The sequence below is a fragment of the Mytilus californianus genome, unplaced genomic scaffold (assembly GCF_021869535.1).
Source record: "Mytilus californianus isolate M0D057914Y unplaced genomic scaffold, xbMytCali1.0.p SCAF_4, whole genome shotgun sequence".
In the NCBI taxonomy this organism is placed as follows: domain Eukaryota; kingdom Metazoa; phylum Mollusca; class Bivalvia; order Mytilida; family Mytilidae; genus Mytilus; species Mytilus californianus.
In genome coordinates, this window is record NW_026262690.1 from 30,417,963 (window position 1) to 30,562,141 (window position 144,179).

Genomic DNA, 144,179 nt, shown 5'->3' on the forward strand with positions numbered 1-144,179 from the left:
CTGTATCTTTAATTCTCTCTTAAATTTAACAAATGTTTAAAAGGCTTTAGGAATTGTCTATGCTTCATGTCTTTGAAACAGACCAAATACTGCTTCTATTAACTGGTCATTTAAGCATAAAATTCAGGTCACAGTATCATCACAACGTACCTTCCCCTTAAAAAAAACCCGCCCTTTTATTTAATTAGTTATATAAGTTAAAAATTTGTGAGACATTATTTTGGAATTTTTTTGAAGTTGCAAGTGCAAAAGATTGGTTAAAGGTTTGCTTAATGCTGATTGCCGGGACAACTATTAGTATTTCGTGTAATAGTACTTTCAGCTTAATCAAGTGGCAAGTATTTCATTCATAATTAGGAAAACATGGTATGTCTAATAGTTGAAATTGGGTTTCAAAATAGATTTTCGGAACTACAACTAATCCGAGGTTGTTAGTCAGTATCTTATTTCATTTCGTAAGTTGTTTTGTTATAAAAACTCTTTGAGGGGCCATAGGTGGCCCGTTTCAAAGCTAAAGTTCTGTTCCTATCCAACATACCCTAATTTTCCAGTTGCAATTCCAATTTCCTGCCCATAATCCCTGGCGTCCACTTTTTACAGCACCTACCTATTGTATTATTAATTTGGTCTCATCCTGAACATGCATGAAATATTTGCCACTGGACAAAAAGCAAACAATCAATCAATCCTTGTCTTTGTTTTTTGGTAGATAGTTGTCTTATCAGAAGTAATATACATTTCCTTAATTTAAGATTTAAAGGTTAATTGCAATTTTATCATAGCTTTGGATTTTATCAACATCTTTTTTCATTTAATTGGATCTAATACAAAAATGCTAATAAGAATATATATGTTTTGTTTTCACAATTCAAATGTTTATGATCAATTAAAGCATGTGTAACAATATTATTCCCAATGTTGCAAGTTCAACAATATGTAATGTGAAGAGCTCAAAAATCATTTTCCTTTTTAACCTATTGCCAATTTATGCCTATTCCAATGAATTGCAGGACTTTGTGTTGCTATTGGAATTTTAAATAATCTTTTTTTGATTCAAAAACGATAAAGGAAGTGCACAATATCCAGGAAAGTTTCATCAAATTCTTTAAGCTGGTTAATTAAATGGCTCACTTGGAAAAATTAAACCATTATATTTATTTTTACCTTTATTGCACTCAGATATGTTTGCTTATTTGTAAATCTTATTTAATAGCATTTGTGTAGATCTTGTATTGATAATCATTTTACCGTTTACAGTTTCCAACGATTTAAGCTTTTGAGATAATTGGCAAAATTATAAACTAAAGGCTCTAAAGAGCCTGTGTTGTTCACCTAGCTCTATGTGAAAAACACAAAAAGTTGGTCATTAAAGAGCAATAACTCCAATAAGGATTTGACTGACAGTTTTGGCCATTAGATTTATTTGTAGACCCTGTCTTGCTGATCATTTTTTCTATTTAAAGTTTAAATCTGTCTATTGTAGTCTTTAAGATATTAGGCAAATTCCCACTAATTCCCTTATGTTTCAAAACATTTCACATAGTACTTTCTGAGAAGATTTGCCATGTTATTTCATCGGATCTGAAGGGAGTGAAGAATTTTCATTTAGAACAGCCCATAAATTATATCCACAAACTTTGGTTCAAATTGGTCTGGTGGTTTTTAAAAAAAAATAATGAAAATGTAAATTTGTCAAGAAACAGACAGACAGACTGATTAGATGGATTGATGGACCGCTGACAGCAAAGTGATGGGACAGGTAAACTTATAAATAGGATAAAATAGGAAGTGTACAATGCTACTAACGACTGAATAACCTCTGAAAAAGTAACTGATTCTTTTGTTTGGTTAAGGCAATGTTGAAGAACTAATGTCATATCTGAACTGCATACCATTATGGACTTCCTATATCATAACAAACTATAACTAAGCTTTGAATATTTATTCCAAATTTCAACAATATTGCATAACATGAGAAAAGGCACAAAAAGCAGTCAAAAATACACTTTTAAAATCTGTCAAGTTTTTTTTTTTAAATTATGATTAACAGAGGATGGTGGGTTTACATTTAGACAGCAAACCATCACAAAAAGAATTAAACCAAAGACATTTACAGGTAAATTCATATTTGTATAGTTGGAGTACATTACTAATGTCCATGACTCGCCAGACTTTCCCATGATTTTCAGAATATTTAACTCTTACACAATTTGAATAGTAACTTATTCTTCATGATTATTGCACATATTAATTACATCATAACAAGTCTGAACTACTTGCTAGAAAAGCTACAAGTTCTGGCATTTATGTAGATGTTTAGGTAAAACACATAGAGTTGCAGGACATTCAATTTTACCACAGTTGATAATTTATGAAGACAGTATATATAATTATATATAATAAAACAAAATACTTAGAATGGTGTATTTTAGCCAAGAATAATAACAAAAAAGATTTATTTCCTAAATAGAGTTAAAAAAACAAAAAAATTCTATGAAGATGTTTATTGTTTGTTTATTTTAAATCTGATGAATCATTCTTTCATTTGTAAATTTAATTTTCAAAGAACTAGGGTTCATCATATAGTAACTACAATGTCCATTTCCTTAGAAATTGACATTTTGATTCAATCACAGTTATTGATCTCAAAGTGTAAGAACAACCTCAAATGCATATCACAATTGAATTTAAACTGACTTGGTAAATATGTATTATTTGATTGCAGATTATAGGTAAAATTACCTCTTCCTAAATGTTTTTCTTGCTTCATTAACAATTTTGTCTGACCATAATTAGTTAATAGCAAAATTAATGAAGTATTCAAATCAGTTTCTCATTAAAGTCTACATAATCAATAAGTACATAGACATAATTATATCACAGCATAAAACACCATATTCTGGAAAAATGCCATTAATTACTGCATATTCTTTTACTATGTACATTCAGAAGTTGATACCAGACCTGTCTTAAGATATTAAACTCTGACTTTAGGATGACTGGTATCTAATCTAAGGGATTTTAGTCCCACGGTATGACAATAAAATAGTTTATCCCAATTATTTATATAAAAGTCATAGATGTGTGTTAAGCTAGTTTTACTTTCCCCTAAATGTTTAACATGTTTTATGACCACCTGTTTTGTAATGCAATCGTAATTTTCACCATCACTGATATCTTAATTTCTCTTATTCTTAACCAAATTAATCTCTGCGCGACCAGTTGATTATTTTTTTCAGTTCTGTGCTTACTCTGAATTGCCTATTGTAATGTTACAAAAAGGTGACCAAGTCCCATTGAAAGAACAGAAAAAGAATTAAGTTTGTCTACACCTTTAATGATGAACCAATAGAAATAGAGCTGTGAAATACAGTGTATCAATATGATATATAAACCATCTTTCAACTTAGTCTGGAAACATCAACAGACACTAGTAATAACAGCAACGACAAAAAAACAAAAAGATTTGGCAATGTCAATATAAAAGTAGAAAAATATATAACTAAGCCAATTTAACAATTATTTAATTCACAACTGAATCATAAATTAGGAATTTGAAGTCATCAAATACAATTTTTTTTTATTTAACAAAAAAAAATCTTTTTCAAAAACCTTATTTTCAGTATTATTCTTTAATTTCACTGTGGAAAGACTAATATTGTTTTAAAAAGATTTTTTTGGTTCATAATAATTCAAAATATACATGTTTAAACCCTCTAATCATAAGTATATATATGTCTCAAATTTTAACAACCAACTTAAAATAAACCAATTACCAGTTCCCTCCTATATATATGATTATTTTAAATAGAATTATACAATACAATAAATTTTTTAAAATTCGGTAGTTTAAAGTACAAAATTATCCCAGTTTTCTTAATAGTATATATGTCACCACATATACTCTTTGGATGGCAAGTGACTTGAATGATTCACAAATCTTGCATAAGTCATTTTTGAGTTTAACTTTAATTCATATATTAATCTAAAAACTGCTTAGGTCATTGAGTCTTACTTCTAATCCTTACACAATAACTAATAACTTGTAATCCTTACACAATAACTAATAACTTGTAATCCTTACACAATAACTCACAACTTGTAATCCTTACACAATAACTCATAACTTCTAATCCTTACACAATAACTCATAACTTCTAATCCTTACACAATAACTAATAACTTGTAATCCTTACACAATAACTCATAACTTCTAAGCAATTTCACATGAGTCTTTGACAAGATGTTACGTTGTTTACAGAAATCATAACAGGGACACAGATTACTTTGGCATCAGGCATGTTTAGAGAAGATGATAGAGGCCAGAGAAGCTGCACATTTCATTGATTGTAGCTAAGCTCATCGTCTATTTTAATTTTCTTTGAATTTATCATTTTATATTCTCCTTTTTGGGGAATCAAAATCATCTGCCAATTTTTTCTTCAACTCTTCACATACAAATAATGCTTACATAATACTTTTTTTTGTTAGTTTCTATATAAACTATCATCTTTCAATAGTCAATCAAATGCCTTTTAATGATCACAAAATTATCTTGTGATATACAGCTATCATATTATATAAATCTGATCACATAAATAAATAGAATACATACATGTATTACAAAAAAGCAGCACTATCAAACACCTTTTAATTGGTATAAAAACTTCCCACACAATCTCACATTTGCAACCTTTCGAAAAAATATTTATTGGTTGCCACATTAAAATTGTTCCTCTGTTTTGTTCAACAATAAACAACACAACATAACACAGCTTTAGTGCTGACAAAGCAATATATGCACCATTAAGCCACAAAATTATACATATGCTATGAATTTGTAAAAACTAGGTAAATAAATAAAAAAAATCATCTTTGAAGTTGCTAACTTCAGATTTTAGGCTCATATAGTCAGAAATTTTTATTTTTAAAGAGTGCAGGCGATTGGTTTTTGATTAATGTTTTATTTGAAAACCTTTTTTGCATTGAGATTTATTTTTTCTAAAATAAGATTTTTTGAAAATATAACCTTTTCCACAAGTTTCCACTCAAAAACAACACTTAAGAATGAAGCCACCTTTACATTAAAATCCAATGCTCTAGAAAAAGTGAATTTGAGTTATCTTCCCTTGTCCTTTAGAACAGGCCATCTTCTGATTTTTCCTGATGCACACTGATTAATTTTCTAACATGGCTTTGTTTGATTTTTTTGTATCCAACAAACCTTGTTGACTGAGCTTAAGAAAACAATGTTAAGTATTGCATTCTTCAATGGTCATATACAATTTTTCAGTTCTATCTTGAAAAAAAAGTATTACTGGACAGAAATGTTAATATTCCTTGTGAAATACTTTGGAAAAAAAGAAATTTCCTATTAAAAAAACCAATCATTCTTTATATAAAAAATAAAGTAATAGCAATTTCTCAGTTTGAGAGACTGACTGACATGCAATATTTTCCAAAGGCACACAGCACAATATTTTCGAAGCTATAGAAATTGCATTAAACACTAATTCAGTTTATGAATTTATTCTAGTTGTGTTTCAAATTATAACAATGAATTCCATGATCTTCAGTTTTTGCAGCAGTGAATTAAAGAATGAATAAAAAGTATATGTTCTAATCTTACAATAACAGATAATAAAAGTCTTTCTACAATTGAACCAATTAACTCTACTGTCTTTACAGCACCATTTATTTACTCCTTAACCTCTTGGAATTTGATGTTGTGGTTCTGAAGTCTGTCTATCAAACTAGTGTCAGCAAAGGCAGAACCTGGTGTCAGTACTCCACCACTGTAAAACGGACAACAAATGGAAACTCATTAAATAAGTCACTTACTAAAAATTCAGAAGTTAATGCATTCATTTATTATTGCAATCTTTGAAAAAAAGGAAAAAGATGCGAGATAAATTATTGCAATTTCAGGAAAATATGCATACAGATATATGTCTCTGATATTAGAAGGCTAGTTCTTATTATTGCGAATCACACACAATTGAATTATTCATATTAATCAAAACCTCACAATAATTTCTGAAATTACACTTCATTATACAATGTTCTTACCACGTGAGATCACAGGTATATGGATGTATTTACACTTGTGTGCACATATGTCTGCCATAACTTGAAGTCACACAAGTTCCAGCAAAATATTGCATCACAAATAAAAAAAATTGACAATTAAAAAGTGATTGTTGCATGATGTCAAAAGGTTATTCTGAGACAGTTCAACTAAATACCAAATAAATGGGGAATGTGTCCATGGGACACAGATTATGCCCCTGCTTGCATATAACGTTAAAAAGGGACATAACTAAAGAACTGTAAAAGTGAGTCTTTTTAAGTGACGCTACCCAAATCTGTACTTGATCTGAGTTTTGTGATAATAAGCATTGTGTATACATTTCATAACATTTAGTTGAGGCAAACTTAAGTTAGAGAACGGAAACGAAAAATTCAGCAATTTTTCCATTTGTAAAGGGGCATAACTCTAGAACAGTAAAAGTGACGTCACCAAACTTCAAACTTGATCTGTGTTTTGTGGTAATGAGCATTGTGAATAAATTTCATAACATTTGGTTGAGGTAAACTAAAGTTAGAGAATGGAAACGGAAAATTCAGCAATTTTTACATTTGTAAAGGGGCATAAATCAAGAACGGTAAAATTGACACCACCAAAATTCAAACTTAATCTGTGTTTTGTGGCAATAAGCATTGTGTACAAATTTCATAACATTTGGTTGAGGCAAACTAAAGTTAGAGAAAGGAAATCAATTTTGGGACGTACATACGGAAGTACAGACGGACAAGGTTAAAAATTAATGCCCCCTCCGCTACGGCTGGGACATAAAAAGCATAAATCTGTGACGTCTATTAAATTTACCATGTAATGTAAGTCCTGCACACCTTAAAGTACTTCAGACTAAGATATAACTTTTTGTAACGGCTGTTTGCCAAGTGTCAAGTGGCTAATATTTCATACATTCAGAATGACAAAAAAAATCTATTATTTTAGAGTTTTAAAAAATTGACCTTTTCAACTTGTACCATGAAATACAAAGATAATAAAGTCAATTAGAGGTACACCTGTGCTTATATCACTCAACTGGTGAAAAAAGAAAGTCTGCTTATAAGGACCAATATATATAGAGCGAGAGACCCATATTCGCCGCATAATTCGTTCATTTCAACTTACACCCGACCTACATTCGAATATTTGTAACTTTTTATGTAGGTTTCAGAAATTTAACTATATGAAAAAAATGTTTGATAAAGAAATTATCTTCAAAAGTACAGACGGACAAGGTTAAAAATTAATGCCCCCTCCACTACGGCTGGGACATAAAAAGCATAAATCTGTGACGTCTATTAAATTTACCATGTAATGTAAGTCCTGCACACCTTAAAGTACTTCAGACTAAGATATAACTTTTTGTAACGGCTGTTTGCCAAGTGTCAAGTGGCTAATATTTCATACATTCAGAATGACAAAAAAAATCTATTATTTTAGAGTTTTAAAAAATTGACCTTTTCAACTTGTACCATGAAATACAAAGATAATAAAGTCAATTAGAGGTACACCTGTGCTTATATCACTCAACTGGTGAAAAAAGAAAGTCTGCTTATAAGGACCAATATATATAGAGTGAGAGACCCATATTCGCCGCATAATTTGTTCATTTCAACTTACACCCGACCTACATTCGAATATTTGTAACTTTTTATGTAGGTTTCAGAAATTTAACTATATGAAAAAAATGTTTGATAAAGAAATTATCTTCAAAACATTGGTTAATTGTTCTAAGAACGAACGCAAACTCAAGAGGAAATCAAGTTGTTCGTGTACCATGGGGGACACATTTTCACCGCAATGTATGATATGACCATCCTCATTATCCTGGTATATTATAAAAACGAATGTTTGCAATTACATGAATTAGCTTGAGAGATCATTCCTATACGATTTATCTCACAAATATTTACTTTAAGACTGCGCATGATTGCCATATAAATCTTACATAATTGCCAAAAGCATTTAAAAACACCTGCGTATTTCTCAATATGTGCGAATAACCTTGGAAATGGGATAAAGAGGAATATCAACAGTTGTAATATTACAAACAGCCTTTACCATTTATTTAGGCAAGTATTGGGTAAAGGCACACAAATTTTACAGAAAAAATAGCAAAACGGCGAAAATGTGTCCAAGGCGAATATGCGCCACCCACTCTACATACTAGTTTAATATTCACTTTTGCAATTAACATGTTTGACCTAGCTCCAATAGTTTTTGAGATAATAGCGATAATTGCAAAAAACAGTAAACATCAACTCAGATTTTCTTTAGGCTAACAATGGTTTCTCTAATCTTAAATATACCCTATGCTGTTCCAGCTGAATTATGTAAAAGAACTTACTCTTTGGGCATCTTACTCTTCTCTTTCAAGACAACCAGTCCACACTGAACCATACAAATAGGTGTTGTTACATATCCTGGTTCTGTAAAACATACATGTATTCTTGTACAACTCATTGTAGCATAAATGTAGAATCTTGATATCCTTATATACTGTGAATTCACTTATGTTCATGGGTACCAATTTTCGTGGATTGAAGAAAAATTATATTTTCGTTGATACTTGATTTTGTGGTTTTGCAAATAATTTACATTCAAGCCTATGATAAAGCTATACATTGTTGATCATTTAAATTTGTGGTTAATCTATACCCACAAAATCACAGTGTAACACTCTCATCTTTACACACTAATATTTCTATGTCAACACATTACATTCACATAGCCACAGTTCTTTATTTTATGACAGCAAATATCTGGATATAGATTTGAATAAAAGTAGATGAGGGTAAATGTCAATGAGACAGCAACCTTACAACAAAAATAACCAAAAGAATTGTTGGGCAAATAACAAGTCTTGCGACAGATGTATAAACAATATATCAAGCTCTAAACCATCTAAATAGATATAAGAAGATGTGGTATGAGTGTCAATGACACAACTCTCCATCCAAGTCAAAATTTATAAAAGTAAACCATTATAGGTCACAGTACGGTCTTCAACACGGAGCCTTGGCTCACACCGAACAGTAAGCTATAAAGTCTATAAAAGGTGTGATCAAATTAAACAGAAACAATTAAATCTGCCATAAACTTTAAAACAACATTTGAATATGACCTTTGCAACCAATGAAGAGTTCTTGACTTGGGACATGTACATGACTACGTGGTTGGGTTAAATTATTTTTTTTTAGATCTCAACCCTTCCCTCTTTATCTAACATCATGAATATCAGAAAGTGAAAAAAAATGTCTTTATTTTAATAAACTGTTATCACAGAGATATGTCTCGCCTTTTTTTAATTTTGATAATGCAAATGTTGAAATTAAAATAGCAATACTTTAACATGTAAGTAATGCAAATATTCAAAGTCGATGAACCATGACTGAAGGTACATGGCTAAACAATCTCCATAGAATGAGATGTGCCAATCCTAATTCAACTGCATACCAAATACCATTGACTTATTTTAAGTCGTTCCCTTTAAACAAACCTAAACACAAACATTAACTTGTAAACTATGTAAAAGTTTAAAAGTCAATGAACCATGATCAGGGGTGGGGCTATATAATCTCCATGGAAACGATACTTGCAAATGCCAATAAATTTGCATACCAAATATCATTGACTTAACATTAGCAGTTCATCTTAAACTGATCTAATCACAAACTAATACATGTAAACTAAGCAAAAGTTTCAAAGTAAATAGACCATGACTGAGGGGGCGGGGCCAAATATTCTCCGTGGAAATGAGATGTGCTAATGCTTATACAACTGAACACCAATTAACATTGGCCTACCACTAATGGTTCCCCTTGAACTGACCTAATCACAAACTAATACATGTTAACTTAGCAAAATTTTCAAAGTCTATAGACCATGACTAAGGGGGTGGAGCCAAATAATCTCCATGGAAATGAGATATGCCAATGCTTATACAACTGCATACCAAATATTATTGACCTACCACTAGTGGTTCCCCATAAATTGACCTAATCACAAACTAAATACATGTAAACTATGAAAAGTTTCAAAGTCAATAGACCTTGACTGAGGGGGCGGGGCCAAATAATCTCCATGGTAATGAGATGTGCCAATGCTTATACAACTGCATACCAAATATCATTGACCTACCACTAGTGGTTCCCCATAAATTGACCTAATCACAAACTAATACATGTAAACTATGAAAAGTTTCAAAGTCAATAGACCTTGACTGAGGGGGCGGGGCCAAATAATCTCCAAGGTAATGAGATGTGCCAATGCTAATACAACTGCTTACCAAATATCATTGACCTACCACTAGTGGTTCACCATGAACTAGACCTAATCGCAAACTAAAACATTGTTGACGCCGTCGCCGACACCGGAAACAGCATACCTATGTCTCGCTTTTCGACTCCGTCAAGGCGAGACAAAAATATAGTCATAATGCAAAATTTTCATAAATTTTCAACAATGAACACAGTCATAATACTGCAGTATTTTTAACCAAGTAAGTTAAGAATTATAAAACTAAAAAAATAGTTATAGGAGTGTTCTATTATACAAACTTTTGTAAAATGCTCCATCATTGGACAGAAGGAGATAATAATATTATGAATAAGGAATTACACAAAAGACAGAAAATAGCAGACAAAAGAATATGTGCATTCCTTCTAGAAGACTTGAATTGCTATGTATGTATGCATGTATCAAGTAAAATTTTCAGAGACAACTGTTAGAAAAACTTTTTTTTAATTTCACATTTTTTGGGAATAAAGAATAGAAAAAAAGAAAAGAAGAAAAAATCACTGTAATGAATGATGTTTTCCAAACAATATTGGATTTTAAAGACTTGAAGATTCATCTAATGAATGGTGGGCATGTAAGGTTGTACATAACTATTTTGTGATTCTATCACAATGACTGTATAATGAATTTTCATGAAGTGATGCTTTTTACTTGGATAGTATATTATAGAGAGATAATTTACCTGGTCCAAAGACTTTGGTTATAGAGACCACTTCAGGTTCGTCTGTATGTTGTTCTGCTGGGTCCTCCAACTTGGTACTCCATCCTTTACTTACAAGTGTCATGGAAAATGAAGTATTCTCAATCTGTTTAACAAAAATATAACTTATACAGGTATGATTTGTATTTAATCTAAAACACTTAAAATATATTCATATATCAAGGTAATCCCATTACATTGTCTGTGTTATTGGTATGGAGTCATCATGTCACTTTCATCTAGGATTCCACTACTTAATATAAAGTCCAAAATAAAAACTGGCATATTCTTTATTAGATTTCTTGTAACTATATGTACCGATTAAAAGATTAAAATAGTGACCAAATATTTAATTAAATGAAAGAAATTAATGATAATAATTTTACTTTTATTTTTTGGTATTCATCAGTTATGAATATTTCATAGGATAGTAAAAGTAATTCATAAGAAATACCTAATTCTATGAAGATTACTGTCTCATTCACTACAAACAGCAAAAAAACAAGAGTACACACACTGTAAGGCTTTACTGATCATTATTGAGTTAACACATGATTTATACCATGGGGTTCTATACTTTATATATACACTGTATTTAAAAAGAATGTATATGTTATTACATTTTTTTTGTACTTATAATATTTGATTACTTTTTACTGAGCTTTTCCCCCTGGAAATTCAGTAACTAATAACAGGGATTACTCAGACTAAAGCTGTTATTCAAGTAAATTGTTAAAACAGCAAATATGCAATAACATTTATTTACTTTCTAAAAAAAAAAAAAAAAAAAAAAAAGAGCTAATGCTGAAAGTACATTAAGTACAACATAAACTTATCATCATCAATGATCCATGTAAATGAGTTCAAGGTCAAGTGATCCCTTCCAGAACCACATGTAAACTTTAAAATCATTGCATACACTAAATAAATGTAACCTATTGCTTAAAGTATCTGAGAAACAAACCGAACAACGAAATCTTAATGTTGACCAATGAAAATGAATATAAGATGGAGGTCATGTGAACCTTGCCAGACAGACATGTACATTATACTTTCATTCCATACATCAAATACATTTAACCTATGTATTGCTTATAATATTTTAGAAACAGACCCAACCACTGAAAATTAACGTTTACTAATGAATCGTAGAATAAGGTCAAGGTCATGTGAACCTTGCCAAATAAATATGTACACCATACTTTCATTCAATACATCAAATATAGTTAACCTATGTATTGCTTATAGAAATTGAGAAACAGACCTGACCACTAAAAATAAAATCTTCTTTTATCTTAGAAATGAATTTAACCAAGAAAACTTAACATTGACCAATAAACCACAAGATCAATTGAGACCTGCCAGACCATCCTGTAGACCTTGCAAGGCTATCCTTATACTTATAATCGTAAACAAGGTATGAATTAAACATATAGGTCTTCTACCTTCTGAAATATAAAACTTAAAAAGTGGAAATAAAGAGCTGCGCTATGAGCGCATGATACACCCATCCCCTTTTCAGTATGTCTTTCTGCTTTAAAAGAATTTATATGATCTACTAGAAATACTGTGATTTATTACGATTTTTCAAAAAATAAAGTTCCATAACTCTGCAATGTCATATCAAAAATTTATAAAAAAGAAAAGGGAGCTTATCTCAACAGATATAAACAAGTCACTAAAGCTTCATGAAAATTTCTCAAAGCGTTTTTTGGGGTTATTATCCGAAAAACTGGAAAATCCCCCCCTTTTTATGAATAAAGTCCCAATATTCCAAAACGTAAAATCAGAATTTTTTTTAATCGAAAGGGAAGTTATGTCAATATATATTAACAATTCACCAAAGTTTCATAAAAATTGCTCAAAGCATTTTTGAGTTATAGTTAGAAAACTAGAAAATCACCCATTTTTTATGAATACAATCTCATAACTCAGAAACGTAAAAACTCAAATTTATAAAAATCGAAAGGGAGCTTACATCAATAGATATAAATAATTCACCAATGTTTCATGAAAATTGGTGAAAGTGTTTTTGAGTTATTGTCTGAAGTGTTGACGATTGACGGACGGCTTGATGGACAGACAGATGGACAATGGTATACCATAATAGGTCCCTTCTTAGACGGGCGTATAATAAAAACAGCAAATCAATAATTAACACTCAAACATGCATGCTAACATAGGAACAAACAATATTGGAAATGGGGATGATAACTTTGGAAACAATAGAGACAGGATAATCGGGGTTTGTGTTTTTTTTTTAATTCAATGTTAGTTAGACACCAACAAAATTTGACATTCTGGTGAAAGGTAGAACCATAAAAATTTCAGTATCTAAAACAGTTTGACAAACGAAACCTTTCTTTAAACTGCTTTCAGCATTCACAAATAAACATTTGGTATTCTCTGTAATAAACATGTGATCATAAATATAATATAAATAATATAATTTTTTTTTTTTTTATTAATAACTTATAGGAAATGTTTAATGCATACATGTATATGTGAAATGATATAAGTATTGAAACCAAATGCAGGTCAATCAGAACTATTTATAGTATTTACTTGGTGAAACAACCAGTAATAAAATTTTCCTAATTTCTGCTTTTTAGGGGCTAATGAGAGTCCTGATGAATTTTTTATCAAGAGAATTAAATGCAGAAAAGGATATTCATCAAATATTATTGGCAAACCTACCTGTTTTTTGGTTGGTCCAGATTTCTTGAAGGCACCAAATGTAAAAATTTCAGGATACTGAAAAAAATAGAATCCTGTAATTATCATAATGGGAGAATGTTAATAATATGAGCTCTTTATATTATTATTAAAATTATTTTTATTTGAATTTCCTTGCCTTATTGTTGATTCTACAGAAACTATTGTTTAACTACTGTCTTATGCCAGACAGGTTTGAACATATACATGTATATAATCCTTGTAGTAGATGTTCTTAATGTATCAATAATGAGGACAAACACAAAACTTCTGCTTCTTTTTGGTTGAATCTTTAAAAAAACCAACAAAAATCTTTGACCAATAAGTACCAAATATATGAAGGAAGTTCCCTTAATGAACTGGCCTCTTTTAATATCTTTGTTCTGATTTGATCAGCCATTCATTACAATTATCACAAAAAGTTTTTGCTTAAAATTGAACTTTTTTTTAATACTTGGACATTTCCAGGGTAGTATGAAAAGAGTTTTCTATGGTATTGACCATATAATAACAAGGCAATTAACTCTTGGTACCAGATAAACGCAGTCAGCTTCTACTTACTTAAATTCATAGTTTTGCCTTATCATCAAAATCCTGTAAATAATATGGAGTCCCTAGGTTTTTCAATGTCACTCCATACAAGAAATTCAGTATATGTGAGTAATTTATAAGTTAAATCACTGAAGCTATTTAATATAGATAATATTCAATCATTTATGCAACTTACACGTACTTTAAAATGTCACATATTTGAAGCTAATCTATGTAAGTGAAATACATATAATTCTGGCAGCAACTAATCTAACTTTTTACTGTCACACCATTAATGCTATTCCATTCAGTATAGATAAATATTCTCTTATGGTTGTGACCTGTTATCTATTTCTTGCATGAAGAGAATAGTGATACGAGAACTGTGTTAATTTGATTGGCTTATCCAGCATCATGAGACAAATTTAAGACATTTCCATTGGCTATTCGTTAGGTCATTGACAACTTTCAAAGATTAAGACGATGTACATTTCGTCCATGGCAACAGGCATATGTGATTTCTTCAATAATATACAAAACACTCACACTTTCCACCTGAAAATCTTCTCATTGTCAAATTTCATTAAATTCTGAAGCATACAAAAAGTTTTAAAATGTCTGATGATAAAGTTTAACTCCGGAACAGGACATATGACGTCATACAGGTAAATGCAAAAGACTAGACCAACGATTCAGGGAATTTTTAATTTAACACAATGAGAGTGTTGACCATAAGAGAAATAGGTTTAACAACTCTTGAGAATTGGATATCACTATATATAAACTCTTGTTATTTAATTTAAATAGTAGTTATTATATCAATATAATAATAAACGAGCCTAGGCGAGTTAATTATTATATTGAAATTAAATAACTGGAGTTGATATCAAGTGATATCCAATTCTCATTCGTTATGAAACCTATAGATATCATTTCTTTCTATGTGTTATCATTACTGTTATCTCACAGAAATTATATGGTCAAGTTAGTTTTAGTTATTTCAAATCCCTACCTTGATAAGGAGATTCCTTCCAAAGCTGAACTTAGACAAAACAGCAAATATAATACCAAACAGCATAATTCCTATCAGCTGTAATATTCCTGAGCAAGCTACATAAGGATCAAACTGGATCTGAAATAGATAAACAGGAATAGTAAACCTCTAAAAGTGATTGAAAATAGATTCAGAGCAAAAATTCCTGTGAAATTATCATTGACATTTGATATGATATAGGTTATTTCAATTTTGCCAGGAAATTAGGAATGTTGTTGTGAACTTGAGTATCCCTCTGAATGTTCTGGTATTGAATATTTAAATTATACATGATCAACCGGACTTTTTTAGTTAATATAAAGAATTTTAATTCCCTGTCACCCTCAATAAATATTTCAGTTAACAGCCATGTCTCCTAATTAAACTAGAACTGTGAGTCAACTCACAAAACTGTGTAAAGTTTAAATATCTATCTAACTGTTAGGAATTGGGCTTACAAGACCTTTACCCCATAGTGCAATATTGATGTATTTAAACTTGATTACCTCCCTTCAAACATGTAAGGATTATATTCTTTTATACATGTCCCAAGGCAGTGTTAAACAACTTTGTAAAGTATAATCAATATTGTCTAGCCATTAAGAAAAAGTTACATACACATAGACAGACTTTTTTAAATTTGAAAGCCCAACTTAATCATGTCAGTTTATAAAATTAAATCTTTATTCATATATTCCTGAATATTGTAACAGTGTTCCAGCTTGATCGTTTTCACAGGGCGGTCCGCCAGCCCTTATCCGACTGACGCCCTGTGCCTTTTTGTTAAGACGCCCTGCCCTTTTACGCGAGTCCATGCCTTTATTGTCGTATTATTTTGATGAAAATACTATATAATTCCACCTGTCTTCATGTTTCTGACAAGTTTATGACCCTCAGCTAATTAACATTTACAGCAGGTGTTATAAGCTGTGAAATATTTTCAAGAGTCAAACAGGTGCTTTCTTTATCATGTACTGCATATGCGCGAACGTATTCTTATAAATTTAATAGACACTAAAACGTAAAATATGAAATCATTTAGTATCAAATTAAATGAGAGAAACAAATATATTTCATACTGAGCAACTTAATTTAAATAAATGGAGAATGTGTCCCCATGAGCACAGATGATGCCCCCGCTTGCATACAACATAATAAAAGGACATAACTCAAGAACGATAAAAGTGACGCTACCCAAATTTAAACTTGATCTGAGTTTTAAGGTAATAAGTATTGTGTATAGGTTTCATAATGTTTGGTTGGGGCAAACTTAAGTTCCAGAACAGAAACTAAAGATTTTGCAATTTTTCTATTTATAAAGGGGCATAACTCGATAATGATTGAAGTGACGCTACCAAAATTCAACTTGATTTCTATTTGGTGGTAATAAGCATTGTGTATAAGTTTCATAACATTTGGTTGAGGCAAACTTAAGTTAGAAAACGGAAACTAAAAATTTTGTAATTTTTCCATTTATAAAGGGGCATAACTCTAGAATGGTTTGAATGACTCTACCAAAATTCAAACTTGATCTGTATTTGGTGGTAATAAGCATTGTGTATAAGTTTCATAACATTTGGTTGAGACAAACTCAAGTTAAGGACTGAAACTAAAAATTTTGCAATTTTTCCATTTATAAAGGGGCATAACTCTACATCAGATAGAGTGACGCTACCAAAATTCAATCTTGATCTGTGTTTTGTGGTAATAAGCATTGTGTATAAGTTTCATAACATTTTGTTGAGGCAAACTCAAGTTAGAGAACAGAAACTAAAAAATTTGCAATTTTTCCATTTATAAAGGGATATAACTCTACAACGGTTAAAGTGAGGCCACCAAAATTCAAACTTGATCTGTGTTTTGTGGTAATTAGCATTTTGTATAAGTTTCATAACATTTGGTTGAGGCAAACTCAAGTTAGAGAACCAATTCTGGGACGTACGGACGTACGTACAGACGGACAAGGGTAAAACTTAATGCCCCCTCCGCTATGGCGGGGGCATAAAAATTATCATTTCCTGCCTTTTTGTTAAACACGAACCAATTCGTAGATGAATCCGGATTCATTCTTAATTTATTATCCTCTTGTCACTTCCCGTTTTCATTTCGTATAAAAATCGAAAGTAAACGTGATCTTTTCTCAATTAATTTTAAAAATACTGTCATTTTAATCGTTCCAAGTTTATAAAAATTAATTCCAAATATCGATTTAAATGTTTTTTACAGGCATAATGATTATGCAGTAAAAGAGTCGTTACAATTTCTTTTCTGCTGTGATTGCTGGTTTTAAAAACAGAGGAACCCAACTTTTGTTGCTCAGGAATGTCCCATGAAAATAACTGAAGTGAAACTAGATTTCCGGATCCTTCTTCTAATCTTTATATCTAAGCATCACATCAGTCAAATCATGCAATAACCTAAAGATCCTGGTAAAAGTGACTAGACCCCTGCTGTTTACACTATTAAAGACAATTTTTGACGTGCCCTTTTTGAATTGTCAATCGGCGTGCTAAAGTGCTCTTTTCGTGATTGGTTCCCTGCCCTTTTGAAATCCTAGCTGGAACACTGTGTAAGCATCAATATATCTGAAAATAATATGGAATGGTAGAAACTTATATAATTACAGGTCTCTGTTTCTTGTGTTCATAGTTGTATCTTTGTGTTCTATTGACCACTGATTTATCACTTCCCATGAATGGTACACAGTACTTATTTACTATTTCATTTTTATGTACAGCACCTCTGTAAAATAAAGTAATAGATATATGTCACATTAATAGTTATAACAAAATCTTATGTTATAGTAATATACTAAGCAAAACATATGTTTACCCTATTAAACCATTGCATCGATCCAATATTCGAGGCCTTAAGACTGAAACTTTTTGTATGTATTAGATGTCATACTATCTTAATAAAAAGCAATATTCACCATGCATGCATCAATAACAGAAAAGATCTTTTACCATGTTATGCAAATTAATCAGGTTGTAGTACTTAATTACCAGTATCATTAATATATCCTCAGTATCTTAGCTAACAAAAAGTCATACGGTGACCTATAGTTGTTAATTTCTGTGTCAGTTGGTCTCCTGTGGAGAGTTGTCTCATTGGCAATCATACCACATCATCTTATTTTTATATATATATTTCCATTTGTATTTTTATGTATTCTACTTAACATTAGGCTGATTACATATAAAGGCAATGTGATGTTTTGATAAAATATTATAAATTAATTCATGATTACTGTAAAATGAATTTTAAACAAGAGTGCACACGCTGAAATGTCTTGCCTGCTTTACTGACCATTGATTTTATGTTGAAAGTCTTAAAGATAAAGTTTTAAATAAAAGCATCACAGAAACTCAGGTCAGTTAAATTGTGTCAGACAGACATATACACCTTACATTTTTTTATGCACAAAATATAGTTGACCTATGATTTATGATAATTGAAAAATAGACCATATTAGGTTAAAGTTACGTGATTTGTAAAAAAAAAATTAACATTGACCAATGAACCATGAAAATGAGGTCAAGGTCAGATGATATCTGCCAGACAGACATATACACCTTACAATCATTCCATACACCTAATATAGTTGACCTATTGCTTAAAATACTTGAATAAAATGCTTCGCTGGGGCGCAGCTTGATACGACCGCAGAGGTCGAACCCTGAACAGTTGGGGCAAGTATGGACACAAAATTCAAGCTTGATACAGCTATGACTTTGGATTGTCATTAAATATTTGACACAGCATAGGTTTCTGACACAGGATGAATGTGGTGTAAGAACTGGAAAAAATTTAATTTACCTATTATGGTGGAATATCCATAAACTAAATTGTTTGTTAATTTCAATATATCAAAGAATATGTAGAATTCAATGTTTGATGTAATGTAATAAAGTTGAAATTTGGACCGTTTTTGTTCAATGTGGACCAATTTGGTAACATGTATAAATAATCAAAAATCTAAATACATGGGAGCCCATTTAAATACATCATAAAGGTATTAAAATAGAAAGTCACATCATAGTCATGGCTAAAAATAAACAAAAATCCTTAATCAGCAACATTTAAAGTAATATCTAAAAATAAAATTCCTTTGTAACCATAAAAGCCCATTTAAATACATCATAAAGATATTAAAATAGAAAATGACATCATAGTCATGGCTAAACATAGCAAAAAACCCTTAATCAGCATCATTTAACAGTAATATCTAAAAATGGAAATTACATCATAAAGGTATTAAAATAGAAAATGACATCATAGTCATGGCTAAAAATAAACAAAATCCTTAATCAGCATCAGCAACATTTTATAGTAATATCTAAAAATAAAATTCCTTTGTAACCATAAAAGCCCATTTAAGTACATCATAACAGATATTAAAATAGAAAATGACATCATAGTCATGGCTAAACATAGCAAAAACCTTAATCAGCATCATTTAACAGTAATATCTAAAAATAAAAATTTCTTTGCAACCATAAAAGTAAAATAGAAAATGACATCATAATCATAGCTAAAAATAAACAAAAATATTTTTATTGGCAAATTTTAAATGGAGTTTATTATACTAAAACAAGAAATTTGCAACCATAAACATGATAAAACCCCATTTAAACACATCATAAAAGTATTAAATAATTCAACTACATCATAAGGCTATAAACATAGAAAATGACTTCATAGTCAAGGCTAAAGGTAAACAAAAATCCTTCATCAGCAAAATTTTATATTGGCAAATTTCCAATGAAGTTTATTACACTAAAATTGTTGGCAAATTTCCAATGCATTTATTAACAATAAAGTTATTGGCAAATTTCCAATTTACATAATTTAAAAGCAGTGTAGATGAGATATTTAAATGAGATTGAATTACCAACCTTACACTGCTTTTAAATAATGTTCTTTACTCAATTATTTGTCTATTAAAATGGAAACCCTTGTTTTTTAACCTTTTTTCCCCTTATTCCTTAAACATTAGAGCCATAACCCCCCCCCCCCCCCCAAAGCCAATTATTACTTTCCAATGTAACTTAAATTTCCAATATACATAATTTTAAATTTCAATTCCTCATGATATATAACCGTATCATTATTATTTTCTTTCATATATAAATCTGAAACAACCATCTTTAAATGGAAAATTTTAAAGAAAAAAAAAGGAAAAAAAAAAATCCTACCTCCCACACATTTTTTCAACCCCCTTTTGATTCATCATCCCCCACCTCAATCACAACCTTCAATTTGTGGTATGGTACATTGCAATACAATTTCACAGAGATCCATACACTTGAACACAAGTTTTTGTTGCAAACTAAAAAAATCCTTATTTTTGACCAATATTTGGCCCCTTATTCATAAATGTTTGAGCAATTAACCCCAAAACTCAATTCCTACTTTCTCTTCGTGATAAAAAATAACTAACTTAAAATGTAAATTTTAAACAAAAAAAAAAAGGAAAAAAAAAAATTACCCCTTTTTTGACCCCGCCCCCCCTTATGATTCATCACCCCCACCCCCTTTCCCCCCAAACCAAGCTCAATAACAGCCTTGCCTTTGTGGTATGGTACCTTGTAATACAATTTTAGAGAGATCCATACACTTGAACACAAGTTATTGTCTAGAAACTCAAAAATGCTTATTTTAAACCCCTTTTTAGGCCCCTTATTACTAAACGTTTTGGGCAATTACCACAACACTCAATTCCAGCTTTCCCTTTGTGAAATGGAACCTTGTAGTAAAATTTCAGAAAGATCCATACACTTACACACAAGTTATTGTCATGAAACTAGAAAAATGCTTGTTTTTTGCCCCCTTTTGGCCCCTTATTCCTACAATTTTGAGGCAATTAACCCCAAAATCAATCCCAGCATTGACCCTTTGTGATATGGAATCTTGTGGTACAATGTCAAAGAGATCCATATGCTAACACACAAGTTATGCCTGGAAGTTACAAAAATGCTTATTTTCGGCCCCTTTTTGGCCCCTAATTCCTTAACTGTTGGTACCATAACCCCCAAAATCAATCCCCACCTTCCTATTGTGGTATTGAACCTTATGGTAAAATTTCATAGAGATCCATTTACTTAAACTAAAGTTAGAGTGCGAAAACCATTGTGTATTCGGACGACGACGCCGGACGACGACGACGCCAACGTCATACCAATATACGACCTCAAAATTTTTTTGCGGTCGTATAAAAACAAACCAAACCACAAAAACTTAACATTGACCAATGAACCATGAAAATAAGGTCAAGGTCAGATGATACCTGCCTAACAGACATGTACACTTTATAATCATTCAATGCACCAAATATAGTTGACCTATTGCTTATAGTTTAAGAAAAACAGCCCAAACCACAAAAACTTAACATTGACCAATGAACCATGAAAATGAGGTCAAGGTCAGATGAAACCTGCCAGACTGAAATGTACCCATTACAGTCATTCCATACACCAAATATAGTTGACTATTGCTTATAGTACTTGAAAAACAGACCAAAACACAAAAACTTAACATTGACCAATGAACCATGAAAATGAGGTCAAGGTCAGATGGTACCAGCTAGACAGACATGTACGCCTTACAATCATTCCATACACCAAATATAATTGACCTGTTGCTTATAGTACTTGAAAAACAAACCAAAACACAAAAACTTAACACTGACCCATGAACCATGAAAATTAGGTCAAGGTCAGATGGTACCTGTTAGACAGACATGTACACCTTACAGTCATTCCACACACCACATATAGATGACCTACTGCTTATAGTATTTGAGAAACAAACCTAATCACATAACTTTAACCTTGATCACTGATCCATGAAATGAGGTCGAGGTCAGGTGAACCCTGTCTGACGGACATGTAGACATTGCAAGGAACCAAGATACCAAATATGGTTATCCTATTACATGTACTCATAATAAGAGAGAAATTCACATGACAAAAAAAAACTTTTTTTTTTTTCAAGCAGTCACTGAACCATGAAAATGAGGTCAAGGACATTGGACATATGACAGTCGGAAACTTCGTAACATAAGGTATCTCCATACAAGATATGAAGCATCCAGGTCTTCTACCTTCAGCAATATAAAGCTTTATACAAATAGTTTACGCCTCCGCCGGCGGATAGAAATACCTATGTCTCGCATACTGCGACAAGGCGAGACAAAAATTAGTCTTTAAACAAAAAGATTCATAAGTTTCCATTTTAAATGAAAGCAGTACAGTTCCTACTTATAAATTGTTTAGAAATGAAAAAAAATATTCAGATAAATATGCAATAGAAGCAATAGCAGAGAAATTTGATATAAAATGTCTAAATGGCCATTTTGTGTAAATATATCTAAATATATAATAAACCAGAAGTTGATGAGCAATGAATGTGAAAAGGCTTCAAAGAGTAACGAATGCTCACATCAAGCCCAATAACAAATTTCAGGAAGCTCTTATTTATAGTTGTCTAAAAAAAATGTGAGGAAATTTCATGAATGGGCATTATGTGTTAGAATATTTAAGTATTCAGTAATAAAATGCTCCGCTGGGCGCAGCTTGATACGACCGCAGAGGTCGAACCCTGAACAGTTGGGGCAAGTATGGACACAACATTCAAGCTTGATACAGCACTGAATTTGGATTGTGATTAAATATTTGACACAGCATAGGTTTCTGACACAGAATGAATGTGGTCTAAGAACTTAAAATTTTTTAATTTACCTATTCAAACAATATCATTATTCTTTGCTTTTATATATAAATCAGAAATAACCAATTTAAAATGGAAAATTTTAAAGAAAAAAAATCCCCCCTCAAATTTTTTGAACCCCCTTATGATTCATCATCCCCAAACTCAATCCCAGCCTTCCCTTTGTCGTATGGTACCTTGCAGTACAATTTCAGAGAGATCCATACACTTGAACACAAGTTATTATCTGGAAACTAGAAAAATGCTTATTTTTGGCCCCTTTTTGGCCCCTTATTCCTAAACGTTTTGGGCAATTACCCCCAAACTCAATTCCAGCTTTCCCTTTGTGATATGGAACCTTGTAGTACAATTTCAGAAAGACCAATACACTTACACACAAGTTATTGTCATGAAACTAGAAAAACACTTTATTTTGCCCCTTTTTTGGCCTCATAATTCCTAAAATTTGGAGGCAATTACCCCCAAAATCAATCCCAGCATTCCCTTTGTGATATGGAACCTTGTGGTACAATGTCAGAGAGATCCATACACTAACACACAAGTTATGTCTGGAAGTTACAAAAATGCTTATTTTTGGCCCCTAATTCCTTAACTGTTGGTACCATAACACCCAAAATCAATCCCAACCTTCCTTTTGTGGTATTGAACCTTATTGTAAAATTTCATAGAGATCCATTCAATTAAACTAAAGTTAGAGTGCGAAAACCAATGTGTCTTCGGAAGAGGATGACTACGCCAACGTCATACCAATATATGACCGCAAATTTTTTTTGCAGTCGTATAAAAAGGAAGTTGAGGAGCAATGAATTTGAAAATGCATCATGGTTTAGCATTTTGACATTAAGCCTGATACCAAATTTCAGGAAGTTCTTATTTGTAATTCTGTAAATAAACTGCTTCGCTGAGCGCAGCTAGATACGCCCGAAGAGGTCCAACCCTGAACAGTTGGGGCAAAAATGGACAAAATATTCAAGCTTGATTCAGGTCTGAATTTGGATTGTAATGAAATATTTGACATATTATAGGTTTCTGAATAAATGTAGTCAAAGAACTTGAAATTGGTTATATGAATTGAATTTATATTCAATTAAAGATTTCTTGCTGTTGTTCAATACTTAGTAAATCTGTTGTCAGACTATAAACAAATAAAGTTCAATTAATTCTCAATGTCATATTAGAAATTTATGAAAATAAAAAGGGAGCTTACATCAATAGATATAACCAATTCACCAAAGTTTCATGAAAATTGGTGGCAGCATTTTTGAGTTATTGTCCGAAAACTGGAAAATCACCCCTTTTTTTAATGAATAAAACCCCATAACTCAGAAATGTAAAATGTAAAATTTATAAAATTCTCAAGGGAGCTTACATCAATACATACAAACAATTCACCAAAGTTTCATAAGAATTGCTGAAAGCATTTATGAGTTTTTGTCCGAAAACTGGAAAATCCCCCCTTTTTTTATGAATAAAACTCGGAAATGTAAAATCTAAAATTTATAAAAATCAAAAGGGAGCTCATGTCAATAGATATAAACAATTCACCACAATTTCTTGCAAGTTGGTGAAAGCATTCTTGACTAATTGTCCGAAAACTGGAAAATCACCCTTTTTTTAATGAATAAAACCCCATAACTCGGAAATGTGAAATCTAAATTTTATAAAAAAACAAAAGGGAGCTCACGTCAATAGATATAAACAATTCACCAAAGTTTTATGCAAATTGGTTAAAGCATTTTTGAGTTATTGTCCGACATGTTGACGACGGACAGACGGACGGACAACGGTATACCATAATACGTCCCGTAAACGGGCGTATAAAAATGTGACAAATGTATCATGGGACATACAAATGGACGTAAAGGTAAAGCATTATACTACGGCTCCTTTTAGCAGGGGTATAATTAAAAATCATACCATACAGAAAATTAAAGCATATATTTTTTTATAAGCCAGATAAATAGTGTGCTTTTAACACATTCTATGTTACCGTTTTTGAAGTTTAAAACTTGGCTTTGGTAGTGGTTCTGGATAAAGAGAATGCCTCAAACTCTTCAGCTCACTAGCATGAGCAAAGCCATAAACAGCTGATTCTAATGTTGTCACATTACCTACTAACCCCTAAAACAAATAAGTTCTATGGAAATAGATTTACATCCATAGCCGAATAAAGATTCATACAATCTGTTCAAACAACTCCTGAAGATACAAACTGTTGTATATCAATGGGTTGTTACAAATATTGTATAAATTTCAATATTCTAAAATTATTAACTGTGGGCCAACTTTTTAATGGCAATTTATTTTCAATTGATTAAATAATGTGTGTAGTTTCATTGACATACAATTAATATATGTTCCTTTTAAAATACATGAAATTTGAACATTTTAGTTTTACTTTCAAATCAAATGAAAATAAATTGCTCTTAAATAACAGTTGGTTCACAGCATTTTATGTCCACAATAAACCTATAAATTATTTTCCATGCAAATGCATAGCATATCACAACCATAAGAAATCGTTTGGCAATTTGGTTGTCATGTCTGTACCTTTTATTTAACCTGTATTTTGGTTTTGGTAGTGGTTCAGGGTACAGAGATTTTCTCAGACTCTTCAATTCATTGGCATGAGCAAATCCATAAACGGCTGATTCCAGTGTGGTTACATTAATAGCAGTACCCTTGAAATAGAAATTTAATTGTTGTTTTTTTTTAATAAAAGTACCTTTTAACAAAAACACAGGTAAAACAAATAATTAAGTGATGCTTGTGAAAAGACAAAAAAAAATCATTCCTGAATCATATATTGTTGACAGTTGCTGATATGAAATAATATACTTTGAAAGCTAATCATTTTTTTTACAAAATACTAATGCAACAAATAGCATTCCTTTGAACAAAAAAAATCATTCACCAAACCCTTATTTTGGGATGACTTAAGCTATGAAGTAGGATATTAGGTTTTCTCTTCATTTAGTTCTATTGATGTTTGAAAAAACGCTTGCCAGCTCCTCCAAAGGTTAAAAATATTTTGTGCAGGGACATGATACTATCACTTTATGACATCCTCAATTTTGGATATGTAACATTCTCAAGCAAAGCAAAATCTATATTTGCTTTAGAATATCATATAAATTTCAAAATTCAGCTTTAAGCTCCTCTTCAATTAAGTTTATGTTGTTAATTTCAAAACTTTCTTTTTCAGATTTAAAGAAGAAAGAAGTGCATCCAAATTTATGGGAGAATTAAAGGTTTCATAACAAGAGAGAATTGGATATCGCTTGATATCAACTCGAGTTAGTTAATTTCAATATAATAATAAACGAGCCTATACTGTCCTTTTCGGACGTCAAACTTTAACATCAGACATTTCGAAATTACGCCTCAGAATGTAATAGAATTTGACAGAAAGAAGATTTCCAGATGAAAAGTGTGAGCATTTTGTATATTATTGAAGAAATCATATATATCCGTTGCCATGGACTAAATAAACATTGTCTTAACCTTTGAAAGTTATCAATGACCTAACGTATAGCCAATGGAAATGTCGTAGTATCGTCTAAGATGCTGGATTAGCCAATCAAATACACACTGTTTTCGCATCACACTCCGTACAGTGTGATACAAGGTATATTTCTTCATGCAAGAAATAGATAACAGGCCACAACCATAAGAGAAAGAAATATACTTGGTTCATTTGGCAGATATTTGTCTCTTCTTGAAACACCATAGCTAAATATGACTAATGTTTGAATAAAGTGAAAACTGTTTAGTTCTTAATGCATATGTTCATAAGTGACAACGGTCCATGTTCTAAAATATAAGCAAAAAAAAATGCACACTAGTGACCCACTGTTTGTCCGAGTGCTAAACTCAATCTTTGGATACCTCTCATATGTCAAAAGTTTCTGTTTAACATATAGTAGAAAAACTTTGAATTTCTGACAGTAACAGGTCTTCAACAAGTATGATCTGAATTTAAACTATATTTTATACTGTATAGTTGTTCTATCATTTTTATATGTACATTGTATATATACATACTTTTGTCACTACAAACAATTTTGATTTAGGATGAACACTACGGATATAAACATGATCATCATTGAATCAACTATGCATAACACAGAGAAAAAATCCTGGCAAGAAACTGATTTATATATATATAAAATGAAGGTATACAGTATTACCTCTTTTGCCTCAAAGTCTAGGTAAGCTTCAATGGAATTAATTTCACCTGTTAAAAAAAAACGTTGCTTGAAATATAATTATTGATCAGGTAAATGCTGACAATTTGGCTATCAAAAAGTTCAGTACTATCTTATATTGTTTAAGTTTTTAAATTTGGAAAAATAGAATTTAATATTTTATCCATATCAAGCATAAAAATTTAAGTATGTATCTTATGTATATGCTGCATTTAAAAGTTGTTTTTATAGACAGAATTGATTATGACGGTGTATGATCATTTTCCTTAAATATTGCAACTTTCAATTTTATTTTGATTTAGCCATTGGTTGCAAATAGGAAACCTTTAATTCTATTTGAAAGATATCAATATCTTGAAAAAGTGAAGACATTCAAAATGAAAAGTTTATATAACTAAAGCCACCTAGGAGGATAACCTAGCATATATGTAACTCTCAAATATGTCTACCCCCCCCCCCCCCCCCAAAAAAAAATTTCTATTTCACCCAAACATGTCTTTAAAAACACAAATCGCCCAAATGTGACCTATAATTGACTTTGCTCAAACGTGTCAGATTTTTTGTCTATCAAACGTTTCAGACAGTTGTTATCCACCAAAATGTGTCCACGTTTTTTAGCGCTAATATATCGCCTGTGACTTCAGTTATGTCTATAGCAAATTCAATCAATGCATGATAGGATTGAAGATGTTGGGTTTCTGTTCAAGTCCAAAAGAAAAAAAAAAAAGACAACACTATCCAAGGTTATCAATACAGACGTTCAATTACTGAAGATTAAAACTGATACTGAGTTAAAAGAAACAAAATCCAAAATGGAGACTTCATAAAATTGCAGAGATGGTCAGAGGTCCAAAATGTGAATTGAAGCTATTCAAATTGACAACTTTATTTTAATCTAATAAACAAAAACAAATAATAATCAGTAATTGGAGTGAGAGAACTTACTTGGTACAACTGATATGAGAAAATGAAAACTATCTGATACAATGTTCTGTCTTGGTAATTTTCAAATTTGGCAGCACCCAAACTGATTTTTTTACAATTCTGCATCAATTCGTGGAAATCTGGCCCTTTAAAGAGCTACTGTCATACTACCACTTCTTAGAAAAAAAAATTTGTTAGGGTTCCGCGGAACCCAGTGTCTCGCCTACTTTTTCTGTTAATCGCAGGCTCAACAAAAATGAGGAAGTAAATCAATAACAATATTCCACTTGATACTATCTTTTGATTGTAAGAAGCTTCTGTCCAAGTTTGGTAAAAATCCAGGATAGTTTATGAATCTAATAAATGTTTAAAAACTTTAACTGCAGACTGAATGTAATGTTAACTGGAAGAAAACAAAATTTCCTTCTAGATACTAGCATTTGATCATAAACAAGCTTCTGTCCAAGTTTGGTACAAATCCAAATTGTATAAAAAATATGCACTGTATTTATATCTTTTAATATTGTTTTTATTGGTATAAATATTGATTTTGTTATTAGTAAATTAACACCATACTGAATATTATTGTTATACACATATGCACATTCACGGTACTACAATCTGTCAATACCTATATTTTGGCATTACACAAGGTCATGTTTTTCTCTGAACGTTAATGACGGCTTTACACCAAATCCATTGGATGTTGGATGTGTACTGACCAATTTTTTAGTCTTAAACACATGATTTTTTTATTAGTTGTTATTGGCTTTGAACTAGCTGTCAGTAACTGCAAGTGCTCTCAGATCTTTACTTAGAATCTTTTTTGTTGTGTGGTGTATAGATATGCTGCAACGTCCGGTCTGTGATTTCGTTAGATGTTTTCTGCTTTGTATCGATCTGATGAGTTAAGCCTTTTTCAACTGATTTTTATTATAGTTTGTTCTTATATTGTTCTGTTACACCACTGTCCCAGGTTAGGGGGAGGGTTTGGTGCCAGCAAACTAATTTAACCCTGCCACATTCTGTATGTGCCTGTCCCAAGTCAGGAGCCTGTTGTTCAGTGGTTGTTGTTGCTTCATGTATGTCATATTTGTTTTTTGCAAATTGTTTTGTTATAAATTAGACTGTTAGTTTTCTCACTTGAATTGTTTCCTATTTTCCATGTCGGGGCCTTTTATAGCTGACTATATGTTATGGGTTTTTCTCATTGTTGAAGCCCTTACGGTTTCCCATAATTGCTTACATCCACTTCATTTGAACTTTGGCATATAGATGTCTCATTGGCAATCATACCACATCTCCTTTTTAATAATGGTTGGGTGATCATGAAAAAGACATGTTTTTCCATTCTTCATCAACTAGATATGTTTGGGAATTCAGTGATGTCTTATGGACATGTTTGGGGACATGGACATGTTTAGGGGGATGGACACGTTTCTGAATGTTACATATATGCAAAAAACTAATTCAATCTAAGAAATTTGTAATGAAAAATATGTTCTTCAATGGAAGGCTTGTCATCAGTTATCATTTTTATACAGATCACAATCAGATTTATATTAAAAACTAAACTATATGAGGAATTACCTTGAAACTTGTTTTGTGCAAACACAACTCCCATTTCTGCTGGTATGCTATCAAATCCACATGTTCCTATTACAAACACCCCGGCTTCTTTAGCTTTATTGTTATACATCAGCTGCATCCTTTCAAGGAACTAAAAATGTAAGTCAGAACTAGATGATGAGTCTGTAAGACAGAAATATCCTAACTTAAAAACACCTGTGCAAATAATGTTGGTTACAATAGTCTACATGTTGCTTAACAGAGTTGAAGTAATCATGAAAATTTTTAGAACTGTAATTGTGAAGTTCAAATATCATTGATACACTAAGATACATTTGTGTAAAGGTTTCTGAAAAATGGATCTGCACACAATATTTAACACATATATATGTTTATTTAATTGATATGAAGAAGATATCTAGAATTCAATAAAATAGGATGATACATATATACCCGGTAAGTGGTTATAAGTTACTTATAAAAAATAAAAAGGCTAACCCTTCTTGAAAAAAATTCTTATATGCAAAGGGAATGAACTGTAATTGCTTTAAATTGGCGATCAAGCAGTTCTTTTTTGTATGCTCACTCAATTATTTCCATGGAAAAGCTTTATATTCGAGTTGCAACTGATATTTAAAGGTTTCATAACGAGTGAGAATTGGATATTGCTTGATATCAACTCGAGTTATTTAATTTCAATATAATAATAAACGAGCCTTTGGGGAGTAAATTTAGTAAATTTATATCTAATTAGTAATTTTACTATTTAAATTAAATAACGAGAGATGATATCATGCGATATCCACTTCTAACAAGTTGTTAAACCTATTTCTCTTATGGTCAACACTCTCGTTGTGTTAAGTTAACTTCCACTAACAAATTGGTCTAGTCTTTTGCACATTCAAGTATGACGTCATATGTCCTGTTCCGGTGTCAAACTTTAACATCCGACATTTTAAAACTTTTTGTATGCTTCAGAATGTAATAAAATTTGACAAATAGAAGATTTTCATGTGAAAAGTGTGAGTGTTTTGTATATTATTGAAGAAATCACATATGTCCGTTGCCATGGACGAAATGTACATCATCTTAACCTTTGAAAGTCATCAATGACCCAATGAATAGCTAATGGAAATGTAGTAATATTGTCTCATGATGCTGGATAAGCCAATCAAATTAACTCAGATTTTCGTATCACACTGCATCTCTTCATGCACATGATGCAAGAAATAGATAACAGGCCACAACCATGAGAGAATTTACAATACAATTTAATATATTTTACTTACTCTTCAATGTTATATATTGTAAAATTGTTTAGCTTATTTTCCATTTTTAGTTTAAATTGCTTAAATACTATACAAACTGTAGCCATAAAGAGAACGATTTTTATGCCCCACCTACGATAGTAGAGGGGCATTATGTTTTTCGGTCTGTGCGTCCGCTTTATGCAAAAAAAAAAAATTTATTTGCTTTAATATACAGTTGAATGGTTCCTAAACGTAAAGGCTGTGTTAAGCTTTATTTGCAAACTATCATTTTCTTACATACCTATGTAAAATAATGACACACTACCACTAATCTTTTCAATGCTAACAAAATGATTTTGTTCAGCATTTTGCACAACAAATATCCTTAGATGTAACTTATTAACTGTTTATGTGTTCTCCTTGCACAAATTGCCTTCCTAAATGATACTTTGTGTCATGGGACCTAACGCTTATAAGATTTCGGTCGGGAATCTCAGTAGGTTTATTATCTCCCATTATTTTTCACAAGCAGTAGTTGACATCTCAAAACAATGTACATTATCAGTTACCTGTGGTTCACCACTTATATCCAAATGGCTGGCTCCACCTTCAATACATGCTTTTACAACTTTTTCCCCATGGAAACGGTACTGAAAAGATATAATCAATCTTGCATATTTTAGCTTACCTACACAATGTAATGCAATAATTTTATTTTTACTGTTTGATTGATGGTATAAGCACTGGGTTATAATATTTTGAAGCAGATTGGGACTCTTAAAACTTTCACCAAATGTTACTGTAGTTTAAATCATGTTTTGAAAAAATGATATCAAAAAGTGTCTCACTGGGCTGGTTTAAACCTACAGTAAGTGCAAAATTCCCTTATTTATTTCATCCAAGACAGAAACATTTTGGGTTGTCTGTTAAAACAAAGATCAATGAAGAGGATGGTTCTGGGCAAATGGTGACGTATTTGTGATCATCCAACAAAAAATTTAAGTTTTTGCTTCCTAGACCAGGTCTTTAAAGGTAAAATGGGAAGCACATTGGATCACTGTGTGTTCAATAACTGCCTATCCACAGCAATGAGCTGACACAACTGCATATATGTCAACCCCAATTTTTTACCTTTTGTTTACAATGATTGGAGCATTGAATGCAATAGAAAAGCATCTTATGTCCAAAAAAATTTTAAGGCAAAACTCCCACTCGTATTTCAAAGTATCAGAAAAGGAAATATCATTTGTCTAGCAGATCTGAAAAGTGCACACAAGTTATAACTCATCACTGATGAGCAGTGCAGATTAAATATGAAGTTGTTCTTTTCGGTAGTTTTATGAGAAAAGTGTGACAATTTTTTTTAAGTTCATTCAACATATTACATAAACTGTTAACACAGAGATATGTCTCGCCTTTTTGTAATTTTGATAATGCAAATCTTGAAATTAAAATAACAATACTTTAACATGTAAGTTATGCAAATATTCAAAGTCAATGAACCATGACTGAAAGTACATGGCTAAACAATCTCCATGGAAATGAAATGTGCCAATGCTAATACAACTGCATACCAAATAACATCGACTTATCATAAGTCGTTCCCTTTAAACAAACCTAAACATAAACATTAACTTGTAAACTATGTAAAAGTTTCAAAGACAATGAACCATGATGAGGGAGTGGGGCTATATAATCTCTATGGAAATGAGACTTGACATTAGCAGTTCATCTTAAACTGATCTAATCACAAACTAATATATGTAAAAGAAGCAAAAGTTTCAAAGTCAATAAACCATGACTGAGGGGACTGGACCAAATATTCTCCATGGAAATGAGATGTACTAATGCTTATACAACTGCATACCAATTGACATTGGCCTACCACTAATGGTTCCCCTTGAACTGACCTAATCACAAACTAAAACATGCAAACTAAGCAAAAGTTTCAAAGTCAATAGACCATGACTGAGGGGGCGGGGCCAAATAATCTCCACGGTAATGAGATGTGCCAATGATAATACAACTGCATACCAAATATCATTGACCTACCGCTAGTGGTTCACCATAAACTAGACCTAATCACAAACTAATACATTGTTGACGCCGCCTCCGTCACCGCCAGAAACAGCATACCTATGTCTGGCTTTTTTACTCCGTCAAGGCGAGAAAAAAATTCAAGTGTTGGCAAACAGGAAGTAGGTTTCTAACCAAGATTGGCAAAAAGTGGTCAATACTAGTTTTGACCATGCCGGCGGTAAATATCGGTAAATACTGGCAAATACCGGTCGATTGAAATTTTGAGTGGACATTACTATAACAAGAGTGCACACACTGAAATGTCTCGCCTTCTTTACTAATCATTGATATTATGTTGATAGTCCTAAATATAAAGCTTTATTACAACTGTCACATAAACTTAACATTAACCAAGTAAACTAAACATTGACCAATGAACCATGAAAATGAGGTCAAGGTCAGATGAACCATGCTAGGCAGGCATGTACAGCTAACAATTCTTCCATACAACAAATATAGTTGACCTATTGCTTATAGTTTAAGAAAAACAGACCAAAACACAAAAACTTAACACTGAGCAATGAACCGTAAAAATGAGGTCAAGGTCAAATAAAACCTGCGTGACTGCCAAATAGATCATAAAATATTTCCATACACCAAATATAGTTGAACTATTGCATATAGTATTAGAAAAAAAGACCAAAACTGAACAAACTTAACTTTGACCACTGAACCATGAAAATGAGGTGAAGGTCAGATGACACCTGCCCGCTAGACATGTACACCTTACAATCATTCCATACACCAAATATAGTAGACCTATGGCATACAGTATAAGAAAAACAGACCAAAACACAAAAACTTAACTATAACCACTGAACCATGAAAATGAGGTCAAGGTCAGATGACACCTGCCAGTTGGACATGTACACCTTACAGTCCTTCCATACACCGAATATACTAGACCTATTGCTTATAGTATCTGAGATATGGACTTGACCACCAAAACTTAACCTTGTTCACTGATCCATGAAATGAGGTCGAGGTCAAGTGAAAACTGTCTGACGGGCATGAGGACCTTGCAAGGTACGCACATACCAAATATAGTTGAACTGTTGCATATAGTATTAGAAAAAAAGACCAAAACTCAAAAACTTAACTTTGACCACTGAACCATGAAAATGAGGTCAAGGTCAGATGACACCTGCCCGCTAGACATGTACACCTTACAATCACTCCATACACCAAATATAGTAGACCTATGGCATACAGTATAAGAAAAACAGACCAAAACACAAAAACTTAACTGTAACCACTGAACCATGAAAATGAGGTCAAGGTCAGATGACACCTGCCAGTTGGACATGTACACCTTACAGTCCTTCCATACACTGAATATACTAGACCTATTGCTTATAGTATCTGAGATATGGACTTGACCACCAAAACTTAACCTTGTTAACTGATCCATGAAATGAGGTCGAGGTCAAGTGAAAACTGTCTGACGGGCATGAGGACCTTGCAAGGTACGCACATACCAAATATAGTTATCCTATTACTTATAATAAGAGAGAATCTAACATTACAAAAAATCTTAACTTTTTTTCAAGTAGTCACTGAACCATGAAAATGAGGTCAAGGACATTGGACATGTGACTGACGGAAACTTCGTAACATGAGGCATCCATATACAAAGTATGAAGCATCCAGACCTTCCACCTTCTAAAATATAAAGCTTTTAAGAAGTTAGCTAACGCCGCCGCCGCCGGATCACTATCCCTATGTCGAGCTTTCTGCGACAAAAGTCGCAGGCTCGACAAAAACCACTCTCTACCTGGTCAATTATCTAAGTAATGAAATAATGAAAGTGTTAAAGCCATTTTAAGTGGTCTTAGTTCTATTTTTATTGTAAATTCTTAATAAACAGTGATTTACAATGATTTATTTGTACAAAATATTGGAATCATTACATTTTGCACTGGTTTTGTTGTTGTCTTATAGTGTATAGAAGTTCCAAATGGGCTCTTTTAGGTTTCAGTTAGGTGCTTTAGGTCAAGGTGGTTGTACTATGTGTAAGTAAAAATTGATTAGGTAAAGGTAAAAATTTATTTTACATTATATATTTTTTGGTTTAAACCATAAATTACAGAAGCCTTAAGACATGTAAAAGTAAGGTCCATCATACTTTCCATTTCCTGCATGAAGATGATTTTCTTTTCACAGACTTTAATAGACAGGAAATATTTGATTGTTTAGGTGAGTCTTCAAATATCCAATTTATTACTTTCAACCCATATTTTGTCATCATTTATTGGGGGCTGTTGTTTTAGTAATTAATTTTTCACACCTAGCAATGCCAGGTGATCATGATAGGTAATAAGATACCTGTAAAAATTATGCATTTACAAAAAAAAATATCTTGAAAAATGTTGTAATAATTAATTTGTCAATTTTTATTAATCTAAACTATGGACTTGTAAGGACTAAATTAGTAGGTATAAGTGTTGAAAATGAATAAAACATATCAAATTCATTCATTTATTTCAGCTGAAACATGCTAAAAGATAAATGTTTAAATATATCTTACTTTGTATCAAGTTTTTACTACAATAAATAGTAAAAACCACCAACTATGAAGCCACTCTGTTGAGTAGTTTCTGAGAAAAATACTAGTGTGACGAAAATTGTTGGGATGAAAGAAAATACAGATGGACAAGGGGTATGACGAAATACTTGCTTGTTAAGAAAATATATTGTTCATGTTTAGAAAACAGTTTTTAACATGTTTAACCCCACCGCATTTTTGCGCCTGTCCCAAGTCAGGAGCCTCTGGCCTTTGTTAGTCTTGTATGTTTTTTTTAATTTTAGTTCATTTATATGTTTTGAAGTTTAGTGTGACGTCCATTTTCACTGAACTAGTACACAATTTTATTTAGGGGCAAGCTGAGGACCACCTCAGGGTGCGGGATTTTCTCGCTGCGTTGAAGACCCATTGGTGGCCTTCAGCTGTTGTCTGCTCTTTGGTCGGGTTGTTGTCTCTTTGACATATTCTCCATTTCCATTCTCAATTTTATTTAATACATGTACATTCATACACATGATAAAATGATTTAAATGAAATAATCAAATTATTACAGTCATGAATTTTAAATTCGTGTTTTCTGCAAATTATAAAATTTTGTCTCCATATACATGTATGATTATTCATAAAAAAAAATGTTATGACTTACTGGTCCAACACAGTTCAGGACAACTTTAGCTTGCTTTGTCATTTCTAAAATAGACTCATCACAACCAGTATCTGCTACAATGGCTGGAATACTTTCAAGATCTTTACCTAAATTGTACAAAGTAATAAAATATAATGTTTAAAACAAATGAAATACATGACATATGATTCAATTCTGGAAGGTTGTAACGGGTAAATGAAGCAAGATAAACTACTTCATCACTGTAGGTAGATTACTGCTGGATGAGTAAAATGTCTTACACTCATCTATCCTCCATAAATAAACAAATATCTGTACAGGCAAGCATTGATTTACAACTTTCCAGCACAGTGTTCCAGCTAGGATTTCAAAAGGGCAGGGTGCCAATCCTGAATAAAATGCTCCGCAGGGCGCAGCTTGATACGACCGCAGAGGTCGAACCCTGAACAGTTGGGGCAAGTATGGACACAACATTCAAGCTTGATACAGCTCTGAATTTGGATTGTGATTAGATATTTGACACAGCAAAGGTTTCTGACACAGAATGAATGTGGTCTAAGAACTTAAAAATTTTAAATTGGACATTCACCTATTATGGTCCAATATCCAAAATCTAAATACATGGTTAGATTCAGCATATCAAAGAACCCCATAATTATTCAATTTTTGTTGAAATCAAACAAAGTTTAATTTTGGACCCCGATTTGGACCAACTTAAAAACGGGGCCCAAAATCCAAAAACTTAATACACGGTTATATTCAGCATATTAAAGAACCCCAAGAATTCAAGAATAAAACCCCATTGAAATTGATCAAGAAATAAGCAATTTATAAGAAGTATCTTCTTTTGCACAATACTGTGCAATTGAATATATCTTGCTATTGCGCAATACTGTACAATTGACAATTTCTTGCTATTGCGCAATATTGTGCTATTGGATATTTCTTGCTATTGCGCAATACTGTGCAATTGAAGATTTCTTGCTATTGCACAATACTGTGCAATTGAAGATTTCTTGCTATTGTGCAATACTGTGCAATTGAAAATTTCTTGCTATTGCACAATACTTATTATATAAAAATTTACACATCCTGTTTGGTGTGTATCTCCTACAATATCATTATTATTTGCTTTTAAATATAAATCAGAAATAACCAACTTAAAATGGAAAATTTTAAAAGAAAAAAAAAAGGAAAAAAAGAAAAAAAAAAGAAAAAAAAAAAATCCCCCCCCCAAATTTTTTGAACCCCCTTATGATTCATCACCCCCAAACTCAATCCCAGCCTTCCCTTTGTGGTATGGTACCTTTCAGTACAATTTCAGAGAGATCCATACACTTGAACACAAGTTATTGTCTTGAAACTAGAAAAATGCTTATTTTTGGCCCCTTTTTGGCCCCCAATTCCTAAACGTTTCAGGCAATTACCCCCGAACTCAATTCCAGCTTTCCCTTCGTGATATGAAACCTTGTAGTACAATTTCAGAAATATCCAAACACTTACACACAAGTTATTGTCATGAAACTAGAAAAATGCTTGTTTTTTGCCCCTTTTTTGGCCCCTAATTCCTAAAATTTTGAGGCAATTACCCCCAAAATCAATTACAGCCTTCCCTTTGTGATATGGAACCTTGTGGTAGAATGTCAGAGAGATCCATACACTAACACACAAGTTATTGTCTGAAAGTTACAAAAATGCTTATTTTTGGCCCCTTTTTGGCCCCTAATTCCTTAACTGTTGGTACCATAACCCCCAAAATCAATCCCAACCTTCCTTTCGTGTATAACCCTGAACAGTTGGGGCAAGTATGGACACAACATTCAAGCTTGATACAGCTCTGAACTTGGATTGTGATTAAATATTTGACACAGCATAGCTTTCTGACACAAAATGAATGTGGTCTAAGAACTTAAAAATTTTAAATTGGACATTCACCTATTATGGTCCAATATCCAAAATCTAAATACATGGTTAGATTCAGCATATCAAAGAACCCCAAGAATTCAATTTTTGATGAAATCAAACAAAGTTTAATTTTGGACCCTTTTGACCTCAATGTGGACAAAGTTGATAACAGGGCCCAAAAATCTAAATACATGGTTAGATTCAGCATATCAAAGAACCCCATATATTCAATTTTTGTTGAAATCAAACAAAGTTTAATTTTGGACCCCGATTTGGACCAACTTGAAAACTGGGCCCATAATCAAAAATCTAAATACATGTTTAGATTCAGCATATCAAAGAACACTAAAAATTCAATTTTTGTTAAAATCAAACTAAGTTTAATTTTGGACCCTTTGGACCTTAATGTACTCCAATTTGAAAACGGAACCAAAAATTAAGAATCTAAATACACGGTTAGATTCGGCATATCTAAGAACCCCAATAATTCAATTTTTGATGAAATCAAACAAAGTTAAATTTTGGACCCTTTGGACCTCAATGTGGACCAATTTAAAAACGGGGCCCAAAATCCAAAAACTTAATACACGGTTATATTCAGCATATTAAAGAACCCCAAGAATTCAAGAATAAAACCCCATTGAAATTGATCAAGAAATAAGCAATTTATAAGAAGTATCTTCTTTTGCACAATACTGTGCAATTGAATATTTCTTGCTATTGCGCAATACTGTACAATTGACAATTTCTTGCTATTGCGCAATATTGTGCTATTGGATATTTCTTGCTATTGCGCAATACTGTGCAATTGAAGATTTCTTGCTATTGCGCAATACTGTGCAATTGAAGATTTCTTGCTATTGTGCAATACTGTGCAATTGAAAATTTCTTGCTATTGCACAATACTTATTATATAAAAATTTACACATCCTGTTTGGTGTGTATCTCCTACAATATCATTATTATTTGCTTTTAAATATAAATCAGAAATAACCAACTTAAAATGGAAAATTTTAAAAGAAAAAAAAAAGGAAAAAAAGAAAAAAAAAAAAATCCCCCCCCCAAATTTTTTGAACCCCCTTATGATTCATCACCCCCAAACTCAATCCCAGCCTTCCCTTTGTGGTATGGTACCTTGCAGTACAATTTCAGAGAGATCCATACACTTGAACACAAGTTATTGTCTTGAAACTAGAAAAATGCTTATTTTTGGCCCCTTTTTGGCCCCCAATTCCTAAACGTTTCAGGCAATTACCCCCGAACTCAATATCAGCTTTCCCTTTGTGATATAAAACCTTGTAGTACAATTTCAGAAATATCCAAACACTTACACACAAGTTATTGTCATGAAACTAGAAAAATGCTTGTTTTTTGCCCCTTTTTTGGCCCCTAATTCCTAAAATTTTGAGGCAATTACCCCCAAAATCAATTACAGCCTTCCCTTTGTGATATGGAACCTTGTGGTACAATGTCAGAGAGATCCATACACTTACACACAAGTTATTGTCTGAAAGCTACAAAAATGCTTATTTTTGGCCCCTTTTTGGCCCCTAATTCCTTAACTGTTGGTACCATAACCCCCAAAATCAATCCCAACCTTCCTTTCGTGGTATTGAACCTTATGGTAAAATTTCATGGAGATCCATTCACTTAAACTAAAGTTAGAGTGCGAAAACCAATGTGTCTTCGGACGACGCCGGACGACGACGACTACGTCATACCAATATACGACCAAAAAATTTTTAATTTTTGCGGTCGTATAAAAAGGGCATTTAACGCGTGATATGATAATATGAAAAGGGCATGTTTTAATAAAGATTATAATCAAACATTTTTTATTCATTGAATCACTGGTTTTATATATACAAGAACAACATCATAAGCCCAGAGAAAAACAATCTTTCTAATTTTTAGGCTGAAAACTTGTCAAGCAACATTTCTTCAAGTTCAAAGACAAATGCCAACTGACCGATTCTATTTGAATGAATTAATGTTGATGATCATTAAATGACCCATCCGATAAACGGATTACCTATAACAACAGATTATGACACCTGTTGTAACCGTTGATTAGCTTGGGGTCGTAAACAAAGTCATATACTTGTCGCCAGGTAAATTTTCGTAATTGGCTGATCATATCAATACGAACAAAATAATATACCAATCGATCTTCAAAATAGGCAGGGCGCCCTGCAAACTGTAAAAAGGGCACAGGGCGGCACTCGGGAAAGGGCGGGCAGACCGCCCTGTGAAAAAGACCTAGCTGGAACACTGCAGCAGGAATTACACAGGTTATATCAGAGCAGGTGTTAATTAAACTTTGTCAACTGGCGGACAAGTCTGACATCTTGCAGCTTAACATTCATAGAAATATGATTTTACCTGTCATGCTGTACTGTGTACATTGTATATATATACACATTTACATTGTGTAATTGTTAGGATTTGTGTACTTCCATCCAGACACATCCCCAACATAAGGGCTGTTATTAATTTGGCTATTCAGTGGCATATGTAACTTATTTCTTAAATCAAATTCATTTTAAAATATTGGTACCAACTTTTGTATGTTTACAAGCAATGTCCAGTATACTATCCAGGTCCGTACATCAAACAATTCTATACAGTATATATATATATATACCGAAATGGATAGTATACTGCACATTTAACGCTAGTAAACATACAAATCTTGGTGCCAACCTAAATTATTTAATACAAATACAGATAGGAAATACAATAAAATGCTTCGCTGGGCGCAGCTTGATACGACCGCAGAGGTCGAACCCTGAACAGTTGGGGCAAGTATGGACACAACATTCAAGCTTGATACAGCTCTGAATTTGGATTGTGATTAAATATTTGACACAGCATAGGTTTCTGACACAGAAAGAATGTGGTCTAAGAACTTCAATTTTTTTAATTTACCTATTATGGTCCAATGTCCAAAATCAAAATACATGGTTAGATTCAGTATATCAAAGAACCCCATATATTCAATTTTTGTTGAAATCAAACAAAGTTTAATTTTGGACCCCAACTTGGACAAACTTGAAAACTGGTCCCATAATCAAAAATCTAAACACATGTTTAGATTCAGCATATCAAAGTACCCCAAGAATTCAATTTTTGTTAAAATCAAACTAAGTTTAATTTTGGACCCTTTGGACCTTAATGTAGTCCAATTAAAATAAAATGCTTCGCTGGGCGCAGCTTGATACGACCGCAGAGGTCGAACCCTGAACAGTTGGGGCAAGTATGGACACAACATTCAAGCTTGATACAGCTCTGAATTTGGATTGTGATTAAATATTTGACACAGCATAGGTTTCTGACACAGAAAGAATGTGGTCTAAGAACTTCAATTTTTTTAATTTACCTATTATGGTCCAATGTCCAAAATCAAAATATTTGGTTAGATTCAGCATATCAAAGAACCCCATATATTCAATTTTTGTTGAAATCAAACAAAGTTTAATTTTGGACCCCAACTTGGACAAACTTGAAAACTGGTCCCATAATCAAAAATCTAAACACATGTTTAGATTCAGCATATCAAAGTACCCGAAGAATTCAATTTTTGTTAAAATCAAACTAAGTTTAATTTTGGACCCTTTGGACCTTAATGTAGACAAATTTAAAAAACGGGTACCTAAATTAAAAATCTAAAAACACAGTTAGATTTGGCATATCAAAGAACCCCAATAATTCAATTTTTGATGAAATCAAACAAAGTTTAATTTTGGACCCTTTTGACCTCAATATGAACCAATTTGATAGCGGGCCCACAAATAAAAAATCTAAATACATGGTAAGATTCAGCATATCAAAGAACCCCATATATTCAATTTTTGTTGAAATCAAACAAAGTTTAATTTTGGACCCCAATTTGGACCAACTTGAAAACTGGGCCAAAAATCTAAAATCTAAATACATGTTTAGATTCAGCATATCAAAGAACCCCATATATTCAATTTTTGTTGAAATCAAACAAAGTTTAATTTTGGACCCCAACTTGGACCAACTTGAAAACTGGGCCCATAATCAAAAATCTAAACACATGTTTAGATTCAGCATATCAAAGAACCCTAAGAATTCAATTTTTGTTAAAATCAAACTAAGTTTAATTTTGGACCCTTTGGACCTTAATGTAGACAAATTTAAAAAACGGGACCCAAAATTAAAAATCTAAATACACGGTTAGATTCGGCATATCAAACAAAGAACCCCAATAATTTAATTTTTGATGAAATCAAACAAAGTTTAATTTTGGACCCTTTGGACCTCAATGTGGACCAATTTAAAAACGGGGCCCAAAATCCAAAAACTTAATACACGGTTAGATTCAGCATATTAAAGAACCCCAAGAATTCAAGAATAAAACCCCATTGAAATTGATCAAGAAATAAGCAATTTATACGAAGTATCTTCTTTTGCACAATACTGTGCAATTGAATATTTCTTGCTATTGCGCAATACTGTACAATTGACAATTTCTTGCTATTGCGCAATATTGTGCTATTGGATATTTCTTGCTATTGCGCAATACTGTTAAATTGAAGATTTCTTGCTATTGCGCAATACTGTGCAATTGAAGATTTCTTGCTATTGTGCAATACTGTGCAATTGAAAATTTCTTGCTATTGCACAATACTTATTATATAATAATTTACACATCCTGTTTGGTGTGTATCTCCTACCATATCATTATCATTTGCTTTTAAATATAAATCAGAAATAACCAACTTAAAATGGAAAATTTTAAAAGAAAAAAAAAAGGAAAAAAAGAAAAAAAAAAAAAAAAAAAATCCCCCCCCCCAATTATTTGAACCCCCTTATGATTCATCACCCCCAAACTCAATCCCAGCCTTCCCTTTGTGGTATGGTACCTTGCAGTACAATTTCAGAGAGATCCATACACTTGAACACAAGTTATTGTCTTGAAACTAGAAAAATGCTTATTTTTGGCCCCTTTTTGGCCCCCAATTCCTAAAATTTTGAGGCAATTACCCCCAAACTCAATTCCAGCTTTCCCTTTGTGATATGGAACCTTGTAGTACAATTTCAGAAATATCCAAACACTTACACACAAGTTATTGTCATGAAACTAGAAAAATGCTTGTTTTTTGCCCCTTTTTTGGCCCCTAATTCCTAAAATTTTGAGGCAATTACCCCCAAAATCAATTACAGCCTTCCCTTTGTGATATGGAACCTTGTGGTACAATGTCAGAGAGATCCATACACTTACACACAAGTTATTGTCTGAAAGTTACAAAAATGCTTATTTTTGGCCCCTTTTTGGCCCCTAATTCCTTAACTGTTGGTACCATAACCCCCAAAATCAATCCCAACCTTCCTTTTGTGGTATTGAACCTTATGGTGAAATTTCATGGAGATCCATTCACTTAAACTAAAGTTAGAGTGCGAAAACCAATGTGTCTTCGGACGACGCCGGACGACGACGACGACGACGACGCCAACGTCATACCAATATACGACCAAAAAATTTTTAATTTTTGCGGTCGTATAAAAAACGGGACCCAAAATTAAAAATCTAAAAACACGGTTAGATTTGGCATATCAAAGAACCCCAATAATTCAATTTTTGATGAAATCAAACAAAGTTTAATTTTGGACCCTTTTGACCTCAATATGAACCAATCTGATAGCGGGCCCACAAATAAAAAATCTAAAAACATGGTAAGATTCAGCATATCAAAGAACCCCATATATTCAATTTTTGTTGAAATCAAACAAAGTTTAATTTTAGACCCCAATTTGAACCAACTTGAAAACTGGGCCAAAAATCTAAAATCTAAATACATGTTTAGATTCAGCATATCAAAGAACCCCATATATTCAATTTTTGTTGAAATCAAACAAAGTTTAATTTTGGACCCAACTTGGACCAACTTGAAAACTGGTCCCATAATAAAAAATCTAAACACATGTTTAGATTCAGCATATCAAAGAACCCCAAAAATTCAACTTTTGTTAAAATCAAACTAAGTTTAATTTTGGACCCTTTGGACCTTAATGTAGACCAATTCATAAAAAGGGACCCAAAATTGAAAATCTAAATACACGGTTAGATTTGGCATATCAAAGAACCCCAATTATTAAATTTTTGATGAAATCAAACAAAGTTTAATTTTGGACCTTTTTTACCTCAATATGAACCAATTTGATAGCGGGCCCACAAATAAAAAATCTAAATACATGGTAAGATTCAGCATATCAAAGAACCCCATATATTCAATTTTTGTTAAAATCAAACTAAGTTTAATTTTGGACCCTTTGGACCTTAATGTAGACCAATTTAAAAAACGGGACCCAAAATTAAAAATCTAAACACACGGTTAGATTTGGCATATCAAAGAACCCCAATAATTCAATTTTTGATGAAATCAAACAAAGTTTAATTTTGGACCCTTTTGACCTCAATATGAACCAATTTGATAGCGGGGTCCACAAATAAAAAATCTAAATACATGGTTAGATGCAGCATACCAAAGAACCCCATATATTCAATTTTTGTTGAAATAAAACAAAGTTTTATTTTGGACCCCAATTTGGACCAACTTGAAAACTGGGCCAAAAATCAAAAATCTAAATACATGTTTAGATTCAGCATATCAAAGAACCCCATATATTCAATTTTTGTTAAAATCAAACAAAGTTTAATTCTGGACCCTTTGGACCTTAATGTAGACCAATTTGAAAACTGGACCCAAAATTAAAAATCTAAATACACGGTTAGATTCGGGAAAACAAATAAATAAATGTGGTCAAAGATTTTACAAATCTAATGCGCCATACTGGTCTTCCTTTATAAATATGCATTTCTTTAAACATAATTTAAAAGCAGTGTAAGGGAAGTAACCAAAACGTTGTATTTGGATTACCTCCCTTACACTGTTTTAAATTATCTTAATTGTTCATTAACCATTACTTTATACATAATTTAAAAGCAGTGTAAGGGAGATAATTTCAATGATGTATTTGATTTATCTCCCTTACACTGCTTTAAATTATGTTTTTTACTAAAGTATTTGTCCATTAATGAGGACAACCTTGTTTTTCCCCCTTTTTTGCCCCTAATTCTTAAACGGTTTGAGCAATAACCCCCCAAAGCAAATCCTAACCATCCCTTTGTGGTATGGAAACTTGTAGTATAATTTCAGAGAGATCCATACACCGTTCCACAGTTATTGTCTGGAATCTAGAAAATGCTTATTTTTGGCCCCTTTTTGGCCCCTAATTCCTTAACTGTTGGTACCATAACCCCCAAAATCAATCCCCACCTTCCTTTTGTGGTATTGAACCTTATGGTAAAATTTCATAGAGATCCATTCACTTAAACTAAAGTTAGAGTGCGAAAACTAATGCGTCTTCGGACGACAACGACGACGCCAACGTCATACCAATATACGACCACAAAAAAATTTTTGCGGTCGTATAAAAAGCTATTTAAATTACATGACTTAAAGGGTGTATTATCAGTTAGGCCATTAAAAAGAATATGTTTGTTTGCCCTAACCCTACCTACCGAGAAAATATCTGCCTACTCAAAATCTTTTATTGTCCTGATGTGAAAAAGTTTTTTTTTTTAATCAGATAGGCATGAAGACTAAAAAACATCTGACACTTTAATTTCTCTTTGCCGAAAAAAAAGAAAATGCCTACCTACCTACCCAATGTCTCTACCTTTGGGTAGCTTTTGGGCAAACCAACTTATTTTTAAGTCTGGCCTTACATAGTGTGCTAGTGACCTAATACAATATATATGGGGTCAGTAAATTCCAAATGGGTCGAGAGCGAAGCTAGAATCCCCATATGGAATTTAATGACGCCATATATATCTTATTAGGTCACTAGCACACTATGTAAAGAAATTGATCTTACCGACTATCTTAACATTTGGTATTTAGACAAGTGGCCTATCAAAGTGATCAAGTCTTCAATACTGTTAGTATTAAGAACCTACTTCCATTGGTCTATAGATGCAAAAACAAATGCCAACAATAACAATTTGTTAGCTTTAAATGTGTTTAATGAATTTGTTTCAATCTTTCATCATAAATTTCTTCCAACTGTTGAAACCTTCAAGAGTTTTCCTCAACACCGTGTTCTTTTTATAAAGGGATGTAACACCACAACTAACCGTGTATTGAACTAAGCCCTGCCTACTAACCCAATATGGAATATACACAGCCTCCATGCGGTTGCTTTCAACCAATCATATTCCTAGAAATGTATAGGAGGTAAGATAAATGTATATCCCCTGTGGTTGGTTTTATCATGTGAAATTTAGAATAAACAGGGCTCAGAATCATAGGGAGAAGTGGCTTCTCTTTTTGAAACTGATAGGGAAAAGTGGTGAGACTTAAAAGAGAAGTGCTTGTTTGCTCACGGCCAAATGTTTTGTTTTTACCAAAATATAAAGAGCCATATGTATCCTATAATTTTATTTAAATGTATTTTATATTGTTCAATTCTTACCTGAGAATGCAATTAAAGTAACAGTTGTTTCAGTTTATGTCTTAAATAGTCATTTATTGTTACTCAATTATATTTTTTTCCTCTTGTCAGAAACTTCCAACTATATATCTAGCACTAAAAAGATCTTTTTTTATAACAAAAAATATTAGAAAGTATCATATATCAATTATAATTCAATCGAAAAACTACTCTGTTTATCATGTTTATGAAATTCTTTTGTTTATCATTAAAAAGATATATAAATTTAGCAAAGTTAAGCAATTTTAATCAATAAATTGAAACAATGCATTCACATAGAAATATAAACATTTAGCAAGAAGATCTAAACAAAGGTTTTTTATGTGCATGGAATGCAAATTTTCACGTTTGGGATCATTATTCTTCTGTCAGCTGTTCCATTGCATTGGTGCGTCTGTACAATGTAGGTATTATTGTAAGAATACGGATTTCGGTCATAGCTGATCCGCTTCCAATGAATCCCGCCTCCAATCCATGGTTAGTACAAATATTTCAATGAAGAAATACTCCATCATTTTCTTTGAAATAACATACGACCAATCTGTAAAGTCAATACTTTCAAAGCTTTTCTAACGAAACAAATTGTTTCCGTCTTTGAACATCTGAACATGTTGAATTTCTTTACTTATAAATGAAAAATTGCTGTTTTATTGACTTGGTACAAATGGAAAATTGCTGATGACGAAAGCAACTGCAAATGACTATTTAGAATACCAGGGCGACTAGATATCGCTTTTGACGGTCAGGGCAAAGCAAAGTGACGGACCTGAAAGTGACTTTTTCGCCCCAGTCACCTGCTAGAGCATGTAGAGTGAGCCCTGAATAATCATGATAAAAGGCCAAACTGACTTACTGTCACAATTATCGAGTGAAAATATAAAATAAATATAAAAGAAAAAGTATTTTACTTGCAAATCAATAATTACCATAGGTGTAGTCCAAATAATTATGACGTCTTGTAAGGCTATTTTATTCTTTTGCTTTGATGCTGAAGCCATCTTTTTTGGTTGGATTTTGAGAGGGAATTTTGCTCTCAACTTTGAGACCCCATTTAGTCATAAAATTTTCATTGATGGCTAGATATTTAGCTGATTTCACTTTAGGAGAGTATATTGTATAAAATAAATTTTTGCACCAAACTCGGTAAAATAGGAGGGACTGACCCAAATTTCCGGATCATTAGTTTTATAGTATCCAGATATTCAGGTCCATCAAATGTTACCAAGTTTGGTGCAAAAATTTATTTGATACTCCTAAAGTGAAGCGTCTTGAGTAGAAATCAGCTAAACGTTTTAATAAAGCAGTAAACTCTCTCTCAAAGTCCAACTGAAAAAATGAGTTCAGTGTCATGTTAAGGCGTCAAAGCAAAAAAATAAAATAGCCTTACAAGACATCTTAATTATTTGGACTACCATAGATGCTGAAATAACTACCTTTGGTGCTGAATTAACAAGGTCCCGAATTGAATAGGTGCCAAATTGACCATTCCTGGTGCCGATTTGACCAGGGCAGGTGCTGAAGTGACTAGATTATAAATTTCAGCTGACATGAAACAAACAGATTAGAATAGGGCACTAAAATAAAGAGTCAGGGCGTCATGGAGCTCCCTTCAAAAATCTCCTATAGGAAAATCTTGTTAATAGTACCTGTAGCTTTTGATGCTTTTTCCAAAATTTTCTGTAATCTTTCCATAGATCGCCCAGCAACCGCCCATGTCAAACCAGCTTCCTCGTCAGCAATTCGAGCAATCTCTTCCACTACAAACTGTCCTGTAAAACCACTGGCACCAAAAACCACAAAATCATACTTTTGTTCAGACATTCTTATTTTTCACGCTTGCAACTGAAGGAATGATACACAACAAAAGAATGCAGACAATTTGCCAGCCTGTCGGCGAATGTATCTGTCGCTGAAGTCCTGACAAAAAAAATGTAACTAAAATCATTACTTATCATCCGACCTTTACAATCTGTAAATTATTTTAAATTTGTTGTTTTTTTTTTGTTTTTTTTGTTTTTAATTTAAAAGCGATAAAACACTTGAAAAAATAATAAGTCTAGTATTTTTTAAGTGAATGTATTGAAAGGCTAAATTGTTTATTTAAAAAATGATCTTATAAATAATTATTTTATGAATCCGGATCCGTTCGCTCCCATTAACGTTCGCCCCATGGGTCCGTTCGCCCCCTGGGTCCGTTCGCACCCTAGTTACACGTTCGCACCCTTTTTATTGATTCAAGATTCAAGATTCAAAGTTTTATTTAGAGTCGATATTCCATAAACTACATAAACACAAGCTCTAGTGAGCTTTTCAAATCGACTTAATAACAAAATACAATACACACATACAAAAGTCATGAAAACAATATGACAATTTTAAACATATAATGCATAGTAAGATACCATAAATGACATATATAAGTTAAAAGTATAGTACACTTAAAACATAGCACAAGTTAATAATAAGATTGCACAAATCAAATAGTCAAAATAAAATAAACACAGGTATAACACTATATATGATGCATGCACTGCACTGGCATGAGCTGTTACTTGGATCCCATGTTTGTACCAATTTTTTGAATTGGTCAAAAGATGTTTCCATTCGACAATGGTTCGGCAGCTCATTCCAGATTTGTGCAGCATTATAGCGAAACGATTTTAAGCCATACTTAGTAGTTCGGACCCTTGGGGGTACTGCTGTTTCCTGTGATCTTACATCATACTTGTTAATTTTTATATCAATCAAATCATGAAGGTAGCTCGGACTTTTTTTGTGAATTATTTTAAATGTTTCTATTGCAATTGTTTTTATTCTTCTTATTTTTAAAGATGGTAATTTATATTTTTCTAGCAGTTTTTCGTATGGACTATCATAATCTTCATAAATGAATCTTAGAGCTCTTTCTTGAATTTTTTCCATTTTAAAAGAATTTTTTTCGCTACAGTAGTGCCAAATTACTGGACAATAGTTAAAATTCGAAAGAATGAATGAGTAGTATGCTGTTAACTTACCCTGGTAAACAGGTTTCCTTTAGTATTCTATTAATTATTTTGACGAAGTGAATGATGAATAAATATTGTCATGATGATCAAGGCAAAGATCATTTATCTAAGGGAATTATCATTTTTTACCTGGTCATTTTGAAATCAAACATATAAAATTTTCTTGATCCCACATAATATTTCACTATTTTTATTTTATTCCCCCCTTAAAAACATTTTAAAAAAAATGTGATCCCCCTCTATTAAACATGCCAAAATTTTAACATGCAAAACACTTACCTTTGACACACATGATATGTAGGATATACTTGAAGATTCAAAAGTTCACAAATGTTTCATTAGAGACAAAATTTATCCCCCACTTTGAATTTATAAAAAAAAAGTGAACCCTCCTTTTCCACTTACAGAAAAAAAAACTTGACCCCCCTACATTTCTACCAGCCCCCGCCCCCTTCCCAGTTAAAAAATGATAAGTCCCTTAGACTTGTAAAAGAAAACAGGAAGATACCAAGCGGCTATCAAACTCGTCACAATGACATTGCCAAGACAAAAACCGGGGGACAGACAAAGCACATGTTTTTTAGGTGTTCACGGTGTTGCATGTCAGCTATAAGTACCTACAGAGCATTTATTTCCACGTGTAAAGAAGATTGAATTTGGTTCCAACATATATATGTACTTATATATGTTACAGGCATTTTCTAAATTTAGGCATCTTGTAAAATGCCTGAAAACTTTAGGCATTTTCTAAAATATCTGTAAGATTCAGGCATTTTATATATCGACTAATTTTTTCAGGCATTTTACAAAATGCCTGGAAAAATTAAAAGGCATTTTATAAAATGCCTGAAATTATTTTATAGTATGAAATATTCACAAAAACTGGGCAATTGAAAGTATCGAACAACAGAGCAGTTTTATCTATGATCATTACTTCAAATTTTAAACCTTGCATTTTAAGAGTTTTAATGAATAAAAAAAAGTTCTACTGAATTATTCGAAATTCCCACAAGCACCGAACTTGACACTTATTTTTTATTTTATATACTAAAATTGAGAATGGAAATGGGGAATGTGTCAAAGAGACAACAACAACTGTTTGAATGACATGATCTGTTACACATTTGTCTTGATTATTTTGCAAATACATTGTTTGGCGTAAAATCTGGTCTAAGCGCTACAACCACAGTAGGTGAAACCCGGACCATCACACGATTTAGCTTTGTCAATATGTTTTAGGATAACACACTTTTACGTTCGACCAACATTGGGTTTCGCAAAATGCATATACATGAATACCTTCATTTGCATGAGTTTCCAACAGATTCAGTCACATTATCATGATTATGTTGACTGACATCTATCTATTATCAGAGCATCTAACAGGCTGACGCAGTCGGATGATGCATCCATAAGCAGGCGACACTTACCCTGTAGATGCACCTTTATTTTTTTGTTCTTGGTCGATTTTCCAGATTTGAACAATGGTTTACTATTGTCGCATTAATTCATCAGATTGTAAAGACCCAAGAATTCACTTTAGGTAGTGAAGCTGAAGATACTCATATCTTTGTATCACAATTAAACATGGCAATGTATTGCGAAACCCATGATATATATATAGAGGGGGAATTCTTTTGCCTGTGCAGGATATATAAATTTGATGAAACTTTTTTGTCCCTATACAACATATATTTAATCAAAAGGCAGTCAAAATTCCTGTCCTTTATCCATTGCAGAACTTACCTCTTTGATTTGTTATCAATTTGTTCTCGTCTTAAACATGAATAAAATATTCGCTACTGTATGCAAAATCGAAAAAAAAAAACAGTCAATATAAACACGCTTCCTTTTCTCTGGTTTATATTCCATACTTCTGTTTTGAATCTAGGTTTTCTAAAAATGTGTTTGTAAACTTTTTTCTATGGTAAGAACAGTTAGTCCTCCTGCTAGCATGACAAGAAGATCATCAAATTACTATCTGGTATACAGAGTTAGTACATACTTAACGTAGTTTCTCTAAAAAGTATATAAACTTTCTTATCTGGTTTTGAAGAATAATCTCAATATTACCGAACCATTAGTTATTTTCTTTGTGTTTTTGTCATTTGCATCTGAATGATAAATATCCTTTTTTTAACAAATTACCTGAAACTCGGAACAGGCAATTTGTTGAATTTGCTTCAAAATTTCAGTCATTTTGTAAAATGACTAGGTTTTTTTAGTCATTTTATATAATGCCTGTCAAGGTTAGGCATATGCATTTTATAAATTGCCTAAAAATTCAGTCATTTCACAAAATGCCTAAATTTAGAAAATGCCTGTAACATCAATACTACTAAAATAACGAGGTCCAATTTGTTATCCGACATGACGTAAAAACGACGAATTCAACTTTATATATAACTAATATAATATATCGACGGGTTCAAACAAAGATTTTTTTTTAAATCAGAGAAAACTGTGCACCTTATAATCAGCATGACTTTATCAAAAGACAATACGGATACTAAAAATCCAGGCTAAAAATAAGGCGAATAGGTACTGTAATACTGTCACGGACACGCGATGCCGCGGGTGTGTTCTAGTATATATATACAAGTCTAAATTGAAAACAACGTTCAAACCTATGATTGCGTTGGATAAAAACCGCAATTTTTATACGTGTGCATGCAAAACAGATTCCTTGGTAGAGGGGTCAAAATACAACACAATTAAACAACATTTTCCAAAAGACCTAAAAAGTGAAAAGGTATATTCTAACAAAACGCATTTGACTAGCAGGTCGAACAACGGATGTTATATATATATATGCTTAATTGGTGTTGTATTACAGCTATCAGTTACGATATAGAACATGTATTTCTATATGTTATTCATTATGATTTTCAAAACATAGAACAATGATAATAAATTTAGATTTGTAAATACCAGTTAACAGTAATACATAATTAACATTTAATAATTAATCATCAAATCTCAAAAAGAAAAAAAAAGATATTTAAAAATTCCCGAATTTATATTCATAGAAATATAAATATTTCGATATTTATACATAAAAAACATCTTATAATTCAACCGGTCTTTCAATAAAAATAGGATGTGAACGGACCCAAGGGGCGAACGTGTATTGGGAGCGAACGGACCCGATACTTTATTTTAGTATCCTTTTAAAACATTTCATGAACGTAAGCGGCATCTAACCTGCTGTTTTACGTCGATTTTTGCAGTCAAAACAGAAATGGACATCTACGAACAACACGATGATGGTCCTGGATTTGTAGGCATTAAATTTTGCAAAGAATGGTATATTTAATTTTCAAATCTAGCTCAAAATATTTACAGATATTTGTTTAATTGGCAAAATATTAATCGAAGGAAGGCGTCACAGAAAAAAATAAAAAAATAAAATAGCCTTTCAAGACTTCATAATTATTTGGACTAGTACTTCTTGTGTTTATATATTAAATTACTTTAGAAAGATTACTTTCATAATAAGATAATTTAGTTAAGAAAAAAATCCTAAACCCGAAAGGATCTCCTGTAGTTGGTGATCGCAATACTGGTATACTACATGTAGTATTGTCCACAATACTGGTATACAAATTTTGTACCAGTATTGTAACTTTTAAAAAAAAACCCAACAATACTGGTACATTACTGATATACCAGTATTGTAGTTGTTTTGTTCACTATACTTTAAGGTGTATAATGAAAAATTTTAAGCAAAATTAGATATTGAAGTTCAAAGGGAGATTAAATGAACTCAAAAAGATTATAGAGGATAATTGTGAAATCAATTAACAACCAGTTAAAAATAATTACTATACTTGTACAAATAAACAAAAGATTATTGTAATTAACTCATCTTATTCAAACAATTGTTAATTATTTAATTGCTAATTACAAATACTCAAATACCAATACTAGACAAGCACTCCTACCGTAAGAGAGCCGTACAGGTGCTATCTAAACAAGCTTGTAATCTAGTAAGTGTAAGAGAAAGTCCACAGACTGAACACATAAATATCAATATAGGAAGTGGGGGTTGCAGAAATGCCATCTGAAGAAGAAATAAACAATACCAATGCTGATGATACAGAAGCTATAACAGCATTAATGTCAATATAAAATTCACTAAAATATACTATTGAGACTTGGAAAGAGAGAGCTGGAAGAAAACACAGAAGAAAGTAAAGAGTTTGTTAAAATGCTGAGACAGTACGGTTCCCTTAAGAAAAAAACATCAGAAGATTTAAAACTTTCTTTGATTACAATCACAGTGTACCATCAATGGCATCATCAGTTAAATATACAATCATTCCATATAAAATTGTCATGTCATATGTTAATATCATAATGCATATATATGTGACACCTTTAATAAAAGATTAATTACCTATTTGTATTGTTTATTTTAAAAAAACACAATACTGGTACAATACTGGAATACAATACTGGTACAAACTTTTTATACCAGTATTGTGCACAAAACTAGTATACCAGCATTGCGATCACCAACTACAGGAGATCCACCCGAAATTGTTGAAATAGTATAATTTTTTTTTTTTATACTCTTATTAAAAGAAAGAAAAATAAAGATTTGGGGGCCTTGTCCTTGGTCGGATTAAGCTATGATTGTTTTTTTTTTCCCAATGTCATATATTGGTTAATTCCGTTTGTATTTTAATTTATGAATAATGAAATTCCAGGTTACTACTTGTGTCTAGGGCTCACTCTACCAGGTGAATGGGGACAAAGAAGTTGCTTTGTTGTCCGTTACTTCATTTTTCCCGACCGTCAAAGGCAACATCTAGTCGCCTGGATATTCACAGCAGTGGCTTTCATTCGCTTCCATCATTGGCAATTTTCCATTTTTACCAAGTTGATGAAACATCAATTTTTCATTTACATGTATAAGCAATTAAATTCAAAGACAAGAAACAATATTTTTCTTTAGAAACTTTGTCAAAGTATTGACTTTACAGATCGGGCGTATGTCATTTCAAAAGAACCAACTTTTTAATAAGTATTTTCTTTCACTTCTTGATACTCAAGAGCGTACATAAAAAAATTCAGATTTTCAGCAAAATAAATTTGTTACTTCATTAGAACGTGATGAAAATTGCCTGTAGTTTATGTTTCATTCATCTATTGCATGAAAAACATTATATTCATTTCCAAATCGCTTGTCAAACATTGTTTATTCTGCCAATGAAATATTTGTACGAACCACTGGTTGGACATGCACCATGGATCTGACACGCTCCATGGATTGGACAGACACCATGGCTCCGACGTGAACCAACTATGACCGAAATCCGTTTTAACACAATAATAACTACAGATGCACAAATAGCTCAGCTGACAGAAGAATAATGATCACAAAGCAAAAAATATCATTGTACAGGCATTAACAGACATTTGGTTAAATCCCCTTAGTTAAAATATATATATATTACCATGTAAATGTATTGTTTCAATTTATTGATTTAAGTTTCCTAAACTTTTTAAATTTACGCATCTTTTAATGAGCATGATGAGAAGCAATAAATTTCATCAACAGAATAGTTTTCCTCATTGAACTTTTAAGTTGATAAAAGATAGTTTCTTTTCTCTTTTAATAAAAAAATGAAACGTTAAATTGTCATGACATTCTAGATATTTAGTTGGCAGTTTCTGACAAGTAAAAAACATATAATTGTGCAACTATTAATAACAATTTCTCCCTATCTGTCTCAAAAAGAGAACTCACTTCTCCCTATGATCATGAAGTTGTGTGAGTCCTGTGTCTAATATACATGTACCATTGAGTATAGTAACCTGGTTACCACAAGCCCTATGACCCAGTCCAGTAAAAATTAAGTCCAGCCACTAAATTTTTCTGAACAGAGCCCTCACAAGCCATATGAATTAAACTTGAAGCAATGTTATGACAATTGATTTCAGGCTCACAAGTCAAAAAGTTTTTCAGGAAGACTGCTATTGTTTAGTTTGTTGTAAAGTTTTTGTTTTCTATATTTTATTATAAAGTTACTTCAGAGTTTGTAATTGATGGCATGATTGTCTCTTTTGAATTGAGCACAATTTTTTAGACTCCTAGTAATTTAGGTATTTTGAAAATTAGACACTGAGACACCTGTTGACCATTGTCAACCGATCAAGTCCCTTTGTTGACCTCAAAATGCGTTTTGGATATTTGTGCTGTCTGGTTGCAATATTATTGAAATTTATGACATACACCCCAAACATGGTAACCTTATATTTAATAAATATTTTCAGAAAATGAATGTATTTTATATTTTATTATGAAAGGAGATGTAAGGTTTACATCAATGATACTGCAACCTTACCACAACAATGACCAAAAGAAATATGTCTGTACAATATGTCAAGCTCTAAATATTCCTGAGTCTTTTAAAAACTTGTGAATAAATTAAGCAGAAACACCATTGATACCAGATTCTCCAAATAAGATGATCATGAAAATATAAAATATTATTTCAACTGAAAGTTATGCTTATACGTTAAATTATTTTGCACAGTATTAGTAATTTAAATATCAGCCTTACTAGAAAATAAAATTTATACAGTATTGATAAAGAAATAAAATAAACATTATGTATTGTAAAAATATGAAATATTTACAAACTGTTAGACATGTTAGAATGCAACCATATACAGTTTGTATTTTAAAATTATAATTTACTTTATGTCACTCATCTCCTACCTTCTTAGCTGATTCTAATACCCTCTGATACACAATTGTAGTAATTATCACAGCTGTTTAAATATATGTTTTACTTGCAATCAACTCCTTATTAAATTTTCCTTAATATTTATCACATGAACTCTTTTAGAAAGATGTACAGACTATTACTATTTAGATTTGTACATTTTTATTACATTACAATAAAATGAATGTTTTGAAAATTTATTAAGTAAGATAAGATACATGTATTCAGAGACATATGTATGTGTAAACATGTCTCTGATGTATTTAAACAAATGTGAATATAAACAATAAAATTTCTGTCAACCTAAAGAAAACAACATTGGCTGAAATGACTTACACATTACAGAATAAAACAACATTAAAGACAACAACATCCTTAATTTATTAATTACTGCAAAGTAATTTATTTATTAAGGAGTACAGAATAAAAGAAGAATTCAAGGTTGTAAAAAAAGCAGTCAGTTCTAGGGTCAGTGAGTAAGGAAATTTTGAACCTGTGTCTTTTATTATTTCTTTTCTTTTTCCAGCAACAACATGTTGTATCCTAAAGAAGACAAAGAGAACAAAATACTTTTGTATGCTGTAAGTAAATATGTCATTGATAGATTCAAAATCTGAGATAACTAAAATATTTTAGTAACAATATGAATGCTTCATTATGTACAAAAATGTAAATATATTTTAATCACATAGGTTACAGTTAGGTATTAGAAGACTTTTTAATGGAAAGGTTGAAGCCCTTCTGAATGAGAAGTGCAGAAAACTTAAATAAATGCCTAGACATTGCAGTAAAATATAAGTAAACTGAACCCTGGTATATAGGATTACTGTTATTTCTGTAAAAGCATGAAAAGTGTACCTGATGAAAATCTCATCATTGTATACATGTAGTCAATGTTAGAGGATTTGTTATTGATGTCCAAACACTCAAGATGAAGTGGGGCAATAAAAATGTAATACCACTAGAACAGAAGGCTTTACTGGCATAGCAGTGACTGTAAACAAAGACAAATGTAATACCACTAGAACAGAAGGCTTTACAGGCATAGCATTGTCAACAAAGACAAATGTAATACCACTAGAACAGAAGGCTTTACAGGCATATCAGTGTCAACAAAGACAAATGTAATACCACTAGAACACAAGGCTTTACAGACATAAAAGTGTCAACAAAGACAAATGTAATACCACTAGAACAGAAGGCTTTACAGGCATAGAAGTGTCAACAAAGACAAATGTAATACCACTAGAACAGAAGGCTTTACAGGCATATCAGTGTCAACAAAGACAAATGTAATACCACTAGAACACAAGGCTTTACAGGCATAGAAGTGGCAACAAAGACAAATGTAATACCACTAGAACAGAAGGCTTTACAGGCATAAAAGTGTCAACAAAGACAAATGTAATACCACTAGAACAGAAGGCTTTACAGGCATATCAGTGTCAACAAAGACAAATGTAATACCACTAGAAGACAAGGCTTTACAGACATAAAAGTGTCAACAAAGACAAATGTAATACCACTAGAACAGAAGGCTTTACAGGCATATCAGTGTCAACAAAGACAAATGTAATACCACTAGAACACAAGGCTTTACAGGCATAGAAGTGGCAACAAAGACAAATGTAATACCACTAGAACAGAAGGCTTTACAGGCATAAAAGTGTCAACAAAGACAAATGTAATACCACTAGAACAGAAGGCTTTACAGGCATAGAAGTGTCAACAAAGACAAATGTAATACCACTAGAACAGAAGGCTTTACAGGCATATCAGTGTCAACAAAGACAAATGTAATACCACTAGAACAGAATGCTTTACAGGCATAGAAGTGTCAACAAAGACAAATGTATTTTTAAATGCACAGTTGAGTACAGGCTTATCCTTGATACAGTTATACGTGTACGTGTCACAGTAAAATGTAGCAGTACTATCATGACCATTTTTCAGCACCTTTGTTCCTATTTAACCCAAAACCATAAGTGATATATATTGTGACCTAATGAGAACTGTCATCAAGAGAAACCCAGGGAAAAAGCACCAATTTCATGAAAAATAAAAAAAAAGTTATACACTACATGTATAAAGCGGTTAGTTTTTTCTCTCATGGTCACAAACAGCTCAGAAAGTTATGAAAAATAAGGTCTACATGGAATCTGACAGAGGAAAATGTGGAGGAAATCCTTTGACATCTTCAAGATGGGAGTTTTTATAAAGCAAAACACACAATCATTCAAGTTTGTTTTATGATATTCCTCAAAACCAGTGAAAAAATCTTTTGTAGAAGGGATTAAGATTGGAATAGCTAACACTTACTATAAAAAAAAATTGCAGTCGTTTGAAGAAGAAGTATTGCACTTGTATCATACTATACTAACTCCCTCATTGTTTTTTATGCATTAGGTTTTACCCTTGTCCGTCTGTACGGACGTCCGTCCGTCCATACGTCCCAAAATTGGTTTCCGTTCTCTAACTTGAGTTTGCCTCATCCAAATGTTATGAAACTTATACCCAATGCTTATTACTACATAATACAGATTAAGTACGAAATTTGGTGGGGTCACTTTAACCGTTCTAGAGTTATGCCCTTTATAAATGGAAAAATTGCAAAATTTTTAGTTTCCGTTCTCTAACTTAAATTCGCCTCAACTAAATGTTATGAAACTTATACACAATGCTTATTACCAAAAAACACAGATGAAGTTTGAATTTTAGTGGTGTCACTTTTACCGTTCTAGAGTAATGCCCCTTTATAAATGGAAAAATTGCAAAATTTTTAGTTTCCGTTCTCTAACTTAAATTCGCCTCAACTAAATGTTATGAAACTTATACACAGTGCTTATTACCACAAAACACAGATCAAGTTTGAATTTTGGTGGCGTCACTTTAACCGTTCTAGAGTTATGCCCTTTATAAATGGAAAAATTGCAAAATTTTTAATTTCCGTTCTTTAACTTGAGTTTGCCTCAACCAAATGTTATGAAACTTATACACAATGCATATTACCACAAAACACAGATCAAGTTTGAATTTTGGTGGGGTCACTTTAACTGTTCTAGAGTTATGCCCTTTATAAATGGAAAAATTGCAAAATTTTTAGTTTCCGTTCTTTAACTTTAGTTTGCCTCAACAAATGTTATGAAACTTATACACAATGCTTATTACTACATAATACAGATTAAGTACGAAATTTGGTGGCGACACTTTTACCATTCTAGAGTTATGTGCCTTTATAAACATAAAAATTGCTGAATTTTTTAGTTTGCCTCAACCAAATGTTATAAAACTTGTACACAACCGTTCTAGAGTGTTTACAAATAGAAAAATTGCTGAATTTTTAGTTTCTGTTCTTACTAAAGTTAGCCTCAACTAAATGTTATGAGACTTACACACAATGCTTATTACCACAAAACTCAGAACAAGTTCAAATTTGGGTAGCGTCACTTTTACCGTTCTTCAGTTATGTCCCTTTATAACTATATGATATGCAAGCGAGGGCATCATCTTGTCCACATGTGGACACTATCCACATTTTTTTTTTTTAGACTTACAATGAAGAGAGGTATTAAGCTAGACTGCTGTCTGTTAATCTATACCCATTGCACAAAAATCAGATTATACTTAGACTAATTTGTATGAAATTTTAATGCACTGTTAAGATTGATGTAAGACAGCTTACTTTAAAATTTGATTACTAGGGTAGTGTCTAAATTGTTGATTTTTGAGTCTCAAAATTTTATTGTACAAAAAGGAGATTGAATTTCACACAATCATACAATAAGTAAAGTTTGTAACACAATGCAAAAATTGATAGAAGTTTTAAATTTTTAAGGTTGTTGAATATATTCATTTGTTTAGTTATTGTATTTTTATTATTTAAATTCAACCTCCACTTGCTATAAAATAACCCAAACATTTCTTACTAAATGCAATTTTTCATTTCCATCTCAACCAATAAAGGTAACCAACTACCTTTCATTTTTAAGTTTTTTTTTTGGCTGGAGTTATCTTCCTTTGAATGTGTTTCATGAAAAATGGCAACAGGGCACAGCTGTTAATGTTTTATTTACTTTTTGATTCTGGTTTTCAGTCATCTAGATGGCAGATATCAGCTTAACAAGTGATTTTGATCTACACATTTGCAATCCATCATACTGTAATTAAGATTTTGGTTGGTTTTATGAAAGTTAAGCCATTTGATATGTTGTATCATCTGACAACAGTGTTATGCAGAAACATATATGATGGTGGAAAAAACTTATACCACAATTTATCATGTCCTATTTTCTTACTTCACTGTAAAGTTAAGATTTAATTATTAATGGTAAATAAATTTAATAAAATAGCTTGATGAGAAAAAAGGCAGTTGAAAATTTATAACAGAACTGAGGGGGTGGACAGTTTTTGAGGGAGGTGGGGGGAGGTGGAGGAAGGGGGGCGGGAGGTGGGAGATGGGTACCCCCCTGTCCACCCTCTCAGAACAATTTTAACTGGCAGATTTTTTCTTTCAGTGTAGAAATTGTGATTACCAACAGGTAGCAGACAATCCATGTATTTATGTCAACAAAATTACACATGAAGTGGAGTAAGTAAAGATAATCCATGTTTATATGTCAACAAGATTACACATGAAGTGGAGTAAGTAAAGATAATCCCTGTTTATATGTCAACAAGATTACACATGAAGTGGAGTAAAAAACAATAAACAGGAAGTTAATACATTGAGAACCTTCTTAAAATACAAAAAATCAAGTATTGTTATTTTGCAAAGTATTTCGATATATTGCATGGTTTAAAATCATATTTGTGACTTTTCATAGCATTTATGACCTTAAAAAAACAGTAGAACTAATGTCAGGTTAGTAAGAGCTCTGCACTTATGATAAAAACATACATTTTGAAATACTGCTATTTTAAAAAATATTAGACCAATTTAATAGGGAACAAGCAAAACAAGGGAAAGCAGTTGACCACAAAACCAGTATGGTTGTAACATTTTATTATAATAACAATTTCTGTGTGCTTGGGTTTTTTGTTGTTGTTTTTTTTTTTCAAATGAGAAAGACAATTTTCTGTTCAATCAAGAAATTGAATAACGAAGGTTTTGCTAACCTAAAGGGAAGAAAATTTAAGAAATTCTACATTATTATTTATATTTTTTAAAGGGAAAAAGAAACCAAATACTGTGGATTCATTATTATTTGTTGGATACCAATTTTCGTGAGGAAAGCAGAAAAACAAATTTTAAATGTTCAATGACATACATATTTTCTACAGGTATGCTTACAAAACTTGGCAAACCATGAAATCAGATATTAGCGAAAATGCAAGTTTTCCTCAACCCACAAAAAAAAGGTACCCACAAAAATAAATGAATCCACAGTATATTGGTTCCACATGTTAAAAAATGCTTTTGAAATGATAGCAAAGATCAAATGATTGAAAGAAAAGAAATTCTAATCAAAATACCAGAAACTATTGTTTGTATCAATATTTACTTTCTCTACAGTGAGTTGACACAAATTATTGGTGATGTGATAGCAGATCCCACACTTCCTAGAACAGAGGACCATCCATGTCCTAAATGTCAACACAAAGAATCTGTATTTTTCCAGTCCCACAGTAATAAGGCAGAGGTAAATTTCTTTATGTAGAATAATGTGTATTCATTGAATTAATTAACTGTCTGACAAACTTTATAGTGTTCCTTACAATTTATATGGCTTATCTTTTGAACATAAATCTTGTTACAAAATTGAGCATGAAAAGGTTAAAAAGAACAATCATGAAATTAACATCAATGGTTTTCATATAATTCAGTTTTACCATACATTTGCAAATAAGTTAGGTAGGTTAGTTCATAGGAAGATAGTTTGGTAGTTTTACTGCTACTAAGAAAAAGTTTGGCAATTCGGATAGGGTCAAAAGGAATTTTGCCTTATAACAGACCACCAACTGATGTATCTGTAAAGAAGCAATTAACTTTTCTGTAAAGAAGTTGAAATGGTTTGAACATGGATGAAGCCAAGAGCATGGAACTCTTATATATACAATGTTAATATATAGATGATATAACTTCTAGAAAATAGTCAACAATAAAAAGTTTTTAATTGTTATGAAAAATGATGCAGTACACATGGAATGAATAGAAATATATGTCTTAAATGTTCATAACAAAATTAAGGTTAGAAATTAAAACAGAATAATAGATTATAAATGTTATAATCAGTAGATACTCAGATGATCACCATTTATCATTTGGTAACTGATACTAGAGACGAATGTTTGTTAATGGTTGGTAATATGCCTTATTCACCAATATATGCACTGAAACTGCTACTGGAAATTTTAAAGAATTATAACTGGCAGATTTTAGAGTTATGTTTCTTTACGAAAAATCATCAAATACAGTTGTAATGTTTAGAAGACACTTTCTATTCTAAATGATAGCTGCCAAAACATGTCATTTCCTTAATTAGAGTTTTTGTTAATGTTTTGTTTTGTCATGTTGATTATAATTAAAGAAGAAGTATTAATTTGTGTTACAGGAAGGAATGAGGTTATATTATGTGTGTACGAATCAACAGTGTGTTCATCGGTGGACAGAATGATGTGTAAAACAGATTCTATTAACAAGTGCAAGAATGTAGACTTGATATGTTTTAATAGGAAACTTTGAATGGCTAAATGGTTTGAAGGACAACCATAGAATGTAGCAGGAGGACATTTATGTTTTCATAATATCAGATTTATTTTAGTTCATATAAGTCATTTCCATTTTCATCAGATTTTAATAAAAAAGGTTTAAAATTTAGTTACATGTTGTTATTATTAACATAGGAATGTCTATAAAGGAGTAAGTTTGGCCCCAAACATATAAAAGTTTGTGTTATCATGATATTGGGGCCCTATAGAATCTACTCCTTTGGTTGATTATTCAACACTATATCATAAAAGTATTTATCATATTGAGACTTTAGAATATTAAATAAGACGGGAAGACTTGTCACCTTAAAGTACTTTGAAATGCATTACTTTGTTTATCTGTGTCACAGATGATCAAAGATATGCTGCTCTTGTCAGATACAATCCCTTCCTCTTTTTATTCTCGATTGTGACATCAACAAATGCAACCTATCGTTAAATTTGTACTTGCCTTGAGCACCTGACAATGGCCACTAGTGAACCCTCCCAGAACACCTGACAATGGCCACTAGTAAACCCTCCCAGAGCACCTGACAATGGTCACTAGTGAACCCTCCAAGAGCACCTGACAATGACAAATAGTGAACACTCCCAGAGCACCTGACAATGGCCACTAGTGAACCCTCCCAGAGCACCTGACAATGGCCACTAGTGAACCCTCCCAGAGCACCTGACAATGGCCTCTAGTGAACCCTCCTAGAGCACCTGTGTTCACTCCTGGTTTTGTTTCAAAGAAATTGATTTTGCTTTCGTTTTTATACGACCGCAAAAAATTTTTTGGTATCGTATAATGGTATGATGTTGTCGTCATCTGCGTCGTTGTCCGAAGAAACATTTGTTTCCGGTCAATAACTTTAGTTTAAGTGAATGGATCTCTATGAAATTTTTTTAGAATTTATTTTAAGGGTTATGGGGCAAACAGTTTAGGAATTAAGGGCCAAAAAGAAGTATTTTTCTAGTTTCCGGACAATAAATTGTGTGTAAGTGTATGGATCTCTCAGACATTGTACTACAAGGTTCCATATAACAAAGGGAAGGCTGGGATTGAGTTTGGGGTTAATTGTCCCAAATATGTAGGTATTAGGGGCCAAAAAAGGGCCAAAAAGAAGCATTTTTCTAGTTTCGAGACAATAACTTGTGTTTAAGTGTATGGATCTCTCTGAAATTATACTACAAGATTCCATACTACAAAGGAAAGGCTGGGATTGAGTTTTGGGGTTATTGCTCCAAGGGGGGTTTCAATAAGTTGGGGGGGGGGGGGGGGATTTTTTGTTTAACAATTTTTTTAAAGGATTCATATTTTTTTTTCAAAATTTTTCAAATTTCGAATTTTTGAAAAGGTTCAAGAAGAAATCTTCAATTGCACAGTATTGCGCAATAGATTTGTAAGATCTTTGACCACATTTATTTTGTGTCAGAAACCTATATTATGTCAAAAATTTGATCACAATCCAAATTCAGACAGTATCAAGCTTGAATATTGTGTCCAAATTTGCCCCAACTGTTCAGGGTTCGACCTCTGTGGTCGTATTAGGCTGTGCTCAGGGAAGCATTTTATTAGTGTAATATATTTATCCTGTTTTATTTTTCAGTGTCTGTTCTTCCCTTTGTCCTGGAAGACTCTGTTTTCATTTCAAACTTTCACATTTAGTCATCTTTTTAGTTTAGAGAATTTACATGACTGATGATTTTTGTGTGATGGCTAATCACTGGATGTGATTAATCAACGTGTTTTGCCAAGAGTAGACTGAGGGGTGTCACTAGTGGAGCAAGAGCTGCTGACACTTCCAGAGCACCTGCAATCACCTGCATTTTGGTGGGGTTTGTGTCACTGTTACTCAACTAGTTTTGTTTGAAATGTTTTGTGGGCTATTCTCTCCCATTTTAACATGGTATTTCAAGGCAGCTCCCTCATATTGCACTTTGAGTTTTTTACTTGGAATTCTTATGGAAACTATTTCAGTTGGAATGTGGCTCTTATGGTTCCTTACAAATTCATCTGAAGATCATACTTTACAGAGTAGAGGCAGATAACATTTCAGTGTTGTTTTTATGGCATTGCATAAACAAAGTAAAAATTTGCAATGTCACTGAACTGACTGAAGTGATAGTCTCGAATAAACGGAGATGTACATAAAATTACAATTTGAAAATACCAGCAAAGGAAATGGCAATTACATTATTGAAGGTAGAGGGTTTGTGCCACAGAAATCTCAACACAGACGAAAGAAATTAACAGTGGAATTCATACAAAAACATTTTGGTAGCCATTGTTGAAGATGCAGGTGAGCGACACAGGCTCTTTTAGTAGGATACTAGTAGTATGATATGTCTCTGACCTTAGTATGTAATTACTTATGTTATCAAACGGTTAACCTGACAATTTATCACGAAATGACGTTGGATATTTCAGAATCTTTAAGAGTGTGCAGATCAAAAATCAGATTTACATGTATACGGAACGCTTGAAGCCTTCGTTTACTTCAATCAACTTGTATGTCGGAGTTCATTCTTCTATTCTATGTGAACTACACTTATGTCATTTTTCATTCTATAAAATAATTTCAGGCATTTTTTAAAATGCCTTTCAATTTTTCCAGGCATTTTATTAAATGCCTAGAAAAATTAGTCATTATGTAAAATTCCTGAATCTTGCAGGTATTTTAGAAAATTCCTAAAGTTTTAAGGCATTTTACAAATGCCTAAATTTAGAAAATGCCTGTAACATATATATGTCTCGGATGAGACTTATGTATATAGGTATTATTTTTCTGACACTTGCAAATACCTTAATCAATACCTTGTCCCCAATTCTACCTAGTAAACAACACTATGTACGTAGGTTGTTGATGATAAGACCTTGCTCTCATTTTCATGTTCCAGTTGTCAGGTTAATCTTTCTGAGTTATGACTCAAACTATTTACTCAGAATATATATATTACATTATCATCCTTTACGACAGACAAAATAGCTATCTGAAAGGTACACCATCTACTTGCCACTATACATCATGTACTGTGTTACAACCCTAGATAACCACCGAAAGCTATATGTTTATGTAGCCTAGGTGGCCGAGTGGTGTAAGGCGCTGGACACGGTGCAGGCGGTGTTGCCACGATATCACAGAAGCAAATGTTCGAATCCCGCTGAGGGAAGAACAAAAATTTGCATCTAACATTGTTGGGCTAAATTTGAGACGAGTTATGTATATATATATATATATATATATTTTCTGCTTTCTTTTATGCAGTGCTGTGGGTTGTGTCTTGGGAATCCTAGGGTTAATGATTGTGCACGTCATAAGTTACATGATTATGTGTATCCATGATGTTTATGAACATGATTGTGCACCTCACTTGTTTCCTTTAACCTTGACTTCAATTAGATAGTTCATTTTCTATTAAAAATAATTCAAATATTGCATCAGGCAAACTTTATGGTGTTGCAACTCTTGTATCAAGTTTTCTGTAGAAGTTATATGTTATCGGGTATTTTGAGCAGTGCCAAATCAAGGGGTTGGAACTCTTCCATTTGACTGTCCTTTGAAATCATGCTTATATTTACAATCTGGAACTTCACTGCCTGTCAACATTTACCTACATATTATATACTATACTTGGTGTCAAGCTATATATCACATTATAGCAAAATATTACTGTTCCGCTAGGTCATTTACTACCTCACAAAATATAATTTTCTTACTTTAAAGGGTACATTGTATATGTTTTAATTAATTTAAACAATTTTCAAAATCGGTTTACTCTGCTTTCTAGCAGGAGGGAACACGTCATAAGCTATACTCTGCTTTTATGCGGCAGTGACAAGGAGAAACCTGCTTTTTTTTCAATTATTATAAATCCTATACCAAATTCATAGTAACAATTATTATGTATTCTGAGGAAGACATTTTTTGAAAATTTTGCATTGTTTTTTTGCATAATGCACATTCAAACTTCTATTTTGTTCTAATAGAAACCAATACATGTGTATGAAGATCCGTGCGAAAAACAGAAAAAATTGCAGTTAGTGTTTATATTTACATTGTGTAAATGATTTGGTGGGAAGTATATTTTATAAAAATTGATATTATTTCCGACAATAACAATGGAATTTATTTAACTTTCCATTTTAATTCCTGGTAATATATTTATATATCCACAATAGTCGGTGTCATGTGTCTTCACACTGTGAAATACTTCCTTGTTCTACATCAATAAAAATGTTATATCGTATCTAGCATTCTCATGGCTAAATGTTTAATAATATATAAATATATATATACACGGTTATCACAATTTTGTGACAATGTAATTCAAAGTTCTTTGAGGCACAGTATCACTTGGATACCATTTTCCCAAATCCACCATTTTCTATATAAGGAAATGCCCGTACCAAGTCAGGAATATGACAGCTGTTTTCCATTCGTTTGATGTGTTTGAGCTTTTGATTTTGCCATTTGAGAAGGGACTTTCCGTTTTGAATTTTTCTTAGAGTTCGGTAATTTTGTTATTTTACTTTTGAATCATGACCCAACATGGTATCATGCAACTTGTGTATATAGACTCTTTAGTAAAGGCCGATAAAGTTGTTTACTAAGAAGGAATATGGTGCGATAAGGGCCTTATTCACGCTTCCCTTATTTGTCTCTATAACTTTTCACTGAAATCTTAACTTCAAATTTTCTTTTGTGTTTATTTTAAAATGAGATAAATACCCAATAAACCTAAGCACAGGTAGTTTCAATGACGTAACAATAAAAGTAGCGGTGATGTCATGGAAAAGTCACTAATACGCCTGTTCGTAAATAAAATAATTACATAGATCTTGTTCAATTTTATAATTTTAGGATACATAAATTATTAGCACATGCAAGTACCAACTAAATAACTTACCATGTCGTTTGTCTATGAACAACATCTGTCATGATAATAAGCATTTGGTTCTGGCATGCATTCGATATTTCACACTCGCAAATATTCGCCATAAGTATGCATTTTTGTCGTAATTTTAATTTATGAGGGTGTGGATAGGGGTTTATAGAATAGAGAATAATAGACACAAAATATAAAGAATGGAGAAAAATGGTCCAAAAAATAAAGAATAGCTAGAGCATAATGAGGTTCTAAAATATAAAGAATATGGAATAAAGGGCAAAAAGTATAAAGAATAGAGAAAAATGGCATGAAAAATTAAAGAATGCAGACATGAAGGACCCCCCATTCAGACCCTCATTTAAGCTATAGTTTGAGCTGCGAATATTCATAATATTTGAAAAATCTTACCGTGAAATTTTACACACACGTTTCATGCGAGAATCGCATTTCAATTTATTTTATAACACAGAGGAAGAAGAAGGAGACAATTTTCAGCTTTATTTCCCATTAAGGGACCCCTCTTGCAAAGAGCATAAACATCTATCATGACAATAACCTCAACAATTCATGATGAAACAATGAAACTGCATTCAATTAAAACAAGTCAAACGACATTTTTACAGTTCTTAAGTAAATATTAAATAGCTCGATCATGATATCAAAAATAGACCATGCAGACGTGGCTGATATTTGTTTCAATACTTATATACGAAAAAAAACAGAAAATAAACACATGTTTACTTTAATTTGAGACCGAATCAATGTAAAGGTACAGTTCTAATGCGCAGTGCTTTTCATTTAGCAGTCTCTGTTGTAATTCCTTTACCTTCGTCAACTCTGAAATTCCTAAATTATACCAGTTCAAAACGCACAGTGCTGTTTACTTGGAATGTATAAATACGCAGCCTCTGTTCGAAAGGTCGTTAACTTTGAAATTTTAGAATAATACCAGTTCAAATCGAATAGTGCTATTCATTTGGTAAGTATGAATGAATACGCAGCCTCTGTTGTAATTACTTAACCGTCGTAAACTTTGAAATTTTAGAATTGAACCAGTTTGAATCGGATACTGCTATTCATTGGGGATGTATATCTACTCAGTCTCTGTTGTAACAACCGTTAACTTTTGTCACATAATGAAGGATATCTGTTAAATACTTATAGATACTTAAATTTATTGTTTCCTTTTTTATATTGGTGTTGTTTTGTACACTTTTTAGGCGTATATAAAAAAAATTAATTGTGTACAATATTGTTACTCATAACGACCCTGCGCCCTCTTAAGAAAGATCGTTAACTAATTTCTAGACGTTATATATATATAAAAGAGATGAGTAGAAGATCATTCCTGTACACTTAAAAATGCTTCATTAGTTGTCTTTGTTTAATACCTACGAGAAGGTAGCTCCTCCCGAAACGAAAGCTGATTTTTTTATCAGCTATAGTTAGAGAAGGGATAAAGCATCTGCACTATGCTATAGGTGGTGTTGCCGTAGAAGTGAGAAGTGAAAAGTACAGGTTTCAGCCCATATATATGTGTGTGTACATTAATCATATAAAAATAAGATTTTTCCATATGTATAAATGATTCGGATCTATTTTTATCCGTATGTGTTTTGTTGTTGGGTGTTATCGTTAAGTATAATCAGAGACATATATACACATGTGTATATATGTCTCTGGTATAATCAAGCATGAGTGTTGTCATTTGTTCAATAAAACCATTCAAAGGCTTAATTTAAACTTTTATATTTTTGGAAACTTTCAATTATTAGTCATCGTTCAATGGTTTTTATATCAAAATAATCTATTCTTAATTAGAAGTGTTATATACATAGTGACGTAAGCAAATAAACTACATTACCGTGGAACATTCATTCTTTTCAATTACTAAAACAAAGTTTTAACTGCGTTATTTTACTGATTCGAATCTGTTGTGCTTGAAGTTGTCTTATTATCACTACCTCAAAATACTTGCAGACTATTTTCATTAGACTATTAGTCTTGATATAACGATTGCAAAAAAAAGTGCAGGCTATTTTCAGTAAAGAGTTTTTGTTATTGATTTGGAATGTTCTTCTCGTTCAGTAATTTTTTTCTTTGAGATATAATTAATTGAAAATATGCCAAAATTTATTAAGGGAACAGTCATTATTTATCAGCTGAGGGGGTCGGTTCATTTTAGGGGGGGGGGGGGTCACTACCAAAAATATCATACAGCTGGGGGGGGGGGGTTGCCATCAAAAATTTTATTTGACTGGGGGGGTCACACAATGAAAGTTTTTATGTCTGACAAGCATATAAATTGTTGACGATATTGAAGTGAGTGTGCAATCTTTTAAATAATTTCTGTCATTATTAAATCTTTGGTCGTGTACAGTGAGCACTAGAAGGATGCCTAATTTCTCAAGGATAGTGAACCTGATCACTCCTTATCACAGTCATCTGTTATGGTTCATTGTCCCATGGAACTATTATATTCAATATAATAGTTCCATGATTATCCATAGGACAAGTAGGATGTGAAAGTTTACAATCCGACTTATCTCAAGATTAACAACTGTATAAAACGTTTGTCTCTAGTTTTGACCACAGGAAACAATGAGTTTTAAAAGTGTCTGAACATGTGTATTACAACTTTCTGAAGTGTTCAAATCATTTTGATGCGATTTCTTAGGATAGATATAGGTGTGTATGTTCTAAAATCATTTGTAAATATGTATAATTATTTTATGAAATTATTTCAAAGATATCGAATAATAAAAAGAATTTTTAATGTTCAAATCGAGGGCCCTTGTTGGGCAGCATGGCATTCACACACACAAAACAATACACATCGGATTTCGTAAAACATTTTCACATTGAAATAAAATATTGAATGTTCATATAGTTATTAACCTACATAAATATTTCTTTATCTCCAATAAATCATGTACATTTTTGATCCAGGAAGGACTAGAACCATACAATTAGTAATATTTGTAATGTGTTATTTTCAGTTGCACTTCCAAGAGTGGGATTGAAATAAAAAAATAACTATGATGAGAAAATTAAAATCCAAGAAACATTTACAAAACTTCAAAATTTTAATAAAGACATTAAAAGAATTGAGCCATGTTTTCTCTTTTTTTTTTTAATGTTTTTTCATTCACAAATAATTCTGTGTCAGACAGTAAATTTACATTTATTCATAACAGAGGGAAATTCATTATTGAAAGGTTATATATAATATTGTAGAATTATAGGTTGCATTCAAATAAATTGGAACAAAGAATTTTCTGTTTTTTTTTTCTTTTTACGTCATTCCATTCATTTATAATAGCACATGCTCATGTATATAAACAAATTTGGCTTATTGTGCCTTTAAAAGCTTAACTTTTTAAGAATTAGCAGTTTCAAAATCAGGGACAATCTGTATTAAGGTATGACTTCATTCTGTTCATAAAGGTTCAAGTAAAAATGCAATATATATTTGTTTTCATTTAAATGCTTATTTTGTCCATTTTTTTCCCTGCATATGTCAGCTATTCATATTCGAAAGAAAGAAAAAAAACAAGAAGAAAAAACTCTATTGTATACTCAGGTTTTTCTCAAAGAAGAATACAACTGAAAAATGTTTTCTAAAATCAGTTGCATCAGCTTCAAAATAAAGAATATGGAAGGTCATGATGAAACATCAAGGCAATATAATATTTACAGAATATCACTTACTAATGACTGCTAACCAGACAAAGTAAATTATCTTTATCAAATTAATTAGTTTAAGCTACTTATACATGTTATATAAAATAACAAAACTATAGTGTAGAATGTATTATGAAATATCAGTTCAAAATCAAAGAAAATGAGTACTGCAATCAAGGAAAACCCCTTTATGCCGTATTCTGTTACGGATAGTGTCAATGTCCACATACTTCTCATAGCTATTTTTCAAGTCAATGCTTGCAACTTTTTACATTGTACATGTAGCTTGCAGTCATCATCTTCTCCCAACTGTTAATCGATAGAGATTTTTGTTTGGTGAGGGGGGGGGGGGGTCAAACTTTTGAAACTGTGTTCTCAGGGGGGGTCATTATGTGGTTCATAAGAATCATGGGGGGGTTGCCAACAAAACCTTTTAATGTGAAAAATTTGAACCGACCCCCTCAGCTGATAAATAATGACCATTCCCTAAATTGTAGCTTTGACCCATATCTAGGCATCCATAATTTGGTTACATGATAACAAAAACCATAAGGCTACATACACCCTTATCCATTGGTCTTTGTTTGATAGTTCTCTCATTGACAATCATACCACATCTCATTATTTTTCAGTAAAGTTGTTAAAATCGTAAAATCTTGTGCAAAGTTGCCAAATGGTGATCGAATAATAATAACAATAATAAAAAAATAATAATATTTGTGTTGTGTACACGGAAATCAAGTAATTTTTTCAATGTTCCCAAGCAAACTATTGTGTATCCTATTGTATTGCTGTAAGTTTATTTAGCTAAATAGAAAGATCCAAACTACTTAATTTGTACTTAACTTTTTTCTATGTTAATAACATTACCACAATCAAAGTGATCGAAATCACTGGTGGAAAGATTGGAAGAGTTCAAACCAAGTAAATCAAGAAGTTTGATTGTGAGGAAAGGCAAAGTGAAAGATTAAACTTTCGAGTTAGCAGGATAAAAACCACCAACGGTTGGGGAAGTTGTGACAGTGCGAACCGCAAAGAAATACAAAAGCAGTTGGTAGATTGACTGGCAAAATTATACGGCTTGGATATATATATATCAACATGGTGTCTGCCAAGGATATAATGACCGTTATTGGTATATGGTTTTCCAATGTGTCCAACGTTGAGGTTTTGGAGAGGAAGATCATAGCCAGGCTCAGAAAATGGCTTGATGTGCCAAGGAGTTTCAGCATCGTGTGCTTGTACAGTATGGGGATTAAGCTGCAATAACACTCAGGCGTAGAAAAAATAGTTTAAAGTCACAAAAACAAGGCAGGCTATGATGTTGAGGGACAGCAAAGGTGCTAAAGTTCGAGGAGCCACAGTGAAGATCAGGACACGAAGAAAGTGGAAAGCAGAGGGAACAGCAATCTAAATAAAATATAGATCTCGGATTTCGATATACTACGTTATACTACCTCGTATGTAGTATAACGTAGTATAACGAAATCCGAGATCTATATTCTAATTAGATTGAGGGAACAGTGAAAGAAGCACAGACAAGACTAAGATACAGTGTCATCGATGGCGTCATAGCAGTATGCATACAAAGATTTGACATGTCAATAAAATCCAAGATTGGATAGAAGATGAGAACGGGAAAAGTCACTTGGTACAGCAGGATGTCCGTCAGATAGAAGAGAGCATGCTTATTAAGACAGTGGGCATGATGCAGCAAGGCAGTTGGTTAAATTGGCAAATAGCTAGAAGCAGTGTATTAACCTGGAGTGAGATTTAGAGTACAAACGGATACCGCTTGAGCTTTCTTCTACTAAGATCAGTGTATGGTGTACTGCCAAGCCGATCAAACCTCTTTACAGTTGGTTTGTTAGAAGATCCAACGTGCACATTATGCAAAGACAAACCAGCAACTCTACAACATGTGTTGCCATGTCCAGTAGCTCTAAAAGATGATAGATACACATGTTCCCATCTTTCCAAAAAATAGACGGGAATACATTTTCATATTGTAATGCTAGTAGCCTACAAATGGATATTTGGTATTCATTTCAACAAATTGATGTATTTCACATTTTTAAGACCATCATCATAACAGAATTTGTAGAAATTATGACTGGGGAAACCAATAAAAAATCCCTTCTTTTGTGCTGAATTCGGGGTGCATAAATTGTATATTTACATATATAGATGTGGTCACCAAATTATGCCTTATTCAACCAACCGGAAATTAGGAGATAACTGTATTGTATTTTATACTCTCGATGTCAAACATAAACAATAGACGTATTTATACTTTTCGAAAGCTTCTAAATGGTATAAATATTGCCAAAAAGAAGATCTTGAGGCACAAAATGTGATTTTTTTTTGAGAAATTACATACCAAAAAAATCGGAATTCAAAATGGTGGCTTTCCTTAGTTACGGACTAGTAGAATGCGGAATCTAACCCTTCAAAATATTTGTCAACCTCCGATGGAAATTATCGTTTCAAACGAATTGCATTTTCATATTCTTCTTTGAAACTACTTTTGTAGTTTACCAGTGACAATTCAATGGAAAAATGTGTGTAAATGTTTATATCCGATTGATTGTTGCTTGCTTAACGTCCAGTGGCATTAATGTCCTCATATTTAGGACGAGAACAAATATCACATCTCCTTATTTTTATATAATTACAGTACATGTATGTTTCATAAGATTTTTTGATTGACTGAAAGCAATCGCGCGCAAGACTGAGTCCTTAATCAAATTGTATTTCTCAATTAGTTTAAACAGTATTTATTATTGGAAAATTATAACAATGCAGTAGTACAATTTTGCATAGAATTCAAATATAATAATGAAAGTAATGAGCGGTAGTTTCAACGTGACCACAGGGACACAGTGCTTTTTCGATAAGATTTAAAAAAAAATAGATTATTGCTCAACACTATGCTGGAGTCTAGGTCTTGCAAAACACATTTTTTCTCGTCTACAGCCTAGGTGAAAATACAAAGGGGTGTTTATTAATATTTTGAAAGAGATTCTGAATTAAATTCAACATTTTTGACAGCACGTGCTACCCGTGACAACATCACTACAATGCATAGGAAATCAAAAGAAAATCTTGAAATAACTCGTAATTTTATAGCTGTACCATATGTAAAAATTGAATGCTTCTTTCAAATTTTCCACCACGATCCGTGCACTTTAAAAAATCCATGCAGCAACTCTCCTAGGTGTCCGTATGTCTCATGTGCGAGGCAATATGATTCCTATCCAACATATCTTCTTTTTCCAGTGGTAGTCTAAATTTACCGGTCTTCATTCCGGTTGACCTACTTTGAACGCTTTTCATTTCGTTTGACCTACTATGAACGTTCTTCATTCTGGTTGAACCTATCTATTGTAATGTCTTTAAGAATTGAACTTTTTATAATTTTATTGTGATTGACCGAAGCACAGTTTGTATGCATGAAGCGCGGAACGCTTGATTCTAAAATGGGCGCACGATCAACGTTTCCACAAACCTATAAATGTAGGTGGTACCCAATCAACACAAGGCATCGGATTTAACGATTCCCATTCCGACCGGACTTGGCTGGGTATTTATACATCCCGCACAGTTTATCACGGTTTTAACGTCCGACTGAAGAAGTCCATGGGTGACTATATTTCTACACACCATTCAATCCTTGAGTAGATTATACCAAAAAGGGTTTTAATAAAAAATTCTACAATTTTCAATCGGTACATAACTTTAATTAGATTTGGCGAGAGTAATATTGGAAGGTCTTAATAAAACTCCCTTTCACGTTTCGATTAAATTGAAAAGTTCGTCCAGTCCCCAATTAGCACTATCAGAATTGTTTCAAATCTCAAATCTAAATGCATGCAAGATTGAATAATCTGACAATTGAACACTTGAACATACATACTAATGAACTTGATGAACAATAAAATGTAAACAATGTTACATTACACAATTACAACAAAGAAAAAACCAACGGTCTGAGTTATGAGAAAACAATTAACAAAAACAAATATAACAGACAGCCACTGAATTACGGGCTCTTGACTTGGGGACATTCATATATAGATTGTGGCGAGGTTAAACATGTTTCAATCTAATTAAAATATAGAACTCGGATTTCTTTATACTACATACTCGTATGTAGTATAACGAAATCCGAGTTCTATATTTTAATTAGATTGAACATGTTTGTGAGCGCTCATCCCACCCCCTTGCAGTCGGAGTCGCCCAGATATTCCGACACCCCACTAGTCCGTCATGCCATTGGTCCGACACCACATTAGTCCGATGCCCCACTGGTCCAACACCCCATTAGTCCGATGCCCCATTGGTCCATCACCCCATTAGTCCGACGCCCCATTGGTCCGACACCCCATTAGTCCGACAAAGGTAAATCACTGTGGTAATAGAAAATCGTCATAGATTCATTATTGACGTGGTATTTGAACTATACTCTTTCTTATAAGAAACAGAAACAGATAATACCATATACTACCCATTTGGTATTTAAGAAATACCATGACCATAGCATATTTTTCAAACCTGATGATTTCATAGATCGAAAACTTTCAAAACTGAAACTTCGATAAAACTTATTAAATTTGCTGCCAGAATGAACTTTTAATGAATAGCTATGAAACATTTGCCACTGGACATTAAACAGAAAAAATATCGATCACGTACGAATAGCCATGGGAATGTACATCAACGATTTGATTTGTAATTGCATATTCATAAAATAAATTATCGGTCGAAATGTTGATTGATTGAATAGCACAAGAAAACTTGATGTGTGAAAATAAGTTAACTCTAGCAACCCTCACCACTTCTCTGACATTGACACAGGAGTGAAATGAGAGTTAGCCGGAACGCAAGAAAGCCTCATGAGTACAAAATTTTACAACAAAACAAAAACAAGACCTTACATGTACCACTAAATTATGTATCTTTTTTTTTTTATAAAAATATGCGTTCGTGAAGGTGGGGAAACATGAATCCTTCCTTCCCCACCTATACGACAAGATTATCATTTCTCCATAACACGCTTTATCACAAGGTAAACATGGTAAAAGCTAAGAACACTTTGACCAAATTTTGTATCAGTTGCTAACAGATTGTTTCTGGGTCAGAGCTGTTTTGGTCCATTTGTGTAGAAGAAATGTAGAAATCGCTTCAAATTCTAGCCTTGTGTTACCGTACTATAAAGGAAAATAAGGAATCTTTTAACTTCAAACATAAAGCATTACACTAACAGCCCAACAAATCCTTTAAAAAAGCCCTCAGATGTCACGGAGAAATCTTGAACTATAAAATATCTTGCTTGATATAGACCGACACGCTGAATCGGATTTTAAGGTCTGTTTACATTGCATTTCCGACTCTGTTGCAAGCAGTCTTTGCTCTTACTTATAAATGTCGCTTGATCGGCGGAAAAGCAGCAAATACCAATTGTAAAGAATTTCGTTGATTTTTCGTGTAGTTTTCATTTCCTCATGCAGTTATCTTTGTTGCAAAATTTTGTTATCTTTTGACGCAGATTTAATATTAAGCACGTGGTATTCAAAGTTCACAATCTTTAAAAAAATGTTAACAGACTTCGCAGCTCTCGGTGAACATTTAGGTATACTTCCACGGCCAAATAAACTACATAGTGAAAGAAGCGTTGCTTAGGGTTAAGGTGGGAAACCTTGTTTTATAGTGTTGTTGTGTTGTCTCAATCACCTTAGGGTTAAGGTGGGAAACCTTGTTTTATAGTGTTGTTGTGTTGTCTCATTCACCTTAGGGTTAAGGTGGGAAAGCTTGTTTTATAGTGTTGTTGTGTTGTGGGAAACCTTGTTTTATAGTGTTGTTGTGTTGTCTCATTCACCTTAGGGTTAAGGTGGGAAACCTTGTTTTATAGTGTTGTTGTGTTGTCTCATTCACCTTAGGGTTAAGGTGGGAAACCTTGTTTTATAGTGTTGTTGTGTTGTCTCATTTACCTTAGGGTTAAGGTGGGAAACCTTGTTTTATAGTGTTGTTGTGTTGTCTCAATCACCTTAGGGTTAAGGTGGGAAACCTTGTTTTATAGTGTTGTTGTGTTGTCTCATTCACCTTAGGGTTAAGGTGGGAAACCTTGTTTTATAGTGTTGTTGTGTTGTCTCATTCACCTTAGGGTTAAGGTGGGAAACCTTGTTTTATAGTGTTGTTGTGTTGTCTCATTCACCTTAGGGTTAAGGTGGGAAACCTTGTTTTATAGTGTTGTTGTGTTGTCTCATTCACCTTAGGGTTAAGGTGGGAAACCTTGTTTTATAGTGTTGTTGTGTTGTCTCATTTACCTTAGGGTTAAGGTGGGAAACCTTGTTTTATAGTGTTGTTGTGTTGTCTCATTTACCTTAGGGTTAAGGTAGGAAACCTTGTTTTATAGTGTTGTTGTGTTGTCTCATTCACCTTAGGGTTAAGGTGGGAAACCTTGTTTTATAGTGTTGTTGTGTTGTCTCATTTACCTTAGGGTTAAGGTGGGAAACCTTGTTTTATAGTGTTGTTGTGTTGTCTCATTTACCTTAGGGTTAAGGTGGGAAACCTTGTTTTATAGTGTTGTTGTGTTGTCTCATTCACCTATGCCTGAAATTATCCGTTTATTTACGTTTCTGTTGTAATTTATTATGCCAAGTCCCTTTTGAACTCATGAACATTGACATTCATTTCGTAATCTTTTATAAACTGAGACCCACAAATGAACAAGAGAAAGAGTGAATTTGGAAATCTCATCAAACTGAAACTCTTTAACTCGGAAATTTGCAGAAGATCGAATTTCTTAAAATTTTTATTTTCAGAGAAACAATGAAAATGGGTCAAATCATCAATTCAGGGAATTTCCAGTTATTTTAGTTCGTAAATTTCGGATTGAGGAATATATTAATAGCAACTAACAGTTTCCCAATAATTATTTATATCTTTTAGTTAAAAGAACCCATAAAACATTATTTTAAATAAGGCCCCAACTGTTGGCAATAAGATCTCTGATTTCAAATTAACTCTATGAAGTGACCCTGAGTCAGTTTTAATCTATTTTATTCACATAATATTGGCAATAGCAACCTCCTTGGTCTAGTAAAAGAAAAATACATCTCAATTTGCACGAGTAAACATACAGAATAAATGATCAATAAACTGTCCTTAAATCACTTTAATATAATGGCCTTTGCAACGTTAATATTTATATTTAAAAAAAAATTACTGATGCTTAATGTTTATTTGTTATTAGTATAATGTAATTGTCTTGATATTTTATATGTCATATATATGTCATGTCAATGTGAAATAAGAATGCTTATATCACTGAAATAATAAATGTTTACAGAATTAAAAGGAACACAAACATCCCCTGCATTTACAAACACTCTTGCTCATTCCATAACAAATATGTAATCATATAATTTATTTCTTTGCTGCCTTACAACCAAACGAATTTAATGTCTTTTAAATAAAGTTCTGAACTTCTCCATTTCTACTTTATATCCAAGATCATATAGTTTCAAGCATCTGATTTATTTCTGGAAATTGTAAAAATTTCTGAAACACTGAACGCAGATTCTGCATCATGACACTTGGATCAAAGGCGGTACCATTCTAGCTGGGCACTGGTGCTTCAGGTTGCACATTCTTGTAGGCCACATATCTGCTTTGCTTTGCAGGGCCTACTAGTTCTGAAAAAGAAAAAAAGAAAAGTGGTTAGAAATAAAACTCATCGACCCCAGCATCTTGAAAGCACAGGCACTTGACGAATGCAGTTTTCTTACTTCTTTCAACTTATAAGTCTTACATGTACAGCACTTCTTTCAACTTAAGTCTTACATGTACAGCCCTTCTTTCAACTTAAGTCTTACATGTACAGCCCTTCTTTCAACTTAAGTCTTACATGTACAGCACTTCAGTTGACAATGTAAACTTTGAAACGAATGTTAAAAAAGATCACGTGCCCGTAATTTCGAGGGTGTCTTCTATTTTATTCACAATTTTTCTATAGACTAGAGGTGATTTTATTGTATAGACATTTTTTGTTGTTGTTGTTAAGTTGCTGTCTTATTGGCGTATACTTTGCATCTCCTTGTTTCATAGACGTCATAGGTACAAACTCAACTTTATTTCCTCGGTGAATGACAATAAGGTTAACCCTCTATTAAGAAATACAGGATTTGCAAAAACTTTCCAACAAATTGAAAACTTTAATAAATCATCACTGACTGTCAAATAATCTGTCATTTAATACTAAAGGAAGTAATTTATACTAACCATTTCTTCATCACTATCATTTTCCTCAACAGGTAAGGGCGTATAAATGGCTCCACTCCTCCTTAGTATTGAAACAACATCACTAAAGTCACGCCCATCAGCCAATTGAACGGCTGTCAATCCTCCGTAAGTTGTAGAATTTAAATCAATTCTTTCACGCTGCTGTAAAAGGAACTCTAAAAGAACACTGTTCCTGGTTTCTGCTGCATAGTGTAAAATAGTTTTCCCACATTTACCATCCTGAAAAAAATGCAAAACATCCATTTATTTTTCATCATCGAAAAAAAGTTGCGAGTTTCTTTACATGTATTGATATGTTCCCCTTTATAAATATCATATAATATAACTTCCTTTTCTACGTCCTTGATAACGTAACTGATACTAAGAAGTTTAAGAAGAAAACCCTATATATATTCTAAGGCTGATTTAACTTATCACTCAAGGAAGTAAAAGATGTGTTCTTTAAAAAGATTACGTACCTTGATATTAATATCAGCATTATTCTGTAATAGCAGTCGTAGAATCGGTAAATGACATCGTTCTGCCGCCAGATGTAAACAAGACTGGCCTGTAAAAGATGAAAATGTTACATTAAGATTTAATAAATATTTGTTATAGGCTTATAAAAAAAACTACTTTATCATTTAGTAATACACATGTATTGACATTGGCTGTGGAAGATGCTTAGTGGGAGTGGGACAATAAAGTACCCCCCCCCCCCCGTTCTATAGATTTGTTTGAATTTTCAAGATTAACTAGTAGCAATGCCTACCAGCACAGTCTGAAAGCACAGTATTATATCACTGTCATAACATAAAAGGGAGACATTTACATATACTTGTTTGTAATAAATATCACAAAAAAAGAAATTAGAGAAAAATAAAATTAAAAAAATACTTTTTTAAACAGTTGCAGTCTTACCGTTATAATTCATTAGCTCTACGTCCTGAGGTACTTTTTGTTGTTCCATTTCGTATCGTATTTCACCAGTTTCATTGTATTGTATTGGCATCAAAAGAATTCCTGCAATATCGTCAAACCCCTCTCGACAGGCGATATGTAAGGGCGTGTCTCCTTTGTAGTCACGGACTACGATGTCAGCTCCCGCTGTCATTAATTTCCTGACGATCATAGCCTGGCGAGTTATTGTTGCTAAATGAAGAGGAACTTGCAAAAGATTGTTTGGAAGGTTAAGCCAGTGATGACTTGGAACTAGATTTATGAAGTAGAGAGCTATAGGTGCTAACAACTGGATGATTGCCATGTGTAGCTGCCTGGAAAAAAATTGCAGAACAAATATAGTATAAATCTTAAAATATTGTAAGGACATTTGGTTGTGTATAAAGACAGGACATATCCGTGATAAGTTTATTAAAAATATTAAAAAATATTTATTCATTCAAAATTTATACATGACTGATTTATACAAAAAAAAAAACAAAATAACAAAAATACCGAAAAATATTTCTAGATCTACATGTAAGCCAATAAGTCGTTATAAAAAGGCAAGTCTTCATTTATTTTGTTATTATTTTTTCTTAACGTTTTCCTTACTGACACATAGGTCACAAGGTATATAAGTACACCTCACGCTAGTTTATGACTTTTTACGTTTTATGACACTCCCGCCAAAGTTTGTATTAAAAATGAGTAACATAAAATTCCATCATCAAACCCATGTATGATATAATCTATACTGCGCATGATCATTTGCCACGCAACTAGGTCAAACAAACAAAAAAAATCGATAAATGGGAATTTTCTATCTATGACATACGAGATTACAAAGCACTAATACAGTTGGGAATTTTACATTTTTTGCATAATCTTTTTTTACATTTCGGCAAGATTGAAATATTTAAACTATGCAATTAATTGACTTAAATTACATTTGACCATGTTATTCAACACGGATGTTTGTTTTATAAAATATCACTTACGAGTCGCCATCCTTATCCGGTTTGAAGATTTCCAATAAAAGATCTTCATTTTCAGTATTTTCTTGTATTTCCACTGATTGTTTTGAACCTTCTTCTATGTTAGATTTTACTTTTTCGTCATATAAATCACATAAGCTTGAAGGGTCTTCGTTTTCAGTCTCGTTGATTTTTCCTAATTTTAATTTTGCAAAGTCATTAATAAGTCCAGAATCAAATGCAGAATTATAAGATGTTACTGAATCAAATCCACTATCTATGCTGCTTAACCGAATGTCCTTTGTTGGCAATTCTTTTGATAAATCCGCAGGGGGTATCGGATGTACAGGTTCAATAATGGCACAATCGACTTCCACATCGTCTGTTTCTAACTCGAAGTCTTCTTTAAACTTATTATCCATTTTGCCGAAGTTATTCGTTGATTATTCTTTGCAAGAAAACACCCAACTCGAAAAAGCAGCTAACAATAAGGAAAGGATAGAAATTTTCGCTGGGTTTGGAAATTCCCAATTCTCACTGTCAGCTGGTTCAAAGGTAGAGACTAGAGTAAAAATAGAACACGGGGAATCCCCAACCATGCGCAAGCCAGTATATTGAGGAAATGATTGCATTTTGGGTTTGGTAAATTTCTTCTTTATTCTACATACAGAAAATTTGCTGAAAAATACAAATTAGAATTACCAAAATACTCATGATGTGTAGAAAGAAAATGACCTTTTTACTAAGTCAACTCAAAACTCAATGACTGAAAAGTCACCTCAGATCCGTCTTTCAATAAAGTAATACTTTAAGTATGAAATATTGCAGGTATTCGCATATCACATTTCAAAATTAATTTAGAAATTACTAAAAGGGTTAAATTTACATTAATTTCTATGAAAAAAAAAATATATACTTCGAGTACTATAGGAGAGCGTGGTTCGTGGAGTGCTACACGGAAGTTCTTTGAAACTATAAATCTATCTACCTTCAATGCTACATACGCTCCATGGACAGTCAAATAGTAGACCGTGAATCAAAGCAGCACTACATCTCATCTAAGTCCTCATTTGAATATTTGAAGATTCAGTCCCAATATACATGTATATATGCACTCGGACTTCTTTTAAACTGAGTTTTACTGTGCGTATCGCTGTGTGTTTGTTTATTCTACATTGGCTAGAGGTATAGGGGGAGGGTTGAGATCTCACAAAACATGTTTAACCCCGCCGCATTTTTGCGCCTGTCCCAAATCAGGAGCCTCTAGCCCTTTGTTAGTCTTGTATGTTTTCTTAATTTTAGTTCATTTATATGTTTCGTAGTTTAGTGTGACGTCCACTTTCACTGAACTAGTACACATTTTTGTTTAGTGGCCAACTGAAGCCCGCCTCCGGGTGCGGGATTTTCTCGCTGTGTCGAAGACCCATTGATTGGTGGTCTTGGGCTGTTTTCTGCTCTTTGGTCGGGTTGTTGTGTCTTTGACACATTCCCCATTTCCATTCTCAATTTTACTGACTGCCTAAACTACAGACAAAAAACTGAGATTTTGTTTAATCTCGGCTTCCTATCAATTTTTCGAACGTTTTAACTATAGCTCCCTTGTAACTATTAAAGAACTTATTATGTTCTGTAATAAAGCATATAAAAATAATCAAATCGATTATTTCTGGACAGTAAAAATCTCTTTCGCAATCAGCATGTTTATAATAAGTTATGTGCTCATACTGCTCTATATTTCACACAATCTTTATAAGTTGAAGAATAACCATTTAACAATGTTTTAAAGTATGAACACATATATAGGGGGAGACATGAACCAAATATCCATAGTGTAAAGTATGAACACATATATAGGAGGAGACATGAACCAAATATCCATAGTGTAAAGTATGAACACATATATAGGGGGAGACTTGAACCAAATATCCATAGTGTAAAGTATGAACACATGTATAGGGGGAGACATAAACCAAATATCCATAGTGTAAAGTATGAACACATATATAGGAGACATGAACCAAATATCCATAGTGTAAAGTATGAACACATATATAGGGGGAGATTTGAACCAAATATCCATAGTGTAAAGTATGAACACATATACAGGGGGAGACATGAACCAAATATCCATAGTGTAAAGTATGAACACATATATAGGGGGAGACATGAACCAAATATCCATAGTGTAAAGTATAAACACATATATAGGGGAGACATGAACCAAATATCCATAGTGTTTGTACGTCTTTTGTGGATTTGTCTCACTGCCAGTTATATACCACATTTCCTTATTTCTATGTAAGTTAATCACTCAATGATCACCGACACAGGCACTTGTCTCTGAAAAAAATGCCTATATATAAAATGTTCTCCACTAAACGCTAGGCAAACGACAATCAACTGATGAATACACGTGTGTGTCACTGAATAACTAAATATATTTAAAGCAATAAAGGTCAACCGTACTCGCCCAACCTTTCCGACGGGTATACTAGAATGTTATAAAAATGGCATTGTGTGAACCGTTCTCGCCCAACCTTTCCGACGGGTATACTAGAATGTTATAATAATGGCATTGTGTGAACCGTACTCGCCCAACCTTTCCAACGGGTATACTAGAATGTTATAATAATGGCATTGTGTGAACCGTACTCGCCCAACCTTTCCAACGGGTATACTAGAATGTTATAATAATGTGTGAAGAGGAACACCAGTCTAGTTTCTCTGTATCTGTATCTGTTTAAAAAATCATGGGGTTTTATGGAGATCGAACACTAGAGGAACTTTTAACTTTTTGTTTTATGATATGAATGCAAGTAAATGGTTGGTATACATGTATACCAATGACACAGCATGCAACCAAACGGCAAAACAACCTAATATACATACTGGAATAAAGGGCATTACTACAGCCTTTAACATTAGAAAGGTGTCTTTGCGCATATAAATCATTCTGTGTGTATAAAAGTTTTGAATCTAAAATACTAAAAGAAGCTGATTTTTTAGGCAAACACGTGGTTCAAACTGAAAGAGATATAGATTAGACTGTTCAAGTTGCTTTCGTATTAGCATATATATACTTTTTTTCGCGTTTTTAAAAAGAAAATGCACTTAATTTGTATAAGTACCTTTGAATGTCAAATTCTTTCAACATTAGAATATTCTATAATTTTGTGACGTCACAAATATTTTAACTTTGATCTTACAAGTCGTTTCCCTCCATGTAGTCTGCAAGTTAGTCCTTTCTGGTTTTTCTCTGCAATAAATAAGTACCGATACATTAAAAATATCCAGTTTCTTTCGGTTTTAATGTTTTTCGAGTTGTCTCTCTTTGCATTGTTCCATTTTACAATAGCGGGAAAATTCTAACAGATGATATATCGATCGATTGGTTAACACAATACCTATTTTTATTCAAACACAATAGAACATGGAATCTGGCTTTTATAAAAAAAATGTATCAGTTATAGCATCCGTATAATAATTTCTGGGAAAGTATAAGTAACAATACGAGAAAACCTACTAAAATTGTAAATTATTTTCTGTATGTGTTAGTCTTTCCATTCTTAATGGTGGAGCAATTTATGTACTAGTATTGTATGGCTCAAAAATATGAACGTCATATAAAATCAGTGAATTTATCATTCAATGAGGGAAGAATGGTAAGATTAAGATGGAAAATGGTGGCTTGCTTTGAGATGAGAAATGTTAAGAACTAAGCAAACCAAACATACACTTGGAGATTTGTAAATAAGAAAGACATCGCTATGGATTTAGGAAAAAGGAAACATGATCATGGTAAGCAAATGGTATATGAAAACCACATACTGTAGACACCTGCAACGGTTTCTTGAGCATAGAAACAATGGTCTGACACCTGCAATGTTCAAGTCTGATAGAAAGACCCATTCCGAATAAAGGTTTGGCGTTTATTTGCCGTTGCTTTTACGCATAGAATGGGGAGGATACACAATCGTGCAGTTTCCTGTTTTTGGAGAGTACCACGCATTTTACAACCAAAAGAACCCTTGCAACGACTTCTTTTTGTCTTAAATTTTCTGTTGCAAGGCTAAAATCTCTAACCCTCATTTTTTGTGGTCCTTGTGTATAGAAGAAGAAGAAGAAGAAGAAGAAGAAGATGCTTTATTTCCATCAAATGGGCTCACAAGGAGCATAATATAATATCATGATAATATTATTTTTACAAATATAATGAACAATACAGTATACATATTCAATATATATATTCAAGAGTCTATCATAAATTGAAGTAAATTATATGGCCTTCCAAATACCGTTTCGATTCCTAACATCACTGAAGAGACATTAATTGTCGAAATCCGGATACGGTGTACAAATTTTTTACACTTCATGTTTGCGGTATACCATCTTTCCGCAAGTTTATTGTTTTCTGTTTGGTAATAAATTAATAATAAGATCTATTTTGTTATATCTTGTGACCCGTTTATTTGGCAATCGCCAATGGCAGTCAGCAGGGTTTAAGAACATCAGTTGTTCGACCTGCTAGTCAAATGCGTTTTGTTAAAATATACTTTTTCACTCATTTGGTCTTTTGGAAAATGATGTTTGTGCTGTATTTAGACCCCTCTAACAAGAAATTTGTCTTACATGCACACGTATAAAAATTGCGGTTTTTATCCAACGCAATCATAGGTTTGAACGTGGTATTCAATTTAGATTTGTTTATATATATATATATATATATATATATATATATATATATATATAACCTAGGACACTTACAGTAAGAAAACAATTGGAAAATTTTTCTAGCAGAAGAATATTAACTTTGCATGAATTTGTCATGTTATGCATATGTTTTTATTGTCGGAAAAAGTTCTTGTGAGCTTGTGTTTTCCATGTTTTACAAACCCGACTTTAAATAAAATCTATCTTGTCTCATCTTCTACGGTGAGATTGAAATCTCTATTCTCTAATTCCTCAGATATCAGATGTTAGAAACATGAGCCGAATAAACAGTGCGTCACAGGAATCTTCGTACTACTTTTTCTTTTGAAATAAGATTCAAGTGTAGCTATAGATTTTAAATGAAATTTCAAAGAACATGTCTCTATGATATGGAAAAGGCATCGAAACAGATAAATGTACTAGATAATCGAAAAACATCTGACTAAACTTAAAAATAGACTCAGTCTAGTACTCGCAAAGCGTTTTCTGTTCGTACCAGCCGACAAAGCAGCCAACAATGAGGTAGAAGTATGATGTAAAAACGACACGAACGTTTTTTTGAAAGAATGAAATCAGAAATTCTTCTACTTAGTATAATCAGAACATGCAGTGCGCACGCCAGATAGTTTTAAACTGATTATGTCACTACCACATCTCATCTCTACACGTTAAGGTCTCTGCTTAGTATTGGCTAACTAAACTACACAAAACAACCGCCAACTGTCGTTTCATTTCAGCCTCTAGTAAATTTTCTCCTACTAATCTTTAAATTCTAGTTCCCTTACAAAAATTAAAGAACTGTTATTAACTTTTGCAATAAAGCATATGAAAATAGTGGACTTATTTATTTTTGGAGTGTTAAAAAGGATTATAAAAGCTGTGAATTTTCTCCTTGACAACATTTATATACGTTTCGATGATAAAGTTTAACGACAGGTTGAAGATATTCAGGCCTATGGGCATGCACCAATTGCGCCCATTTAATCTCAGACTTGTTTCTGTATTGACAAGAATTACATATTATGGCCAAGTTCAGCCAAGATTCGTCAAAATTCCATTTGATTTATAAATCTAATAACACTTACCATTATTATGACGATATTTTTGCTATAAATAACCACGAATATCTTAATCATACTGCGGAAATTTACCCAAGAGACTAACTTTAAATAAATCTAATATTAACAGCAATAATTCTAGATTTCACATTGGAAAATCAAGAAAAAGTTACGACAAAAGACGATTGTTTTATCTTCATTGTTAATTTTCCTTTTCTAGACGGTGATCATGTTTCTTTGGTATATTCTTACGGTGTAAAAGTCCCAACTCGTTCGCTATGCTCGTGTTTGTAATGAAGCTTTAGATTTCAGTGATCTTTATCTGTGTATAACTGAACGATTAAGCGAGGGATTTACTTACAATTTTTACCTAATTCTTTCCACAGATACAAAAAGATTTGGTTTTGAGGTTTGGCTAAAATTCTTCTTAAAACGGGATATTGCAATTACTTTTACGGTAATATTGTTTACAAATCCGTAAAATTAATCAAGTAACGATCCATATAAACTAGTTGATCCTTTGTATAAACCTATTCTTAAAGGATATCAATTTAACAGTGTATTAGGTCTTTGGATATGCTTTTATCGGTATATACTAACATTGCTTTTGTTAAAAAAAACAACCCTTTTTTGACGATCAATGCATTTGAATGGGGACATATAGTTGGAACCCCCCCTTTATCCTGGGTTAGGAACCCCCCTTTTAAAAATGGCTGGATCCGCCCCTGCTATTCATTTATGAAACCGTATGGTCCTACATTCTGTCGATATTATATCCTTATATTTTGGCGTTGCACAAAGTCATGCTTTTCTTATACTGTTTGTGACGCCCAAGTATTTACATCAAGTTCGTTGTATGTGTACTGATTGATATTTGGAGAACATAAATTATTTATCAATTGTTATTGAACTAGCTTTCAGTAACTGCGAGTACTCTTACATCGGTACTTTGTGTCGTTTTTCTTTATATTAATATAAAAATAAGGAGATGTGGTATGATTGCCAATGAGACAACTATCCACTAGTTAGTTGTTTTTGTGCCACGTGCCAATCTGAATAAGCAAGCTGATTTTTTTTACAGTTTGTTCTTATGTTGTACTATTACACCACTGTCCCAGATCAGGGAGATGAACATGTTAAACCCTGCCATATTTTATATGTGCCTGAAGCAACAAATAAATTACAATTTTTAATTCATAACCACGGCTAGTTATCTATAGAAGAAGAAGAAGAAGATGCTTTATTTCCATCAAATGGGCTCACAAGGAGCATAATATAATATCATTATAATATTATTTTTACAAATATAATAAACAATACAGTATACATAGTTACAAACACAAATAAGAAACAACAGTTTTCACATATTCGTATATATATAGGAGTATATATAAAACCTTCGTCTCAGGCACACCTCCAGAAAGTAACAAAAAAGAATACTGTGAGTAGGCTAAATATATCTAGCTTAACTGCAGGAGGCACCAAGGGACGGTGCTATATGGCATGGTGGGTGCATATTAAAATGTGTATCGGGACATTAACATGCTTAATGATATGGTAAGATATTGTAAGAAGTTGCACACAACTGGTATGTCATCCTCGTGCCTGGTGCAGAGGAGTCAGTACTATTTAAAGTGGCACAACTGCAAGAGGCACTAAGGGACAATGCTAATTGATATGCCAAAGTGCACATATTACGAAAAGATAAAATATTACCAGTTTAATAAAAAAATATCACAAACAGAAAGGTAATAGAACTTATACGATGTGTCCTGTACCCCACAATGCCAACCTCGTGCCTAGTGCAGAAAGCCTGATTTAAATATTTATCTTTCAAGTCACAGTATATTTTGTCTTCATCAACTAACTCACAAACATATATCAAGATATCAAAATTCTCTACATTAAGAAGCCATATCAGTTTTTGGCTAGGAATCAAATGCGTAAAGTTTGGGCATAGTGAGTTAATAGTGGAATTTAAACAATTTCTCTTATCTTGAGATGATGTACACGAAAATAAAAAAATGTTTTTCATCATCAACTTCATTTGAGGTGCACCTGAGACATATTCTGTCTTGTCTCTGAGAGAACCCTGATAGCGACCTTGTTCAATTCTTAGTCTGTGAGAAGAAATACGCAATCGAGTGAAATTTCTCCTCTGCTCAGGTGATTGTAATAAAGTAAGATATCTTTCAAGACCAAAATGAGTCTTAAAAGTGCTATAGCTACAAAGCTTCCCATCAGCACAATTGTGCATTTGTTTTCTCCACTGTATTTCATAGTGCTGATAAAAAACTTTTTAATTAAAATTTTGAATCTAAAGTTGCTTGCAAAGGCTAGACTGTCAACCCCATTAATTTTTTTTGCAAATAGTTTAAAGATCCATACCAAGAGGGAATTTTTGATTCAAATAATAGCTTTGACTCTAAATATGCATCTTTTAGTAATGGAAAGGATGAACCCAAATTTTCAAGCCGGTGCCAGTATCTGATCATAGATTTGGTGATATCAAAATGTAAAGGAAATCTCCCAAGTTCTGAAAGAGTGGCAAAGTTTGTTGCTCTTTTCCCCACACCTAGTAATAGTTTACAAAATTTCATATGTAATCTTTCAGAAAGAAGTTTAGAATAGGCTTGATCAACTGTAGAAGTCTGAGAATTTAATTTTTTTTTTGAATATATATGTTATATTGCTATTTCAGAATTTGTTTTATTTACTGGTAATAAACTGAACTTTAGACTTAGTTATACCGTAGTTGTTCCTTAGAATAGGAATTCATCTACTACACAAGTTTAATTGTACTTATTTTGATATGTATGTATTGATTGATGGAATTTTGTTTTGTCGGTTTTGAAAGCTTTCCAGAGCGTATGTTTGTAATTGTCTTGTATATACCGACTATGAATAAAGCTTTGTGTCTTTTATTTACTTCATTTTGGTAAAGTTCTTCAAGTTAATGATGATGTTTCTTTTTGGATATTTCGTGTAAACCGTACGTTTCTCGGTTATATAGTGTTCGATATGCCGGTGTGTTGGGAGTGGTGTTTCGCTTTTCAATGTAAAAAATGTTTTGAAAACTAAACACGTAATCAGCTGGATATACAGAGATAAAGAAATAGTCAAATTTAAAACAAAAAATATCACAAATATAGGGACTTATTGTGGAAGTATGATTCCATTTGCAGGTGGTTTTAGAAAACAAGTTAAATAGGATTGTGCTTCAAAGCTTTCATTTGGGCTTAGGTTAGAATTATGATGTTCATTTGATGTAAATTCTTTGCTTCTGGCATTTAAAAAAAATTAAATGTCGCACTGTTAATGCAGCTGCTGTATTATGCCTTTCCGAAGTACAGCCACCGATATTATCCAACCATGCATCACATGCACAGCCACTTGTCTCTGACAAAAATTACCTATATACTTTAATATAACAATTATGTTTTATTAAGGTATTTAAAAAATCAGAGACAAGTGCCTGTGATCACATGCAAGCAATTTATTAGTGATTGGGCAATAGCCAGTACAAAGAGGGATAACTCTTTTTTATAAATTTCATTTTCCTTTCTCATATGGGGAATTTTTATTCAGATACAAACTACATTATATTAAAATCTTTGATTTTGCTTTGTCATAAACGAATTTAAAAGATTTTTTGAATTAATGTCTCTCAAGTTTGAAAGCTTTTATAATAGACTTTTTACTGTGCAGCAACTCAGGTTTACTTGCGCAAATGATTTTTCGATATTGCCTCTCAGATTTTCTTTATATATTTTACTGTCACATTAACCTGAACCTGAACCGACAATTTTGAACAGTTATTTTCACCCCTTAGAGGCGACATGTTTACATTGAAAGCTAACATTACAATGTATAGATCTAAGAGCTCAAAAACTGCCTTCCAAGTTTGTCACCTCGTATGAAAACGCTGCAAGCATTTGGAAAAAAAAAAACATAATTGCATTGCATTGGTGCTTTCATGTGCATGTGAAAGTTGACATCACTTAACACTTATAATTATAACTACTTAGTACGTAAAACCTAAACATTAACCCTTTGACTTGTACAGAACTAATCTTTATAGTTTCCATCAAAATTCAAAAATGAAAACTCATTTCAAACTATTACCCAAATATGTTACTTAGTTTAAAGGCAGGTAATGTTTAATTTTAAGTTCACATTTATCATGCACAATGAAGCTATCTTTGTCCTCCCCGTACTCACAAGGCAATGTTTAATTTTAAGTTCACATTTACCATGCACAATGCAAGCTATCTTTGTCCTCCCCATACTCACAAGGCAATGTTCAATTTTAAGTTCACATTTACCATGCACAATGGAAGCTATCCTTGAGGCTCCTCATGGGGGTGTCCAAGTAATCACATAATCACAAATGTTTCGCCAACATAATCATATAATCATAAATTATTTTTTTAAACAAGATAATCAAATGATAAAAATACAGTCCTAGATTATCAAATAATCAAATAATCATGAAATATTTGGTCTGGTAATCAAATAATCACTATAAAAACGACCAAGTAATCACATAATCAAAAACCCCACGAGGAGGCTCATCTTTGTCCTCTCGTTACTCATAAGGCAATGTTTAATTTTAAGTTCACATTTACCATGCACAATGGAAGCTATCTGTGTCCTCTCATTACTCACAAGGCAATGTTTAATTTTAAGTTCACAATTAACCATGCACAATGGAATCTATCTGTGTCCTCTCATTACTCACAAGACAATATTTAATTTTAAGTTCACATTTACCATGCACAATGCAAGCTATCTTTGTCCTCCCCATACTCACAAGGCAATGTTCAATTTTAAGTTCACATTTACCATGCACAATGGAAGCTATCTTTGAGGCTCCTCATGGGGGTGTCCAAGTAATAACATAATCACAAATGTTTCGCCAACATAATCACATAATCATAAATTATTTTTTTAAACAAGATAATCAAATGATAAAAAATACAGTCCTAGATTATCAAATAATCAAATAATCATGAAATATTTGGTCTGGTAATCAAATAATCACTATAAAAACGACCAAGTAATCACATAATCAAAAACCCCACGAGGAGGCTCATCTTTGTCCTCTCGTTACTCATAAGGCAATGTTTAATTTTAAGTTCACATTTACCATGCACAATGGAAGCTATCTGTGTCCTCTCATTACTCACAAGGCAATGTTTAATTTTAAGTTCACATTTACCATGCACAATGGAATCTATCTGTGTCCTCTCATTACTCACAAGACAATATTTAATTTTAAGTTCACATTTACCATGCACAAAGCAAGCTATCTTTGTCCTCTCAGTACTCGCAAGTACTTCGATCTAGAACTTTATATTAGAAGTTTTTCGTGATGGTCTTCATACGAAAATTTCTCTAGATAAACGTACGACTTTTTCTTTCCTTAATGAAGATATTCTGTTGACATGCTCTTTCATATGGATATGAATAAAAGGTTTACGTAAATGAGACAGCAACTGAACTAGAAGAAAAAAAAAAAAAAAACAAAAAAAAACAAAAAACAAAAAACAAAAAGACGTCAAGAGTGCAACATATACAGTCTTCAAATCGTTCTAAATTGTCCTGAATCTATGAAAGTTGTGAATAAACCTAACAGAAACAATCAAATATTTGCCATTATAACCTAATTCTCCAAATAACGAAAACTTTTAAAAGATATGAATATTCTACAACTACTAACAAGGTTCCTGACTTTAGACAGGCATATGAAAATGTTACTTTATTAAGTTTTATCACAAATAAGATGTTTACTGTGGAAGTCTGGTTACGCCTGCAGGAATTTTACTAAAAAGTGATATTTCAAATCAACCTTTTTACTTTAGTGTATTTATAAGTTAACAAGTTTGTAAGTACTTTTTACAAAACATCGCTGCATGGTTTTTTTTTAACTAAACTTCATTCGTTCTTATAAAGATAAAACTGTAATTTCCCATAGGGTTTCAATGTAAACTTTGACAGCCACTTTGAATTTCCTTTTAGCTTTTTTAAAAGTAACAACCAAAAAGATTTTCAAAGGAACATATCTGAGCAATAATGGTTCTAATTGCTTCAGTGATTCTTGAGAAGATATTAGAAAATCAAACCAACTGGACCCCTTTTTGGTATCTGAAGCCATATAGGAATTTTTCGTCAGTACCTTCTAGGGAACATTTCTGCGCGGTTTGTGTTTAATTTACTTAATCTGTTCTTTGAAATAAAAACAAAATATAATTTCCCTTTGGGTTTCAATGTGAACTGTACTTCATCTTGATACAATTTTGAATTTCTGATCGGCATCAAAAATATCAACACTCGTTGAGAACCTTATCAGTAACTTGTAAATGAAATCAGCCAGACAGACATGTACACCTTACAATCCTTCCACACACCAAATATAGTTGACCTTTTGCTTACTAGTATAGTATCTGAGATATGGACTTGACCACGAAATCTTAACCTTGACCACTGATCCATGAAATGAGGTCGAGGTCAGGTGTACGTTGTATGACGGCAAGATTTCAATATTCCAAATGGTTATTCCATAACTTAAAAATAAGCGAGTATTTCAGATGACAGAAAAACTACATGTTTCTTAAAGTCAATGAACCATGAAAATGAGTTCAAGGACAATGGACATTATTTGGATAGACGGAAACTTCGTAACGCAAGGCATCTGCATACATGGTATGAAACATCCAGGTCTTTTACCCAATAAAATATAAAGCTTTATACAAATTAGTTTATGCCGTCGTTGGATTGTAATTCCTGTCTCGCATTCGGCTACTTTCGTCACAGGCGAGACAAAAAACACCATTATTACATGTAATCTCTTTAGATCAATCTAACAGCAGACACACCTACTGCCACTAATTCATTATTTTAGATATATTGCTACTAAATTATGGAGTGAGCTGCCAAACCATTTCAAACTGGAGACAAATTCAGGACATTTTACCAAATTAATTTCTATATGGAATGGCAGCTCATGCCAATGCTGTGCATGCAGATAGTTCTAGTTCTTATCTTATGTTTAATTGTGTGATGTCAAGTTCATATGCCCGTTTGGTTACTTCACAAAGTTTTAGTGCTCATTTCATGCTTAATAATTTTGTGATAGCATGTTGCTTGTGTGTTTTTGTGTGTTTTTTCTTTTCTTTCATATGTGTAACCAAAAAGGTGTATTATCTCATGTTTTGTATGTGTGTAATGTCCTTATGTTATGTGTATTGTTTTGTGTAGTCTATAGCTCCTATAGTTTTTAGACAACAAATAAAACTGTTTAAAACAGTAAAAAATCTTTCAGGGGCAATAAGTCCAAAACGTATTGTCAAAAAATATCAGAGAAGATAGATCTCGACATGCTGATAACTTTTGTAGTTAACAATTTTAGCCTAGCTCCTATAGTTTTCAAAACCACAAAAAAAAAAAATGCAAAAACTTGGAAAAATGTATATTTCTTGAGCAATTCCTCAACATTAGGTTGGCATATTTTTTCCAAAATTTTCAGGGTTAATAGATCTTGTGCTGATAATTTTTTTACAATTTATAGCCACAGCGGCCATGTTGGTTGATCAAACTAAATAAAAATCACAAACTCCATAGTAGACATCCTAGATATTCTATAGATCGGGGAGGGTGGGGTGTAGGGAACTGTCTGATGATGAAGAACGCAACAGGGAGTAAGGGAACTATATGATGATGAAGAGCACTACAGGGAGTTATGGAACTACAATGTATATGATGATGAAGTGCACAACAGGGAGTTAGGGAACTATGTGATGATGAAGAGCACTACAGGGAGTTAGGGAACTATATGATGATGAAGAGCACAACAGGGAGTTAGGGAACTATATGATGATGAAGTGCACAACAGGGAGTTAGGGAACTATATGATGAAGAAGTGCACAACAGGGAGTTAGGGAACGTGCACTACAGGGAGTTAGGGAACGATATGATGATGAAGAGCACTACAGGGAGTTAGGGAACTATATGATGATGAAGAGCACAACAGGGAGTTAGGGAACTATATGATGATTAAGAACACAACAGGGAGTTAGGGAACTATATGATGATGAAGAGCACAACAGGGAGTTAGGGAACTATATGATGATTAAGAACACAACAGGGAGTTAGGGAACTATATGATGATGAAGAGCACAACAGGGAGTTAGGGAACTATATGATGATTAAGAACACAACAGGGAGTTAGGGAACTATATGATGATTAAGAACACAACAGGGAGTTAGGGAACTATATGATGATGAAGAACACAACAAGGAGTTAGGGAACTATATGATGATGAAGAGCACTACAGGGAGTTAGGGAACTATATGATGAAGAAGTGCACAACAGGGAGTTAGGGAACTATATGATGATTAAGAACACAACAGGGAGTTAGGGAACTATATGATGATTAAGAACACAACAGGGAGTTAGGGAACTATATGATGATGAAGAACACAACAGGGAGTTAGGGAACTATATGATGATGAAGAGCACTACAGGGAGTTAGGGAACTATATGATGATGAAGAGCACTACAGGGAGTTAGGGATCTATATGATGATTAAGAACACAACAGGGAGTTAGGGAACTATATGATGATTAAGAACACAACAGGGAGTTAGGGAACTATATGATGATGAAGAACACAACAGGGAGTTAGGGAACTATATGATGATGAAGAGCACTACAGGGAGTTAGGGAACTATATGTTGATGAAGAGCACAACAGGGATGATGATGATGATGGATGGCTGCTCAACGTCCTGTGGCAAATTAATATGCATATTCAGGACGAGAACATGTTAATGTAATATTAGTATTAACCCTGCTTTGTACTAGACCGACACGCTGAACCTGATTTTTAATGTGCTAGTAGGGAACTATCTGATGATGAAGAGCACAAGGAGGGGAACTCTCTGATGATGAAGAGCACAACAGAGAGGTAGGGAACTCTCTGATGATGAAGATCACAAAGTGATAAAGGAAATTCTCCAATAATGAAGAGCACAACAGATCGGCAGGGAACTCTCTGATGATGAAAAGCACAAAGGGAGGTGGGGATTCTCTCTGATGATGAACAGCACAAAAGGAGGTGGGGATTCTCTCTGATGATGAATAGCACAAAGGGAGGTTGGGATTCTCTGATGATGAATAGCACAACAGAGAGGCAGGGAACTCTCTGATGATGAATAGCACAAAGGGAGGTGGGGAACTCTCTGATGATGAATAGCATAAAGGGAGGTGGGGATTCTCTCTGATGATGAATAGCACAAAGGGAGGTGGGGATTCTCTCTGATGATGAATAGCACAAAGGGAGGTGGGGATTCTCTGATGATGAAAAGCACAAAGGGAGGTGGGGATTCTCTGATGATGAATAGCACAAAGGGAGGTGGGGATTCTCTGATGATGAATAGCACAAAGGGAGGTGGGGATTCTCTGATGATGAATAGCACAAAGGGAGGTGGGGAACTCTCTGATGATGAATAGCACAAAGGGAGGTGGGGATTCTCTCTGATGATGAATAGCACAAAGGGAGGTATGAGGTGGGGATTCTCTCTGATGATGAATAGCACAAAGGGAGGTGGGGATTCTCTGATGATGAATAGCACAAAGGGAGGTGGGGATTCTCTCTGATGATGAATAGCACAAAGGGAGGTGGGGATTCTCTGATGATGAATAGCACAAAGGGAGGTGGGGATTCTCTGATGATGAATAGCACAAAGGGAGGTGGGGATTCTCTCTGATGATGAATAGCACAAAGGGAGGTGGGGATTCTCTGATGATGAATAGCAAAAAGGGAGGTGGGGATTCTCTGATGATGAATAGCATAAAGGGAGGTAGGGAACTCTCTGATGAAGATCACAAAGTGATAAAGGAAATTCTCCAATAATGAAGAGTACAACAGATCGGCAGGGAACTCTCTGATGATGAATAGCACAAAGGGAGGTGGGGAACTCTCTGATGATGAAGATCACAAAGGGAGGTGGGGAACTCTCTGATGATGAAGATCACAAAGGGAGGTGGGGATTCTCTGATGATGAATATCACAAAGGGAGGTGGGGATTCTCTGATGAATAGCACAAAGGGAGGTGGGGATTCTCTGATGATGAATAGCACAAAGGGAGGTGGGGAACTCTCTGATGATGAATAGCACAAAGGGAGGTGGGGATTCTCTCTGATGATGAATAGCACAAAGGGAGGTATGAGGTGGGGATTCTCTCTGATGATGAATAGCACAAAGGGAGGTGGGGATTCTCTGATGATGAATAGCACAAAGGGAGGTGGGGATTCTCTGATGATGAATAGCACAAAGGGAGGTGGGGATTCTCTCTGATGATGAATAGCACAAAGGGAGGTGGGGATTCTCTGATGATGAAGATCACAAAGGGAGGTGGGGATTCTCTGATGATGAACAGGACAAAGGGAGGTGGGGATTCTCTGATGATGAACATCACAAAGGGAGGTGAGGATTCTCTGATGATGAAGATCATAAAGGGAGGTGGGGATTCTCTCAATGTCTTTTATTCTTTATTCTTTAAATATTTTAAATAACAATCAAAAGACAAACTTACATAACAAAACACATTTTCTTTTATATTTTTATTTATTGATGTTCCTTTGTACACCTGTTCAACTTATTTATATAACAATGGGATTCTATCTTTAAAGTATATTGCACAAATTACTGAAAATGACATTTTGATTCAAATAATGACATTGCATAGAAATCCCTGATTTTTTTTCCATTCTTAAATGATAAACTGAAATGAAGCATGTAAGACAAAATTAACAGAGCACTATACAAAAACATTTGACCCTTTGGGCAACTGTTCTTCTCTCAAATATTCCTTAAACTTGATTTTTTTAAAACTATATATCAACAATTTACAATGCTGCAAATCCAATCTATTCTTTTACAGTATCTTTTATATTTTTTCTAACTATCAAGTTTTTTAGATTGTCTAAAATTTTGGCAGACAAACTTAACATTAACATATTTTTATAGTTATTTCTAATGCATAATGAATAAAAAAAAAATGTTTTTCTTTTTTTCTCACATTTTGTTAAAAAAAATGCTTACCTGATTCCTGTTTCCCATTTGTGTAAAATACAATATCATGATTAAAAAATTCTTTGATTTACATTTATAACAATTAATGTCAGATTTCTTATTTTTAAAATTTTATACGGCTTTTCAAAAACAAAACAAAGCTGAACAGACTCAACAAACTGAATGTTAAAAAATTGAAATGACATATTGAGATTGTGGAACAATTAAAAAATAACATTGACTAGGTAGTTCTGAACACAATTTACTGAACCAATAAAATTATGATGCTTCTAAGTGTTTATAACAATTAAAAGTGTTTTAAATAAAAATAAATGGTGGAATACCTGGATTTAATTAACAAATAAAACATTAAATTCAAGGAAAAGAAGGTCTAAACCTAACAAACAGAAACTGATGAAAAGAATGATACCATTTCATGATTAAAGCTTCATTTCTAACGTTAGTTGTCAGTATCTTGAATGGAAATCAATCATTGTATGATTCTTAAAGTTTTAACATGATTAAGCTTTTGAAAATAGAATTTAATTTTGTTATTTAAATGAAGATTAAAAAAATTTATTGTACAGCAAAGTTTTTGGAGGATGAACTTTAAATTTCTTTAAAAATATAAGTCAATAGTGATTTGTTTTTAAGAACATTTTCCTCAACCAAAATTTAGTGTAAAACAATTAGTCTTTAAATAATCCAGAACATTCTCATCTGAGCTTTGTTTTTGGTTCATATTTTTGATGATCTTTGCAATATTTCATAAATTTCTTGTTCAAACTTTACGAGTGAATTCATTGTAAATGTTTACAATATTCTGGATTTTTCATCCAAAATTATTTGCTGCAGTTATTTTCCAGACAAAATATAAAAAAAATTCACCTTAAAAAATTAACATCACCACTACCCCTTTTTACATAAAAACAAACATTTTTAACGAAGACATTTGGCATATACATATCTATCTTATAAAAAAAATGTAGAAAAAATACATGTTAGAAGTGAACATCCATGTATATAAATTACACAAGTCTAGTAACAGATGGTAAATTATTTTCATAACATTTGAAGATATATATTAAATAACAACTTGTAAATATATTGTTTATCTAATTCATTTATATAGAAATTTAAAACATAATTGTAATTTTCAATTATCTCAGGTCATTTCAGATGCTAGTTTTATAAATTAGAAAATTTCAACATTCTTTCTGTTTTAACTAGATTTCATTTCCAGCATTAAAATTAAAATGTCGTTGTATAACAAAATTAAATCAGTATGTAATTGTTCATCTGGAGATTGTAGTAAGGTTTTATTAATGAAAGGATATCTTCAAAGCTTTTGTCTGGTCTTAAGGTTTCTATTGAATTCATAAAATAACATAAAAGTTTATACAGACTTGCCTACACCTTAACCTATTTTAGCCTTTTGAAATCTGTTACTTTCTATTACCTATAAGGATAGACAAGCCTGGTATATACGACCAACCATTCAGGATTGGTATTTTATCTTTTGAATTCATCTAATGTGCATAAAAAATGATGTCGAGTTTGTATAATTAATAGATTATCGTTGGTCATCTCAACGAGATTGATTTTCTCACTTGAGCCGGTGCGGTGAAAGTGAGAAAAGCAATCGAGTTGAGATGATAATCTGTTTATTGCTATTTTACCTATGACGACGTTGTTAATTTCATTGACAACAGCATGTGCGCCCTTAGTTTCTAGCGATAATTTTTCATATCAACTCTACTGTGCTGAGAAAGGAAATTATCAGTCAGTAAGATCAAAGGAAAATTTCACAAAATAGCGATAAAAGTATTTATGAAAAGTGAATAATGCCTATACATTATATCTAAGCACTAAATATTAACTGAGTATTCAATGATATTTACATACATGTCTTAAAATGTACAACAGGTTAAAAAATGTTTAACAACAAAAATTAACAACTTATATAACAAACAATACCCAAGCTTTAGCACTGGGTGCCAACTGTCACATGGACAATTAAAACAGTTTATGAACACACCATTTTATCTCAATAGTATATAATAATTTTAATAATTTTTTGTAACTGTCTTCGATATTTATCAATAAATGATGTAATGTTAGTATATGATTTAATTTCTAAAACAAAGACTGTCTAGTGTTGGGCGTAAACTTTTACTTTTCAAAGATTTAACCTTGATCGGTGGTTACCAAATTTAAAATATCAAGTCCCAATTTAAAAAAATAAAGGTTCTTAATCTTAGCTGCAGTAACTACCAATGCTATATCTTAATCTTTTGTATAGAATCAGGCAATATAATCATTGCAAGTGGAAAGCTTGCCCATAAGATATTTTCTTGATAATCTGATGAAAGGTTGACTAAGGTCAAAACTTTGTTTTAAGGAATGTATTGGCATTGAATTGGCAAATTTGTAACATTCATGGCATTTGTAAAATAAAAAAAAATAATGACAAGAAGCAACATTCATAAAATTAAAAAATGTGGCATCTAAAGAAAACCTTTATATTGTTATTGTTGAAATACAAATATATGCTATTTGAAACAATCACAAAACTATTACATCAAATCATTTGATAACAGATTTCAAATTTAAGTCTTCTTTCAGCATTCCACTAGAGCTAACATAACAGAAATTGTGAGTTATTCCCCACATAATTGCGCATGACTAATCCATAAATGGCCCTGACTTAATATAATGACCAAATATAAATTTGAACACATACGGGTACAATTCAAAATTGCACATTTAAATAACCAATTTGCACAAAATTCTGTGACTTTTAATAAATCATTTCTATAGTGATACATAAATGAAGTAAAAATAAACTTCATTAAAAGAAAAAAAAAAGGCTTTTGTGCAAATTGCCTTTCTTCAATTTCTTAAAGCTCAAAGTCAAAATTTACTGCAGTCATTTTTAAGTAAAAAGGACTGACATTAAATTGCTTAGCACCTAAAGGTTTGAAACAACAGCACCTTGGCCTTCACTTAGTTGGCACAATTAATTACAATCCTCAATGTTAACTGAATACAACATAATATCCGACGACTCATAATAAAAAGAGTTTAATCTGTGTGCAAACATCTAAAGAGTCTTAGTGTGCTGTCTGGATATGTGATCTCTACAGTCTATTTATTAAAAAATTGTCCTAAAATTAAGGAAGACTTGTATACAAATTCACCAGGAAAGCGTTTTTTCTCCTCAAAAACTTTAATATCTATCTGCACAATCAATGTTGATTTTGAACACCTTATGATTTCAGAGAAGTAAAACAAGAATGAAGAACAGATTAGTAAAATATAGATTTCACCACTACAACAAGTGTGTTACAATATTTCTCCACTCGAGACAGTTAAATTTTAATATTTAAAGCGCGAGGCTTGCCAAGCTTTTTAAATAACTAAAATTTAACTGTTGAGAGTGGAGAAATATCGTAATAAATGAGTTATAGTGGTGGAATCTGTTTCTCTAATGATTTTTATCCTTCCTTTTCAAAGATTTGCAGAAAGTTGTGTTCTTTATATGTGACGTCATCAGGCACGGTCGTCTTTTTTCATGACGTCACAGTAGGAAAATTCAGAAGAAACCAAGAAACTTTGACGTCATAATTAAATTTCAACCAATCATTTGCCGAGAACAGATATTTCACTAGTGAGGAGAAATATTTTTCTCACACTGATCAAGAAATGTGAAAATAGCACAAAAATTAGAGAATATTATATATAATACCAGCTTAAAGAAAAAAAAATAAATTTCACAATAGAAGGATATATAATACAAACGATCAAATTTATCTGTTGTTCCTGAATTTCTTAAATACTAACTTAAACATTCTGAAATAAAAATACATCTTTAACAGTGTTCCATTAAACAATGTAAACAATGCAGTACCTCTCTTCAGTACAGTTGCACAAAAATTAATATTTAAACATGTTAAATGCTGGCAGGAATATGGACATGGAATTCAGCCAAAAAAATTAGTCCACATTTGAAAGAAATTTTAACCAATTTTGACCCTTCCTGATTCTTAAAATCTGTTGATGTAGTCCAGATAGGGATTTTATTAAAAATAAAATGCTTAAAATTTAGCGTTTTTTTTCACAACAGGTGAAGCCACAATCAAAAATCATAACCAGACTTTTTGTGCCAATAAATACTTTGTTAAAATTTCAATAGGATTGGTCAACTAAGCCTAAAGTTATTTAAAAAAAACAAAAAAACATATAGTGTCTACAGATAGAAAACAACAAACAAATCCCATAATGACAGCAAAAAAGTTCACATAAAAAAGAAAAATAAACATAAACATATGGAAGTATTCTATATACAAAGCAGCAAAAAGGAAGACATCATTTTCCTCTCTATGGCATTATGTTTTCCCTGCACTATTTCTGTCGTCATGGCTATCCAAGTTATAATCATGAATGTGATCTGTTCGTTTTAAGTGAACTAGAGTTTGTCATTATACCAGCTAAGTTTAATAATGCATCAGCACCTTCTACAATTTTTTTCTGTTCTTCCTCCTCCATTTCTTTTCGTTTCCTAGAAGTCATTTTTACCATACTACTATTCTGAATGTTTTTATGAGGGGTTAATTTTGTATGTTTATCTGGAATATCTCCATCCACCTCATCCATATCACTATCCCAGTCAGACATATCGCTACACTCACTGAAATTATCGTCTTCTTCTCCGAAGTCATATTCTTCATCAATTGAAGAAGCTGGTGAACCAATGTTACCGAAGTTTGTTAAACTGTATGTATGATCTTCACTGGGTACTTCTGTAACTACGATTGGCTCTGTGTGTCGTCGCTTAACAAAGTCTGTCTTTAGTTGCCTGTAATTAAATATATACAACAGCTTTAAAAAGATCACATGCAATTACTCTTGAAACTTGACATTTTTTATCTCTTTCAGAATCGAGTGTGGGCAACAAATAGATCTATTCCAACTTATGGAAAAATTAACCAATAATATAAATAATGGGTAAAATACAGAAAATAAGATTGTCCATTGAGACTGCTTCTTTGAATGAAATCACACGAGTAGAGGGAGTGATATTAGTTTCAAAAGAAAATGAATATCTCTTTACTCTTCATTGTAACTAACAGCATATCATCAATTATCAATATATTTCCCTTGAGACACTCTACAGACCACTTTCTCTGTCATCAAAAACTAAGTATTGTTGTCGTAGAGAATTAAAATTTTTTTAGTAAAGAAATCTAAAGGGAAAAGGGATTGTGGATGAATTTTCCATATCTTAAATTACAGGCAGAGGAAGAGGGAGGATAATGCAGGAATGTAAATTACCAGTACTTTTTACCTCTGTTTAGGCAAATGTGAGCTTCCCTTTAAGTTTTACTTTCACATGTAAAAGAGAGGCGACAGATACCAAAGGGACTAATTTTTATGACTAAACTTACATTTGCTTTCTTTTCAATCTCATTCTGTAACTGTTTGAAGCATAATCTTCACCATCAGATGACCTTGCTGGTGACCCTGAAAGTACAAACAATTTAAGGGACTTAATTTTATATTGAATAGAAGAAATTTGTAGTTTGCTGAGAAATCTCAAGATATCTACTAATGTTAACTTATGTACAAACTTCTGATGAATTATAAGCGAAAGCTTTCTTTCAAAACTTAGTCTTTTATTTTCTCATATAAAGGGAAACAACTCCAACTGTATGTCTTACCTCGACTGCCCAGTCCTTTAAGAGAAACCAATGTATGAGCAACATCTTGTATGTCTCTGTCTGTAATCAAGAAATATAAGGAATTAATTGGACATATAAAAATATACTTCTATGAATTCATTACATGTACAAAATTATATTTTTTGCTATAAATCATTAACTGCTGAAACACTTATTATTTGGTTCATATCAAATTTGCTAGCTGTATTACAATTGTATAAATAGTTTTGTTATAAAAATATCCTGTTTGCACTTATTACTCAAACAACTCTCATTTCTAAAAACTTATTTTGTGCTAAGGTGGTGTTTGGAAAACAGCAAATTAATCCAATTGCTTTTAAATTCCTGAAAAAAACTTTCTTTCAAAATCAATATTTTATTAATACAACTTTTGAAATACAATGTACTACAATCAATGTCAAGAGAGGTGGGGTCTCATGTTTAGTTTCCTACATTCATTATCAAGAGGTGGGTGTTGGTCTCAGTTTTAGTTTGTGATCCTCTTGCTTAAAATAATGATGAAAATTAAGTGTTGGAATTAATGTTGGTTGTAATAACATGATGATACCAGAACCAAACATATTATGACACATAGTAGAATTGTTTTCACAAACCATCACTTGCAGCAATTTATTTTGGTGTATCTGGTAAAATTATATCAAATCATTTCAATCTATTTCGGTTCTGGAAAGGTTGTTCCTTACCACAGACAGAGCAAATAAATTTCAAATTGTTTTTAATGCTTTTAAAAATTCAACATGAAAAATGTCAACTTAAATTTATTAGTTATAATTGCTTTCACCGATAAAACAGGTTAAATTCATTTCTAATATCAGAACAAAAAACGAGGTTCACAAATTATGCTTGGCTCTTAAATGGTTTAAAAAATATATGATGTGTGAAGAAATAAGTTCTACTGAACAATTAATGTCTTAACAGTTCTTCATCGTTTCAAATCAGAAGAAGTCATCTGCTTAAATCAATGTTTCAAATGTCAAGTTCACATTTTATGCTGTAATACAGCATTGTGTGATTTCCTATAAAAAATTGAACTTTTTGTCTTACAACAGAAACAAAATTATCAGCTTTGTCGGAAAGATCGACATTTAATATCATCCGAATAGAACAAATGAGACCTAACATCAAGTATTATAAACATGCTGACATCTGTTACCATGAAATGTTTCTATGGAAACATGTACACAGATGTTTCAAACAAATGCTCCCTAGTGTGTAAACTATTGTTTGGAATAGGATGATATCACCACCAAGTCATCAGATCAATTATCTTAATTTGAATTAAAAATTTAACAAGATTATCATGGCTGGAAATGGGAGTCCAATACTAAAATACTAAAGCATGGATTTTCTTGGAGCAAGCTTGTAATGCTCTGTCCTCCATTTGTCATTTCTAATAAAGGTTTTATGCACTTTTTCTGACTTGCCTGAAATATTAATCTCAATATCATATTGAATCTTTCAATTATTCCATTTTTTTTTATTGTAACCAATAAATATTTTATTTTTCTAATAATACAAGGTCGTTTAAAGTCAAAGGGAATTATTTAAACTGATAACATGATTTAATAAAAACAAACATACAGAAATAGCATAATAATGTATTATTCACGATTTTAGTTGATTTTGTCTTTTTGGAAGAAAGAAGTATTAGACATTTAAAAATATATGGTTAGTTCTTTTTAATCCAAATCAAGACTATATCTTTTTTTTAACTTCTTAACACCTAAACATGATGATATTAGTGTTTTCATAATAAAGACTCATTAATCTGTAGCCAAATGAAATAATCCTTACTATCTTGATCTTTCCTGTGTAATATTAATCCACATGTATTTATTAAGAATATGCCAACACTCAAAAAGTATTCATTTATAGTTATCAGTTAGGGGTCAATTAACTTTTTTACACTTTTTGTACTTGAACCGATTTTAACATACAACATTCACACCAGTGGAGAAACATTTGTTATTGTATGCTAGGTGTTAAAGAAGTGTGCCCATCAGATTAATGTCAACACCATCCAAATAATCTGTGAAGTATTATGCACAAAGAATAGATGGATGTCAATATTGTGGATATAAACACTTGTATTGATATCATGTGATGTGATTCTCCCTTTGGTGGTGTATACCTTTTTCTCATGGAGATAATGACACATGGTGCTTGGGAAAATACACTTACCAATATCATTGTTATCACTATTTGATTGTGCCAATCTTTTACTTAAAAATGGAAACAGATCTGCAAAAAAAGAAAACGGAAAATCCTTATACTTCTGTTATTAATATTTTTCCACATTTAATTTTTCAAATTTATTTCACTCCATGCACAATAATTGACATGGTTTGAACATGCTATATGTAAATTCGACAACTATTCAATTGAAATAAAATCCAAAGTATGGGGTTGGTTTTTGTATATTTCTGTTCTCTGGTTTAAGATGGATTGGCACATCCTGTGCTAATTAAATGTTCTACACTCATGTAAAAAGAAAACTACAAAACTACATATTAAAATGTGAGAAGTTATATAGCAGTATATATATAAAAATATATTCTAGTGAAAAAAGTACACAGCAAAGTTAGTGAAGCCACATCTAAAGTGATATCTAGGAAAATATAATACTTACGAGGAGAGATGGTATTTGGTCCGAATCTTGGGGTTAATGGCATAGGCCTCATGCCACTGTAAAAAAGACAAATATGAGGAAACTGTACATCATCAAAATTAATAACATTGTAAATGCCAGTATTATTCATATCTTATTTGCTTCAAGTCTTATTCACTTTACCACCATTAGCATAAACCACAATACAGAAAACATCTTTAATTCAAGCTAAATCTTAACTAATTTTCATATTTTTTTAATCTTTTGATTCATGGACAGTTTGATGCATGTTTATGAATATACTTCTTGTGAAAGTTTCAAATCATCCTCCATTGTCCCACTAAACCAATGCAGGTGTAATCAGAAAGCAATAGAATTACACGAAAAGGTTTAAAAGTAAATTCTATATATAGATGAATTATAACTGCAGTAAAAGCCACTTTAACTTCATTATTATACTCATCATAAATATTGAAACAAAAAGTCAATTTTATTGCAAGATAAAATGGTTTTAAATAAGCTCTCCTATAAAACACTCTCATAACAACATTTTTATTCCGGTTTTAAATAAGCTCTCCTATAAAACACTCTCATAACAACATTTTTATGCCAAACAATCCTTTAAAAGTCAAATATTGTGGAAAATCCTTAAATTGGCCTGGATCTTTTTACCTTTTTTTCTTAAAAAAAGTCCCTAAATACAATCTATCTATATTCTAAAGTACACATAATATTTCCCCCTGATCACTACAGGTATGACATGAGTTTTTCCACAGGTAAGAAAGGCCCTAAGCATGTCAGACATACATATACATATATGTAATTATCCATCATTTTATGAAACATATATAATACAAGTATCATCTGCCTTTATCATGTTTATTCAATGAAATGTGACAGTCACGTCTAACTTAAAAGACTAGCTTTTTTACATCAATATTCCTATTTTCTGCTTTGAAAAATTGGATTTTGTAACCCATGTTATTTGATGTCAGCAGCAATTGTCTTTTAAGTGAAAATAAACTGTAATATATATATTAAATAAATATATACATTTTTGTAGATATATCATAATGCGTTTTGCATGATTTTGGTCATATGTTTTTTCAAGTATCATGTTTAAAGAATGATATCTTTCAACTCGGCCAGTTACATAATCATATTTCATCCCTAGCAATCACAATTGTAACAACATCCTGTAATTTGAAATATTAAATGGGTATGTACATACTTTGGAACATAATGGTATTGCTGTGTGGGTTGTGGATTAGCCAACATTTGTAGTTGATGATATGGATGATATGGGGTCTTCCTGAGAGCTTGGAGTAGGTTAGGTCTGTAGTCGGGATCTATACACCATAGTGATCCCTTACCAATACTCTACAATGGCAAAAATAATCATAAGAAATATACATGTTTCCTCAAAATTTGAACATTGTAAGACAAAATGAATTCACTATCAGGAAATCATGAGAATATACATGTAAACTGAAAATTGTATGGAACAGCTCTAATTTTACAAAAGTATTCTGACCTCATCTTCAATATAAATCATGACTGTAAAAAAACCCAAAAACAATCGAAGCTTATAAATTAAATGAGAAAGCACTTATTGGACTGATTCCACACTACAATAGTGATCTCTTATAGCATGACTTTTGTTGCTACTTAACTGTATTCTAGCAAGTAGTGAAATTGAAATCCTATAACCAGAAATGGTATCTATGGAAACATAACTAAACTATCACTGGGACACAAAATACAAATGAATATAGGAGTCAATTTTCTTCAGGAACAAGTCTAATTAGTGTCATCCCTGATTTGGATAGGAATGCTCTGTCCAACAATTTATAATGGAATTATCTTTTTATAATCGTTTAATGGAATACAATCAGAAGCAAAAGGAAGTAAAGGATATCCCTTACAGGTGTTATATTAAGACATAGTTGCATGATCATTATCGTAAAATTACGCTTTACAACGCTTATTATTTTTTCTCCATCATTGTCGAGAGTGAGACCAATTTAAGCTTATAATAGGCCTCATGCCACTGTAAAAAAGGCCTGAATTTTTTTTTTCACTAATGAAACTGGCATTTGAAATTACTAAATGCTCCCCTAAAGACAATGACCACACATTATACAGGTATCAACAAGATCAATGCAGTTTTTTTTCCTTTTCCAATCTTGTGGTATTTCAATGGTGTATCTTGACCATTGAATGGACACTTGACCATTGTACTATTATATATTTTGCCAATAAAGATAACTAACAATCAAGAGATGGACTCTACTCTCAACTAAAGTGATAGAACTCCTGTTATCTACAATTCACACAACAATTTGTACTAAATTTACCTTATCACCAGATTAATAAATATTAAATATTTTTCCAAAGATAATTGATAGTTGCATTATTTCGACACATTGTTTGAGATAAGATGATGAGTAGATAAGTATGTACTCTTGTGATAACACCTGCTTGAGACAGACCCTTAACTTCTACACCTGCTGGTTCCCTAATAATCAAGTTGTAGCAGGCTTTCTTCTGTTCTTAATTTCCAACTAAAACAAACATGTTTAATACTATTTAAAAATTATTTTTTTTTATTTTGCCTTATTAATTGTTTAAAAATAAAAAATAAAATTTGCAATATTAGTCAAGTGCACAAATTAGATATAAAAAAGTTCCAAACAATGACAGAGAAAAGTGCATAAATAAGATATAAAAAAAGTTCCAACAATGACAGAGAAAAGTGTAAAGTAAGTTCAATTCTGTTGAAAGATTTTAGCAACTGGCCTTCTGGAATTTCTCTCCTTATCAGAATGTTAGAGGGATAATATAGAGAATCTGAAGAAGGCCAGTGGCCGATATTCTTAAAAAATGGTTTAAAACTAAAATAATGTAAAATCAAATTAATGTGTTCCCTATTGTAATTTCTACACAAGGAAGATTTAAGAACAAATATCAGAGTTAACTTTTCAATGAAGTCCCACTTATTTAATTAGATAATTAGATATCCTGGGTTCTAATACAACCAGACTCACTGGTAGTATATGTTCTATTATTATTGGTTGATAAAATATTTCTTTGTTTGTTAATCATTGAATCGGTATCATAGTGTACAGTCTTTATAGATGAAACGAAGCTGTTTGCCAAAGCCAATTTACTGTGTGTAAAGAAACCATGACAACTTGATAGTTTGATCATGTGACTGCCTGCTAACTAGATATGCTGTATCTGTCAGCAGTGAATTTATAAATGCTAAATGCTAAATCATAGATAATAAGTATCCTATTAAAATAATTCAAATACGAAAATATATAGTCTGGTTGCAGTTTAATAGAAATTTATCAAGCAATTAATTCATCCCTTCCTTTCTTCAAGTTTCTTTGAGGTTGTAATTATGTTCATTTTATTGTTTGTTTACTTATCTGGATGAAAAGACACATACATGTGTGAAGATTTAAAGTAGCAAAAGACCAACCCTTCCCATCAAAAACACACACAGGAGAATGTTAGTTCAACTACTCATTGTTATAACAAGGAAAATGATCATGTTAACATTTCCTATTTATTATTGATTGTTGGTGATAGAGATGGTGTAATTGTGTAATCAGAAGCTATTTATACCTCATCATGTCCTTCAAAAGACAACAAAAATTATCATTTTTAAATGCATTACTTATTATTCAAAATTTTCAAAAGGTTTTCCTTGAAATGTATATACATGTACAGGTAGATATTTTAAAAGTTAAAAGTTCAATGCAATCTTGGCAAGTACAAATACGAGGAAAATAAAAAAAAGGGGTGTAAATATAAATTGTTGTATTGAAATATTGTTTCATGAAAAACTTCCATAAAGAGTATACATCTACATGTATATAAAGACAAGTATTACAAATCTTAGAAAATCTGCTCAAAAAGGGTTCAGATTTTTATTGCTTATTCTTAAAAACAAAATTTTCAATTGACTGAATAAGAAATCATTTCGTGAAACGAAAAATTTTCAATTTATGTTAGGTTACTTATTATCAAGTTTGAGATTCTCATTCCTTCACAGTACATTTTTTTTAAAATTGCACAATTTCAATTATTTCCTTTAAATTTTATACTTTTACAAATGAAATTGACAGAAATAACATATCTCTATCCTATAGTATATTTTTGGGAAATGGCATGGAGGGTCTTAAAATTATATATAAACCTCAAAATATTTCAAACAAAGAAAGATTTTAAAACCTCTATTGAGGACTTTCAATAAAATATTACCATTAACAAATTATAGAACTTACCTGGCCACGATCCTTGTCAACTTTCTTGAAGCACTTATTGAGCGAAAGATTGTGTCTCACAGAATTCTTCCAACCAGTTGGTGCATTCTGAAAGTATGGGAAGTGGTTTAAGATCCATGAGTAAATATCTTTGACTGGTAACTTTTTGTGTGGTGAATCCTCAACTGCCATGAAAATTAAACAACTGAAAGAGTATGGCGGTTTACTATGTATATGCTTCTGGGGATTGTACGGTACATGTGGTGGATGAGTTGGGTTGAAATGGTTGCCGTCTCTGTGAATGTTGTCATTCTCTTTTTGTGAGTCGTCATCATCATCAACATCACTAGGTTTAATATTCTTCAATAAATCATTGTCTTGTAGCCAAGATAAACTTGTTAGCTCATCATCATCTTCTATGTCAACTTTATCCAGTCTTAATTCAGCAAAACAGCTACTACTCAAAGGATCCTTCATGTCATCATCCGAGTCCTCGGCTGACATACAACTTAAAGCCTTCGACAAAGCACTTCCTGGGAAACTCTGACTAAGACTGTTTACAAGACGTTCTCTCATTGAGGCATCACTTTCATCTGAATTACGAGTTGGTGCCATGGCAACCAAATGCATCAACTGTAAGCTGCAAAAGATAAACAAAACGATATTGTAATTGACCAAAAAACCTGTATTATCTCATCCAACAATACATATTTTTTATACAGAATTAATGTCAGACCACTTAACACAAGTTCTGTACACATTTTATATTCACTTGTAACCTTCTACCTTTTTTTTGTTTTTATACGTTTTTATGCTTCAAAATCATCTATCTGCTCAAAAGCAAGAAGTTTTTCCTTTCTTTCCCAACTGATTCTAGCATGAAACATTTAATCAATTAAATACATAATACATCCAAGCTTTAATACACACAACTTGCAAGTGAATATTTTGTGAGTTATTGTGTAGGAATTTATTTTTTAAGATTTAAGATTTAAAAAAAATCAGGCACATTGAAAGTTTAAAAAAAAATATTAGTTTCTTCATCAAAAATAGCAATTCAAACATTTCCTTGTAAATAAAATTAAGGAAATAAATAACAAAAATTCACCATACTTTTTTCCAAAATACAGGTATTCAAGTATTTTTACCTTGTTTGTGAAGATAAAATAACCATGAGTACTTCCACGTTAAATCACACTGTACTAACTATAGACAATTTCTAAAGTACTTCTATGTTATATCACACTATCTTAACTAATGACAATTTCTAACTACTCAAGACCACTAATAGACCAGGCTCACACCAAGAGGCCATAGTTATTATTAACCTTAGTTAATCCTTTGATGTCTTTGTACAGGTTAATTACATAAAATCTCCAGGTTAATTAAATAATCCAAACTTCATTTAATTATTAACTCCTAACAAAGAAATGTTTGATAAACTGCAAACATATAGGAATTATCACTGTCAACAGTTTTACTTGTGAAAACATATGATTTGGTTTTTGATAATTGCAGTTAGTACAGCTTAAACAAAAAGTCTAACAATTTACAGTACAACAGCTGTTTGTCTAAGTTTTAAGTTTCAACAACAATTGTTTTGTGTTTTTTTTTCACAACATACTTTTAATCTTTTCTTTGTCTTTGACACTTAAAGAGCAAAAAGCTTTATACAAGTCTATCAGTAAAATGTTCCTCGATTTGTTAGTCTTTATAATCCTGAAAAGGTCCCTTTTTCCATCATACTATTGTCACTAAGAAATATAAAAAAAAATTACCTCTTCATTCTGACAGATGCAGAAATTGTCATTACATATAAATTCCATAAAATTTATCTCCATTCCTAAGCTAGTGAGATCAATAAAGTTGTTTTATGAGTTACTATGGTAACAAATGGAAGCCATGCAGTCAGATTTAACACACAAAAATATCAAATTTCACATTTTTATTTTTCTTACTGAAATTCCATGTTGTGTGAGAATATGTAAATGAAATGAGTTACAAAAATGGATCAATTACTAATAAAAAAAAACTTAAATCATGATATAAATTTATACCAATCAATAGCATGCTTGATGGATATGTAAGCTGAAAATCTATTGGTTCAGCATCCATAAAGCAACATCAATTCTACCTGAGCAGGTAAACAGACAGGTGGAATTACAGGTGAGACAATCTCATCTATCAAGTCTCCTGACCAAAAATGCTTAGGAATCAGGAAAATGGTTAGAAAATGAGAGAAAAATTGTTATGGAAAATCAGAAACATGTTTTCCAAATGAAATTTACATTTTTGATGGATTTTGACAGATCAAAGAGAAAATGAATTCTCTCAAGGAGTTCAGGTGAGTTTCACAATTATCAGGATAGCAATATATATATATACATGTTGTTGTATATACAAAACACTCATAAAATGTATATTACAACTGATACTAATAGTATATCAAATACACAGTGACACACATTTGACTGAAATTTCAATTTCCTTAATTCATAAGTTCCAGTCAAATACAATCTTTGCTAATATTCATTAGATTTCCAATATGGCTTTAATTATTGATTGGTTCTGGCAACTGTCTTTAACAGAATCAATTGTAAAGCTAGGAATTCTGGGTAAATTAATTTTGGTTAACTGTTATATTCTAATATGTTTTTATGGTATTCATTGTGATATATATTTCCCCTTTCAATGCTTTTAATTTACATCATTATTCTATTTAATTTCTGTTTCATTCTTATGTTCATATATATATATATATTTGCTATTATTGTATGCATTGTGATATATATTTTCCTTCAATTTTATGTGTTAAGCGCTTAGAGTATTATGTTTACTAGATAGGCGCTATATAAAAGCTATGTAATAAATAAATAAATAAATAAATAAATAAATACAAATATAGCAAAAATACCCCCCCAAAAAAAACCAAAGGAGCATGTCATTTTTTTCTTCTTTTTCAAATAATATCTATGGTGAGACACAGAAAAAAGCTACAATGGGACAGTTGAATTTCTGAAATTACTCTTTTTCCATGGTGGCATGTATAAAAAGGTTAACATCATCAGAAGGGTGCGGAATGAGTAGATGGGACACATTAAAAACAATTTTGCACCTCAAAATATCATAATTGAATGTTAACTACTCAGCATTCATGTAAAATATTCTTTGTAAATTATATTATTCACAATCTTTGCATTATTATAAGAGCTTTTTGGTGATCTCTGTCACTCTCTAATGTATCTTTTCAGACAATATAGCAAAAGCCTTTAAATTAATTTATGCTAAAATACATGTATTACACATCATTGAAATTAATGATATCAGAAAAAAATTGACAAATATATTTTGTTTATAGATCATTAAAAATCATTAAAATATGAAATAATATTCTTAACCTTATCATTAATTAATATGTTTATGCATAAACGATATAGGCCTTTGATAAATAATCAACAATAGTCACTCAATACATTTTGTACAAGCAATATCTACTGAAACCTATCAAGGCTACATAGAACCCATTTCAATCTTGGGATTTTACTGAAATTAAAATTCCCCTGTTTTGTAAGGTTTATTTAGTGAATTAACAACAACAAGAAAAAGCATTTAAAAAATATATCAAGAAAAAAGTAACAGATGTGGATTAATTAAAGCACATATTATATAGGTCCTGAAGGTCATGTTGACTTTCCTTTTTGCCAACAGTTATATCTGTAATGCTATACCAGAACTAATAAATTAATGCAGAAGCAGTAGTGATAAAAGAACAAATTTAAACTTTGAAGGTCATTTACTAGTGCATAGAAATTCATATTTCACCACATGTTCAAGTCCATGTCTTGCCAAGGTGAAGATATCAAAACTTTTTTGTCTAGCCGAAGTAAAGATTGTGCACAAGAACCAAATAATAGTCCAAAATGACATAAAGTTAAAGTCAAAGATATCTTGTCAGGTGTAAGGCTATTTTTATAAAGTATTATATCAATTTTTAAAAGCATTTGACTTTACACCATCTGAATTTCATCTCAACAATTTTTCCAAACAAAAATGACACTATATGTGTACCTGTTACATAACATTTAGTATAAATAAAAATATTTTTAATGTCCAGGTCATTTTGAGTCTTAACAAATTTTACATAATAGAACCAACGAAAAAATACTTTCAAAAATCCAAAATCTAGACATGCATGTATATTGTCTTTTGATCTTTAGCATGTTTAGGTTGCTCTCTCAATCAAAGTACACACCATATCCTTTTTATTCATTTGGAAAGGTTTTGTTAATTATCCATGAATAACACCTCCTCCCAAACATTTTAAAATAGTAGTGTTTTTATTCAAATGCTCATAAAATTCAGGAAACCTATTTCAAAGGTACAAGCCTCAAGATTTATGTTCAACTTCTTGTCCTCATAATATACAAATTCAGCAGTTCAGGATTAAATTAAGAAAGCAAATAGCATTAAATCATATTTTTTTTCATTTCCTAACAAAAATTGAACAGAACGTCTACTTTTATCTGGTGGTTACAGTAGTCCAATAAGTATCAAGATTGGAATATGGACAAATTATCATACATTTGTTATGTATATGTACTAAAACTACACATCAATATGATACCAGGTTAAGATGGACACTGTTTACCCCCCTTTTCCCCAGATCCTTCATATGTCTCCTCTATATGTAGAAGACTATCTGTTACTACCCCTCAAAAAAATAAAATAAAATGACCTACCCTTGTTTAATGCAGAAGTTTGATATAGTCAACTACTTCACAGATGTTTATACACAAAACAGGAAGTTGACCCCATTGTGTAAATAATAAGATGATACAAACAAATTTACTAAAGAAACTTGTGTAACAGTCTTAAATTCATTCAAAAATACCGCCTCCATTAAAATATAGTGATCAAACTGTGATTTAATAGGTAATCAATGACTTGATGGCATTTAAACCCACTCTGGGGCATTTAAACCTCTCTTGATCTTAGAAGCATGCTTTCCTTCATACTACAAAACTTGTATGATATTTTGTAAGACATATTTAAATATTTCACATGAGGGAGTATAATTATACAGATACACAATTGAATTTATGCTTCAATAGAAATAACAATGTGACAATTTGAGGTGATAAATGAAGATATAGGACATTTTTACTTGTAAAACTTTTCATGTGACATATTTCACTCTAGTTGACAGATTTTACAGATAACCTATCCTATTTCATAATCCTACCTTTAAACTATATAAAGATTACTCCAGTCTGATTGTCAATGCATAAACTTTCTGTTTCATATTCCAGACACAAAATCTCACAACTAAAAGAAAGTTTACATAGATGCTAAGGGGTAAGATGGCGTCTCTACCAACTCATCACTAAAAAGAATGCTGGGAGATAGAGAGAGGATTTCATTGGTTAGCTGACCAGATCATCCCGGCTACCATGTGATAGTTCACACAGCTGTGCATCATATCCATGGATACCACACACAGTTTCCTTGGCAACATGTACTTGTTATTTAAAATAGTGACATGGAGGGCTTTAATTACATCCCTGCCAGCTATGCACAAATTACAATTGGACATGTCAAAATCTAAAGGAAGAACATTTGATATTTGCCCATTGGCCCTGTTATCTAGATTAAAGATAGATACAAGCAATTATACAACATATCTAAACATTTATAATCATCATATCATTATAGTCACAAATACTTCATTTACATTAGGGGGATGTAATAAACTCCACAGGAAGTCTATACAAAGGATTAATTTTACTGTGTGTAAAAATCACAACAAAATTCTTAAAATCACTATTTTCACAAAAACAGCATTTAAACAAAAATCAAGATAGATTTTTTAAAGAAATAAGAGAAAAGTTTAAACTTACATTTACAAATTCATCTTAACCAGAATCACTGAGGCATTTCAGGGACATTTAAATGAGAGTATTGATTAGACAACAGCTGTAGAAAATTCCACATGTCCTTGGATGTAGATGTATGTTTCAGAGCAACACCTACAACACAACTGGCTGCAATTGATTATAACAGGACCACTTGTTGATTGTGACCAGACTACACATAAGATAATGACCTGGAGATGACAATACACACACATATATATACTTAAATCTATTTATCTATGTCACTGATAATATACAATTATGACATGTACACTCTACTTTTTTCCCCTTTTCCTTATTTACATGTTAAAAACATTTATGCATTGTGTTACATGTTTAGGGAATAACATTTTTATTGATTCAATATTTTTCTATGAAATATTATTAAAAAAACATTTTGATACTAAATTTAATAAAATTAAAAACACATTCTTGTTTGTATTGTTCTGTTAATAAATTGAGAAAACAATTTCTAACAATAGTAAACACATGAAAGTACATTGTATTTAGATTTAAGCCAATGGCAATGACCTTATTCTAGTATATGTCTGAAGATAATTTAATATAGCCTGATTTTGTTTTACTAGAGGCTCAAAGGAGCCTGAATAGCTCACCTGGGACTCTAATAGAGACCAAATTTTATTTGATGCACATATTTATGTTAGTTTTCAAGATAATGGCCTAAAATGCAAAAAAAAAAGAGAACTCATATGAAGAATTGATTAATGATTTTGAACATGTTTGACCTTTATCTTGTCTTGCTGGTCATCTTTATGATTAACATTTCTGTTTGTCTAATATGGAATTGGGACCCAACTATTTCCCCCATTACTTCAATGCAATTTTATCAAAATTGAGGGGCAAATTTTTTATTCCCTATCTTAGACTGCAAAATTTCAATTACTTTCTCATACTTGTATCCCCCTTCATGGTTTCTTGGGGGAATTCTTGAAAGGTCATGACCGGCATTTAAGAGAGCAATACTGTTTTGAGTATTCTTGGGTCATTTTATAATTCCTGGTTAAAAATGAAAATAAAATTTGGACCATTTACTCAGACAATCATCCACCCTATACATTTCAGAATCACTTAAAATTTAACAGAAGTTGAAAGTTTAATGAATACCCTTTAGATATACTACAAATCTAAGCATCTTTACATAATTTTTATCTCAGTATAATATCCCATTTAAAAGATGGTAAGATTTATTAAGAGACTCCATTCTTGGGTACTGGACTGGGATCCTATTCCATATACTTTTCAAGATAATAGCTAATAAGAATTTGTGTCCATAGGACATCATGCCCTGCTTGCACTCATTTTCATGGCCAATAAACTGCAAAATCTGGGTAAAACTCTTAATTTGGCATATATGTTAAAGAGTTCACCTCATAATGAACATGTTTTGTCATAAATTAGGCTGTTAGTTTTCTCAATTGAAATGTTTCATATTTTTCATGTCGGGGCCTTTTATAACCAACCACACGGTATGGATTTTTCTCATTGTTGAAGAGCGTACGGTTGCCTATAATTGCTTAAATACACTTCATTTGAACTTTGGTGGATAGTTGTCTCATTGGCAATCATACCACACCTCCTTATTTCTATATGTGTTCTAAGTAAACTTGATGTGACCACAATTAAAAAGTGTAAACTACCTTAACCAGAAACTTTAACCTGATATGCATTATATATCACATTTCCACATGTTCAGTGATTATTGATATCTGGGTCAAAAACGTAATCTGGCAAATATTTTAAAACGTTCACAACAAATGAACTTAGTTGACCTGTACTTATATTCGATTCATCCTAGACATTGCTGATATAAACCTTTGAAATAAATTTCATAACAAGAGTGCACAAGCTGAAATGTCTTGCCTGCTAATCACTTTATGTTGAAAGTCTTTAGAATTAAGGTACTACTACAATTATCACATAAACTTATCATTATCATGATCCATTTAAATGTGTCCAGATCTACATGGACATGTACTCCAAACAATAATTCTACAAACGAAATATATTTGACCTACTGCTTTATGTATCCAAGAAACAGACCAAACCAGCAAAACTAAAAATTGACTAGTAAACCGAGGTCAAGGTCAGATGAAACCTGGCAGACAGGCATTTATACCTAATTACCATACAAACATTCCATGCACCAAATATAGTTGACCTATTAAGTAAAGTATTAAACTAGAGGCTCTAAAGAGCCAGTGTTGCTCACCTTGGTCTATGTGCATATATATCAAACAAAGGACACTCTCCAACATATTGTAGACGAGAATAGATTTCATGACGAAAATCTCTATTTTGTTGATCTTGTATTACTGATATTTAAGTCTGTTTACTTTTTCTCTATCTTCTTTAGTTTTTGCTCAAAACACAAAAGAAGGTAAAAAAAATAATCATTTAAGGGCAATCACTCCTATGAAGAGTGACGGTTTACTAACTATATATCACCAAAATTTGACTTTTTAATGGATCTTGCCTTGCTGACCATTTTAGTGATTTAAAGTGTTTATTTATCTATTGTAATTTAAATCATATAAGGCATGACAGAAAAAAACATGTTTCTCTCTAAATATCATAGTTAACATGATAATAGGCAAAAATGGACAAAAATGGTAAATTTGTCATTTATGGGCTATAACTCCTGTAAGAATTTGTCGAACAGTTTTGACGTATATGGACAACTGGTAGAGCTCATAATTCTGAACATTTTTGCACCTTTCAGATTTTCTCTATTTATAAAGGTTCAAAAAATAACAGACAAAACTTGCATATTACCCCTATGTCCTATTTTTAGCCATGCCTGCCATCTTGGTTGGCAGGCGGGGTCATCAGACACATTTTTAAAACTACGTACCCTAATGATGATTGTGGTCAAGTTTGGTTAAATTTGTCTAAGTAGTTTCAGAGGAGAAGATTTTTGTAAAAGATTACAAAAATTTACAAAAAATTGACTATAAAGGGTAATAACTCCTGAAGGGGTCAATGGACCATTTTGGTCAAGTTGACTTAATTGTAGATCTTACTTTGCTGAACATTATTGCTGTCTACAGTTTATCTCTATCTATAATAATATACAAGATAATAACCAATAAAATGCTTCGCTGGGGCGCAGCTTGATACGACCGCAGAGGTCGAACCCTGAACAGTTGGGGCAAGTATGGACACAAAATTCAAGCTTGATACAGCTATGACTTTGGATTGTCATTAAATACACAGGATGAATGTGGTGTAAGAACTGGAAAAAATTTAATTTACCTATTATGGTGGAATATCCATAAACTAAATTGTTTGTTAATTTCAATATATCAAAGAATATGTAGAATTCAATGTTTGATGTAATGTAATAAAGTTGAAATTTGGACCGTTTTTGTTCAATGTGGACCAATTTGGTAACATGTATAAATAATCAAAAATCTAAATACATGGGAGCCCATTTAAATACATCATAAAGGTATTAAAATAGAAAGTGACATCATAGTCATGGCTAAAAATAAACAAAAATCCTTAATCAGCAACATTTAAAGAAATATCTAAAAATAAAATTCCTTTGTAACCATAAAAGCCCATTTAAATACATCATAAAGATATTAAATTAGAAAATGACATCATAGTCATGGCTAAACATAGCAAAAAATCCTTAATCAGCATCATTTAACAGTAATATCTAAAAATGGAAATTACATCATAAAGGTATTAAAATAGATAAACAAAATTCGTAAGGGTTCCGCGGAACCCAGTGTCTCGCCTACTTTTGGTGTTAATCGCAGGCTCAACAAAAATGAGGAAAAAAATTAATAAAAATATTCCCCTCTATACTATGTTTTGATTGTAAGTAGCTTCTGTCCCAGTTTGGTAAAAATCCAGGATAATTTATGAATCTAATAAATGTTTTAAAAACTTAAACTGCAGAATGTATGTAATGTTGACTGGAAGAAAAACTAAGTCCATTTATAAGTAAAATACAGAAAAAATGGAACAAAATTTTATCAAAATTTCCTTCTAGATACTAGCTTTTGATCATAAACAAGCTTCTGTCCAAGTGTGGTACAAATCCAGGATAGTTTAAGAAAGTTGTTAAAATTTTAAAAACTTTAACCACAGAGTGAATGTAATGTTGACTGGCAGAAAAACTAAGTCCATTTATAAGTAAAATACGGAAAAATGGAATTTTTTTTTTACAAAATTTACTTCTGGATACTATCTTATGATCATAAACAAGCTTCTTTCCAAGTTTGGTATAAATCCAGGATAGTTTAAGAAAGTTATTAAAATTTCAAAAACTTTAACCACAGAGTGAATGTAATGTTTCCTGGCAGAAAAACTAAGTCCATTTATAAGTAAAATACGGAAATATGGAATTTTTTTTTTACAAAATTTACTTCTGGATACTATCTTATGATCATAAACAAGCTTCTTTCCAAGTTTGGTAGAAATCTAGGATAGTTTAAGAAAGTTATTGAAATTTTAAAAACTTTAACCACAGAGTGAATGTAATGTTAACTGGCAGAAAAACTAAATCCACTTATATGTAAAATTCGGAAAAAAAGGAATTTTTTTTTTACAAAATTTACTTTTGAATATAATCTTATGATCATAAACAAGCTTCTGTCCAAGTTTGGTAGAAATCCAGGATAGTTTAAGAAAGTTATTAAAATTTCAAAAACTTTAACCACAGAGTGAATATTTGTGGACGCCGCCGACGACGACGGAATGTAGGATCGCTATGTCTCGCTTTTTCGACAAAAGTCGAAGGCTCGACAAAAATGACATCATAGTCATGGCTAAAAATAAACAAAATCCTTAATCAGCATCAGCAACATTTTATAGTAATATCTAAAAATAAAATTCCTTTGTAACCATAAAAGCCCATTTAAATACATCATAACAGATATTAAAATAGAAAATGACATCATAGTCATGGCTAAACATAGCAAAAACCTTAATCAGCATCATTTAACAGTAATATCTAAAAATAAAAATTTCTTTGCAACCATAAAAGTAAAATAGAAAATGACATCATAATCATAGCTAAAAATAAACAAAAATTTTTTTTATTGGCAAATTTTAAATGGAGTTTATTATACTAAAACAATAAATTTGCAACCATAAACATGATAAAACCCCATTTAAACACATCATAAAAGTATTAAATAATTCAACTACATCATAAGGCTATAAAAATAGAAAATGACTTCATAGTCAAGGCTAAAGGTAAACAAAAATCCTTCATCAGCAAAATTTTATATTGGCAAATTTCCAATGAAGTTTATTACACTAAAATTGTTGGCAAATTTCCAATGCATTTATTAACAATAAAGTTATTGGCAAATTGCCAATTTACATAATTTAAAAGCAGTGTAGATGAGATATTTAAATGAGTTTGAATTACCAACCTTACACTGCTTTTAAATAATGTTCTTTACTCAATTATTTGTCTATTAAAAATGGAAACCCTTGTTTTTTAACCTTTTTTCCCCTTATTCCTTAAACATTAGAGCCATAACCCCCCCCCCCCCCCCCCCCCCCCCCCCCCAAAGCCAATTATTACTTTCCAATGTAACTTAAATTTCCAATATACATAATTTTAAATTTCAATTCCTCATGATATATAACCGTATCATTATTATTTTCTTTCATATATAAATCTGAAACAACCATCTTTAAATGGAAAATTTTAAAGAAAAAAAAAGGAAAAAAAAAAATCCTACCTCCCACACATTTTTTCAACCCCCTTTTGATTCATCATCCCCCACCTCAATCACAACCTTCAATTTGTGGTATGGTACATTGCAATACAATTTCACAGAGATCCATACACTTGAACACAAGTTTTTGTTGCAAACTAAAAAATCCTTATTTTTGACCAATATTTGGCCCCTTATTCATAAATGTTTGAGCAATTAACCCCAAAACTCAATTCCTACTTTCTCTTCGTGATAAAAAATAACTAACTTAAAATGTAAATTTTAAACAAAAAAAAAAGGAAAAAAAAAAATTACCCCTTTTTTGACCCCCGCCCCCTTATTATTCACCACCCCCACCCCCCTTTCCCCCCAAACCAAGCTCAATAACAGCCTTGCCTTTGTGGTATGGTACCTTGTAATACAATTTTAGAGAGATCCATACACTTGAACACAAGTTATTGTCTAGAAACTAAAAAATGCTTATTTTAAACCCCTTTTTAGGCCCCTTATTACTAAACGTTTTGGGCAATTACCACAACACTCAATTCCAGCTTTCCCTTTGTGAAATGGAACCTTGTAGTAAAATTTCAGAAAGATCCATACACTTACACACAAGTTATTGTCATGAAACTAGAAAAATGCTTGTTTTTTGCCCCCTTTTGGCCCCTTATTCCTAAAATTTTGAGGCAATTAACCCCAAAATCAATCCCAGCATTGACCCTTTGTGATATGGAATCTTGTGGTACAATGTCAAAGAGATCCATATGCTAACACACAAGTTATGTCTGGAAGTTACAAAAATGCTTATTTTCGGCCCCTTTTTGGCCCCTAATTCCTTAACTGTTGGTACCATAACCCCCAAAATCAATCCCCACCTTCCTATTGTGGTATTGAACCTTATGGTAAAATTTCATAGAGATCCATTCACTTAAACTAAAGTTAGAGTGCGAAAACCATTGTGTATTCGGACGACGACGCCGGACGACGACGACGCCAACGTCATACCAATATACGACCTCAAAATTTTTTTGCGGTCGTATAAAAACAGCTAAATTTCCTTAAAATTACCAATTCAGCGGCAGTAACCCAACTATAGGTTGTCTGATTTGTCTAAAAATTGCAGGGCAGATAGATCTTAACTTGATGAACATTTTTACCCAATGTCAGATTTGCTCTAAATGCTTTCGTTTCAGAGATATCAGCCAAAATCTGCATTTTACCCCTATGTTCAATTTTTAGCCATGTCAGCCATCTTGGTTGCAGGCAGGGATGATTCCAGGTGTTTTCAAATGGGTCCCTTGACTATCAAATTTGGGAATTTTTTTATGCATAAAATCTTAACGAATTAACATTATTTCCTATAAAAACTGAAAATGTATTAAGTTTTACCTGTACACTGCTGTACGAAGTTGTAACATTTGGAATAATCCTGGACAGGCTATTGATTATGATATACATATGATTACCAGATCACTTGACATTTAGCGGATTGAGACCAGGGAAGTTGTTACATGAAAATCATTGCACATGATGCACTATCTTTTGAAGGCATGCATCTTAGTTAGGTGTTACCTTTTACATATAAAGCAGCTAAGATATACCACTGAAAAAAATCATCCATTGGGTTTTTTTTTCAACAACAGGTCATCTTTATAAATTTACCTTGATGTAAATGGATTTCAAATTTAAATGGACAACTGTTGAAATCAGCGGAAAAGTAATTACAAAAGTTTTAGAACTTAATTGATAAGAAATTTTTTTGTGATTTTTGCTTGCTGTTTAATATGCAGGAGGTTGCCATAAATTTACTTAGGGACTATTATTCTAATGTCCCAGTTTTACCTTAGTTGTAACTCTAAGAAACAGGAAATCTAAGCATTGAACCATTGTATTATAATATTATTTGGATCATCTTCACAAGTTTTGAAACAGTTCCATAATGTGTTGACATCCTATTTCATGAATAATCTATCAACATGTAATTTAAAAAAAAGTTCAGACAGTCAGACTTTTGTCATGAGGAAATAGAGCCAGACAAAATACCAAATATAAAACGTTTCCATCATATAATATAAACGGCTCTGCTGGGCGATCTGCTTTTACGATATTGGCGCCCATTAAATTCATCAATGTTATATCAAAATTTAAATTTTGCTCTTTGCCAAGGTCTGTTTTTACTAGACCCATTTTGACAAAAATATCTTTTTTATCGCCCTTGGCGATCTGCTTTTATGATAGTCCAAATAATTATGACTTCTTGAAAGGCTATTTAATTGTTTTTGCTGTCGTAGTAAGGCATCACAGCAAAAAAATAAAATTGACCTTTCAAGACGTCATAATTATTCAGATTACTTTTACGAGATCAAATACTCCCATATCGTATTTTCATTGAATATGAGGGGTCTTATTCTGCTGCATGTTAACCACATGTTGAAATAATTGAGTCGTTTTTAATAAAATGCGATCGTTGACAGCATTCTTATCCGGATTTTAAAACGCTTTGACGATAAAATTAGAAAATTATAGTTGCCTAAATCCAACAGAAACATTTCCGGAAATATCAAATTTTATTTCTTTTCCTGAATTGGGAATTTATGTTTGCATAAATTTTTTTGGGGCCGCCAGCCGACATAAGGGCTGCAAAGCGGCCCTAAATTATATAGTAGAATCATCCCTGGCAGGACCGGGTCATTGGAAACATTTTTTAAACTAGATACCCTTAAAATGTTTGTGGCCAAGTTTGGTTAAATTTGTCTCAGTAGTTTCAGAGAAGATTTTTGTAAAAGACCACAAAAATTTACAAAAAAAATTGTTAAAAATTGACTATAAAGGGCAATAACTCCTTAAGGGGTCAATTGACCATTTTGGTCATGTTGACTTATTTGTATATCTTACTTTCCTGTACATTATTACTGTTTACAGTTTATCTCTATCTTTAATAATATTCAAGATAACTAATAAAATGCTCCGCTGGGCGCAGCTTGATACGACCGCAGAGGTTGAACCCTGAACAGTTGGGGCAAGTATGGACACAACATTCAAGCTTGATACAGCAATGAATTTGGATTGTGATTAAATATTTGACACAGCATAGGTTTCTGACACAGAATGAATGTGGTCTAAAAACTTAAAAATTCTTAATTTACCTATTCAAACCATATCATTATTATTTGCTTTTATATATAAATCAGAAATAACCAATTTAAAATGGAAAATTTTAAAGAAAAAAAAAGGACAAAAAATCCCCCCCCCCCCCCCCAATTTTTTGAACCCCCTTATGATTCATCATCCCCAAACTCAATCCCAGCCTTTCCTTTGTGGTATGGTACCTTGCAGTACAATTTCAAAGAGATCCATACACTTGAACACAAGTTATTGTCTGGAAACTAGAAAAATGCTTGTTTTTTGGCCCCAAATTCCTAAACATTTAGGGCAATTACCCCCAAACTCAAACCCAGCTTTCCCTTTGTGATATGGAACCTTGAAGTACAATTTCATAAAGATCCATACACTTACACACAAGTTATTGTCCTGAAACTAGAAAAATGCTTGTTTTTTGCCCCTTTTTGGCCCCTAATTCCTAAAATTTTGAGGCAATTATCCCCAAAATCAATGCCAGCATTCCCTTTGTGGTATGGTACCTTGCAGTACAATTTCAGAGAGATCCATACACTTGAACACAAGCTATTGTCTGGAAACTAGAAAAATGCTTATTTTTGGCCCCTTATTCCTAAATATTTAGGGCAATTACCCCCAAACTCAATTCCAGCTTTCCCTTTGTGATATGGAACCTTGTAGTACAATTTCATAAAGATCCATACAATTACAAGTTATTGTCAGGAACCTAGAAAAATGCTTGTTTTTTGCCCCTTTTTTGGCCCCTAATTCCTAAAATTTGGAGGCAATTACCCCAAAAATCAATCCCAGCATTCCCTTTGTGATATGGAATCTTGTGGTACAATGTCAGAGAGATCCATACACTAACACACAAGTTATGTCTGGAAGTTACAAAAATGCTTATTTTTGGCCCCTAATTCCTTAACTGTTGGTACCATAACCCCCCAAAATCAATCCCAACCTTCCTTTTGTGGTATTGAACCTTATGGTAAAATTTCATAGAGATCCATTCACTTAAACTAAAGTTAGAGTGCGAAAACCAATGTGTCTTCGGACGACGATGCCAATGTCATACCAATATACGACTGCAAATTTTTTTTGCGGTCGTATAAAAACTGCAAAATTTCCTTAAAATGACCAATTCAGGGGCAGCAACCCAACAACGGGTTGTCTGATTCGTCTGAAAATTTCAGGGCAGATCGATTTTGACCTTATGAACAATTTCACCGCATGTCAGATTTGCTCTAAATGCTTTGGTTTCAGAGATATAAGCCAAAATCTACATTTTACCCCTATGTTCTATTTATAGCCATGGTGGCCATCTTGTTTGGCAGTCTGGGTCATCAGACACATTTTTTAACTAGATACCCCAATGATGATTGTGGCCAAGTTTGGTTAAATTTGGCCCAGTAGTTTCAGAGAAGATTTTTGTAAAAGTTAATGACGACGGACGCCAAATGATGAGAAAAGCTCACTTGGCCCTTTGGGCCAGGTGAGCTAAAAAACAGACAACAGGAAAACATAACAGTGACAAATGAACCATGAAAATGAGGTCAAGGTCAGACGAAACCTGTAGGACAGACATGTACACTTTACAATTGTTCAACACATTAAAAATAGTTGACCTACTGCTTATAGTATCTGAGAAACTTTAACCTCGATAACTAATCCATGAAACTATGTCTAGGCCAGCTGAAGCCTGTCTGACCAACATGTAGAACTTGCAAGGATCCCATATACAAATATTTATATCATAAATCTCATAATAAGGGAAAAATTCACATGACAAATTTTTTTTTTGTAAGCAGCTGCTGAACCATGAAAATGAGGTCACGAACTATAGACATATGACAGGTGGAAACTTTGTAACAAAAGTGATTTATATATATATACAAAGTATGATGCAGCCAGGTCTTCTACCTTCTTAAATATGAAGCTTTATACGAATAGTTTGTGCTGCCACCGACAGATTATCATATCTTAGTTATGCTGAAACAAGTTGCAGTCGCAACAAAATCTGGAAAGAATTTTATGTGTGAGATTCTTATATAAGAATGCACACACAGAAATGTCTTATATAGATATAAGAAGATGTGGTATGAGTGCCAATGAGACAACTCTCGAACCAAGTCACAATTTGTAAAAGTAAACCATTATAGGTCAAAGTACAGCCTTTAACATGGAGCCTTGGCTCACACCGAACAGCAAGCTATAAAGGGCCCCCCAAAATGACTACTGTAAAACCATTCAAATTGCCTGCTTTACTGACCATTGATTTTATGTTGAAAGTCTTAAAAATTAAGGTTTTACTACAAGTATCACATAAACTCAACATTTTAAACAAGAGGCTGTCGAGCAAGGGTCCGGAAACGGTCATATTTGCCAGTCATGTCCTAAGATGAAACTATTTGTCCTAAACAAGTAATTGGGATTTAGGACAAATTGTATTTTTTTACAGAAGTAATTTCGGTCATTTCATTGACTCAATGTTTGAAATCGGATTTCTTAATCGCCATTTTGCACTTGTGATCACTTGTTTTTGTTTATAATCCCTTTCCTGTAATAAAACTGCCACTACAGTAGTTTGATAATCCTGAGGGCCCTCCTAATATCTATATCAATGCCTCAGGGAAACATTGGCTAATGATCGCTAATCAATTTTTACCTGTGGTTTTAATTCACACCTGACAGTGATTACAAGCTCAGAATAATATCTTTAAAACATTAAAGTTCCCTGACAAGTGTATTCATTATTTATTCACTTTTCATCAAAGACAGTCATCAATTCTGATTTAAAAATTAAATCTAAATTTACGTAGAAAAAAGTATTTTTTCATGAGTAACACATGTGCTTTATTTAATATGTAAGACGCATGCGTGAAATTGTCTTCAGCAAATTTAATATTTAATCGTATAATGCAAATTGATTTCATGCTAAATTAAACGAGAGCAACTATTATCTGTTATATTCAAACACTTTTAAAGGTAATGAAATAAAAAAGCCATAAAAAGCCGGTGATTTCCTGTCGATTTGATAAACAAAACAAATCCCGGAAATGAATCCGGAATTATTCGTACTTTAAAATATCGCAAACTTTTGTCAAATCGAAAGAACTGTAAGCAATGTCTGAGAAATTAACCATTTTGAGTCATTAAAATCATTTCAATTTTGGACTGTTGCCTTCCCTAAACTGTCCTTCATGGTAATGGTAAGACATTTACTTAGTAAATGCGATGAAACAGCAATACAAGTTCGTCATGTTCGTTGATGCTATGAATATAGTCAAGTTGATATCGACAATTTGAAAAGGGCACCAACTTTTCAAACATCTCAAAATGACCAAAATTGTCTGGAAAATTTCCGGATCCTTGCTGTCGAGTGACAGCAAACCGGATTTTCCTGCAGAGCTCGAACCCTGAACAGTTAAGCAAGTATGGACACAACATTTAAGCTTAAAACAGCTCTGAATTTGGATTGTGATTGAATATTTATAATAGATTATTATCTAATTAATAATGAAAATGATATTTGCAAATCTGAACCCCAAACAGGATCATGTAAAAATTAAACATTTACACACACAACAAAAATAAAATACCACATAACAACTGTGACATCTACCTTCATAACATACATGACTTAAAAAAAATAGTTATAAAGAAATTTTGATGTTATCATTACTGGTTCATGGAATAAGTTTGAGTTATTTCCCTTTGAACAGAAATATGGTTTAACATAGTACTCTAACATGAGATATGATCACTAAAAATAGTTCTCTAAAATTAGATATGATGTAACACAATGTAATGTAATGAAAAATATCCTTTTTAAATAAAAATAGATTATTATCTAATTAAATTCATCAAAAAAATTTATATATATGGCATTTAGAAAATTAGTTTATACAGAATAACAAACAAACCTACCACAAAATTCTTCAAACAATTTACAAAAGAAAAGAAAAAAAAATCCAAAATGTCATTTATCATTAATACAATGTCTTTTAAAAAATCTTTTTGAAAATGAGTTATTTCCCTTTGTACAGAAATGGATTAATTCATCAAAAATTTAATTATTGGGATAGGGCTATAACTGAACAACGAGAAAAGCTAAAACCATGAAAAATGAACTTGACCTTCATTTAGTCACAGGAAACAGCATATCTAAATTTGAAAAAATTTCTTCAAAGCGTTTTCATGTAAATGAACGGACACTGTTTGGCAGCCAAATGTCCAAACCCCTGCCGTACATCCCCAAATCAACAACTGATTTTTACTAAGAAAATCCAGTTAAAAATCCATGTCAATGAGGTCAAGGTCAGATAACTCGTCAGACAGACATGAAAACTTACTATTATTCCATACACCAAAAATAGTTGACATATTGCTTATGATAATTGAACAAGCATTCTGAGAGTATTGCATGGCAATACATAGTCCCCTACCGAGAAAAAATTCATTTTACTGGAACAAAATGCTAACTTGTTCTATAACTTGTCATGGTGTAAACAAAAAGTAAATATCATGTCAATATCTTCAAGCATGACTAAAAACAGTGTGGAAAACTGATTATATGAGTGAAAAAAACATTAGATATGATTAATAGTTCTCTAAAATTAGATATGATGTAATACAGTGTATATATATTTTCAAATTATAATCAAATATAATTAATAGTTCAAAATATTTTTTCTTTCATTTGTCACAAACTAATATAGATTTGTAACTTATCTATAAAATGTCAACAACTTTTATCTACACAATGTAATGTATTGAAATATATACATTAATAAAAATAGATTATTATCTAATTAAAGGATTTCTCTTCTTTAAATTTTTTTTTATATATATAAAGCATTCAGAAAATTAGTTTATACTAAATAACAAACAAACCTGCCAAAAAATTCTTCAAATAATTTAACAAAGAATGTCTTTTAAAAAATGAGTTATCTCCCTTTGTACAGAAATACGGTTTAACATAGTACTCTAACATTAGATATGGTCCAGAGTTATGGTCCATAACTCTGGACTAAATCATCAGACAGGAACAAAATTCGAACTTGATCTATAACTTGTCATGATAAAACTATATACCAAATATCAAATCAATATCTTCAAGAACGAAGAAAAAAAGTGTGGAAAGCTGATTTGCCGGACTGACCAAAGGACAGACGGACAGATGGACAGACGGACGGAGTGCAAACCTAAAGTCCCCTTCGATGACTAAAAACAGACCAAAACACAACAAGAGTGCACACGCTGAAATGTCTCGCCTTCTTTACTAATCATTGATATTATGTTGATAGTCCTAAATATAAAGCTTTATTACAACTGTCACATAAACTTAACATTAACCAAGTAAACTAAACATTGACCAATGAACCATGAAAATGAGGTCAAGGTCAGATGAACCATGCTAGGCAGGCATGTACAGCTAACAATTCTTCCATACAACAAATATAGTTGACCTATTGCTTATAGTTTAAGAAAAACAGACGAAAACACAAAAACTTAACACTGAGCAATGAACCTTGAAAATGAGGTCAAGGTCAAATAAAACCTGCGTGACTGACATATAGATCATAAAATATTTCCATACACCAAATATAGTTGAACTATTGCATATAGTATTAGAAAAAAAGACCAAAACTCAAAAACTTAACTTTGACCACTGAACCATGAAAATGAGGTCAAGGTAAGATGACACCTGCCAGCTAGACATGTACACCTTACAATCATTCCATACACCAAATATAGCTGACCTATTGCATGCAGTATTAGAAAGAAAGACCAAAACTCAAAAACTTAACTTTGACCACTGAACCATGAAAATGAGGTCAAGGTCAGATGACACCTGCCAGCTAGACATGTACACCTTACAATCATTCCATACACCAAATATAGTAGACCTATTGCATACAGTATAAGAAAAACAGACCAAAAAAAAAAAACTTAACTATAACCACTGAACCATGAAAATGAGGTCAAGGTCAGATGACACCTGCCAGTTGGACATGTACACCTTACAGTCCTTCCATACACCGAATATACTAGACCTATTGCTTATAGTATTTGAGATATGGACTTGACCGTGAAAACTTAACCTTGTTCACTGATCCATGTATTGAGGTCGAGGTCAAGTGAAAACTGTCTGACGGGCATGAGGACCTTGCAAGGTACGCACATACCAAATATAGTTATCCTATTACTTATAATAAGAGAGAATTTAACATTACAAAAAATCAGAACTTTTTTTTCAAGTAGTCACTGAACCATGAAAATGAGGTCAAGGACATTGGACATGTGACTGACGGAAACTTCGTAACATGAGGCATCCATATACAAAGTATGAAGCATCCAGGTCTTCCATCTTCTAAAATATAAAGCTTTTAAGAAGTTAGCTAACGCCGCCGCCGGATCGCTATCCCTATGTCGAGCTTTCTGCGACAAAAGTCGCAGGCTCGACAAAAACTTAGCATTGACTACTAAACCATGAACATGAGGTCAGATGATACCTTCCAGACAGTTTGTATACCTTACAATTATTCCATACACGTAACTTTTTGCATTTTTTTTTTAATATGTTTAGTTTCAATTTAGCAGTGCATTGTTAGCCTTTTTGGATGGCTGTAATGTTATTTTGTACTAATATATGTATTTGTTGTAAATATACAGGTTGCACTATAATAAACCATTCATTCATATAGCTGACCTATTGCTATTAGTATTTGAAAAATAGACAGAAACATAAAAATCTAGCATTGACCAATGAACCATGAAATGAGGTCAAACACAGATGATACTGGCTAGATAGACATGTACACCTTACAATCATTCTATACACCAAATATAGTTGACCTATTGCTTATAGTACAGGAATAACAGACCAAAACACAAAAACTTAACATTGACCAATGAACCATGAAAATGAGGTCAAGATCAGATGAAACCTGCCAGACTGAAATGTACCCTTTACAATCATATCATACACCACATATAGTTGACCTACTGCTTATAATATCTGAGAAAAGGACCTTATCATGTAAACCCTGTCTGACGGATATGTACACTTTGCAAGGAAGTCATATACCAGGCATCGACATTTCTGCTCGTCTGATCGTCGGAGGCGACTAAAATTTGCTGGGGACTACTGTGTTGCCAATTGTCAATAGTCCAATGGACTTCTAAAATTTCTATGCCTGATCATGATGTTACATCTTAAATCTTACTAAGATCACCGTGTGTGCTCTGTTGATTTCTTGTGCTAACGTGTTACATGTTTTTCTTTAATATAAAAAATAAATAGTGGAATATTGATTTTTCCCCCAAGTATTCTAAATTTAGACTCTCATTTTGATTGGACAATGGGGGTAATTAGCTCAACCACTATCACTTTTGACAGAGGACGATGATGGACGGGATATCGCAAAAATTTCGATATAGACTTGAAATAAACTGCTTCACTGAGCGCAGCTGGATACGCTGGCAGAGGTCCAACCCTGAACAGTTGGGGCAAAAATGGACACAATATTCAAGCTTGATACAGGTCTGAATTTGGACTGTAATTAAATATTTGACATATTATAGGTTTCTGAATAAATGTAGTCAAAGAACTTGAAATTGGTTATATGAATTGAATTTATATTCAATTAAAGATTTCTTGCTGTTGTGCAATACACTGTGCTGTTGCGCAATACTTAGTAAATCTGTTGTCCGACTATAAACAAATAAAGGTCAATTTCTTCTCAATGTCATATTTTAAATTAATGAAAATCAGTAGGGAGATTACATCAATAGCTATAAATAATTCACCAAAGTTTCATGAGAACTGCTGAAAGCGTTTTTGAGTTATTGTCCAAAAACTTGAACCCCCCCCCCCCCCCTTTTTAATGAATAAAACCCCATAACTCAGAAATGTAAAATCTAAAATTTATATAATCCTTAAGGGAGCTTACATCAACAGATATAAACAATTCACCAAAGTTTCATGAGAACTGCTGAAAGCATTTATGAGTTATTGTCCGAAAACTGGAAAACTCGGAAACATTAAATCTAAAATTTCTAAAAATCCAAAAGGGAGCTCATGTCAAAAGATATAAACAATTCACCAATAATTTCCTGCAAGTTGGTGAAAGAATTCCTGAGTTATTGTCCGAAAACTGGAAAATCCCCCTTTTTAGCTCACCTGGCCTGAAGGGCCAAGTGAGCTTTTCTCATCTCTTGGCTTCCGTCATCGTCCGGCGTCATCGTTAACTTTTTACATTTTGAACTTCTTCTAGAGAACCACTGAATGGAATGAAACCAAACATGGCATGAATGTTCCTTATGAGGTGCTGACCAAGTGTTGTTACTTTGTAGCGGATCCATTATCCAAGATGGCCGCCAGCGGGGGACTTAGTTTCACATGGGACCCTATGGGAAATACATACAAATGTCTTCTTTTAGAGAACCACTGAATGGAATGAAACCAAACATGGTATGAATGTTCCTTATGAGGTGCTGACCGAGTGTTGTTACTTTGAAGCCGATCCATAATCCAAGATGGCCGCCAGCGGGGGACTTAGTTTAACATGGGACCCTATGGGAAATACATACAAATGTCTTCTTTTAGAGAACCACTGAATGGAATGAAACCAAACATGGCATGAATGTTCCTTATGAGGTGCTGACCAAGTGTTGTTACTTTGAAGCTGATCCTTCATCCATGATGGCTGCCAGATGGGGACAATGTTTATCAAAGGTCCCTATGAACAATACATACAAATGTCTTCTTTTAGAGAACCACATACTGAATGGATTGAAACCAAACATGGCATGAATGTTCCTTATGAGGTGCTGACTAAGTTTTGTTTCTTTGAAGCTGATCCTTCATCCATGATGGCCGCCAATGGGGGTTTGGCCTCACTCATTATTAGGGTATCTGTTATGATTTTAATCTATTTTTACATAATTTCCAAAACCAAAGTAGAATCAGGTGAGCGACACAGGCTCTTGAGAGCCTCTAGTTTAATGAATAAAACCCCAAAACTCGGAAACCATAAATCTGAAATTTATAAAAAACGAAAGGGAGCTCACGTCAATAGATATAAACAATTCACCAAAGTTTCATGCATATTGGTTAATGTTTTTTTGAGTTAATGTCTGACATGTTGACGACGGACGGACGGTCAACGGTATCCATAATATGTCCCGTAAACGGGCATATAAAAAGTATAAATTAACAAGCCTGAAATCAAGACAGACCTAGATTTGATCAATTATTATGATCCAACGGCAAATTAAAGAAATCTTTTGAAAATTCCCAATGGTCGTTGTTGTTAAAATTTTCCCTACTTGGTTTTTAGTCATTCCCACACAAATATAAACTTCATAGGAGAGAGACCTGATGGAGCGATTTCTTATCAATTATAATGGCCCTCACCCCAGCCAAAAAAAACCAAAAAGACGAGGAAATCTGACAGTACAAAAAAGAATATGACCAAAATGTTCGGGTTCGGGAGTTCCAGCCAAATTGCCTAAAAATTTTGACTGGCTCGAGTATCATGTTATGAACAAGATGGGGAAAATGTACTGCAAGATATGCAGAATGTATGACAATCAGAAGAAATTAATTTCATACACTCAATTACTCACCAATCGTTTTCCCTCATTTTGACTGATATCTTTGTAATGTTGTGTATCTCTATGATTCTTTCATTTTCTGTTAAATTTTACCTTTAATGAAAACAGGTAAACATGGTAACAGAGTTTGAGAAAAAATGTCAATTTATCTACAATTATTTAAGCTGTAAATGTGAAATTGTCTCCTGGTAACATCATTCTTTCACACCAGGGATGATTCCAGGTGTTTTCAAATGGGTCCCTTGACCATCAAATTGGGAATTTTTTTATGCATAAAATCTTAAGACAATTACAAAACTAAAACAGTAAATGTATTTTACCTGTACACTGCTATATGAAGTGGTAACACTTGGAATAATCCTGGACGGGCTATTGATTATATTTATATGATTACCAGATCGCTCCACTTTTAGTGGATTGAGACCAGGGAAGTTGATACACGAAAATCATTGCACATGATGCACTATCCTTCAGTGTAGGCTTGCATCTTAGCTACAGCATGGTAACCTTTTTACATATATAACAGCTAAGATATACCACTGAAAAAAATGATTTCAAATTGAAATCAGTAATCGGGAAAGTCCAGCGCCATATGCACATTTTGGCATAAAATGGTGCATAGAGTGACAAATGTCAGCGCCAGTGTAGTGCACAATATTTTTGCTTTGTATCTAAATGTTTTGATATCGTAAAATGTATTTCCTATTGTGTTTCGCGTTGCCAAATTCGTGTAATCAAAGCACTGTAAGCGCTGTAGGCAGTTAACCAAAAACCAAGGAAAACATAATTATGAAAACTGTGGCTATGTTGCTTCATTTTTTTTAAGATTTAAAAGAACAAACATTAAACATTCATATATTGTGCATTTATGTTCATTTAATTAATTAATTATTAAGGCAAATAATTCATATTTTATCAAGGTTTTCAAAAGCAACGCATATATCAAGTATATTTTTAATGGTCATGTGTCTGCAGTGGTACAAGTTCGAAATGATTGCAGTTGTTCTAGTTGATAGTTAACGTTGGTATTAGTTGACTGTTAGAAGTTCAAGTTGACTAAGTACGAGCTTGTAATAGTATGCATGGACTTGCTTCCCTGGAAAGAAAACTGAGTTTGTGTTCTACAGTGCAAAAGTTATGAGACACAAATCAGACAAATGTTTACTACTACGGGGATCAAAGGTGAGGTCTGACTGACCTGCCCATAGTAAATATAAATGACCCACGCCTTCACCCCAAGTCCATGATGTCTAAGTTTGGAATAAAATGACAGGTGATTATAATAAAGTTGGTCAAACACTCTTGGGCTTGAAAGATATGTTTTCTTTAAAATGAGCCATATTAAAATGAAATTTTTTATAGAACCAGAAATTTTTCAAAATATAATTAAGGTAAATTCTTTAAACCTACTCATTTTTTGCATCAATAAAATTTTATAATAAACAAGAAATAATTGTAACAGAATGCTGTTACGAAGTCTCCCAAACAAAGCTGCCATAATTATTCATTCCCATGGTCGCCTGACATTGGGCAAAGTCTAGTACACATTGATTAGGTCTAGTAAAGTGATATGCATATGTGATGCCTATGAGATTGACCTTGTATGTCATTCAAATCTGTTTGAAATGACGAACAGGAATGAATATGGTTTAGGAGTTGGTATCTCAAACTTTTACAAGTTCTTAAAACACACACAAGAGGGGATGGGGTGACCTTAGGGACTAACCCTATATTTCATTTGATTTTTTTTATGTTGTCCCATACATGAATATATATATGGTTTAGGGGTGGGGATCTCGACCGTTATCAAGTTTTCAAACAGGAGGGGGTGGGGTGACCCCAGTGACTTCCCCTATATTTCATTTGATTTGTTATATTGCCAAATACATGAGTATATATGGTTTAGGGGTGGGGATCTCATCTGTTTCCAAGTTATCAAACAGGAGGGGGTAGGGTGAACCTTAGGACTCTCCCTATATTTCATTTGATAAGTTCTGCTGTCCCATACATGAATATATATGGTTTAATTTAGAGGTCGGGATCTCGACTGTTTCCAAGTTCTCAAACAGGAGGGGTGGGGTGACTGCAGGGACTCCCCTATATTTCATTTGATTTGTTATATAGTCCCATACATGAGTATATATGGTTTCGGGGTGAGGATCTCAACCGTTTCCAAGTTCTCAAACAGGAGGGGTGGGGTGACCCCCAAGGACTCCCCCTTTATTTCATTTCATTTGTTATATTGTCACATACATGAATATGTATGGTTTATGGGATCATTATTTTTTTGTATGCTCCAATGAACAAATTATGTCTTTAAGAGAAAGATATATACCTACATATTACACACAAAATCCTTCCCAATTGAAACTTACTGGTCTATTATCACACTGTAACGTGCCACTGCTAACAAAAGTGCGCATGTTTCTAAGACATATTGAAAAAATATTTTCATAATACAAAGCATGTTACAATAACTTCATATCCACGTTGCAATTAAGAATTTTGCAAACAAATCAACCAACTATGGTTTATTTCAATTTTATTGTATGATATCACTTATTTATTTATTGTGTTTCTTGCTTGTAAATGTATAAGTATATATGTAATTGTTAATGTATAATTGTTATCCCCTTGTAGCACCATACGTGTGCTTGAGTTTAAATAAATTGTCTTGTCTTGTCTTGGGATCTTGACCGTTTCCAAATTCTCAAACAGGAGGGGTGGGGTGACCGCAGGGACTCCCTCTATATTTCATTTGATTTATTATATTGTCCCATACATGAATATATTTGGTTTAGGGGTGGGGATCTCGACCATTTCAAAGTTCCCAAACAGGAGGGTTGGGGTGACCCCAGGGACTCCCCTGTATTTCATTTGATTAGTTATATTGTCCCATACATGAATATATATGGTTTAGGGGTGGGGATCTCGACTGTTTCCAAGTTCTCAAACAGGAGGGGTGGGGTAACCCTAGGGACTTCCCCCTATATTTCATTTGATTAGTTATATAGTCCCATACATGAATATATATGGTTTAGGGGTGGGGATCTCATCCGTTTCAAAGTTATCAAACAGGAGGGGGTAGAGTGACCCAAAGGATTCCACCTATATATCATATGATTTGCTTACATTCAGGTATCATATAATCTAGTTGCACTATTTGCGAAAACAAAGTAAGAAACTTCCAGCTATGTTAACTGACCCTTCAAAATTGAGAAAAAAATTGCAGTAATATGTTTACACTTTAAAAGCATCTTACATGCATTATCAACATTTATCACTAATAAAGAAGATTTATACTGTCACCAGGAACATATATATTGTTAGATATACTGTTCCCAGCTGTCACATTGTATTGGATTTTGACATTAAAATTTGTCAAAAAGTAATTTTGAGTTTCTGTATCAAATATTTTTTGCTTTTTCTTTCTTTTACATATATCTTTTGGTTTCCATTTCTAGTGTTTATATTTATTTACCATGCATAGATGTATTTTGTCACCTGCCTGAAATTTTTTTTTGTAGTTGATCTCCAAAACCCGGAATTACCCTTATCCGCTTCCGGAATCGGACCAGATATTGTAATTGTCTACACGGCATCCATTGTTTTTCAATGTTGTTTTTGTCAGTCACATACGATTTTACTCGAATTTACACATTACTTGTAGGCGATTATCTGTATAAAGCTAGCGGTTGAACAAAATGAACATCGCTGTCATGAATAATAAAGATGAAAATACGTTTTGAGATCGTTTATTTAGAGACTTTGGTAAAAAGGTTTGCAAAGTTATTTTTAATTTTCTTTCAAGTGAAAGGTCCGTCGGGCGTAGCTAGTAACCAAGTCGAGAGTCCGATTGCAAAAGTGGAAGGTCGCGGACCTCGGACCACCGCTGATTTGAACCCCTGCCTCCAAATTGAAAAGATACGAAAATTTCGTCTTCTAATTTGAAATTGCCGCCAACAGCATGAACAGTGGAACTTATTAATAGACTACTGACGTAGTTGTAACACGTATTGACGACAAACAATATTCCTACGACTTTTGCCATTTGGGAAATCTAAACTACTTGTCTTTAAAGATTTTCGGCGATTAAATATTTCATACAATTGTTCTTTGACATCTTAGCCAAAAGCACAGGGGATAATAAACTACATAAGGATTCCTAATGTGCTCTACTTCCTATGTGCAACTTCAAAACTTTTGGGTGGTTCGACGATCATTTAAGGTTTTTTCTGGTCATATTTTTGTAATCCAGAATTAAAAGTATGAAAAAACTATTCAATTAGTTATAAATAACATTATATCCAGCTAGATAATAACAATGGCACGTATTTCAGCATTTATTGAGTAGAACACAAATCTAGGGTGCTCGCATAAGGCAGCTTAACTGCCTAAAAAACGGTGTTGTGTTTCACTCCAATGACAGGAGCACCACCTACATATAACAAATATCAAGTCAATATCTTCAAGCATGAGGTAAAAATATGTGGAAAATTGATTATTTGAGTGTATTTTTTTAGTTCAAGGACCATAACTCTGCACAAAATCATCAGACTGGAACAAAATTCAATCTTGATCTGTAACTTGTCATGATAAAACTATATACCAATCATCAAATCAATAACTTGATTAAGCATGACAAAAGAAAATTTTCGCTGAGCGCAGCTGGATACGACCGCAGATGTCCAACCCTGAAGAGTTGGGGCAAAAATGGACACAATATTCGCGCTTGATACAGGTCTGAATTTGGATTGTAATTAAATATTTGACACATAATAGGTTTCTGACACAGAATAACTGTAGTCAAAGAACTTAGAATTGGTTATATGATTTGAATTTATATTCGATTTTTTGCTTTTGTGCAATACACTATGCTGTTGCATATTGACTCCCCCCTTTATTTTGCAAAAAAAAATAATATTTGCAGAAATTTTCTTTTTAATTTCTGAAATGAGAAAAGATTGCCCCCCCCCCCCCCCCCCCCCCCTTTTTCCCAAAAAAGAAATTCTTTCCCTCAAGATATATATATATGGTCATAATCTCAATTCAAATTTCCAATGGAGTTTGCAACCATACTTACCAATTTAAATACATCATTAAAGTCTTAAAATAGAAAATGAAATACATGATCATGGCTAAAATTAATATTCCTTTAATAGTAACTTCTAATAAAATGCTTCGCTGGGGCGCAGCTTGATACGACCGCAGAGGTCGAACCCTGAACAGTTGGGGCAAGTATGGACACAAAATTCAAGCTTGATACAGCTCTGAATTTGGATTGTTATTAAATATTTGACACAGCATAGGTTTCTGACACAGAAAGAATGTGGTCTAAGAACTTGAATTTTTTTAATTTACCTATTATGGTCCAATGTCCAAAATCAAAATACATGGTTAGATTCAGCATATCAAAGAACACCATATATTCAATTTTTGTTAAAATCAAACAAAGTTTAATTTTGGACCCCAACTTGGACAAACTTGAAAACTGGGCCCATAATCAAAAATCTAAACACATGTTTAGATTCAGCATATCAAAGAACCCCAAGAATTCAATTTTTGCTAAAATCAAACTAAGTTTAATTTTGGACCCTTTGGACCTTAATGTAGACCAATTTAAAAAACGGGACTTAAAATTAAAAATCTAAATACACGGTTAGATTTGGAATATCAAAGAACCCCAATAATTCAATTTTTGATGAAATCAAACAAAGTTTAATTTTGGACCCTTTTGACCTCAATATGAACCAATTTGATAGCGGGGCCCACAAATAAAAATTCTAAATTCATGGTTAGATTCAGCATATCAAAGAACCCCATATATTCAATTTTTGTTGAAATCAAAAAAAGTTTAATTTTGGACCCCAACTTGGACCAACTTGAAAACTGGGCCCATAATCAAAAATCTAAATACATGTTTAGATTCAGCATATCAAAGAACCCCAAGAATTCAATTTTTGTTAAAATCAAACTAAGTTTAATTTTGGACCCTTTGGACCTCAATGAAGACCAATTTAAAAAACGGGACCCAAATTAAAAATCTAAAAACACGGTTAGATTTGGCATATCAAAGAACCCCAATAATTCAATTTTCGATGAAATCAAACAAAGTTTAATTTTGGACCCTTTTGACCTCAATATGAACCAATTTGATAGCGGGCCTACAAATAAAAAATCTAAATACATGGTTAGATTCAGCATATCAAAGAACATCATATATTCAATTTTTGTTGAAATCATACAAAGTTTAATTTTGGACCCCAATTTGGACCAACTTGAAAACTGGGCCCATAATCAAAAATCTAAATACATGTTTAGATTCAGCATATCAAAGAACCCCATATATTCAATTTTTGTTGAAATCAAACAAAGTTTAAATACTGGACCCTATCTTGGACCAACTTGAAAACTGGGCCCATAATCAAAAATCTAAACACATGTTTAGATTCAGCAAATCAAAGAACCCCAAGAATTCAATTTTTGTTAAAATCAAACTAAGTTTAATTTTGGACCCTTTGGACCTCAATGTAGACCAATTTAAAAAACAGGACCCAAAATTAAGAACCTAAATACACGGTTAGATTTGGAATATCAAAGAACCCCAATAATTCAATTTTAGATGAAATCAAACAAAGTTTAATTTTGGACCCTTTTGACCTCAATATGAACCAATTAGATAACGGGGTCCACAAATAAAAAATCTAAATACATGGTTAGATTCAGCATATCAAAGAACCCCATATATTCAATTTTTGTTGAAATCAAACAAAGTTTAATTTTGGACCCCAATTTGGACCAACTTGAAAACTGGGCCAAAAATCAAAAATCTAAATACATGTTTAGATTCAGCATATCAAAGAACCTCATATATTCAATTTTTGCTAAAATCAAACAAAGTTTAATTTTGGACCCTTTGGACATTAATGTAGACCAATTTGAAAACTGGACCCAAAATTAAAAATCTAAATACACTGTTAGATTCGGCATAACAAATAAATAAATGTGATTAACAAATAAATAAATGTGATCAAAGATTTTACAAATCTAATGCGCCATACTGTGCAATTAAAGATTACTTCTTGAAATTTTTCAATATTTGAAATTTGAAAAAAAAATAATATTTGAAGAATAATTCTTTTTAATTTCTGAAATCTGAAATGAGAAAAAATTGGCCCCCCACAATTTCTTTTTATCCCCCCCCCCCCCCTTTTTCCCCCAAAAAAATTCTTTCCCTCAAGATATGGTCATAATCTCAATTCAAATTTCCAATGGAGTTGGCAACCATAATTACCCATTTAAATTTACCATAGTGCTAACTTAATCTATTTTATAATAGAATTAATAAAAATATAGTGTCAAATCTTTCATATGGATTTTTTTTGTAAAAAAAAAAGATGAAAACATTTGCAGATATTTTTACTGGTCTTCCTTTATAAATATGCATTTCTTTAAACATAATTTAAAAGCAGAGTAAGGGAAGTAACCAAAACGTTGTATTTGGATTACCTCCCTTACACTGTTTTAGATTATCTTTATTGTTCATTAACCATTACTTTATACATAATTTAAAAGCAGTGTAAGGGAGATAATTTCAATGATGTATTTGATTTATCTCCCTTACACTGCTTTAAATTATGTTTTGTACTAAAGTATTTGTCCATTAACCAGGACAACCTTGTTTTTCCCCCTTTTTTGCCCCTAATTCCTAAACGGTTTGAGCCATAACCCCCCAAAGCAAATCCTAACCATCCCTTTGTGGTATGGAAACTTGTAGTATAATTTCAGAGAGATCCATACACCGTTCCACAGTTATTGTCTGGAAACTAGAAAATGCTCATTTTTGGCCCCTAATTCCTTAACTGTTGGTACCATAACCCCCAAAATCAATCCCAACCTTCCTTTTGTGGTATTTAACCTTATGGTCAAATTTCAAAAAGATCCATTCACTTAAACTAAAGTTAGAGTGCGAAAACCAATATGTATTCGGACGACGACGACGACGACGACGCCAACGTCATACCAATATACGACCACAAAATTTTTTTGCGGTCGTATAAAAATAAATTGACAGCTAATCACCTCAAGACAATACAACATTTCTTTATACATAATTTAAAAGAAGTGTAAGGGAGGTAAATCCAAACATACACAACATTGTACTTTAAATGTGTTTGGATTACCTCCCTTACACTGCTTTTAAATTGTCCATTAACCAGGAAACCCTTGTTTTTCCCCCTTTTTTGCCCCTAATTCCTAAACAGTTTGAGCCATAACCCCCCAAAGCCAATCCTAACTATCCCTTTGTGGTATGGAAACTTGTGGTATAATTTCAGAGAGATCCATACACCGTTCCACAAGTTATTGTCTGGAAACTAGAAAAATGCTTATTTGGGCCCCTTTTTGGCCCCTATTTTCTAAACTGTTAGGACTATAACCCCCAAAATCAATCCCAACCTTCCT

The 144,179-nt window shown here is 32.4% G+C and overlaps 4 protein-coding genes and 1 long non-coding RNA gene across 8 annotated transcripts in view; 2 read left to right on the plus strand and 3 right to left on the minus strand.

Annotated features, from left to right (window-relative positions):
• Positions 1-1,927: 1,927 nt before the first annotated feature.
• Positions 1,928-48,609, minus strand: LOC127739462 (saccharopine dehydrogenase-like oxidoreductase). 2 transcript variants are annotated; one of them, XM_052201520.1, is made up of 12 exons: positions 48,336-48,609; positions 36,286-36,392; positions 31,606-31,686; positions 29,808-29,937; positions 27,276-27,322; positions 25,076-25,206; positions 17,979-18,096; positions 15,334-15,453; positions 13,773-13,829; positions 11,058-11,181; positions 8,424-8,505; positions 1,928-5,795 (listed from the first exon to the last, which is right to left on the minus strand). In XM_052201520.1, the coding sequence occupies exons 1-12, from the start codon at positions 48,508-48,510 to the stop codon at positions 5,699-5,701; spliced, it is 1,269 nt and encodes a 422-aa protein (XP_052057480.1). In that variant the 5' UTR covers positions 48,511-48,609; the 3' UTR covers positions 1,928-5,698. The 2 variants fall into 2 exon arrangements, with proteins under 2 accessions (XP_052057480.1, XP_052107217.1); XM_052251257.1 differs by lacking the exon at positions 25,076-25,206 and adding an exon at positions 25,636-25,766.
• Positions 48,610-52,864: 4,255 nt separating this feature from the next.
• Positions 52,865-63,248, plus strand: LOC127698203 (DNA-directed RNA polymerase II subunit RPB9-like). The gene is made up of 5 exons (XM_052201559.1): positions 52,865-53,000; positions 56,958-57,012; positions 60,946-61,019; positions 61,944-62,070; positions 62,983-63,248. Exons 1-5 carry the CDS (start codon positions 52,936-52,938, stop codon positions 63,043-63,045), a joined length of 384 nt encoding a protein of 127 aa, XP_052057519.1. The 5' UTR covers positions 52,865-52,935; the 3' UTR covers positions 63,046-63,248.
• A 15,495-nt stretch (positions 63,249-78,743) lies between these two features.
• On the minus strand, positions 78,744-82,462 carry LOC127698177 (NF-kappa-B inhibitor cactus-like). Its single transcript, XM_052201528.1, has 5 exons — positions 81,922-82,462; positions 80,903-81,255; positions 80,461-80,549; positions 79,982-80,221; positions 78,744-79,395 (listed from the first exon to the last, which is right to left on the minus strand). Exons 1-5 carry the CDS (start codon positions 82,317-82,319, stop codon positions 79,390-79,392), a joined length of 1,086 nt encoding a protein of 361 aa, XP_052057488.1. The 5' UTR covers positions 82,320-82,462; the 3' UTR covers positions 78,744-79,389.
• A 15,813-nt stretch (positions 82,463-98,275) lies between these two features.
• The window catches only part of LOC127739449 (forkhead box protein N3-like), a 60,488-nt gene continuing 14,584 nt past the window's right edge, over positions 98,276-144,179 (minus strand). Inside the window, exons 2-9 of one of the 3 annotated variants that reach the window (XM_052251230.1) lie at positions 135,729-135,809; positions 111,386-112,004; positions 108,322-108,470; positions 107,112-107,167; positions 106,664-106,723; positions 104,462-104,521; positions 104,189-104,264; positions 98,276-103,599 (exon numbers count right to left, since the gene is read on the minus strand). In XM_052251230.1, the coding sequence (XP_052107190.1) occupies positions 103,179-103,599; positions 104,189-104,264; positions 104,462-104,521; positions 106,664-106,723; positions 107,112-107,167; positions 108,322-108,470; positions 111,386-112,004; positions 135,729-135,745 (1,458 nt within the window). In that variant the 5' untranslated portion in view covers positions 135,746-135,809 and the 3' untranslated portion in view covers positions 98,276-103,178. Of the gene's footprint in view, positions 103,600-104,188; positions 104,265-104,461; positions 104,522-106,663; positions 106,724-107,111; positions 107,168-108,321; positions 108,471-111,385; positions 112,005-116,606; positions 116,747-135,728; positions 135,810-144,179 lie in introns of those variants that run through there. The other 2 variants (XM_052251232.1, XM_052251233.1) reach the window with 2 other exon arrangements.
• Positions 113,011-118,421, plus strand: LOC127698209 (uncharacterized). Its single transcript, XR_007980750.1, has 2 exons — positions 113,011-113,708; positions 116,674-118,421. It is a non-coding gene; the product is annotated as an uncharacterized LOC127698209 (long non-coding RNA).

What these genes read in the sequence shown, in the direction of transcription:
- LOC127698203 (XM_052201559.1), top strand. Translation starts at nt 52,936, where the DNA reads ATGGACATCTACGAACAACACGATGATGGTCCTGGATTTGTAGGCATT. An exon ending in ATTAAATTTTGCAAAGAATG is followed by an intron (nt 53,001 to 56,957) that starts GTATATTTAATT and finishes TTCTTTTTCCAG; the next exon opens with CAACAACATGTTGTATCCTA. An exon ending in ACAAAATACTTTTGTATGCT is followed by an intron (nt 57,013 to 60,945) that starts GTAAGTAAATAT and finishes TTTTTCTTTCAG; the next exon opens with TGTAGAAATTGTGATTACCA.
- LOC127739462 (XM_052201520.1), bottom strand. Translation starts at nt 48,510, where the DNA reads ATGTCTGAACAAAAGTATGATTTTGTGGTTTTTGGTGCCAGTGGTTTT. An exon ending in ATATAAGTGGTGAACCACAG is followed by an intron (nt 29,938 to 31,605) that starts GTAACTGATAAT and finishes TTACATTTTTAG; the next exon opens with TTCCTTGAAAGGATGCAGCT. An exon ending in AACCAAAGTCTTTGGACCAG is followed by an intron (nt 8,506 to 11,057) that starts GTAAATTATCTC and finishes TATGTTTTACAG; the next exon opens with AACCAGGATATGTAACAACA.
- LOC127698177 (XM_052201528.1), bottom strand. Translation starts at nt 82,319, where the DNA reads ATGGATAATAAGTTTAAAGAAGACTTCGAGTTAGAAACAGACGATGTG. An exon ending in AGAGCTAATGAATTATAACG is followed by an intron (nt 80,550 to 80,902) that starts GTAAGACTGCAA and finishes CATCTTTTACAG; the next exon opens with GCCAGTCTTGTTTACATCTG. An exon ending in ATGCTGATATTAATATCAAG is followed by an intron (nt 80,222 to 80,460) that starts GTACGTAATCTT and finishes CATTTTTTTCAG; the next exon opens with GATGGTAAATGTGGGAAAAC.